This window comes from Pinus tabuliformis, chromosome 8 (assembly GCF_031772625.1).
Source record: "Pinus tabuliformis cultivar Carrire ecotype Pingquan chromosome 8, CPIR1, whole genome shotgun sequence".
NCBI classification, from domain to species: domain Eukaryota; kingdom Viridiplantae; phylum Streptophyta; class Pinopsida; order Pinales; family Pinaceae; genus Pinus; species Pinus tabuliformis.
Genome location: NC_142294.1, coordinates 1,887,454,739 through 1,887,598,917, shown reverse-complemented (window position 1 = coordinate 1,887,598,917; position 144,179 = coordinate 1,887,454,739). Strand labels below are relative to the sequence as shown.

The 144,179-nt window shown below is 40.7% G+C and overlaps 1 pseudogene; it reads right to left on the bottom strand.

The window, feature by feature from the left end:
- Window positions 1-39,535: 39,535 nt before the first annotated feature.
- Window positions 39,536-120,773, bottom strand: LOC149243932 (triacylglycerol lipase OBL1-like; annotated as a pseudogene).
- Between the last annotated feature and the right edge of the window lie 23,406 nt (window positions 120,774-144,179).

The following is a 144,179-nucleotide window of genomic DNA, read 5'->3' as shown; positions in this document are numbered from 1 at the left end:
GCAAGAGGCAAGCTAGGATGATCATGCAACTGGACATTGCCAAAGCTTATGATAAGGTGAACTGGACCTACATCAAGAAAGTTCTTATTTCTTTTGGATTTGATCATAACTGGGTCAGATGGGTTATGGCCCTAGTGACTTCCTCCAGCTTTTCAATATTGGTGAATGGCTCTCCCTCTCAGATTTTTATTCCTTCTAGAGGTCTCAGGCAGGGAGACCCGCTCTCTCCCTTTCTTTTCATCCTTATGATGGAAGGACTTGGTCGATCTATCAAGCATGCTAAAGTAACAGGTAAGATTAAGGGCCTACAATTAACTGAGAATGGTCAGGCTCTGACTCATCAACAATTTGTAGATGATACCATGCTTCAGGGAATCCCCACAGTCAAAGAAGCTACAACCTACAAACAAATCCTGAATGACTTTGCAATGGCTACAAGTATGGAAGTTAATCTCTCCAAATCAAAAATCTTTTTCTTTAATACCAATATTGCTATTCAAAGAAATATCTCTAGAATTCTAGGCTTTCAAAGGGATTCCCTCCCCTCAAAATATTTGGGAGTTCCTCTAACTGCTAAACCAATGCACAAGAGCATTTGGGAACCGTTGATCAATAAGATGCAGGATAAAGTCAGAAAGTGGACCATCAAATCTTTAAATCTAGCTGGTAGGTTGGTGCTTACAAAGGCTGTACTACAAGCAATCCTTGTTTTCATGTTATCAACTCTCCCAACTCCAAAAGGAGTCTTATAGCAATTCAAAAACATCCAAAGAGACTTTCTTTGGGATAAGGAGGAAACATGAAAGAAATGGGCCTTAGTTTCATGGGAAAAAATATGTAGACCCAAGAGCCATGGGGGCCTAGGCTTGGATGACCAGGAGATTCTTAGCAATGTTTTAGGGGCCAAACTATGGTGGCATTGGGTACAAGATCCAAAGGCTCAATGGGCAAGTATTTGGAAAGAAAAATATGCCAGCTCCTGGCAAACTAGTGATCTCATAAGAATGTCTGGAAATATAAAGGGCTCATTCATCTGGAATAAAGCTTGGGAAAATAGAAGCCTAGTACAAAAAAATAGTTTCTGGGAAATCAGAGAGGGAGATCTAGCACTATTCTGGGAGGATAAATGGCAACAAGAACCAACATTGTTAAAAGAGGACTTTTTGGGCCTTAAGCACGAGACAGATACCCAATGATTAAATAAGGTAAAGGATTTTTGGGACCACACTCATAATTCAAGAAAGTGGAGAATCTAGAAAAACAATGATTGCAGAGATGATAGCCCCTTGAAAACAAAAGCAGAGGCACTTGTGAGAATTTTGAAACAAAGGATGATCTTATTAATAGGGGGGCAAGACCAACTAAGATGGGGCAACAATAAAGAGGGCACCTTTAATCTTAAGGAAGCAAAAGGTATTCTCCTTGAGCTGGATTCCCTTGTTCCGGATAAGATCTGGCAGAACCTATGGAGGCACCAAGGGTGGATGAAGATTAAACTCTTCATGTGGTTGGTACATCACAAGAAAATCTTGACTTGGGACAATATCAGGAAGAGGGGTGTTCTGGGGCCTTCTAGATGCCAGCTCTGTGAAGCTCAAGAGGAGACAATGGAGCACATACTCAATAGCTACAGTTTCACCTCCTGGTTATGGGATACATTTTCTACCATTTTTCAACAGACCGATAGGGACAAAGAGAGTATCATTAATACCCTAAATAATTGGAGAAGAAACTTTTTGGATTATGAATTCCTTAGCTTGGCTTGGGTCCTAATGCCAAGCTTCATTATATGGAATGTTTGGAAAGAAAGGAATAAGAGAATATTCAAGGATGAAAAAAATCCCCCTCATCGCCTGTTCAAGTTGATCTTGAAACAACTTAAGGAGACGATTGGCACCACAGTATGTAATCACCCTAAGAATCCTCCCTCAGAGGCTGAATTGAGAATTCTCAGGCAGTTGGGTATGTAGGGGCTCATTCCTCAAGGCCTGAATAGGAAATTTATCACAAGGGAAATGGAGAAGGATTTCTGGCATCCTCCCCTGAAAGGTTATTTGAAATATAACATTGATGGGGCTTCAAAAGGCAACCCGGGAACTGCTGGTTTTGGAGGGGTGTTAAGGGATGAAGAAGGTCACATTATCTGCATCTTCCACTGCCATTTAGGTAGAGCCACCAACAACATGGCTGAATTAATGGCTTTGGAGCAATGCTTAGAGTTTCTGAAGTAGGACAACCACTCAAATGTAATTATAGAAGCAGACTCTGAGTTAATCATTAACTCAGTGAAAAGAATTAGTTGTGGAACAGGGCCGGAGAAAGTCTCAAAACACTGGAGGCTAATCCAGGTTTTCCAAAGAATTCAAGGTCACCTCCTAGGTCTTCGCACAGTAAGTTTCAACCATGTTCGTTGTAGGGCTAATAAACTGGCGGACATTCTGGCCAACCAAGGTGTGAGCTGTACAGAATGCAGGGTTTCGATGAAGTGGCAGGAGCTGCCTCAGAGCAGACTAAAAGCTCTTTGTTTCGAGCAAGCGGAAGAGGACAGAGAATTATTTCGAAACAGAGCCGAGGAGGCAGGTTTGAAATAACTTTTTCTCAGAATGTTTCACCAATGTCTATCAAACTATTTTTCGGTGGGGGGCAGGCCACTGTCGGCCTCAGAAAACCTCGGTGTATGTTGACCAGAGTCCTCAGGTTTTCGGGTGGTCGAATAGTGGGAAGGTTCACAACTTTGCATGGTTACAGGTTCAAGCATAGAAAAAAGAATGCGCGGTATGGGAACTCCATCTTTTCCAACGGACATAACAATCCCACATTCCATTTTCGGGAGGTAAAACCGCTTCCATGGAGGTTTTCGAGTGATCGCATGACTATAAAGCGGGAAATGGTTTTAGCAAAATGGAAGCAATTCCATTCAACTTCCTACACGTGGCGGGGGAGTGGAAAAGAATACCGCCCCCATCGCACACTAATGTTCGGAGACCTTGAACCATGTGATATTACTCTAAACCGTTGGATAACAAGGAGCAGATCAACAGACAGGAATGATCATGCAGTTTTGTGGATCTGGGCCGTTAAACAACGATTGTCTTCACTGGGCAATTTCTTCCTCTGTCGTTGGATTGCGCGAGGAGATTGGATGGCGTTGATTGAAGATACAAGTTTGGGGAGCTGGTGCATGGGAGTTTCCACTGTTTTCCACACGTTCTTCTGTCCACTTAGTAAAATCATTGTTTGGGGGTAAATTTTGTAAGGTTGGGAGGCATCTTTAGGTGGTCAGCTTTTTAATTTTCCTATGTCCACGGTGATGGGTGGATGTCTGTACATTATGTAAAATATTTTCTAGGTTAATGAAACAGTAGTAACGACTCTTGCTTTAGCAAAAAAAAAAACAATAATGGGCTTCTACGGGGCACAATAATAACAATATGGGTACTAGATGGGCAAAAAAATATAAGAAGGGGGTTGTAATAATAACAATAATGGGTTGCACTAGTAGTATAGGGACCTAGCACATATGGAAATGGATTCTAACCAAACTTATAGTTTTGAGATGAGATAATGATTTTGAATTTATCGATAGAAAGTAAAATGTTTAGTATGTTTTGTTTCTTTTTAAGAAGATATTTTTTTCTTTTTGTTGTTTAAACCATTGTCAATCATATCCAAACATGGTCAACCATGGTTGAATGTTGCGTTGTGACAAGAATTGTCTCACCATCAAAATAAACCGTGTTTATTTTAGTGTTTGTAGTATTTATATTTGGGTTTACCAATGTTGGGTTTATAATATTATTCCCATGGTTGAATATCAATCATGGTCAATCATTGTAAATCATAGCAAAGCATAGTCAACCATGTTTGAATATCGTATTGTGACAACAATTGTCTCACCATCAAAATAAACCATGCTTATTTTAGTGTTTGTAGTGTTTATATTTGGGTCTAACAATGTTGGGTTTATAATATTAGTCCTATGGATTTAATATTATTCCCTTGGGTTCATAATCCCTTGGGGTTTTAGTATTAATCCTTGCCCGGACTTGATGATTTTCCAGCTCATTCTCGAAAGCGGACCAATCATCCGTAGCATTTGAGAGCAATATTTCTACGTTGCCGACACTACAAGATACAACTCAATCCACACAAATGTGTGTTTTGTGTCACTTCTGGTGGTTTACTTGGCTTTGTATTCTCGAAGGACCGGATTCGTCTCGACCCATGTAAGGTTCAGGCAATCATCGATTTGCCTCCACCTTCAAATTTTCTTTAGATTCAGAAACTCCAAGGGAAAGCAAACTTTATAAGGAGGTTCATTCCAAATTACGCCGAACTTGCTAAAGGTTATACACGTCTGTTAAAAAAAGAAGTATTGTTCAACTGGGATCAGGTTGCGCAAGCTTCCTTTGATGCTCTAAAGGAATCCCTAATAAAATCATCATTAATGTATGCTCTCGATTATCAACAAGACTTTAACCTGTATCTGGCTACAATAGATACGACCATCACAATGGTTTTAGTTCAAGAAGACAATGGAATTGAACATCCTGTCTATTATTTAAGTTGAAACTTAAATGATACAGAAAGCAAGTACTCTTATGTTGAAAAGCTGGCTCTTGCAGATGTCCAAGTGGCACAGAGATTTCGACACTATGTCCTCTTCTGAAAAACTACCATTTTGTCAGATTGCAACCCCGTGACTTACATCTTGTCGCGACAGTTGCTTGGGGGCAAATATTCAAAATGGATGGAAATTTTGCAAGAGTTTGATCTGGAATTCGTAAAATTCAAATCAAAGAAATCCCTGGTTTTCACAGAGTTACTATGTGACTTCCCATCGTTGTCCAACGATTCAACATCAAAAGCAACAATCGTGGATGAATCTTTGTTTCTGATATCTTCAAGCGATCCGTGGTATGGAGATATAATCATCTATCTCCAGACCCAAACATATAGGTCTAATACCTCTCGCTTAGAACAACGACGTACTCGATACCAAGCAAAATACTACATGATCATCGGTGATACACTTTACGGTCGTGGTATTGATACAGTTCTGCGAAGGTGCCTCACCCATGAGGAGGCCGAAAATGTCCAAAATGATTGTCATTCAGGCGCATGTGGGAGGAATCAATCTAGTTATGCTATGGCACAAAATATTTTACGAGTAGGATACTACTGGCCAACAATGTTCAAAGATTTCATAACCGCAGTCAGAAGTTGCCATGCTTGTCAAATCTTCGAGCGCAAAACTAGAATACCACCCGCACCTCTACAACCAGTAGTTGTTGTTGGGCCATTCACCAAATGGGGCATAGATTTCATGACATGTAACCCCACCTCGACCGGGGGGCATGGGTATATCATAGTCGCAGTTGACTATTTTACGAAATGGGCCGAGGAGATGCCTACATTAAACAACAGTGGTGAAACGGCTGCTCTTTTCTTTTTCAACCATGTAGTCTCCAAGTTCGGTGTTCCACAAGCTATAGTCACAGATCATGGATCACGCTTCCGCAATCACATGATGGTCGAGTTGGCTGCCAAATTAGGACTGTCTCATGACAGCTCTTCTCCGTATTATCCGCAAGCTAACGGGCAAGTTGAGGCAATCAACAAAGTCCTGAAATGCATGCTACAAAGGATGATTGGAGTCCATAAACGGAGTTGGCACCTAATCCTGTACTCAGCCTTATGGGAATACCAGACATCGGTGAGGAATGCGACTGGGTTTACACCCTTTCAGCTGGTGTATGGCCTGGAAGTGATCTTACTAGTTCAGTGCGAAATCTCATCCCTCAAGCTCACAGTCGACCTTCTCCTTGGAACTTTAGAAGAGGAGGCTCGTTTCTTGGAATTAATCCAACTGGATGAAATCCATCGTGATGTCGCCTTGGCTAACAAAGCACATAAGAAACAAGTCAAGCGCAGTTTGACAAGAATGTCAAACCCCGTGTCTTCTTAGAAGGTGACCTGGTCTTACTTTACGACCAGGAGTCTGATAAATTAGGAGTAGGTAAGTTCCAATCTTTATGGATGGGCCCCTATATTTTTAAGTGTTTATTAGAAAAAGGAGCCTACGAGTTAGTGGATTATGATGGGATTCCATTGTCATGACCCCGAAACGGGTTGTACCTTAAGCGTTACTATGCTTGACTCAGTGTATTAACCTCTTCATATGCTTTTGTTACATTTTTGTTTTCGCTAAGAGTAGTCGTTTTGGTTAGGTAATCCACTTTTACATTTGTTGTAGATGTCGAATCTATTGGAGTCGTTTGTTGGATATGCCAATGGAGCAAGTCTTATTTCGTGGAACCTATTTTCTGCGGCCTGGGCCATCTTTGATCCAAGCGGCGAGTTAGTGAGTTTTAGAGGGGTATGTATTGGTCGATCAACGAACAACATCGCTGAATACAGCGCGTTGATAGAACTCCTCTCTGATGCTATCACACATGGCATACACCAACTTCTCGTTAGACTAGACTCACAACTTGTCATTCTACAGCTTACCGGCATCTATTCTGTATAGAATCTAGCTATCTATCGTATGTTCCTAAGGGTCAAGATTTTGGAAAGGAAGTTTGATTCTATTTAATATCAACACATTTCCAGAAACTTAAACACATTAACTGATTCATTAGCAAATTATATGTTAGATAGACATTTGCAACATTTATAAAAGGAAAGCATTTCATCAATGTTTGCATCAGGATCGTATAACTTAACCAAAATAAAGCTCCGAAAATCAAAAATATACATAATTGTTTATGGTTTGTACATAGTGTTCTGTGTCCAAGACAAAATCGGTCATATGACCCAAAAAACTCAAAATTATAGGGGGCACCCTAGTCTAATGGTGCTGGTGATAACAAGTCACCGCCTATGCAATCATACGTAATAGCCTAGTCCATCGGCTCGGCACACCAGTGGTATGTCGCTGTAATCTCAGAGGCAGCTCGTTGGTCCTCACATCTGGAATACTAAGGGTGAGACCCTTGATTTGATCCTGCAACACTGCAAGAGTCTCGGCCACATCCAGATCGTGAAGGATAGCCCTCCTTACAGCGTCTCCTGCTGGAACGGTAGCTACTGCTCTTAGGTGCACTGTTGGTCGCACCGGTCCGATATCTGCATGAGCACATGAGTTTTGATTAGTCTTGACAAACTTTTAAAAGAAAACACAAGAACATTATAAAATCAATAAACAAAGATATGGTCAGAGATTTTTACCTATGACACCCCACTGCTCACCAGTGGGCAGTGCCAAATCTGGGTCACCTTGGAAATCCATCCCAGCATACGGAGACTCAGCACAAACCATCTGCTGATGGTTGAACCACTCGAAAAAGGCATCAGAGAAAGAAACCTGCAACTGACCAGTATGTCGGGCCATAAGGTCAACCCATCTCTGCATCCGTGGCTCAGTCGGTGGTGGCAAACCAAGTGAAATATACTGTGGCTGCATTAGTGGGATCTTCTCCAAGGCAAAAGTGGTCAAAATAGATCCATAACCAAAGTTCTTGGATCTTCCATTTTTCACCTTGGTAAGTTGTTCTTTTATCACCAGAAGTACTGCATCACACCATTTGAATAACTTTGGTTCGAGGCATTCCAAGGCATACTGCATATAGGACTTGTTGGCCAAGTGAAGGGCCGTGCTACTAGCCAATCTAGTAAAGGTGAATAAAATAGTCCTCAAGGACTGGTCGATGACATCTCGGATATTGATCTTGCCGTCCCTGCTTAGTTGAGATCCTTCTCTATAGTATCGGCGAATATAATCCCTCACGGATTCGCCCCCACGGGTAGAACCTGATAGTGAGAGAGGGGCACCATGCCTCGATAAACCGGTCAAGAAGTAGATGTCCTAAACAGACAAGGGGATGTATTTTCCTCTGATTTGGAACACTTGGTTGGTAGGATCCCATGCATCGAGGAAATATTGCAACAAGTTGATTTGCTGCCTCATGCTAGATACGCAGAAGAACTTGAGCAAACCACAGTTCCGCAATGCAATTACCGTACCTGGATCATGTAAAGCAACCATGTCCTCTTCTTCATGCTCATGTTCACACCATGTAATAACCATTTTTCTCCAATGAGTCTTTGAGAAACAAACAAGAGAAGAATTAGGGTCTTGATTTGGCAAAAAACAAGCAAATTTTCCATGCAAAATCAGTGAAAAATTTTTCCTCCTTGTGCCCATCACACCCCAGCAGTGTACTGGGTGAGATGCATACTGACTGGCCAATGGCCAGCCCAGTATGCATCACACCTTTCGATGTACACTGGGTGCGATGGGGCCATAACGAATTGTTCAAACCCCAGAGGCTCAGAAAAGTAGGAAAACATGCTCAGAATTCAAAAAGGAAAGAATGCAATTGAAGAGCTCAGGTTTAGCTCCTACCTAGTCTAGACGGTGCCGAAAATCGTCCACAGAATCTCCCGGAATCAACTGATGAAAATCAAGGGGGAAAACACCTCCAGAGCTCCAACAAACCCAAGTTCAAATGAAATGGTAGTACGACCGTCAAAAGAACATAGTGTTAACGATGAATCTAATATCAATGACCATTATCACGAGCAGTTCTACACAAATTTCAAGCTCGTTAAAAATTAAACCTAAGCAATGAGCATATGTTCCATCAGAGTTTAAGCTCATTAAAAAATGAACCGACCTCTGGTAAATAACCATTGTGAATGCATTATCATCAGCTTTTGAGCCTTGGTCGTGTTCTTACCATGACCTCCACTGTGTTTTAGCCAATCATACGCCTCCATTTGATTGTTTACCCCTTTTTAGGAACAGCTGCGACGAGTGATTCTGTTAGCCATCTTCTTTACACTGCAATGATTGAAAAGTTCCAAACCCTACCTGGAGCCAGCTGCTACCCGAAAATATCACTCGTTCCTCAAAAAACGAGTCTCCTTTAAGCTCTTTTCATCTGACTCGTAAAATATGAAAAGATTCCCAAGCAATTGGCCTCTCCAGCTCATTAAAGTGATTGGAAGTGCTATCCCTTCTCTATATTTTAATCCTTTTGGACTTGAGGGATCATTACACAAAAGATCGAGTGCTTGTCTTGTTCGGCTCGTTAAAACTATCGAAAATTCATCCCTTTCATATTATTTAATACTTTTTGGGACTTAAGGGATCATATGACGAAAAAGGATTACTGGAGTTTCATTTCCGTCTCTTTTCAGACTCTCTAAAATTGAAAAGGAACGAGTTATCCTTGTCGTTAAACTCGTTAAAACAATAGCGACAAACTTGTCCATGCAGACAAGAGCGAGTTTCACTGTCGCTAGGCTCGTTAAAACATAGCGACGGGTTTGTCTGAAGGGAAAATTATAGAAAAATCATATGTTATCCTCCTCAAGCTTGAAAAAAATAAAGAGGTACTGGTCAGCAATGACTAGGGAAAATTTGGGAAGAAAACTTGAAGAAACTTTATTGGTAGCAAGTTGCTCTTGAACATGATGCTTTCACTCCATCACCATGATTGAATCGGGTTGGGTTATTCTGTTCACTGGTCATATTACCATTGGTCCATCGTACCATCCATTTTTGGGGTTAATTCTACCAATCCATTTCAGTTTCGCTGATATGTTCAAGAGAAGTCGCTCAGAGAATTCACCAACCGAGCTTGTGTCTCATCCGCTGCAATACCTTCACGCTTCATTCTTTCATTACCACCACCCTGAACCTTGTATCATCAGATCGTTTTCACCTCCACAAAATCATTTGCTATGTTTCGTGTCATAGATGTGGGATTCATTAATGCCCTCCTACGACGGGTCACTTCTTGTCGACATCAGCTCATTATCCAGGAAGTCGACCTAGGAACAACCCTTTCAATACTTTGAAGCTTGCATGCCTCAATGGAAAGTTTCTCACTTTCGGCGACAGGTTTACATCAATGGCCTTCGACCGAAAGATTTTGTGTGGTGTTCGATGACAAATCCCTTTTTCACACCACGTGAATTACTGTTGTACCTTGAGGGTCATCATCATTATCGGTGATTCCTCTCACACCTGTTAATAGCTTACATCATTCGCTGCTAATCAGGCGATGTCTTTCCATGTTCGACTCCAGAACATCTTTTCACATGGATCAACTTGTACTTCGGGCGAAGATTGAATGAGTTTGAAGACCCTAGATCTAGTTTCATCCATTCAGGCTGCGATATATTCAGGAAAATAAAGACATCAAATGTACATCATTGCTACATAGACAATCATCCAAGCCAAAGGATGATGGCTCTACCAGAATCATCAGTCTGCCACACAGATGGTTGTCTGTCCTATGTACATGAAAATGAATTTATAAAGCTAAGCATGGGAATGCCCGCCTCAGCTAGATCATGAAAATATTATGAAGATAATGTATTGTATTGTATCTTATTATAGGTCACCTTCCAGTTCGAAAAACCTTGGATCCTCATGATAAAGCATTTCACCCGACATCAAAACGATTTACGACCTCGTGCTTTAGGGGGAAACTGTTATAGACATATTTGGGCACTGCAACCCCAATCACATATGTCCATAAACCAAGGGCTTCTAAGTCCCTAAAAGTGTTGCTTCATACCCTAAAGGAGCAAGGTCAGCTGATTACATCATCTCCCAAAAGTTCTCCATGAAAAACTACTCAGAACTGGTCAAAACTAGACCATACAGACTGCTCAGTGGCAAGGGTGCAATGCATCTCACCTGCCACATGAAAAAAGTGTGATGCATACTAGAAATCCCTTTTGTAGGGTATGATGAGCAAGAGTAGACAAATGGCAGAGACAGTTTGCAAGGTGGATGATCATGGAATCTTCCAAAAACTTCTCCTGTGACACTTGCCTCTCTGAATTCGCCCAGGGATGAGTAAGAGATCATGAAATCTCCAAGTGGAATTGAAAACTATAAGAGAAATGACACTAATCACAATCCCAGAAGCTGATTCACCCACCTATAAATATCTATATATGGATCGCTCATCCCAAAGATCTAGAGGCTGGAATCTTGTATTTAGTAAGGAAGCGTTGTTGGTTTCTTTGTGGAACATCATAGTGTTGGGTGATCTAATCTTTTCATGAGGTGAAGAAGGGCTTTCATGTTGGGAGGATGATGCTGGGTCAGATCAATGGGTTGTAATCCTCTCTTCTACTCTTTCTATCAATAAAGCTATTTGAGTTTTCCTCCACATTCTTGTATGTTTGAGTTTATATATGCATTTGTGTGGTCAATATATATCTGGTCCTATATTGTTTATGATTGTAGATCTCGATACTTTGATGGTATTATGTTGCTTTGACTTTATAGGTGCTCTTTGAAGCGGGGTAAGCAAGTGAGAAGTGACAAAGATCTGTCAGAGGGGAGAGGAAACAAGCAAGGAGCCAAGCGAAAGACTGAGGTTGGTACTCTCTACTTCTCTCTTCTCTACTTCTCATAAAGGAAAACATAAGTAACTTTAGTTTGTTTGTTTCTAAGATAGCTACCCGTCTTAGTGGGACTAGCAGCTTTGAATGGACACTAGATTTCCCGATAACAACAATGTTGAAGGAAGTTTACCAAGAGGACAAAGAAGCAAGTCAATCACCAAAGCAGCTATGTTATGTAGCCCCAAGAGGACCATGGCAGCCTAGTCAACCTAGTATGATGCAAGAGCCTAATTCACAATTTCAAGGTTATGCATCTCCACCTCAAAGTAATTGGAACACACCCTTTCCTATGCAACATTGGCCATCTCAACCCCAAAAACAATCTCGGCAACAATGTTGGAAAGGAAATTATGGGAGCTATCCACAATATCCTCATTTTTTTCCTCAATATCCTCCATAACTAACTCCATGTTATCCTTACCATTAACCTCCACCACAACCACAACCCCAACAACATCCATCTCAAATATACACTCCCACTCAACTACCTATACCAACATTTCCAAACCCACACATTGAATTAGCTCAGCCCACTTACAATGCTGAGTTACAACACTTCCAAACATCTCCTCTTGAGATCAATGGTATTCATCATAGCTCAGAAAGAGTATTGCAAAAAAATAGATTATCTTGATATCATTGAAGGACCCCATCCAGAAGAAGAAGATTCAAATAATAATACCAAAGGATCATGGGGTGCATTTGATGAAGAGCAGACAACAAAACAGAGATCAAGAAAGCTCCCTCATGCTTACCACCAAATCCTCCATGTATTCAAGAGAAAAATTAGCAAAAAGAGGAAGATTTGAAGGTCATGGTAGAAGAAGACATGAAGAATGATCCAAACAAGCAAGAAAACCAAGGGCATCAAAGCTATATTGAGGTTTGGTTCTAGAAAATCAATAAGATGGAGCATCACTCTTTTCTTCAACTATGCTTGATCCTTTCAAAGTCAAATCATTTGATATTTCAAATTAAGGTACATGTCAAATCATATATTGCAAGCCTACACATCAGTTTTTTTTCATCTTGATGTGCACATGGCTCCATTGGAAGTATTCTTATACTTGAAAGTGATTTTGTTTTTCAAGTAGAGTAGGGTAGAAAACAAATTGAAAAATAAGAGAAAAAAGTAAAATTTCAGGTGAAAACCTCCTTTGAGGCACCTGATATTGGCTCATTGATTTAAAACCTCCATGAGGCAGTCAATGGGTTTAAAAAAAAAGAGAAAAAAAGAAAAGATCCTAGGTGAAAACCTCCTTTGAGGCACCTAGGCAGATCTACTAGTTGAAAACCTCCTTGAGGCAGTTAGTAGACCTAGAAGAAAAAAAATAAAAAAATAAAAAAATCTTTGCTCCATACATCTCTCTGATGAATGCATGTACTCTCCAGCATCTGCAAGCAACAAAGACAACTTGGTACCAAAAGAAAAAATTGGTCAAGCCTAGTCAAAAGAAGTCAATTTTTGACTTTCTCCTCATTTTCTCAAATGCTCCAACGGGAATAAGGCCATTCCAATCTATCACCCTCATATATTTCCACCATCCACTCATCATTCCCAAGCTTCTACCACTCATTTTCCTTGTTATCCCAAAATACTACAGGAAGGCTCTATTTTACTACAGGAAACATAAATACACAGAGCAGAAATTTATTTTTCACATAACTTGAAAACCATGCATCCATTTGCTAATCTGTTTCACGGGGAGATGCATATGGATGATGGTAACATGCTCAAGCAATTTCAACAAATTCCAGTGTAGAGGTTTTGAGAAATAGATCTCCATCACCTATAGCCATTTTATAATCTTCTCGATATCCATGCATCCATGTAAAAAGTCATTTCATGGGTAGATGCATATAGACTGTTGGGCAGTGGATCCCCCGCATAACGGTTTTGGGGCTTAAAGCCCACAACTTTGGGTATTGGTATTGTAAAGGCTCTGCAAAGTCCACGGAGCGTGAGTTGTAATGAGTTAAGTCAAAGGGTAGTCTGCCTAAAAATAATGTAAGATAATAGAAAGTGAGTCGGCATGCCCATGGTCCGCGGACCATGGGAAGGTATAAAGAGAGCAATGATCTAGGTGTAGAACGCAGTTTTTTAGTAGTTTTGGATCGGATCTGAAGTGCTATGGGTTGTTAACAGTGATATTCGCTCTGAGTCTATAAGTCCGAGTCAAGGGTTGCAGTAGGAGATAGAGGCTCTGCAGCTGAGTGCGCGGAGGTCTGGTAGAGTCCATAGCTATGTACACGAACCCCTGCAGCTATGTGTGCAAGGTAGGAAGTAGATTGTAACTGGAAAAGGCATTAATAAAGATAAGTTGGTTTTGGAATATTGCTTATCTGTTTCTATATTTAGGTTTATGCTTTTGTTTATGGTTTATGATTGTGCACATGGGTTATAAATATTGAATGTTTGATAAAGACCATTAAATCAAGTCAGATCTATAATAGTAATAAGGAATCTATAAAGTGCCCCTTCACAGAGCTATGTGAAGGTCAAACAACTGTGCAGAGTAGCGTGAGTACGCAGATCAGATTGTGACCCCTCCAAACCTCATCAAGACATTCGTAGGGTGTGGAAACCCGGTTCCAACACCCTCCCATACTACCTTCGGTGAGACATCAGTCCGCGCTCTGCGGACTGTTGCCGAAAGGGTCGGTAGTTTCAGGATTTGTTTAGCTAAAGATTTTTTAACCTAGGTCAAGCCCCAATAAGCCAAAAAATGGTTTCGTTGCTGGGATTGGGATCTGCCTAAGGGATGTCTAATGTCAGAACACTGGAATCCTATGAAGAAAGAAATTGAAGATTGGTTGGATCAGAAGCTTCACAAGTTCGTGATACAGGAAAATAGAACCCCACATATATCCGAGGAGAGTTGGATAGATCACTACGTATACACGAAAATCCACAAGATCTTCTTCACGAGCTCAATGGATAATGTGCACTCCAGAGCTGGTACACAGGCTAGAGGCATCTGAAGATAAGATCGTGCGAGCCATAGACCATTGGATGGATTAGATAAGAGGAGGGTTTATCATTGAATTTGTGATAGACACGACTGTCAGCTACAGCGAAGCGGAAAGACATTTTCTCAAGGGACCGTGAGGTAAGTATATCAAGTCTTTCAATACCTGGATTAAGATGTTGTTATGTGAAAAATGGGTGATGTGAATACATTAATGAGTGGGACGACGTGGAGCAGAAAGGTATACAAAGGTATCGAATGGTTAGGAAATAGTCCTTTAATTTCACCTCCTCGAGCGAGTGAGGAAGAGCGTGCTTGGGTTTCTCCGAGGAGTTCAGTTAGTTTGATAAGGCAATGCATTCCACAGTTATCATCCTCGCTAATGCCACCACTCACGTCACCTCCTTCCCCTCCATCTTCGCCCACACCACCTCCACTAAACCAGTAGTTTAGCATGGCAAGCGCAATTAAGCTGCCTGTATTTAGAGGAGTAGGGAACGAAGACCCAGATCAGTTTTGGTTCGTAGTAAGAGAAGTGTGGGAAGCACATGGGGTTACGGATGATTAAATTAAGAAGGCCACATTGGTAAGTGCACAGCAGGATTACGCACTGACATGGTATATCAAGCACTCAAATGATGACGCAAACGCTTGAATAGCGGAGATATAGATTGCATTGAACAAATAATTTAGACGGCCGAAATAAAAAACACAGCCGATCATCGGATTTAAGGAGATCACAATGCTTCGAGGTGAAACCCCATGGGACCTGGATCAGAGGCTGAAAAGTATGATCCACAAGGCTAATATGACATTGATAGATGTGCAACACCACGTGTGGTTTGTCGCCTCTTTGACACCACACTTGAGGACGACACTGTCGCAACAGAAGCTCTCAACCAAGGTAGAAGCATTGGAAATGGGAATGAGATTGCATGAAACGATGATACAAGATCTGGGGTTGGGAGTCCAACAAATCCACACGTAGCTACAGAACCTATGCTTGGAGATGCAGAGCTTGAAGCAAGATAGGGCGCCCCGACCAAAGGTGCACGAAGAAGTGTGGTGTAGAAAATGTAAAGGCCAGGGTCATGACAAAGATCACTGCCTTGTATTCACAAACTATTTGGCAGGAGGGGGACCGATGCCGTTGAGACCAGAGGCACAAGCCGGGCCAAGTGTGACACATGACGGATAACTTTCACCTGTTGCAGAAGTACACAAAGACTTTGCAACAACTATATTGTAATTTCTGTAGATCAGTAGGCTACGATGAGCGAACATGTCAGAGTTATGAGCTAATGATGGATAGGACTCCAGCTTAAAATGCAGACAGAAACGTGAGGCCTCGATCCAGCTGTAGTGATCACGCGGGCGGGGGGATTTCAAGGGTGAGGCCAAGGATGAGGAGGAATGGGACCCGAATGAAGGCGTAGACAATTAACCTACTATAATTGCAGAGGACCCAGGCACTACGCGCACGACTATACGAATCCGACCAAAATATGTTGTTCGTATTGCTATCAGTTTGATCATGAAGCAGTAGATTGTCTGACATTGATCGCATAGATGCATGAGAAAGGGATAATACCACCTACTCAAACTCAAAATATCCAAATGATGAGGTCTGAACCACACGAAGAAGACCCCAACGTGAATATGGTGCTTAGAAGTGGCATGACTACAAGGGAAGATAAGGTAAAGCAACCCGAGGACGATGCATGGGTTCATAAGGCTCCTACGAAGGAATCTAATCTTAACTTGGAATGAGCAAAGGAAATGGTTATGTAAGCTAAGAAGAGCTTCAAGGAGGCCTCTAATTCAGGTAGTAAGGATCAACCAGAACAGGGAATGGATCCATCTATGCTTACTACCTTTTTAGAGACATGAATGAAGCTGCTACAAGAAAATAAGGTAGTTAAAGGACTAGACAAGCTGATCATTGGGTGTGCAGGGTCAGGGAAACCACGCGTAGTTCGAAAAATGGGGAAGCATGCTTTGCGCACTGGGAGGGAAATGCAATTGACGACGTAAATTGGCGAATATGAGATGGATCAGGTAATCCTCGACCTGGGTTCGGATGCGAACGTGTTACCAAAACAGACATGGGAATGAATGGGTCAGCTTGCGTTACAGTGGTCTCCTATTCAATTATATATGGGGAACAAACAAAAGATTGTGCCCATGGGAAGATTGCAAGGGGTAACTTTTTCAGGAATAATTAGTGTTTCTAAGAAATGCTAAACCTCTAGGTTTCGTAGCAAACCTAGAAAAGACAATTAAAACAATTCACTACTTTTCCTATGAACGACAGATAAGAGAAATATTATAAGGAGCCAACCTGTAACTTCCGCTTGTTTCCTTAGTTGATCCCTCTCTCTTTTGATTGATCACATTGCACCTTTCCATACTTAACTCACTTGGAAAGTACCTGTGCAATTACTAAACAAAGACCCATCAAAGCATAATGATCTATAATTCATAAATAGCATAGAATCGAAAGTATGATAAACCTATGAATGCATGGATAGATTTCACAAACATAGGGGAAAAATCTTAAAAAGCTTTATTAATAGAAAGAAGGATGACAACTCATTAGTTCGATCTAGCATCATCCTTCCAGCTTCAAACCTTCTTCACCTCATGAACAACAAACACTCCAACATTCACAATACTTTGGCTCAATTCTCATAGCATCAACACTTCCTTGCAACTCAGTATATTTCAGCCCTTAGATCCCTTGGATGAGTGATCCATTTATAGATGAGTGAAGAAGGTTGCGTCATCAATGATGATGATGAATGCCTTTCTATTTTTAGGAACTGGTTCCATGAAAGAGGGAGATAGGAGGTTGATGTTTCCTAATTCCTTTTGTCATCCTTGGGCGAACTCAGAGGGGTAGGTGGTACTTGAGAAGCTTCTAGAGGTTTCCATGGATAGGGAATCTTAAAACTCTCCCGAAACTTTGCCCAAGTTCGCTCATCGCAGGCTAAAGAGGGACTAAGTGCGATGCATATCACTTAGTCAGTGTGGTACTTGCAATGCATCGTAGCCTGATGAAGGGCTTCCTACAATGATCTCTTTAGAAACACTTTTTGGATGCTTTCTGTATTGAAACTTTTTGGGAGTAAGGAATCTTGATGACTAAGTTTTTTAGGGTATGGAACAACTATATTAGGGGTTGATGAACCCTGATAACATAGACATGTAATTTGGGGTTGATGTGCCCAAATAAATCTGTAACAATTGCCCCCTAAAGCATGAGGTCGTAAATATCTATATCGGGTGAAATGCTTTATCATGAGGATCAGAAGTTTTGAAATGGAAGGCGACCTATAGCAATTACAATAAATACATCATGATAATTGGATTTTTTCATGAATTAGCTGAGGGAGGCATTCCCATGCTTAGCTTATAAACTTTCATTGCATGTACATAGATCAGATAGTCGTCTACAGATATAGACTTATGATTGTACAGATATATATTTGTGATCCATGATTAGGATGACCATCTATGTAAAGCCTTTGTACATTTGATTTGGTACTCCTCAATATATCGCAGCCTGGATGGATGAAACTAGATTCGGGGTCTTCAATCTCGTTCAATCTTCAGTCAATGTACAAGTCTAACCATGGGAATAGATGTTCTGAGGTCAAACATGGAGAGACATCACCTGATTACCAGCCAATGATGTAAGCTATTAACAGACGCGACAAAAATCACTGATAATAATGATGATCCTCAAGGTACTATAGTACATTTCACATGGTGTGAATAAATTATTTGATTTCAAACACCATGCAAAATCTTTCGATCGAAGGCCATTGATGTCAACTTGTCGCCAGAAGCGAGAAACTTGCCATTGATGTATACAAGCTTCAAAGAACTGAAAGGGTGCTTCTAAGTCAACTTCTTGGATGATGAGCTGATGTCAACGAGAAGCGACTTGTTGTAGGAGGGCCTAGATGTATCCCACACCTATGAAACGAAATGAAGTAAATGATTTTGGAGATGAGAATCGACTAACGACACAATGTTTCAGGAATGGTGGTCATGAAAATGAAGGTTTATGGTATTGCAGTGGATGAATTTTTAGCTGGATGACTTCTCTTGGCGACACTGAGATGAATTGGTAGCATTGACCCAAAACAAAAGTGACGGATGGTGTGATAGATCAATAGCTTGATACCCATCAAGCTAAATGACCCAACCCAACTTAGTCACAGAGATGAAGTTGTTGGGTGTGGAGCATGATTATTTAGAGGTCTTTGTTTCAGCCAGATGTATACCCAAGGAAGATTGTACACCCCTGCACGCGGGAGGGTGTGGGGGGCACTTGTCCCCCCCACGGGGGTCCGAGGGGGCTAATCACCCCCGACTGGGGGTCTGGAGGGGTTTCAGGGGTAGCACCCCCGAAGCTAAAAATAGAAGTAAAATTTCCTTGTAAAAGTATAGTAATTTGTAGTCAATTTGGGCTGTTCATTAGGCGGATGATCTGACCGTAGAATTTATGTTTAGTTTAGGGTTTTTTTTCCCTAGAAGGCAACCCCTCTCTTTGTATGATGGCATTGTATTGAGGCTATGTGATATATGTGTATTCTCAGAGTGAGAAAGAAGGAGGTGAGATTGTTAGAGAAAACAGAGGATATTATAGCGGATCTACTGTAGGTTATGTCTCTTCATTTTGCTGGATAATAGAAAGGAAGGACTAGCTGTTCGGGGTGGACGTAGCCCAAACTGGGTGAACCGCGTATATCTGTGCCTCTCTTGTTTTATGTGTTTTCTGTGTTTATATCTCTGCAATATTTTATGTGTTCCATTGCTCTGTAATATATAAATCTCTAACATAATTGAAAGTGTCATGTTCAAGAGTGACTTGCTACCATAAGTTTTCCAAGAGTTTTCCCATTTTCCCCACTCATTGCTAACCAGTACCTCTTTATTTTTCTCAAGCTTGAGGAGGATAACATATGCTTGTTCTATAATTCACCCTTCGGGCAAACCCATTTCTATTTGATGTTTTAACGAGTCTAGCAACGGTGAAACTCGGTCTTGTCTAGATGGACAAGTTTGTCACTATTATGATATTTTAACGAGGGTAATGACAAAGATAACTTGTTCCTTTTCATGTTTAAGGAGTTTGAAAAAGGGATGAAAAGAAAACTCTATAATTTCTTTTTCGTATAATAATCCCTCAAGTCCGAAAAAAGCATAAAATAATACAAGAGAGATGTCGTTTCCAATACTTTAACGAGTTAGAATGGATAAGCGCTCGACAATCTTTTATTATTTAGAGAGTCTGAAAAGAGTTTAAAGAAGGCTCTATGGTTTCTTTTCATCTTTTATCAAAGCTCGAAAAGGAAACAAAAAGTTTGCTTTATGGTCAAAGATGATCAATTCTCCATTTAGTATATCGGGTTCTGCTTTCAATCGTTCATCCTGCTCAAACTCCACCAAAGATGATTAAAAATACATGTTTTATGGATAAAAATGAATAAAAAACCAACATTTACTTGATTTACATGTAAAAGTAGATATAAAAAGAAAGTTTTGGCAATTCATTTTAACCATTTCATTTTTACCATTGGATTTGGAGCTCTGGAGTAGTTTTTTACCCCAAACTTCACCAGCTGATTGCGAAGGATTCTGTGGATCATTTCTCGCACCGTTAGGACCAGGTAGGAGCTATCCCAGTGCTCTTTCATTCTATTCCATTCTTTTTCAGTTTTGAGCAAAAATTCTTAGTTTTTCAGGCCCCTAGGGTTTCATCTTGCGTTTTCTAGATCATCGCACCCTTTCCCTATCGAAAAGTGTGATGCATTTCATGCACCTAAAGGGTAGCATGCAATGCATAGCACTATCTCTAAGGGACAAGTGCGATGGGTGCAAAAACTAAAATTAAATATATTTTTTTTCTCAAAATTTTCACTGATTTTTTCCCAAGTTGGATCCTAATTTATCTAATGATTGTGTTTCAGATATTCATCGGATCAAAATGGTCATTACATGGTGAGAACAAGAACACAAGGAACAAGACATGATTTCTTTAAATGATCAGGGCATAGTTGATGCCTTAAGGAACTGTGGGTTGCTGAAGTTCTTTCACTTATCTAGCATGCGGCAACAAATGGAATTGCTACAATATCTTTTTCATGCTTTGGACCCTACTAACTAGGTTTTTCACATAAGGGGTAATGCGATCCCCTTTACCATTGAGGATGTTTACTTTCTGATGGGTTTATTGAGGCGAGGTGCCCTTATTTTACTATCAGGATTCACTAGAGGAGGTGAATCAGTGAGAGATTATATTCGTCAGTTTTGTCAGGAAGGATATCAACCCAGCAGAGATGGAAAGATTCATATCCGAGATGTTAGTGATCGACCTTTGAGAAAAATCCTTTTTACCCTTGCTATATTGGCTGGCAGTGTGGCTTTACATTTAACAAACAGATCTTATATGCAGTGTGCCTTAGAATGCCTGGAACCAAAGGTATTCAACTAGTGTGAGGCAATTCTTCCATCTATGAGAGAATAGCTGACCAAGGTGAAGGCTGGAAAGAAAAAAAAAATTGGTTATGGGTCTATTTTGATTTCCTTCACCTTGGAAAGAATCCCACTTATGCAGCCACAACACATTTCTCTGGGAGTACCTAGACCTAGAGACCCACGGATGCAACGGTGGGTAGATCTTATAGCTAGGCATGCTAGCCAGTCACTGATCTCATTTTCCTCCGCTTTCTTTGAGTGGTTCGATCATCAGGAGATGGCCTTTGCTGAATATCCATATGCTCGGATGGACTTCCATGGTGATCTAGATTTGTTATTTCCAGTTGGGGCACAGTGGATCACTATTGGTAAATTGATTCGACCACACTTTTCCTTTTAAGTTTTCACTTTTTTTTTGTGTTTTTTATTGTTACCAAGACTAAATAAACTCGTATATGTATGCAGATGTTGGATCCATTTGATCGGTGGTATGCCCACGGGAGGCAGGTGCGCCAATGGAGAGAGATGTTGGGAGGGCAGTTCTCAGAGATTTGGACATAGCAGAGACTTTGGCTCAGTTGCAGGATCACGTAGAGGGTTTAACCCTCGGTATTCCAAATGTCTGAATTGAGGAGTTACCCATGAGATTGCAGTGCCATACCATTGGCGTGCCGAGTCGTTGGATGAGACTCCTGCATATGATAGCATAGGCTATGACCTGTTATCATCAGCAACACTAGTCTAGGATATTTTCTGCATTCATTTTTGAGTTTTTCGGTCAAATGACCGATTTTTTCTTGGACACACACTATTTTTTAAAATCTTATATACAACTATATGCTTGACTTTCAGAGTTTTATTGTGGTTAAGTGATGAAATCCTATTCAAATGATGATGTGATTTGAAAAATGCTTTCTTTACAAATGTTGCAAATGTCTATTTAACACATAGTTTGCTAGAGAGTCAGTTAATGTGTTTAAATTTCTGGAAATATGTTGATATTGAATAAATTCAAAATGTCTTTCCAAAATTCGAACTCTAAGGAACATGCGATGAATAGCTAGGTTTCAGATGGAATAGACGCCAATAAGTTGTAGTATGACAAGTTGTGAATCTAGCCTAACAATGATTCGGCGTATGCCATGTGAAATGGCATCAGAGAGGAGTTCAATCAATGCACTATACTCAGCGATATTTTTTGTCGATTGACCAATACATATCCCTCTGAAACTCACTAACTCGCCGCTTGGAGCAAAAATGGCCCATGCTGCAGAAGATAAGTTCTGCGTACTACGACTAGCTCCATCGGCATACCCAACAAATGGTTCTGAAAAGTTCGACATCTACAACAAATGTGAAGTGGATTACCTAACCAAATCAAAACTCTAAAAGAAAAACTAACACACAAAAATGCAATCAAAGCATATATACAGTGAGTTTTACTATACTTAATTAAGCATAGTAACGTTTAAGATACAACCCGTTTCGGGGCTATGACAATGGAATCCCATCATAATTGACTAACTCGTAGGCCCCTTTTGTCAACACATGTTTAACAATATAAGGGCCCATCCATAATGGTTCAAACTTCCCTTCTCCTAGTTTGTTGGAATCCTGATCGTAAAGCAAGACCAGGTCACCTTCTCAGAAGGCACAAGGCTTAACATTCTTGTCATATTGTGCCTTGATGCGTTTCTTATGTGCTTCATTAGCCAATGTGGCATCACGACGGGTTTTATCTAGATGGATTAATTCCAAGAAACGTGCTTCTTCTTCAGAAGTATCGTGTAGCAGGTCAATCGCGAGTTTGAGGGATGGGATTTCACATTGAATTGGTAAGACTTCTTTCAAACCATACACCAAATGAAAAGGCATAAATCTGGTCATATTTCTCACCAAGGTTCGATATTCCCACAAAGCTGAGTACATGATTAAATGCCAATTCCACTTATGGACTCCAATCATTCTTTGCAACATGCGCTTAAGGACTTTGTTGATAGCCTCAACTTGTCTGCTAGCTTGCAGGTAGTATGGAGTAAAACTATCATGTGACAATCCTAATTTGGTAGTTAATTCAACCATCATGTGACTGTGAAAATGTGACCCATGATCTGTAACTATAGCTTGTGGTACACCAAACCTGGAAACCACATGGTTAAAAAAAAAGAGAGTAGCTATTTCGCCACTATTGCTCAATGTAGGCATCGCCTCGGCCCATTTGGTAAAATAGTCAATAGCGACTATAATATACCCATGCCCCCCGACTGAGGTGGGGTTACATGTCATAAAATTAATGCCCCATTTTGCGAATGGGCCAACAGCAATGACTGGATGTAGTGGTGCAAGTGGTAATCTGGTTTTACAATAAAAAATCTGGCAAGCATGGAAACTTCTGATAGCCAGAATGAAATCTTTGAATATAGATGGCTAGAAGTAATCAACTTGTAGGATTTTTTGCACAGTTGCATAACCAGATAAATGCCCCCCATAAGCATGTGAATGACATTCATTCAAAGATTTCTTGGCTTCCTCATGAGTGAGGCACCTACGTAAGATCGTATCAACACCACGATGATAAAGTGTATTACCAATGATCAGATAATATTTGGCTTGATATTGAGTACGTCGTTGTTCAAAGTGAGAGGTATAAGGCCAAAAGGCTTCAATTTGGAGATATATCAGTATATCTCTATACCATGGATCACTTGACGAAATTAGAAACAGAGACTCATCCAAGATTGATGCTTCTGATGTTAAATCATTGGAGGATGAGGGAAGATCGCAAAGTAGCTCAGCAAAGACGAGAGATTTCTTGGATTTGGATTTGATGAATTCCAAATCAAACTCCTACAAGATGACTATCCATTTAGAATATTTCCCCCCCCAGTAATTGAGTGATAAGATGTATTTCATAGGATTGCAATCTGATACAATGGTAGTTTTGTGAATGAGGATGTAATGGCGAAATCTTTGTACAGCTTGAACGACTGCTAAGGATAACTTTTCAACACATGAATATTTTCTTTCTATATCATTGAGATTACGACTCAAATAATATATAGGATGTTCGATTCCACTTTCCTCTTGAACTAAAACCATACCAATGGTTGTATCTACAGCGGCGAGATACAGGTAAAAGTTGTTTTGATAGTTTGGGGCATACACTAATTGTGCTTTAAACAGGGAATCTTGAAGAGCATCAAAAGAATCTTGTGCAACTTGGTCCCAATGGAAGGGTACCCCTTTCTTCAATAGACATGTATAACCTTTAGCTAATTCAGCATAGGTTGGAATGAGCCTCCTCAGAAAGTTTGCCTTCCCTTGAAGTCTCTATATCTGTAATAAGTTTGAAGGTGGAGGCATGTTAAGGATTGTCTCAACCTTTATTGGATCGAGTCGAATTCCGTCTTTCAAGACTACGAAACCAAGCAATCAACTAGAGCCAACACAAAACACACACTTGTGTGGATTGAGTCTTATCTTGTAGTGTTGACATTGCAAAAATATTGCTCTCAAATGCTACGGATGATCAGTCCATTTTCGCGAATGAGCAAGCAAATCATCAAGATAGGGTTGAACAATGTGTTTGATGTCATGGAAGGCATAATTCATCGCCCTCTGAAATGTAGCCCCTACATTTTTCAAACCAAAGGGTAGCTTTCGATATGCGAATGTGCCCCACAGACATATAAAGGAAGTTTTTGATTGGTCCTGTGGGCAGATATTGATTTGATTGTAGCCAGAAAATCCATCCATGAATGAAAAGATTTCACATCCAGCACATTCGTCAATAATCTGGTCGATAAAAGGTGTAGGATAGTTGTCCTTTGGACATGCTTGGTTTACATCCCTATAATAGACGCACACTCGAATTGTCCCTTGCTTTTTCATCACTGGAACAATATTAGGTACCCAATCAGTAAGAGGTACAAGAAAAATGAAGCCAGAACGCAAAAGTTTTTCAACCTCTACTTTAATGGCAGCGGATTTCTTAGGATGAATAGGTCAAAGCCATTGTCATACTAGTTTAACATTAGGGTACATTTTAATCTCATGCTCAATAATGCTTGAGTCAATGCCTCACATCTTTTCATAAGACCATGCAAAGACATCTCGAAATTCATGGAAAAGAGCACAGTAATTATCTAGTTCCAATGGGGAACAAGATTTGCTGACATGAATATTTTCTACGATGTTAGCTTGGTCGAAATGTTTATAGAAATTTTTTCTTCTATGTTAAACAGATTACACTCAGAATCTACAGTATTTACAGAATTTGACAGGAAATCAACGATTGATGGGTGATTAAGTTCATTTGAATAATCTTCATTGTCATCTCGAAGGTGGGAACGATGATGATAATCTTCCCATGGCATCTCTCCTATCATCATTGATTGGATGATTCCTTCATCTGTAGAATGTATATGTGAAAAAGGATCCGAAGAGGTACCATATTCTAATGACCTATCTACCCATACAATTGTGAAGTGCGGATCAGGGTTTGCCACACAAGCCCAATAGATTCATTACTATAATGATTCAATGGGGCTTGGTGTCATCACCTCTCCATAATCATCACTTTCAAAGTAGTTGGAATTCTTCTTAAAATCAGATGATGTAGAAGAAATCATGTTGTAGGTCTCCACTCTTGCCACTTCCGCGAAACCAGATGGAGACAGGAGAGTAAAAGTGCCCATCAGGGAAGGATCTTTTAGGAGACCCACTCCAACATTTTGAAGCAATGGTGAATTCCCGAGTATCAAAGGAATTCTTCCCGTAGCCTGTGAACTATTGGCAAAGAAGGCTAGTTGATCAATTACCATGATTCAACCCTTGAAGGGAAATGCAATCGTTCGAAAGTATGTGGAAACAACAGCAGCCATAGCATATACCCAAGGCCTTCCAAGTAAGATGTTGTAATCAAGGAGTCCATCGACTACCTCGACCTCAACATTTACTGCTTTTCCCCTTGTATTAGGAAAGATAACTATGCTAGTAACTGTGGCGTATTTCCTACATGGTTAAAAACCACAAGATTTGAATCTATAGGATCTATTCCACCTATAATTGTTGACAATAAAGCTTGTTTCTGGGAGGGACAGTTCTGTAACACCTCTATTTTCGACATAGCGGAAGGTGATTGAGCCAGATCTTCCACTATATTATAATTTTGAGTTGCTTGAGTACGAGGACTAAATGTTGATTTGTGTACAAATCCCTTTGGTGGCTTTATTGTTAGTTCAGGTACAATTGGTGGAATAACTTCTGGTGAAGTCAAGGTCGAAGTACTAGGTTGATCAGTAGCCTGGTTATTCACGACGATGGATTTCCATAACATTTATTCCTTGTTGACACCAAAACATCTTTTTGCGAATTTATGATGGATAGCATAAGTACTTGGGATGTGGAAGCATTATCAGTAGCAACCAATTGTGTTTCCAAGGTTGGAAATGGATCTGTTGATACTGCTAAGGTATTCAAAGTCTTAAGAAGCTTAGATACCTTAGAGCAATGCAGACAATCTTGTGTATAATGCTTGTCATTACATATTGGACATGGATAATGAGGTTTCCTAGCCGCGGTAGGGGATTCTGAGAATTTGTCAGGAGTGGAATTCTCCTGTTTCTTTTTCTTATTCTTCCCCTTTTTCTTACCTCCTGGTTGCTTTGGAGTTTTTCCTTTGTCAGATGACACAACATTAATCTCCGAGGCAAGAGTGTTTTCTGATGGATTTGCATTTTGGTTGGAAATAGCAAGAGTTTGACCAGATGGTCCTCTTTCTGTCTGTGTTCTTGAGGAACCAATCACACCATCACCGGCATGAGAGTCCCTACTCGATTTTGGAGGTGGCGAAACAGTGAAGGCTGGTCTAGGTGCATCGGGAACTTTATGATAGAGCGTGCCTGATTGTATGTAAATCAAATACAAATATTGGGAACGAGCAATAACTTGCTCTTCTGTGAAGACTCCTCCTTTTGCCACATCCTCGGTGATTGATGGCAACAAGGACTTTATGAACCACTCAGCTAAAAGCTGATCAGGAACATACGTCTTAACCATTCAACGATGACATTGCCACTCATGAATATGATCTGATATATGGGTGGAGGTAGTCTGTTTAAAGTTGGTCAAGAGTTTTGTTCCAATTTCGTACTTGATAGGTAACTGGAAGTGGGTCAAAAAGTTAGTGGCTAAAATGGTGAAGTTATCTAAAGAAGTTCCTGGTAATTTGATATACCATTTAGTAGCTAGACTAGTAAGCGTTCTTTGGAAAAGACAAAGTCTGATTGAATCATCATTCAAAGTATTTGATGAACAACATAAGTGAAATGTCATAACAATGATTCAATGGGTCTTCTCTAGGATTTCCATTAAACTTTGGAATATCAGATGGTAACTTATGAGGAATTACCGACCACCAAGGCACATATGCAATTGGATCATTAGTGAGCCGGTTTAAATATGGTAATTCTAAAGTTGCTATGAATGGCAATTATCGATTCAAGTCAGGTGGAGCATACCCAGGATAAGATGGAATAGCCTGTGCAATAGGTCTTTGCATACCATCATAGGGCATCTGCATTTGGTAACCTTGGTAAGGTTGTTGGACAAAACTAGTATAAGGTGGTTGTTGATAACCAGATTGAAATTGTGGTTGACCATAACCTGCAAAGTCGTGTTGTATAGGTCCTTGGTAATCTTGATATTTACCAAAACCAGTTTGAGCTTGTGAACCAAGTCCAAACTGGGGTTGGGATTGTTGAAATTGGGGTTGTTGGAATTGTGGCAGCCATGGTTGTTAAACCAACTATTGCTGCCCAGTAATGAAAGATTGACCAAGTTGTGGATCAGCAATACCAGTGTAAGCCTGGGTCATTCCAGATAAAGGTATACTAATCTGAGGTTGCTGCTGGGTCCCAGAAACAAGCGTTTGTTGTATAACAGCCTGAGAAACTTGAACCTCTTGACTTGAAACTTGTGGTTGCAAGGAAGAAGGATCAATTTGTACTGGTTGAGATACAATGGTTTGAGCTTGTGACTATGGCACAGTAGTAAAAACGAGAGTAGTAGGGATATTTGACATGGTTTGCATTGGTTGTGTTGGATACACAAGTCTTGGTTGGTTTGGCATTATTGGTTGCCATTGACAAGCTCTAACTCTAGGTTGACTTGAATATTGTGGGAAATTTCCATATGGTTGTCCCCCCAAAAATGGAGGAAACGGTGAATAAGCATATTGATCACCATATGGTGGAAATCTAGTATTTAATGGACATACTGGTCTTTGATGAGTAGGCCCAAATTGATATTGATGTGTAGGATCAAATTGTTGATTTCCCATTTGAGAAAAACCAGGTAGAATTTTGGACGAGTTTAGGGTGTTGACCATGGTGTAGAAGCAACCCCTGAGTGGGTTCTAGACAAGGATTGGTAACCAACCAGGATGGATGATTCACCATATAGGTGCGACTCAGGTGTGGTATAAAAAATCAAGGGAGTGACAACAGAAGATTCTGCTGCAGCTACATCAAATGATACAGTCCAGGATATTGACGGTTGTTCAGCCATAGTTAACTGGCCCAAAATTTGTCCCAAATATTTGACGGGAATTTTCAAAGAAATAGGATCAGATAAAGCAAAGTAATCAGGAGTAGCAGGATAAATATTAATCCTAGGTCCAAAATGAAACGAGGTTTCAGGTGTGGAATCCTCTACTATCTCTTCTATGGCAATTAAATCTGGTGGAAGAGGTTGACTGTCAGGTCCGTAAAAGATTTCTGGTGTTGATGAAGGTGCAGTTTCAACAGTGACTGATATCAGAGGGATAACAACTTCTGAATGTTGAAATTCAAAGTCTAGATGTTCGGGTAAGTGAACAATAGTTTCAAAGGGAGGTTCCTGAACAACTTCTAGTTTAGATGTAAGTCTTATTGGAACTCGAATAGACCCTAGATCAACTCTTAATGGGGTTGTTTCAGGTTCAGAAGCACTACTTGGTTGAACAATTTCAAATTGAGAATTAACTTGTTGTTGGACAACCTCGGTTACTATTACACTAGGATCAACGCTGATGTCCTCAGGTAACTATGAAACTTCCTCATTTGGAACAGATGTACCAGAAATAATCAAAGTAACTGGAGTCTCTGTAGTTTTTGAAACAAATGTTTCAAACAACCCAGATGAAGAACTAGGAGTTCTTGAAGTACTAGACTCAGTTAAACGAGATCGCTTTGTCCAAATTGGTGTCACTTCGGGAGGCAAAGGCGGTTGACTCGCTGTTCTTCGCGAATGACGGGGTTTGGATTGACTTTCTTCCATGATTACGGATTACTTTATCAACTTAAAACTCAACTAAGGAATAAGGATGTTATTCATGGTCAACTAATTTTAACGACACTTGGACACAATGTCATTTTTTCAGTTTTAAGGAGTCGACAAAAAGCAAAGGATGACTCTAGTCGCCTTCAATTTTTAATGAGCCTAAAAGGACAAGTGCTTAGATGATCCTTTTACTTTTAAAGAGTCAAAAAGGAATTAAAGTGACTACTCTAGAGACTCTACACAAGAGGCTTTACTAGACAAATCGTAAAACTTCAATATACACCTTGGTGATAAATGATAGAGAAATTACTAAGGACTTTACATACAGTAGTCAATCTTCCTGAATGTTGTGTTTAGTGCATTGCGATTGGTAAGGTGGCAGACTCGGCTTCCTAGGGATAAATGATTTCAACCTATTGGGGTATCCCACTATATACGCGATGGTACAGGGAGGACAAGTCCGTACTAGCACTTATGGGATCAAAGAGGAGGAATCACCCAACCTTCAGTGAAAACAACAGTCACTAGGTTTAAAGATGTCGGAACACGTCTCTAGCCTAGACCTCTAGATGTTTTGCATTAGGTTCCAAAGTGTTGTTAGATTAATTGATGTTCATTTTAAGTTGATCTTTCTTAGAAATTTGCCTTTGAAGGTTCACCGTGAAATGTGTTCTGAAATTCCTAAGAATGCAGCTAGAATGATAAGCATGCTTTTTGTTTAATTTCAATAATGAAAATCCAAACTATAAGGGATAGAGCATAGAAGTACTTTTGAGCAAACAACAAAGAGCACAAACTAATGCAATTCCCTAAATCATTCCTTTTAGCACACAAACTGAAACTGTAAAATGCAAATGCATGTATTTGTTTTCAGATTCTCTTAATGTAAGTGATGCAATAAGAAGAACTAAATGCACAAACGATTTAGAACTTTTTCATAAAAAATGTCAATTTATGACAATTTCTTCTAATAGAGAAAGGAAGACTAAATGACACTTTCAATTTTGAAGAAATGAAGCTTTTCAACACTTTGAATGAAAAAAAAATCAAATGTATAAAAAGATCAATCAATTATCTATCAAGAAGGATTTTACGACACTTCACTTTTCGAAGAAAATGAGGACTTTACAACACTTTTCTATCGAAATGACAATCGATCTAAACTACTTTTCAAAAATGGATTGCAAAGTGACAATAAAAATACATAAAAATATTCACCAATCCTTGTCTAAACAGGGCCAAATGAAAGAGATGAAGGCTAATTTTAGAGATGAGACATCATTCATATTCAATAGGCAATTCAATCAAGGATGAAAATTGACAAAAACTTCAGTTTCTAGATGAAAAAAACTGATCTTCAATAAATCAGCATAGGCAGTGGTGATAGATAGTGCGATGCATAGCATTGTATCCATTCGGGAACTGCAATGCACAACAGATCTCAGTTAAGGACGGTGCGATGATCACAGTGAGTGACTTTGAAGGTGTTTTTGGCTCAAATTCGATTCAATTTTCAGTGGATTAAGCTTGACTTCAATAAACAACAATAAGTATAGTGTATTAGAAAGTTCTAAGAGGCTACTAAGCTACCAAAGAGGGAAAATTAGTCTCTCCAGTGGAGTTGCCAATTTGTTTTAGGAATAATTAGTGTTTCTAAGAAACGCTAACCATCTAGGTTTGGTAGCAAACCTAGAAACAACAGTTAAAACAATTCACTACTTTTCCTATGAACGATAGATAAGAGAAATATTATAAGGATTCAACCTGTAACTTCCACTTGTTTCCTTGGTTGATCCCTCTCTCTTTTGACTGATCTCGCTGCTCCTTTCCGTACTTAACTCACTTGGAAAGTACTTGTGCAATTACAGAAACAAATACCCGTCAAAGCATAATGATATATGATTCATAGATAGCATAGAATCGAAAGTATGATAAACATATGAATGCATGGATAGATTACAAAAACATAGGGGGAAAATCTTGAAAAGATTTATTAATAAAAAGAAGGATTACAACCCATTAGCTCGATCCAGCATCATCCTTCCAGCTTCAAGCCTTCTTCACCTCATGAATAGCGAACACTCCAACATTCACAATACTTAGGCTCAATTATCATAGCATCAGCACTTCCCTGCAACTCAGTGTATTTCAGCCCTTAGATCCCTTGGATGGGTGATCCATTAATAGATGAGTGAAGGAGGTTGGGTCATCAATGATGATGATGAATTCCTTTCTATTTCTAGGGATTGGTTCCATGAAAGAGGGATATAGGAGGTTGATGTTTCCTAATTCCTTTTGTCATCCTTGGGCAATCTCAGAGGGGCAGGTGGCACTTGAGAAGCTTCTATAAGTTTCCATGGATAGGGAATCTTCAAACTCTCCTAGAACTTTGCCCAAGTTCGCTCATTGCAGGCTAAAGAGGGACTAAGTGTGATGCATAACACTTAGTTAGTGTGGTACCTGCAATGCATCACAGCCTGATGAAGGGCCTCATGTAATGATCTCTTTAGAAACACTTTTTGGATGCTTTCTGTAATGGAACTTTTTGGGAGTAAGGCATCTTGATGACTAAGTTCTTTAGGGCAAGGAACAACTATATTACGGGTTGATGAACCCTAATAACATCGACATGTAAGTTGGGGTTGATGTGCCCAAATAAATCTGTAATAGTAACAGTGGATATCGAAGGCACAAGCACGTAGACGGACTTTGAGGTAATAGAAATTGTGGATGACAATAACCCTTACCCCGCATTGTTAGGGATAGACTCGGCCACAGATATGAATGGAGTCATCAACCTGAAGAAGCAAAAAATGATTTTCTAGAAAAAGTCCATATGCGTAGTAGTTCTGTTGGATCCAGCCGAAGGAGCACGTTACACTGAGCCTATGCACGATGATGATAGTGACGATGAGCTGGATTTCATTTACCAGATAACGACACAAGACCAGGATCAAGTGAACCTGATTGAAGATGGAAGAATCTCATGGGAGCGCGACAGTTCCTGTACTTTGGATTCATATGAAGAAATAGAACACTAGCAGAATTGGTTGCATGAAGTAACAACGCTAAATTGCAACATGATGATTAGATCACTGTGGTGCGTGACGACTGAAGCAAGGGAACTACCAACACATGATGGGGAGACAGGCATATGCTTAGATAAATTTGAAAGGTTAGTACCAAATCAGAAATCGTATGGTGCGATGGAATGGGCGTTGCGCGTGACACCTGCATATTGGTGGCAGACACACCAAAAGAATAAATGGAGCTGGCACGAATGTAGAAGAAGGATGCACTTACGAGTTGAAATTCCCCAGTATCAAATGCGAGTTGGGCGGCCATGGCAAAACAGTTTGCATGCCCACCTGTGTCGATGGGTGCAATCATGTGCTGGGAAGGCACATTCTAGGCTAAGAATCAGAAATCAGGTCTCGATGCAGCAGCAGCAAGAGCGACACACACCGCAAATACCCCATGACAGAGCATTCACAAGGCTACATAGGATCATGAATAGAGTTTACCAAGCAAGACGAATGGATTGGGACCTGTGCGTACTAGCGGTTCAATGGGCCTATAGGACTATGAGCAAAAACTGGAGCGTGGAAATAATCTCAATAGTGACAAGAAGAGAGGAAACTAGGAGGACAAAGAAGAATCCCCAGACCACAGCTCCCGTAGTAGGAACAGGACGTGAGGACCTAGGTAACGGAATTAGGCAGTTGCAAGAAGACCTTCGGTGAGGAAGCATGAAACTTCGTGAAATCAATGATGATTGGGCACGGCTGAGGAAGAGAAGTATGACCTTGGATAAAGAAATCGGCAAACTGGAAACCGAAGTCATGCAAGCAGGCCGCGAGAAACTGAGTATGATGAGATCGAGTCCAGCCAACCCCACTATTGCATTAGAAAGAATTGTGACCCTGCTATTATGGCTGCAATTGCACCTTATTAAACAAAGGGGAATACCATCCAAAGAGGAATGCGACGCACTACCGGACGTAAGGGCATGTGAAGGGTGCTCACAGCCTGGGCTAGCAGGAAAAACGAAGCCTCGCACTAGGGGTGCGACCACCTGACTATCTGTAGGAAGAACAGTCTCAGTGCTCCAAGCAGTTGAAAGAAGGCGTGGGACTATAAATAAGGCTGCAGGAAAGCTACGCAGAAAGGAGGTTCTGTGTAGGGCCCATTGGTCACAGGAATCGCGGTTGCGCATAAGGGGTTGTGTTGTTGCAGGGATAGGATGGTAGGTGACCGTTGCTATCACCATTCATGACAAGAGGGCTAATTTAAGGCAGAAAGGAGCAGGCAACAAGCCACTAAGACAAGAATTATGAGCTAGATTTGGGGTGATCTGCTGCCAAAAAGGTACGGATGACTCAGAAATGGAGGGAACGACCCAATTCAAACCTAAATGTTACTATAAAATTTCGTGGGGTAGTTTCGAAGCGACACTCGGTTGTTTAAGATTTAAGCTAGTACAGAGCAACGAGCCCCAAGCTACCTTACCACCCATGAGCACGCGACCAAGCAAATCCAATATAGACACAATGTTGAGAACCAGAGTGCAAATCACGGGAGTTACCCCAGAACCCCAGGTGACCCAGGAGGAGCCTCGAGAAGCAGCAGGCGCACCAGAGGTACCAAAGTCCATGTGCATACCGCGACCGTAGAAAACCAAACAGCTAATGGGGCCAGTTCGGGTGTCACCACGGAACCCAAGAGTTAGTAAATTATCCATGACAGAGAAGGGCAAAGCTGTCACCATTGAAACAGAGGAGGAGGAGGAAGATTTGCAAGCCCTGATAGCCCAATTGAGGCACGAGACAATGAAGTGAAAAATGTCTCCCAAGTACCTTCAATGATAAAGTTTCCCCCCTACATTCCCCCATGGAAAGGGACAGCCAAGATACCAAAGGACCTAGAGGCCACGAAGAGTGCGCTCCAAACCCCGCTTCTTCTGGATGACATAAGGTTCAACGGAACACTGCTGCGATGGGTATCGAATATAAAATTGGAAGACTAGGACCTCGTAGATAGTGAGAAGTTCCCACTATCCCTGAGGTTTGATTGGTCCCACAAAGTCGATTGCCCATTTTTCAAATGGCTGCAGCGTCATCTATGGATTGAGTGGCATCTCATCCCTTCATGATGGTTTCCCCGTCCTTTGACATATGTCACAGGCCCGACAGTGTGCTTTCGAGTCTCGATGTAGGGTTGGCCACCATAGCCCAACGCGAAGAATCTTTTGTGCTGTCATGCATCCTACATAGTGTCCTCCTACAGCCCCCCCATGTGCTTCTGTGAGGATCTGTCCTCATTCAAATTCAAGTACATATCTTCACAATATCTCATCGTTTCCCATTTTCTAGAGGTGCCCTGGGATGACAGAAAAGTCCACCGTTCGCACTACCAATTCCCTCTTCTGTTGGACTGAATATTCCTTTGACGCAGTCCCTATGGTTAAAAAATGGATTATATCTTCGAAGTGGCCGTCCGTGACGCGCACCATAAAGAGTTGCACATCAGGTAGTCCTTCTTCCAACGTTGTTGGCTGCTCGCCTGTCTCAATTTGTGATAAGTGATCTGGTCCTGCATTTAGGTGTCTCGGCTTTACGATGACCTCAAAGTCATATTCCTGAAACAGTAATAGCCATCTGCATATGTGCCCCCCAACACAGGCTTATTCACCAGGTATTTCAACGTGGAATGATCGGTATACATCTTGAAGTGACCGCCAAGTAAATAGTGTTGGTATTTCTAGAGCGCGTATACCATTGCCAATCCTTTGCGCCTAGTAGTAGAGTAGTTCTTTTCAGCTTTGGACAGTTGCCAACTCACGAATGCGATTGGGTGATCCACACCTTCCGCACCTTCCTGCGTAAGTACAACTCTCAACGTAATACACTTCCAAGGCTTGTTGTAGATTAGTATATCATAAAAAAATACTAACACAAATTTTCTAAGGAAGGGTTTGAAAATGGACTTCATCAAACCTTGAATTGTAGAAGGTGCATTGGTAAGACCAAAAGGCATGAACAAAAATTCATAATGACCCTCATGAGTTCTAAATGTTGTTTTCAGAATGTATTCAGTCTTCATTCTGATTTGATGATATCCTTAACGAAGATCCAACTTGCTGAAGTAAATTGATCCATGCAATTCATCCAATAATTCATCAATGATAGGAATGGGAAATTTATCTTTAATAGTGAGCTTATTGAGCTCCCTATAATCCGGAAACATGTGCCATGATCCATCCTTCTTGTGCACCAATACTATTGGAGCAGAGCAAGAACTTTGACTAGGTTGAATTATACCAGCCTCTAGCATTTCTGCAACCATATGTTCAATTTCACTCTTTTGGGCATAGGGATATCTGTAAGGCCTGATGTTTGGAGGAACACTTCCTGGAATCAAATGAATAGTATGATCATGATCACGAATAGGTGGGAGACCTTTGGGAGTGTCAAATACCTTGGAATGATTGTCCAATATTTTTTGGAGTTCTGGATAAATAGATGATTTTGATGTGGGAACCTCTAGTGAACATAATTGTGCAATTACACCTCGTTTTTCCTTCTTTAGAAGCTTTGTGATACCATTAGAGCTATTTATATTTCCCGTTTTAACTGCAATACCTATTAATTTAACTTCCTTTCCTTCGGCACAAAATTTCATGAAAATTTCTTCAAAATTAAAAGCTGTTGTACCCAAGGATTGTAGCCATTGGACTCCCAGTACAACATCAGCACCACCCATTGGAATGGAAAGCATTGGGCTATTCAATACATATTCTCCCATGGATAGCTTGATATTATGACACTTTCCAGAGCAGTTTACGGTTCCTCCACTTGCAACCATCACATGACACTCTAGTGCTAGATATAGGAAGTAATTCAATTCCTTTACTATCTTACAATGAATAAATTAATGGGTACTTCCTGAATCAATCAAAACTATTACCTTTTTCTTCTTGATATGTCCTTCTATCTTGATATTTTTAGGAGTGGTAATTCCAGCCAATGCATTACATGATATGGTCGGATTCATTTCTTCTTTATCTAGGGTTTGTTCCTGGAGTATATCGTCTTCTTTTGACATTTCTTGTTCCTTTTATTCATCCTCTTCACAATCTATGTAGAACAATTTCTTCTCAGCACACTTATGACCTTTAATGTATTTTCTATCACAACTGTAACAAAGCCCTTTTGCTCTTTTTTCTTCCAATTGTTGTGGTGTCACCATTGTGGGTTGTGGAAGGCTAGGGGAAGCAACACTTCCATCTTTATAGTTGTGAGTGGTAGGCTTCCTGTTTGCCATAATTTTTCTTTCCATTTTTCTTGCTAACCTAAATGCCTTCTCCAATGAATCAGGTTCCCAAAGGTGAACCTCATGTTGGATATTATCCTTTAAAGTCCCTATGAACACATCAATCCTATGATCCCCTGGAATATCTTTTACCCTTATGTTCAATTTTTGGAAGTCCTCAATGTGCTCCATCATTGAACCCTTATGTTTGAGATTTATTAATTGGCTAAAAAAGGTGTTGCTTTTTGTATCCTCATAATGTGCTATCATTTCTTCCGTAAAAATTTCCCAAGTAAAAATTTGTTTATGAGAGCAAAGCCATCGATACCATACAAATTGATTTGGTTCCAAATATAAAGTTGCAATACATACCTTTTGTGTGTTTTGCACATTATGGAGATTGAAAAATTTCTCCATCTGTAGTATCCATGTTCCGGGATCCTTGTAATAAAACTTCCTCATATTGATTTTTGGAACATGGTGGGTCTTCAATCCAACATTAGAGTCTATGAGATCATGATTAACATTTCTTTTGTTCTCATCATGCGTTTCCTTTACTACCCTTTCACCATTAGTGACCATTTCTTGTAGCAAATTATTCAAATTTATCTTCAATTCTTACATCTTATCGTCCATGCCATTCATCTTAGATTACGTGCCATCCATCTTAGCTTCCACGCCATCCATATTAGCTTCCATGCCATCCATCTTAACTTGCATACCATTCATATTAGCTTCCATGCCATCCATATTAACTTGCATGCCATTCATATTAGCTTCCACGCCATTCATCTTGGCTTCATTTACCTTTAGTGAGAGTGAAATTTGTTGTACTTGGTCTTGTAATTTTGATATATCATGTTGCATTTCTTCCTCTTATTCACAAGTCATGCTAGATCTTTCAGGTTTCTTACTAGGTGTTTTCATTTTCTTTCTTCAAGTCATTAATTAATGCTAATAATTCTTCACTATTCCCTTTGAATTGCTTCAAACTAATTTTTCAAACCAATCTTATGCAAACCTTTAAAAAAAATACACACCTTTTTTTTTCACTTTGTAAGAGCTTGATATTGAATCTGTTCTATCTCTATAAGTGCGGATCTCAAATATCTGAAGTATCGTCTTGCGGTAGCCCTTTGAGTCCTCTTTCTAACCCCATAAGTCTGATCAAGATTGGATTCTCCAAGGAAGCGTTATGCCAAATCTCCCACGGCGACCTGATTATAGACAAGTTCAGTAGAGAGAACTTGTACGATGTGCCATGTGTCACTGTTTTTACCTTAGTAATTGAAACTGATACAAAGAAAACTACAGCCTGTTCTCTTTCTGAAACTTCTTACGAAATTTCAATCTGATGCTCAAAACAAAATTTATGACAATTTTCTCCAAGTCACCTGTTTGGAATGTAATTTGGGAGTCTACAAAAACCCTAACTTCCTCATATCATATGTCCGCAAATCTAACGAGACAAGCTCTGAAATTTGGACACATAGCTTAGAATGATTTCGGCTCAAATGGGGTTTTTTTGTACCTTCGTAAATGTCGCAAAAAAAAAGGTATAGCAAAAATGTTGCGATGACCTGTTTGGAGCAGCGAAACCTTGGAATCCAAAGCTCTGATACCAAATGTTAGGAAACCAGCTCAAAAAAAGATAGAAACAGTAGATCAACGCCTTAGAATTCAGCCTCTTCGAGGGGGCAACAACCTTTACGTTACATAAATGAACAATTCTTGGATACTACAAATGACTAAACCTCCCTTGTATATGTAGGAGTGCTATGGGGTAAAATGCACGGGATGAAAACTAACCTCGAAAGTCTTCTCGAGACTTCCAACAAACCGTAAGGTTATCTGCAAAAGGTACTTGTTAACACATGTTCATCTATCTGACATATATATTGATAGGATATGGAGAAAGGATCACCTTTGGTTCTTTCTAGATTCACTTGGGGATCTTCGTGTGGTAAGAAGAACTCCTCTTGACCGGCTCCAAGATGACTCCTGCACGAAAGAACGAAGCAAACCAATCACAGCATATACTTCTGATAATTAATGAAAGAATCCATAACAAACATGTATAAATGTGTAACTTATCTATTCAACACAACAAGCATCATAATCAACAAATAAATTCACAATATCACCGACACTTCGAGTAGGGAACACAACTGTATTCCTATATTCAGAATAGAAGAGTGATTACAACAACCCTATTGTATCAGCCTTTCTTATCCCTTCTTCCTCTCTCTCTCTCTCTCTCCTTCTTTCAGCTAGCTCCTTCAAGAATATGACAATATCACAACAACACCATGTACTATCCTTCTAAATGCTCTGACCTCCTTTGTAATGGCCCTCTCGTTGCTTATATAGCAATCGATTTAGGGCTGCCCAACTTCACCTGTAGTTCATTTGGGTAAAAACCATGAACTTTCCTCGTTTACCAGCTTTTTCCCATTTGCCTCTGTTTCTGGAATAGAATTTCTCCAAATATCTTGATTATTGGAGATTCCTTGCTTTTCTTACACAAATGTAGGGAAATAATATCTAGATATTTTATGGCAAATTTGTTGGCATAACCACTTGAGCATCACTAAAGTTCACTAATGCTCCCCCTAGTTTGACAACAAGAGTTAGCAGGTTGACTAACGCTCCTTTATGCTTGTAAACAAGATTTATAAAGCAGGTCCTAAACCTACTAACCTAAAACCTAATCATACTACTCTAAAACCATAAAGCTAAACCTAGTTCCTTAAAACAATATTATTAAGATATAAATCTATTGTTGTAAAAACTTAACATCTAAAACCATTTTCAAAATAGTGACTTCTCAACTAAATATTGTTATTACTTTTATGAATGTCTGGTTTAAAAGACCTTGTATTCTCCTCTCCACAAAGAAATAAATAAAACCTAACATAATAATATGGATGAACATTAGATAGAACTCTTATTCTCATCTCCACAGAGAAAGAAACAAAACCTAACATAATAGTATGGATGAACATTTGCTAAATCCCCGGAATTATAATCCCTACTATCCTAAAGAGCGTTGACAATTTCGTTTCTTTGAAGTCCCTTCCTTTTGTGTATTACAAGAATAAACTCTGCACCAATTCCCACATAGCATTTATGCTTAGGGGGGATGAAATATAATAGCGAGAAATTTCTATTGGGCTCCTCCAAAAGATTCTGTCAAAAAAAAACCATTTAATATGAGTGTGAGGTTGAACAAAATATTGTATCAGAAATGAAATAGGATTTTCTGGTTGAAGAGAATGTGAAGAGCAGTAGTATAAGTACCTTCTCTTTGTAGCAGTTGTTGTAGTAAAGGCATACACCAAAGTTCTTGTACTCGAATATTAGATCGTCGAAGGGCAGTCTGGGAACTAGGTCACTGCAGTAGAAGGTTCTAAAATATGTGGGTACTGTTTCATTTATGTTCTTCTTCATAAACTCTATGAATGCTTCATATCCAACTCTTGGTTGTCTGAATGCATAAACACCAACCATTTTCTCCAATATCGCCTCTTCCATGTGTATAAATAGTATCACTGGAAACAACACAGCCAAGGCTCCACCAAGGCTGTGGCCTATCACAATGAATTTTGCATTTCTGTGAACTTGTAATAATTTTTTCAATTTCTTAAGAAGAACATAATAAGCCAACGGATTTTCAGGATCTTTTTTATCAATATCAATAGTAGGCACAAGACTGTCAGAATTACTATGATTATCGAAGAACTGGGGGTTTTGTTAATGGTTTGCAAGATCCAAAGCTTCCAGAAATCCAAGATGAACCTTTCCGATTTGGCTGAATTCCTACCATGAGAAATCGAGATCTGTTTCCCAGTCATCTGCATTAAATGGCTCCGTTCCTCTGAAGGCTATCACTATTAGTTGGGCTTCCACCTTCTTATCATAGAATATAAAGGCTTGCATTGATTTATTTTGCAAGTGATCTAATTATATACAAGTCAATCTTAACATCAATTAATGAATGAAAATTTATTCTCTCTCTCTCTCTCTCTCTCTCTCTCTCTCTATATATCTATATATATATATATATATATATATATATATATATATATATATATATATATATATATATATATATATATATATATATATATATATATATATATATATATATATATATATATATATATATATATAGATATATATATAATATGACTGAACCATAGATTATTGAAGCCAAATAGTTGCATATATACTGTTCCAGCAGTCTAAGAACTCCACGAAGTGCATCTGCAGGATCAGGTTGAAATGGTTTATTGAATCAAATAGAGTTTTGCATGAATAAACAAGTACTAAAATTCATGGAAACTAAACACTACCTCCCAATGTTCTATGACTCTATTTCTGATAACCAATTTGTTTTCATAAGCTATAGTTAAAGCCATGGCACAAAGGCCTGCATAGAACTTTTTCCTGGGTTCAATGGTTGAGTCAATAAGTCCCTTGGTTCCGCCATGATACAAGTTTACGAGATGCTCAAGAAGGCCGATGATACTGAGGAATGTGTCGGACCCTCTTCTCTTTATTACAGTTCTTTGGCCTGAACAAATCAAAACATTCAACCAAACCCTAATTAATGATGTTAGCTGAGGATAAAATCCTTAAATTTAATTCTTAATACTTTAAAATCGCATATAAAATAATGAAAAAGATGAACAAAATCACCAGTGAGTGGCCTGAAGAGTGTTTTTGGCAATCCACCATTTCTTGAAAGAAGATTTAAATAGAATTCTATCCAGGTCCCCAAGTTGGCTAATGGTACAGCAGCAATCTGAATAATTTTTATCAATATAAGTGAAAGCCTGATTTTCCAAGTTTGATTCACGTCCGATTTGATGGAGTTGGGGCATTATAAAACATCGGATCTCAATGCCCCCATCAAGAAAGGACTGAACAGAACCTAATCTCAATGCCCCTGAAGAAGAGATAGCAGGAAAAGGGAGAAAATGCAAATGCCCAAGAAACTTTATGAGATGCTCGACGAAGAAACTTTACGTTACTTATCCACATTGTGAGTTATTCCTCCATGTTCTAACAACCATACGTTTAAGAATTTAAATCGACATTAGTGGTGGGCTCCAGTATTGTAGCAATAATGCTACAACTCCTGGGGCTTCCTATCTCTAATTTTATCAACCCGGTAGTTCGTACAAACTTGGAAGCGACGGTGTTGTATGCACAAGTACTAGCTCTTGTCGCAGCTGTCACTTGGTCAGCTGGCACAAGTCCGCTAGGGCTCAAGCCAACTTCTATATGCTCTCAGAAGAAGCTTTCTAAATGATGGACGAAGGCTATCTCGAAGGAAATTAATCTACTTTGCAAAAATGAACTGAAAGCCAACCAAAACATGGAAACCCTAGTAAACCCTAATCTGACTAGCTTAATCTCTATGATGCAATGGTGGGAGTGCAAGTGTCTAAGAATGATGCCATTACTTCTAGTGACGTGAAATGCATGAACTCAAACTACCTCCATTAAAAAGAACATTGTTTTTGTATTTTTGCTTAAGTGGATGGAGTGATTATGATTTTGTTCTTATTAGGGTTTGGCTGTGCAGAGGTGGTGCGAAGGGAGAGAAAGCTTGGGAAAGGTCAGGAGGGCTAGGAGAGGTCCCAGAGGATCCAAAACATCATTCCATAGAAGTCCACAACGTTCAGGTGCTCGGCAACTGAGGTTACAGGTTTCTACAGGATGTCTGCAGGGGATCCTACAGGAAACTCAGGAATTCTACAGGAAGTCTGCTAACTTCTACAGGATGTCCTACCGTGGGAGTTTTGGGTGATGGTGAAGTGATGGAATGGTATGGGTGGATAGGTAAGATGGAGATGGGGCTTGTGATGGCTCAGGGGTAGAGAAATAAGATGGAGAAAGAGTGCACGGAGTTGGTTGGTGGATAGAAGGATGGAAGCAACGAAAGGTCAAGAAAATGGAGCTACGTGGGCAATGGAAGAGTTGGAAGGTAAACGAGCGGAACAGAGGTCGAGTAGGTGGTTTTAGGCGTGGCTAAGAAGAAGAAGAAGGAAATGGAATGATACTGAGCAGTGTAAATAAAACAAATTGCTTATGTCTTGCACCAAAAACGAGAATTCATCAACCTGTGCTACCTGTGCTATTAAACCAATGAACAGCAATGTAAATCGTGAAGAGAAGTCGTGCATGGAGTTGGAATGAAGAAGTATGGCTCAAGATCAAAGTGCATGGATGGATCTATAATTAAAATGACTATGTTGCAGCTTGCATGAAAGTAAAAGACTGCATTTTTGGTGGTTGGTACAGCCCACACCCCCAATCTCTAGACAGAGATGGCAGCGAGTGCACTATCAACCTTTTTTGAGCTCTAATGAATTACAATCCTCCTACTCTAATCTACGCAACTGAAAGCACTTGAACTGTAAATGAATCCTACTCAATCACATACAAGAAATCAAATCAGCAGACTGTAAATTCTAAATGCATATCAAAACAGAGGAAATAAAGTGCTGCAAGGAAACAAGTAACAATACAACGAAGAGGAGGTCTATTGCTCTCAGGTTGGGCCCTAACCTGAGAGCTATAGCTCCCTTAAAAGCTCAGAATTAGATCCAAATCTGCTTGCCTTTATTCATAATCAAAAGTCTAATGTCATGCCAAAACTGGCTTACAAAAACAAACACTGAGCTGTAACTCGTGCTCAGAAATTACAATAGTAATCCAAAAGTTCAAAAAAGCCCCCATCAAAGGCTACGGCCTTCATATTTATACACAATGAAGATCAAGCTGGCTTCCCCCATTCGTGGAGCTTGGTTGTCCAACTGAAAGTCAAACTGCTGTAAACTGTTGATCCTGTAGAACATGTTGGCTGCCTTTAAGCTCGGTGGGGAGAGCTGTTGGAGCTCGGAGTTAAGGTGAAAATTACGAGGAAGGTCATCAAGACTGTGGACAACCTCCCTATGAACCCGCAATGTCACCTTTGCTATCTCCTTGTCTCCATTTGCGTGGTCTTTTGCTCTCTTTAATGCCAAAACCTGAAATCACCATGTATTAGCCACATAGATATAATGCCTGCCCTTCTTCCTACAAACAACACGAATATACTAACAAATGAATGCATAAGTGATAAAAGATGAATGGTTGAGCAAAGTAAGTAGGCCAAATGAGCCCAAATTGTACCAAAAATTGGGGCTCATCATCACCCCCCAGCTAAAATATTTGCTCATCCTTGAGCAACTTTGCTCCAGCTCCTTGTCCTTGGCCGAGAATTAGGGCCCGGAGCATGCTCTTCCTTTTCTATTCTTGGTGGCCCTGCCTCTTCTGCCCCTGGCGGTGACGAGGGTGACGCTTCCTCCTTCTTTCCTGTTTCCTTGAGCTGGGTTTCGGAAGCCGATTGGCCTATCCTTCGTGTCTAGGAAGTTATTTTTGGGCTTCCCCTCTCGGGGGTGGCCGATGTTTTAGAGGGGGATCTCTCACTGGGTGAAGTAGGGACACCCCCTAAAATGGTTTGGCTGCTGGGTGGAGGCTGCGGCTTGCCCGTTTTTATTCTCTTACTTCTCCTAACTTCAAAAGGTAGAGGGATCTCCCTCTCTCTCTTCTCCTTTGGCTTTGGAGGTGTACTGAGGGCGGCCAGCGCAGCTGCTCCCTCCTTTTCGAGAATGCCAGCCTTCTCTTTCCTGCGTTTTGCTTTACCAGGGCTCCCTGTAGAGGGCCCCTTCCTTTCTGATTTCGGGCTTCCTGTAGAAGACCCTGCTTTACCCACTTTCGGGCCTTCTGTAGGAGACCCTTTCTCTGTTTTCGGGCTTCCTGTAGAAGCCCCTTTTTCAGTGATTTTCAGGCTTCCTGTAGAAGACCCTTTTGCTGTTTTCGGGCTTCCTGTAGAAGCCTGTTTCTGCTTTCCTGTAGACACAGGTGTCGCCACCTTGGCTTGCTTTGCTACATGGGATTTGCTTTTTAGTTGGGTTGCGGGTGCTGATGAGGTACTTGGGCTGATGTGGACCACCTCAGCTTTGTCCGTTCTGCTCTGCAACCTCTTTTCTCTTGCTGACAAGATGGGTGTGTCACCTTTTTCTTTGTCATCCTTTTTCTCATGCTTCTTCTTTTGTTCTTTCTTCTGCACTGTGGTCAGGGTCTTCTGGCCTGTTTCCTTCTTTCCCTCGGCCACTGATTCTTCTTCCTCACTGCTGGAGGAACCACTTTCTTCAGCCAGCATCCTTATGTATCCATCTCTTGTCAAATTTATGAATGATTCCCATGAGAGGGGAACCTTATATGAATGGAGCACATCCTCCACAAGAAGTTTGATCAACCCATGGTGGGCTACCTGATCTGGTATGCCTTCTTTTAACTTTGTGGCACACTCAATTAGAGACTGTAGCAGGAAATAAGGAATGCTCAGTTTCTGTTCTACAGGAAGATCAATCTGGTGCCTCAATTCAGTGAGCAACCGAAAGTGATACGCGTACATGATGCTAAAATAGCCTTCACAAGTTATATACTTCATGATTTGCAGGCTAACTTCATTCCATGGTGGCAGCAAACTGGTTCTACACACCCCATTTTTGTCCTCCGAGAATTCCTCCTCAGGTGGAAAGAATTCTTTCTTGGCCTGCTGGCTCAACTTCCTTTCTTCCTTATCCCATGGCAAACCCATTGGAAGTTCAGTAATTCGACTGATATATTGCGGGGTGAGCTTGAGGCTTAGGCCCCTGAAGTTCACTGTGGCCAGTGTCTTGGATTTCGGCCTCAGAGCCTGCAAAAATTCTTCTGCCACTTCATCGTCGTAACCCTGCAATTTGTCACAAAAAGATATCCATTGAACCCGTGTGAAGAGCTCCACCACCTCCTGGTTTTCCCTTAACTTGGTTGAATCAGTGGGTTCTCGTCTAATAAACCCACCCGGCATGATAAAACAGTTTCCTTAACCAGAGGTGGTGATTGTGGAAGAAATTTGGTCTACTGAGACAGAGCGTAGAATGTCATGCACATAATCCACAAAACTTATCCCTGAGGAACTTAACACAGTTTAATTACCCTGACATCCTGTAGAATGACAGTATAGGCACAGCAGACAACAATTTTACCAATTTTCTATGACCAGACTGTGGACGACGATTCTGCCACCTTTAAAAACCAGTTGCATGAAGAGTTCAGGGTTACCTTTTTAATCTGCCACCTTTTTACGTGAGGCACCCGCCTTCCTGTAGAAACTACTTTCCTATAGAATGACAGCGTTCCTGTAGAATTACAGCGTTCCTGTAGAATGACAGCGTTCCTGTAGAAGCAGCGCGCGATTTTCAGGAGAGACTACAGTTGGTCTGCGCCTTGGGTGTGCTTCACAATCGTTCTGATAGCCAAAGGCTCGGCGTATCGAACTGCAGAAAAATCAGGATAGCCACTCTAGTTCAAGCCGGTGGTTGATAAATGCTTGAGTGCAATCTAGCCGATTAGATTTTGAATCGGCGGAATCCATGGCGCGGGGGGGTGAGCTGTCCCCGCCGGACCGTTGGGCGACGTCATCCCATCATTCAACTGCGCGTTCACTTGCTGCCACATCAATTCCCGCAGATCTGCTGCCGCCTCTTCTGTTAAACTCGTTTTTTTTTCCGACGGGATTGCTCTCACGTGCGTGCTGCCCATTCTTTTTGTCATGGCCGCCACCCAAACATCCAACTAGACCATTAACTGGCCGACGTGGCCGGCCAAATGGCCATATGGCCGCTCAACCCATTCACCTTTACACTGTGCAATCAATTCAAAGTAAAATTCATGCAATCTGATGGAAGGAAGGGTCGAGACACTTACCTGCACGGCTGCACACGATGTTTCGGTCTTGTGGACGCTGATGAGTGGATTTACCTGCTGCTGGCGAACTTACACAGGCCCGGAGGTCCATGTTTATAGGCTGCCGACGATGGATTGGATGCTTTGGTTGCATGCGCTCGCGTTTCATTGCATATGGCCGGCGCTGTGAATGGTATCCACTCTAGCAGGCTTAACTGTTACAGGACTCCCGCGGGATGTCTTGTAACCGTTCTTCCTCCTTGGGTGCATGCTGCACGACGAAGGATCTGGCCTCACGATCACGCTCCCAGAGCTTCTAGATGATTGGGATGAATATGGTGTGAGATCTCCAGCGTTTTTCATTTAAAATTTGCTTTTTCTTTAGAACTCATCGATCTACTTTGCTGGTGCAGGTAACTTTGTTGCATGTCGACAAGGATGGTGGAACAAGATAACAGCAATGTGCAAGGGTGACAACAGTGGCTGCATGCGTCCAAACCGATCCTTAGCCATTAGATCTCCTCATGAAATGAATTCTGGGCCGTTCTGAGCTTCTACAGGAAGTTTCCTGTAGAAATACAGAGCTTCCTGTAGAAAGTTTGCGCTTCCTGTAGAAAGTCTGCACCTTCCTGTAGAACATCTGCATCTTCCTGTAGAAAATCTGCGTCTTCCTGTAGAAGACTCAAGCTGTAATAAAATTCAACATACCTTAGAAAAAGAATGAGTATTCTTGGAGGAGGTGCTGGTGAGGTCTCTTGACAGCATGATGAGGACCCTTGGCTTTGAGTTGAGAGGCTTCCTCTCCTCCATAGAACATCTGCAACCTGCATGCAATTTTACATAATGAATCTGCTGACCTTGTTTTTTTTTTTTTTTTTTTTAGTTTTTTTTTTCTTTTTTCTTTTTTTTTTTGAAAGATAACAGGGGCACCTCATTGAGGTTTTCACCCTTGCCATCTACCTTAAGCGCCTCAAAGAGGTTTTCACTCAAGGATCTTTTTCCAATCTCTTTTTTTTTTTTTTTTTTTGAAAGACAATAGGGGCGCCTCAATGAGGTTTTCACCCCTACCACCTGCCTTGGGCGCCTCAGAAAGGTTTTCACCCAAGGATCTTTATTAGTTATTTATTTATTTATTTATTTTTTTAATTCTTCAGGGTATGCCCAAAGCAGGGGCAGAACCCTTCTCTATGACCAACACTGCCTTCTCCATCGTTTTGATGAACTCTTGTCTTGAGAGAGGCTTCCTGTAGATCTTCAATCGATGCCCATTGACAAGCATGGGGATGGCTTCCTCATCAATGGTCCGAATAAGAACAGATCCATTGTCATGACATTTTTCCACTGAATATGGCCCTAGTCATCTGGTTCTCAGCTTCCCCTTGAAATCTATGTATCTGGAGTCATACAACAAAGCCCAATCTCCCGACTAAAATTGCTTGTCATGGAGATGTTGGTCATGCCACACATTTCTCTGAAGTCGAACCACTTCTGAGTGAAGGAGGGCCTGCATTCGGTGCTCATCCAGTCCATTCAGCTGCAATAGCCTTTCTTGTTGTGCATGGCTGAGATCTAGATCCAGCTGAGCTGCGATCCTCAAAGTGCTGTATTCAAACTCAATGGACAGCAAAGCTTTCTTCCCATAGACCAGCTCATAAGGTGTGAAGCCGGTGGTGGTCTTCCAAGTGGTATTGTAAGCCCATTTGGCTTCAACCAGGTGATCTGCCCAGTCCTTTCTGCTGCTACTCACCACCTTAGTCAAGATCCCTTCTAATGCTCTATTGGTGACTTCCACCTGTCCATTTGCTTGAGGGTGATAGGGGGTGGAAGTCCTATGCTTGATCTTGTGATGAGCTAGTAGATCTTCAACCAGGTTGGAGGTGAACTGGCTCCCTTGATCGGTGACCAGCTCTCTTGGATAGCCAAACTTGTAGAAGATGTTTTCTCTTAGGAACTCGGCCACCTTTTCTTCTGTTGCTGCTTTGATTGCTTTGGTTTCTGCCCACTTTGTCAGGTAGTCAGTGCACACAATGATGTAAGACCTTTGCCTCGAAGGAGGGTTGATTGGGACCACAAAGTCCATACCCCACTTCTCAAATGGCTCAAGAGTCACCTGAGGTTGGAGAGGCATCTCATCCCTTTGGGTCAGTTTCCCCATTCTTTGGCATTGGTCACACTGGCTGACATATCTTCTGACATCTTGATGAAGTGTAGGCCAATAGTAGCCTGCCTACAGGATTTTGAAGGCAGTTCTCTTTGCTGCAAAATGTCCTCCACAAGGCCCATCATGACAGGTGAGGAGGATATCAAAGACTTCCTCCTCCCTTACACAACGCCTTAAGATCTGATCGGGGCCAAGCTTGAACAGATTGCCCCCGATCCAAGTAAATGAGGCACTTTTTCTGATGATTCTGCTCTTCTCTCTTGAAGATAGGTGCGGAGGGAACTGTGCTGAAACAAGGTAGTTTGCTATATCAGAAAACCATGGAGAGAGTACTGAAATAGCAAACAGATGTTCATCGGGCATCTGGTCATCCACTGTTCCATCCTCATCTGCAGACAAATCCAATCTAGATAAAAAGTCAGCAACAACATTTTCTCTACCTGGTTTGTCAACAATGGTCAAATCAAACTGCTGCAATAAAGGTAACCATCTAATAATACGAGCATTCACATCTGGTTTATTCATTAGATATCTAATTGCAGCATGGTCTGTATGTATAAAGGTTGGATAGCCAGTAATATAATGTCGGAACTTGTTCAGTGCATGGACCACAACCAAGAATTCTTTCTCGGTTACAGTGTAATTCAGCTCAGCTTTGGACAAGTTTTTGCTAACAAAGTAAATGGCATATGGAAGTTTTTGCTCAACTTGTCCTAAAGCTGCACCTATGGCTTTGTTCGAGGCATCAGTGTGGATGTGGAAAGGTAGGGCCCAGTTTGGACCTCTTAGGATTGGGGCTGACACCAACTTGTCCTTCAATTCATTCAAAGCCCTCTGACAATCGTCAGTCCATTTAAACTCCACATTTTTTGCCAACAGGCCAAACAATGGCGAGGCTAGCTTGCTGAAGTCTTTAATGAATCTCTGGTAATATCCTGCTAATCCCAAGAAACTCCGAACATCCCTTACCTTTTGAGGAGGTGGAACCTTCTTGATGAGAGCAATTTTGTTAGGATCCACCTATAACCCTTGGCAAGAAATGGTATGGCCTAGCACGGTCCCTTCAGTCATTAGGAATTCACATTTTTCAGGACTAAGGGACAAGTTCATCTCAATGCATTTGGTTAGGACTTTTCCCAGATTGGACAATGCTTCCTGGAAGTTGGCCCCATAAGGAGTAAAGTCATCCATATAGATTTCCACCGCATCATGGACCAGCTCCGAGAAGATGCTCAAGACAGCTCTCTGGAAGGTAGCAGGAGCATTGCATAGCCCAAAGGGAAGAACTCGGTAGGCAAAGGTACCCCAAGGACAAGTGAAGGTGGTCTTATCTTGGTCTTCCGGGCTGATTTGGATTTGGTTGTACCCGCTAAACCCATCCAGGAAAGAGAAGAACTTCTTTCCTGCCAGTCCATCCAACACTTGATCTATGAAAGGTAGAGGGAAATGGTCTTTCTTGGTAGCTTTGTTCAGTTCTCGGTAGTCCACACAGATTCTCCATTTCCCATTTTTCTTGGGAACCAACACCAGAGGGGACACCCATTCACTATCTGAGATGGGGTAGATGAATCCGGCATCCAACAGTTTTTGCAATTCTTCCTTGACAATGTCCTTAAGGGCTGGATTCATTCTCCTCTGGGGTTGCCTAACCGGTTTACAATCCTCTTTGATGTATATGTGATGGGTACATACCGAAGGATGGACTCCTTTCATCTCCTTATAGCTCCAAGCAAAAGCATCTAGGTGACTGGCCAACAGGCTACACAGCTCCTTTTCCTGGGAAGGAGATAGGGAGGAGCTGATATTTAACGTTCTCTCAGGGCCAAACTCCACATTCTTGACTCTGGGAGTGACAGGGTTGGTTGTACAAAGATCCACTAAGGTGCTAGCTTGGGCATCCTCCACCAATTTTTCTAAGGATAGTGCACTGGAAGGTGGATTCTGGATCAAGGTCTCGATCAAGTCATCCTCGGTTGGGGGGTCTCTTCTAGTGGTATCTAGGGTGCACAGAGGTGCTGAGTACACCTCGTCTTCCTCTCCTTCCTCGAACCAGAGTGGTAAATCATGCTCTAAGGAGGGTTGGGCAGGAGGGTATAGGACTAGCTGCTTGGACATAGGACCATTTTTGATGGTCATATTTCCTGCATGGCAACTTATGTAAGCATCTGCAGTGGCTAACCAAGGCCTTCCCAAAATGAGAGGATATCCAGTAAGCTTTGCCTTTGGTTGCAGAACCAGGAAGTCTGCAGGGTATTCCCAAGAGTCAATAGAGACCAAGACATCCTCCACAATCCCTTCGGGAGTCACGGTGGAGCGATCTGCTAGTTGCAGTACTGTCGAGGTCTTCCTCAAGGAACCCTGAAGATTGAGTTTGAGCATGGTATCCCTGGTCATCACATTAATGGCAGCCCCCAGATCAATCAAGGTGTGAGGTATGATGGTGCCATTGATGTGGACATCTACTACAGGACTTCCAGGATCTAGGTACTTTGGGCAGATGACTTGTCCTAACATAAGGTCAGACAGTTGTCCTATGACATTGATGGTTGAGGCATCTTTCTTCCGCCTGTCTGGGTGTTTGAAACACTTTTCCTTAACCAGTTTGTTGTATATTGGCACATCCTTGATGGCTTGGAGAAGTGGTATTTTCACACACAACTGCTTGAGCTCACCCAGAAGCTCATCCTCCTCTGGGTTGGGTTGTGTGGTGGCTGTTAGTCTCTCAGGAAAGGGTGGAATAGCCTTTGGTTCACTTTCCTGTTTATCTTCCTCATCCTCTGGGGGAGGAGGTTGGCGATCTGGTAGAGTCTTTCCAGATCGAAGATTGATCTCCTGGATCTCCACAGCATAGGTAGGGCATGAGGTTTCCCCAGTATATACCTGCTGAGCCTGTCTATTGTTGGGGTTCGGGTTCGGTTGAGCAGGTATTTGAGGTTGCCTTGGAGGAGCAGGAGGTAAGGGTTGAGGTTGAACTGGTGGTGGAGGCAAAATGGCAGGAGGAGTATTGGACTGGGGCCTCCACCCCGACTGAGGTGCATTCCACTGAGGCTGTGGCTGGGCATGTGAATGATATGAATGAGAAGTAGGTTGAGTAGGGTATTGAGGTGGATAAGACCATGGAGGAGGCATGGACCAGGAAGGATGAGCAGGGGGACCCCAAGAAGGCATAGGAGTCGATTGGTTGGGGCTGTAATAAGATTGAGGTGCCCCTTGCATTCCCTGCTGATAAGGTCTAGATCCTTGTGGCCTCCTTTGGTTGATGAAATAGAGAGGTTCAGTGGGGGCTTCTGTCCCTTGGTACATGGCTTTAAACCCAGGTAAGGTTGGACACTGATTTGTGGGATGGTCCTCTTCACAAACGAAACATACTTCAACCGAATGCAATGGGCATTCGTTCTTAGGGTGTCTCCTTGTGCACCTAGGGCAGAAGACAGCCAAGGATCTCTCAGCTTCTTCTTTCTTCTGCTGGATCCTGAAGGTGTCCAACTGCATGGCAATGGTCTGTCTCACCTCACTCTTAAGATCTTCTAATTGATTTGCAAGCTCATGTTTGGAGAAAGGGACACTAGTTGAGAGGAGGTTTCCTCTACCTCGTTTCCGTGCTGCCCTGGAGTGGTTTCTAAACACAGTCTTGATGTCCTCATAAGGCAGTTGGTAAATGTCCCCCCCAGCTAACATGTGAAGGGTATCTAAGAGGTCTTCAGGGACTCCTCGGAGAAGGACCAACTTGAGGGATTCAGGGTCAAGTGTGCACCTGGCCCGCTTATAGCTAAGTTGGAACCTCTCCTCATAATCCTCTAAGGACTCATCATTTCCCATGGTCATCCGAAAGATTTCTCCCTTGGTTTCCTTGGACCTACAGTAATCCCTGTACTTAAGCTTGCTGCATCTGAGCCCAAGTAGTGATACTATTCCCAGGTAAGCCCATGAACCAGCGTAATGCTGCATCCTTGAGAGTTGAAGGGAAGAGTTTCAGCTTTTGCTCATCTTCAGTATAGTCATAGGTTCTACAAAGGGCAGCAAACTCAAACAGGAAGGTATCAGGATCTTTAGTAGTCAGTCCATGGAAGTGAGGTAAAGCAGAGGGGCTAATGTTCTTCATTTTCATCTCTCCATTGGTCTCTCGGATGGGGAAGGCACCTTCTATTCTCTCATCTTCTCTTCTATTGTCAGCCATAGCTTCAGATGGAGTGGTCTCTAACTCTTCTTCTTCTATAGGATCTTTGTATATCTCAGGATGTTCACCTATAGGTTCTTCTGGGTCACTGTCACCAAAGAAGAGAGAAGGGTGACTCAGTGATGTGGTGGGGGTATTGGGTAGGAATTTGCCTGATTTATCTCGGTTCCTACGAGGCATGAAATGGAAAAGACTTTATTTTTTTGATTGCTTTTGCTTTTCTGTGGTACCTGCAAAACTGAAACGGATTGATCTACAACTAACTATAAAGATGCAGAATTAAACTGAAAGCAGGAAAGAACTAATCTACTTTGCTCAAATGAAATTGCGGGAATGGAAATGCTAGTCTACGCTTGCAGAATTGAAACACTAATCTACGCTTGCAGAAATGAAATGCTAATCTATGAAAGCAGGAAATGCTAATCTATGAAAGCAGGAAATGCTAATCTATGAAAGCAGGAAATGTCTATGCTACTTTTGCAGAATGGAAATGAAATAAACTACTTAGCAGAAGGCAAGAGTAAGAAAGTAGAAGAAAAGCAACAATTACTAATACTCTGATGCTTCCCCGGCAACGGCGCCAAAAAGATGGTGGGCTCCAGTATTGTAGCAATAATGCTACAACTCCTGGGGCTTCCTATCTCTAATTTTATCAACCCGGTAGTTCGTACAAACTTGGAAGCGATGGTGCTGTATGCACAAGTACTAGCTCTTGTCGCAGTTGTCACTTGGTCAGCTGGCACAAGTCCGCTAGGGCTCAAGCCAACTTCTATATGCTCTTAGAAGAAGCTTTCTAAATGATGGACGAAGGCTATCTCGAAGGAAATTAATCTACTTTGCAAAAATGAACTGAAAGCCAACCAAAACATGGAAACCCTAGTAAACCCTAATCTTACTAGCTTAATCTCTATGATGCAATGGTGGGAGTGCAAGTGTCTAAGAATGATGCCATTACTTCTAGTGACGTGAAATGCATGAACTCAAACTACCTCCATTAAAAAGAACATTGTTTTTGTATTTTTGCTTAAGTGGATGGAGTGATTATGATTTTGTTCTTATTAGGGTTTGGCTGTGCAGAGGTGGTGCGAAGGGAGAGAAAGCTTGGGAAAGGTCAGGAGGGCTAGGAGAGGTCCCAGAGGATCCAAAACATCATTCCATAGAAGTCCACAACGTTCAGGTGCTCGGCAACCGAGGTTACAGGTTTCTACAGGATGTCTGCAAGGGATCCTACAGGAAACTCAGGAATTCTACAGGAAGTCTGCTAACTTCTACAGGATGTCCTACCGTGGGAGTTTGGGGTGATGGTGAAGTGATGGAATGGTATGGGTGGATAGGTAATATGGAGATGGGGCTTGTGATGGCTCAGGGGTAGAGAAATAAGATGGAGAAAGAGTGCACGGAGTTGGTTGGTGGATAGAAGGATGGAAGCAACGAAAGGTCAAGAAAATGGAGCTACGTGGGCAATGGAAGAGTTGGAAGGTAAACGAGCGGAACAGAGGTCGAGTAGGTGGTTTTAGGTGTGGTTAAGAAGAAGAAGAAGGAAACGGAATGATACTGAGCAGTGTAAATAAAACAAATTGCTTATGTCTTGCACCAAAAACGAGAATTCATCAACCTGTGCTACCTGTGCTATTAAACCAATGAACAGCAATGTAAATCGTGAAGAGAAGTCGTGCATGGAGTTGGAATGAAGAAGTATGGCTCAAGATCAAAGTGCATGGATGGATCTATAATTAAAATGACTATGTTGCAGCTTGCATGAAAGTAAAAGACTACATTTTTGGTGGTTGGTACAACCCACACCCCCAATCTCTAGACAGAGATGGCAGCGAGTGCACTATCAACCTTTTTTGAGCTCTAATGAATTACAATCCTCCTACTCTAATCTACGCAACTGAAAGCACTTGAACTGTAAATGAATCCTACTCAATCACATACAAGAAATCAAATCAGCAGACTGTAAATTCTAAATGCATATCAAAACAGAGGAAATAAAGTGCTGCAAGGAAACAAGTAACAATACAACAAAGAGGAGGTCTATTGCTCTCAGGTTGGGCCCTAACCTGAGAGCTATAGCTCCCTTAAAAGCTCAGAATTAGATCCAAATCAGCTTGCCTTTATTCATAATCAAAAGTCTAATGTCATGCCAAAACTGGCTTACAAAAACAAACACCGAGCTGTAACTCGTGCTCAGAAATTACAATAGTAATCCAAAAGTTCAAAAAAGCCCCCATCAAAGGCTACGACCTTCATATTTATACACAATGAAGATCAAGTTGGCTTCCCCCATTCGTGGAGCTTGGCTGTCCAACTAAAAGTCAAACTACTGTAAACTGCTGATCCTGTAGAACATGTTGGCTGCCTTTAAGCTCAGTGGGGAGAGCTGTTGGAGCTCGGAGTTAAGGTGAAAATTACGAGGAAGGTCATCAAGACTGTGGACAACCTCCCTATGAACCCGCAATGTCACCTTTGCTGTCTCCTTGTCTCCATTTGCGTGGTCTTTTGCTCTCTTTAATGCCAAAAACCTGAAATCACCATGTATTAGCCACATAGATATAATGCCTGCCCTTCTTCCTACAAACAACACGAATATACTAAGAAATGAATGCATAAGTGATAAAAGATGAATGGTTGAGCAAAGTAAGTAGGCCAAATGAGCCCAAATTGTACCAAAAATTGGGGCTCATCAATTAGGTCAGGTTTATGACATGCTGGGTGAAGAAAATTTATGTTATTTGTTGAGAGTTATTCCTCCATGTTCTAACAACCATATGTTTAAGAATTTAAATGGACATTCATTTCACATGCATAGAGAATTTTTAATTATTTTTAATTTAAGTTTTTTAATCTCTATACGTGGCCATAAACAAGACCCATCAGAAATACACCTTTCCACTACTATGCCAAGTGTATGTGTAAGGTGTGTGTTACATTTTGTAGTCTTCCCATTATGGTTAATCCTAATAGGTGTCAATTAACAAATGGCATGGTAAATTTTTAATGGAGCTTTGTAAAAAATTAATTTAAACAAGGTTTAATCATGTGATTTAGATATGCAGGGAAGTTAGTAGTGTGAATTCAATCCATTGATATTGTGGCAACTACAAGAATATGCTGGCATCTTTCAATTGAAACTATCCAATCAATTTTTTTGATTAGTAAAATCATTAAAGTTCCCAACTCCAATAGGAGGGACGCCTATCGGCATAAATATTCTTTTATAATATTGATTTTTTTTATTAACAATATTAAAAAGCATTTTAAATTGTGTAAATTTTTGGTTGATCCCTGATATTGGAAAGAAAAATAAATACTATAATGTTAATTCATTTAAAATTAAAATAAAATTTTTTATATATTTCTTTAATTTTGATAATAATATTTTGAAATATTAATTTATTTTGTTTTCAAAATACATGTAAATTATATAAAAATAATAATATAATAAATATAGTATTAAATGTAAGTTTAAGAAAAGATTAATACAAATACAAATAGATATGAAAAATTATATCTACTAAAATTACAATCATTAAATTATTTGTTTAAAAAGAGAATTGAATAATTGAGGAACAAAATAAAACATGGAATCATCAATAAGAACAGTTAATTAAAATGCTAACTAAAATCATAAAACAATATGAGTAGTGAATTGAGAAGCTAACTAAAATTGAGATTAGTGTCATCAATTAATTTAGGTATGTTACTTACTTTAATCTATTTATTATAAAAGTTAGTTACAAAATTAGAAATCTAACATTATTTAACACATTGGTTAGTAGTATGGTTTATGAGATTCCCATATCTTGGATATCACCCTTGCTTTTAGCAATGCACGTAGTTCCCATAACTATAGAGATCTAATAAGGGATTTGAATAATTTCCATATCCAATGCTAAAAATTTGGTAATTCATATTGATGTCAATCACCAATATAATCATCACTGTCACTAAAAAGTTTAGAGAAATAATGTCATGGAGCATTCACATTTTTTATAGTATACATGTTAGAGGAAAGACAAGTACAATGTCCTTGGAATAGTTCTATGTTTTTTATAATTGAAGGATCATCATGTATAAAAATTGAAGTGTTTCACTAAGTATCAACTATAAACATCAAATATCACAATGAACGAATCATCAAAGATGATTACATGTTGAGGTGACAATTATCATTAATTAGGTGACAACTAGTGTAAGTGTTCAAGCATTTTAGTTCATGTAATTCCAAAAAAATGTAGTTACAAAATAAAATATCCACAATTGAGTGGAATAATGATTGATAAAGGCAATATTAATCCTTCATCATTGATATTTTTTGGGTTTGATGTTCATATTCTACATATTTTGTTGGATGTGTGTATAGTTAAAAGTTTGCACCTTAATGGATTTGATATTTCTTAGCCTATAATAGATTTATATTTAAAATAAATGTACACTTGTAATAGTTATAACTAAAAGTAAACATAGTAAAGCTAAATGTGTTAATGTTGAAGGAATAACTCTCACATATGGAAATGGATTCTAACCAAACTTATAGTTTTGAGATGAGGTAATGATTTTGAATTTATCGAATAGAAAGTAAAATGTTTAATATGTTTTGTTTCTTTTTAATATGATATTTTTTCCTTTTTATTGTTTAATGTTTTATCTTGATGCCCATTTTAGTAAAAAAGACAAGTACAAAGTTGTTCATGAAAAGTTGTTGATGAGCCATTTGATTTCCCCTCTAGTGCCCCCCACATACACAACCATCGCTTCCTGGATCAAGTTGGCCATGAGCTTCCTGCCCCAATGTTTGCCTGCGGTGCTCGACTTATCCTCAGCCTTGCTTCCCCCGCGGTCTCTTCCCATGACCCTTGGTAGTCGCTGCTCAAACATAGCCTCAATACCTCCATGAAGACGAGGAGTACTTCTTTGATGTGGCGAGCTTCACAAAGCGACACATGAAAAAAGAGCATGATATCATCTACAAACTGCTGGTGAGTGATGGGGAGGTCATTGCCCCATAGCCTCAGGCCTCTAATATGGGAATTTCTAGCTTCATTTTTAATGTATCGAACTAGACCTTTAGCCGCAATAATGAAGAGAAATGGGGAGAGAGGGTCGCCTTGCCGCAGGCCACGTGATGGGTTAAAAGTTTGAGATGGGGAGCCATTGAGAAAAATGGAGAACACAGGGGAAGACACCAAGGCCCAAATCCAATTAATCCATCTTTGATCAAACCCAAAATCCCTGAGGACATTGCTGAGGTACTCCCAGCTTAGGCGATCATAAGCCTTGGAAAGGTCTAGCTTGATCATCATGCCTGGGAGTTTTTGGGATTTGAGAGAATGCACTATTTCTTGGGAAGTGACAAATCCATCAAGGATCTGTCTTCCTTCAACGAAACCCATCTTCTCAAGGGAGATGAGCTGAGGGAGCAGAGGCTTCAGGCATTTAACAATCACCATGGTTATGATTTTGTATATGACATTACAAAGGGAGATAGGTCTAAAGCCTTGGGGGTCCTCCGATTTAGCGGATTTCGGGATTAAAGCGATGAAAGTTGAATTCAAGCTAGGACATACCTTTTGGTTCCAGCACGATTCTTCTACCACATCTAGTATATTCAACTCTATAAAGTTCCAAGCCGCATGATAGAATTATGTTGTTAAGTCGTCTAGTACGGGTTCCTTATTCTTCACCATTCCCTTCACCACCTCCTCAACCTCTTCTAACATCACTGCATGCATGAGGCCTAGATTTTGTTCTCTTGAGATAAGTTGCGGGATGTTCCTCATGATTCATTGGGTGGCCTCTGAGAAATCTTGAGGCGGCTTCGTTAGGATGGATTTGAAGTGCTACACCAATAGATCCTCCATCTCCTCATGTTGGGTTACCCAGTTTCCATCCTCGTTCTTTAGGGAATAGATTCAATTCTGTTGTCGGTGTTGGATCATCGCTTTATGGAAGAAGTGGGTATTTCATTCTCCTTCCCTCAGCCAGTTGACTCTGGATTTCTGCTTCCATAGAATCTCCTCCTGCTTTCTCCTCTCCTCCAACTGATTGATTAACTTCCCTTCTTCCATTGCCAGGCTATCTGTTCTCCCATGTTGGATGATCTGTTGTTGTAAATTCTGAATTTTATTATTCAGTTGGTGTTGGTCTTTCATGATATGGCCAAACTCTTCCTGATTCCATCTTTCATGATATGGCCAAACTCTTCCTGATTCCATTTCTTGATCTTCTGTTTGATCTCCTTTAACTTCAGTTGGAAGGTATGCATGGCATTTCTTCCTTTCTCCTCACTGGTGCTCCACCATTCCTCTATTTTCTTCATTAGGTTGGGGTCTCATAACCAGAAGGCTTCAAATTTGAATGGGTGATTCTTTGGTCCAGTTTTCAAATCTATTTCTAATCGGATGGGCCAGTGGTCTGAGCCCATGCATGGGAGGATTGAGGCCTCGAAGAAAATGTCTCTGCTAATAACATGCTCCAAGTCCAGAAACCTGTCCAATCGTGAGGCAATCTGATGAGTTCCTCTTGGGTGATTGTTCCACATGTAAATTATATTGTTTGTTTGTAGGTCTACCAGATACAGATCTGCTATGAGATCCCCAAATGATTCCATATCTATCTCCATACGACAAATCCCTCCTCTCTTTTCTTCCAACGATGTTATCATATTAAAATCCCTGCCCACTATCCGGAGGCCTTCAAGGCATACCTCCCTCAGTTGGGAGAGGTTTTGTAGGAAGACCCCTTTTTCTCCTAGAATGCGAGGTTAATGAACCCCTATTAGGAGGACCCAATCTCTGGATCCCACATGTCGAAACTTTCCTGATAGTATCCTTAGTAAACTAACCCAGTCCTCAAATGTTACCTCCACTAGGTTCCAAAGGATAGTCAGGCCACCAACACTGCCTCTAGCATCTTGGGCCATTACCTCGTAGTAAGGGTTGTGACTCCTTAGGATTTCTTTGAGCTTCACTTATGCAATCTTTGTCTCTTGGAGTATCATAATACTCAGCTTGTCTTTTCTCAGTCTCTCCTTTAGGCACCACTGTTTGCCTCTATTGTTGAGGCCTCGGACATTCCAGGATGTAATTATCATTTCAAAGGTTTACTGAGTTGGTGGAAAAACACTGACATCGGAACCACCCTTCCCGAATTTACCTACATTTCCCTTACCATTTTAATGGACTCACTCAGGTTCTTTCTACCTCATTTCTTTCATCCTTTCCCTTGAGGTCCTAGCTCCATCACTTGGCTTGCTTTTGATCCCAAGTGCTCCGATTAATCTGCCCCTATAATGCCTTGTTTGGCTTGATATTTCTAGAAAGTATCCTTGTACAATTGTTTCTGGTCTTCTGGGATAAATCTCTCATCAAGGTACCGACATTCGCTCAGCAGGCATTTCATCACTTGTTCTTTCGTGCTAAGCTCTTCCTTTTGACTGTCGATTTCCATATTGACTTGGTCCACTATTTGTAGGGATACTTATTTTTCTTGTGGTTCCTCTTCCGCTTTTTGTTTGGTGTTGCTCCCTCCCCTTTGAGGGTTTGGTTGGGTTTTTGGGCCCATCTTCGTCGTAGGGGTATCAATAGTTTCCTCATCCTCCTGTAGGATCTCAAAGTGATTTTGATTACGGAGGTCCTTTCCACTTGTTCCCTGATTAGGGTTCTGTGAATTTTTCTGAGTCCTTTTTTTCCTCTAGACTTCCTAAAATCCCTCTACATCTTCTTTTTCTTTGTTCTCCCCATTGGAGTTAGGGCCTTCTGGTGGTTCTTTCTTGTTCAACGGGCATGCACGAAACAAATGTCCATACTCATGGCACCTGCAACATCTAAAAGGTATATGCTCGTAGTCTAGAGGTTGCTACCATACCTCATCATGGTATTCCAATTCTATGAATTCCAGCAGTGGCTCTGTTATGTTCATATAGACATAGATCTGGGCATAAGAAGTATATATTTCCTTTCTAGTTGAGTCGAAAATGTTGACGAAGTTCCCAATGGAGTTGCCAATGCCTTCCAGGATCTCAGGGTCCCAAAAGTTGACTGGCAGAGAAAATAATCAAACCCAAATAGGTGCCGCAAGGAGTTTTTCCTGATCTGGGTTATAGCATTCCTCCCAATGCCTCATAAAGAGTCCTGTGTTGTTGAAGAAGTAGGGGTCATCTTCAAAGACTCATCCTTTTCTTCCAGATTGGAGAAGATTACTATGAAGAAGGCTTTAGCTCCTAGATTCAGCTCAATATGGCCTTTTGGTTTCCATTTGTAGTGGATCCATTTGACCATATCCTTTTCTGTTGGCAAAACCCCAATAAAATTGCATATTAGGGAATTGTATTTAATGTATTTCTTGTATGCTTGTAGTTTGTTATTATGTATGATGAATCACAGTTTTTTTGTGGCCCTCGGCAGGCACTGACTCCTCATCCATGATTTCCATTAGGCACTCAGAACCGAAGGACCTTTTCTGTTGCCTCCTTGGTGGCCCAATGTTGTGGTTTTGTGGTTGCTTGTTTCTCCTGCCACTACATTCTTGTAGGAGGGGCTCTCTTCCCCCTATTTCTACACTCATTTCTCTAGCAGCCAACCTACGCTTCATAGGTACAGTTGATCTCTTTATCCTTTTTTGAGATTGCACTGTGAAGGCTTCAGGGTTTGCAAACTATAACCCTAGCCATAACAGTCATTCACACTCTCTGTCTCCTATCTAAAAAGATTCACTTTTATCGCCACTTTTAAAAATAGGTATAATGAGGTTTTAAGTCCAAGGTTTAAGGAATCTCTATTTGATTTCTAAATTTAGGAACTTGTATATGTGATGGATAAGGATATACCTTCATTATTTTAATATTTCAACTTGATAGCCTTCAATGTCCTTATATTTTCCTTTTGCCAGTCCTTAAACCCCAAAATTTATGTCTTCTATATAAAAACTTTCACTCTCCATAGAAATATTAATATATATATATATATATATAGATATATATATATATATATATATATATATATATATATATATATATATATATATATATATATATATATATATATATATATATATATATATATATATATATTAGATGTGGTTCACGAACACCCCAGTCATCGGCTGGCCACTACGTCCACAAAAAAATCTGGGCTGATCGACCTCGAAGGGAATCTAGCCCCGCGGCCAACAACATGACCTAACCCCAAGGGCTTCGGGGAGAATGGACCCTGTGACCTCCCTATCGGCGAGGCACTGATTTGACCAACTGAGCTAACTCTTGGGGCTCTCTCCATAGAAATATTTGGAATGTTATCCACATAATTAGGGGATTCGTCAATATCTTTATGAAATGAATTCTACCGTCCATTAGGGAAATCATATGAATTTATTTAGTTTTACAAGCCAATATTTACCTCCAAAGTTTATTAGGATCTAGTTTAGATAGGTACAAAAGCTTTTCTTCGTTCCTATTTTATGTAGTGCATCTTTTTCCTTTTAATTATGGATTTGGATCTATTTATTTGATTGAATTTTAAGGAATCATTAGAAGAATCCCTAATGGATTTTCTAGAAATTTTACACTCATTAGTGTACTAAGGGTTGGTTTTCTTTTTTTTATTTTCACATGAAACCTTGATATAATTTTTTTTTAATGGAAGTAGACAGGGTTGTCATAAAATTATGATATAGGTATTCATATTTTTTTTAATGGAAGTAGATAGGGTTTCATAAAATTATGAAACCTTGATATTTTTTTTTTTAATGGAAGTAGATAGGGAACTAGATTGAAAGCACATGTTCATAGGCCTATTATCGTTTTGGTTAAGCTACAATAGTGAGTTAAACCTACATGTCCTAGTTTTCTAATAAATAATTCCACTTATAGCCTAGATGCTTTGTTGACTTCATGAATGTATATAGCTTGTAGGATAGAAGGGACTATATAGTCTATTAATCTCCTCTCATTTTGTAACTTGGAGAAGTGTTGGTAGAAGACACCTAACACTGATAAAACAATTAAATAGTCAATTCTCCAACAATAACATTTTATATCCATTCAAACATCATTGATAACCCATGAGTAGATTTATCACTAACAAACATTTAATACCTCACAATAATAACCAAAATAACTATTGTAAGTTATTAATTAGTAAGTGCAATAGATATTAGTCTTAAAAGTGGCCATTCCCAAGGTATTCGACGAGAAAATGGTCATAAAAGATGAACCAAGTAGGCCAATTTTAGTAAAGAGTTATATATGGGATTCAATAATGAGGGCCACAAGCACATCCTCAAAGGTCTCTATGCCAATTCACTAGAAATTATCAAGTCTTAATATATGGATAATCTCTGAAAGAAATGTTACTTAGGCATTATTTCCCAATCTAAAGGCATCCAAGTTATGGATAGATCCCCACAAGAAATTCAACCTACTTTATATTTGATTTTGAATAAACATCAATAGGTCTGTGAAACACCCCATAACTTGTAAAAAAAATATTGAAAAGATAATTCAAAAATTGTTGATAATAGATGTAATATGTCCTAGTACTAGTCCTTACTCTTGCCTAGTCATCATGATATTGAAGAAACAAGGAAACTTGTAGAGCATGTGCCTAGAATCCCATGATATTAATAAGTTGATGGTAAAAAACAAATGTCATATCATAGCCATTAATGACCTCTTGGATGTGCTACATGGTACCCAATTCTTCACTAGACTACAACAATGCTCTAGGTATCATGAAATCTAGATGAAGTGGTGGGAAATTCCTAAGTATTCCTTTTGCACACATGAAGGCTATTATGGGGCTTTGGTTACACCTTTTGATCTTTTCAATGCCCTATCGATTTATTTGAATCTCATGAACAAGCTTTCTCAACCTTTTGTATGCAACTTTCTACTTGTCTTTTTTACTAAAATGGACATCAAGATAAAACATTAAACAACAAAAAGAAAAAAATATCATCTTAAAAAGAAACAAAACATATTAAACATTTTACTTTCTATTGATAAATTCAAAATCATTATCTCATCTCAAAACTACAAGTTTGGTTAGAATCCATTTCCATATGTGCTAGGTCCCTATACTACTAGTGTAACCCATTATTGTTATTATTACAACCCCCTTATTATATTTTTGTGCCCATCTAGTACCCATATTGTTATTATTGTGCCCCGTAGAAGCCCATTATTGTTTTTAATTTTTTTTTTAATTTTTTGCTAAAGTAAGAGTCATTCCTACTATTTCATTAAGCCAAAAAATATTTTACATAATGTACAGACATCCACCCATCACCGTGGACATAGGAAAATTAAAAATCTAACCACCTAAAACATGCCCCCCAACCTTACAAAATTTACCCCCAAACAATGATTTTACTAAGTGGACAGAAGAACGTGTGGAAAACAGCGGAAACTCCCATGCACCAGCTTCCCAAACTTGTATCTTCAATCAACGCCGTCCAATCTCCTCGCGCAATCCAACGACAGAGGAAGAAATTGCCCAGTGAAGAAAATCGTTGTTTAACGGCCCAGATCCACAAAACTTCACGATCATTCCTGTCCGTTGATCTGCTCCTTGTAACCCAATGGTTTAGAGTAATATCGCATGGTTCAAGGTCTCCGAACATTAGTGTGCGATGGGGGTGGTATTCTTTTCCACTCCCCCGCCACGTGTAGGAAGTTGAATGGAATTTCTTCCATTTTTCTAAAACTATTTCCCGCTTTATAGTCATGCAATCACCCGAAAACCTCCAAGGAAGCGGTTTTACCTCCTGAAAATGGAATGTGTGATTGTTATGTCTGTTGGAAAAGATGGAGTTCCCATACCGCGCATTCTTTTTCTATGCCTGAACCTGTAACCATGTAAAGTTGTGAACCTTCCCACTATTCGACCACCCGAAAACTTGAGGACTCCGGTCAACATACACCGAGGTTTTCTGAGGCCGACAGTGGCTTGCTCCCCTCTGAAAAATAGTTTGATAGACATGGGTGAAACAATCTAAGAAAAAGTTATTTCAAACCTGCCTCCTCGGCTCTGTTTCGAAATACTTCTCTATCCTCTTCCGTTTGCTCAAAACAAAGAGCTTTTAGTTTTCTCTGAGGCAGCTCCTGCCACTTCATCGAAACCCTGCATTCTGTACAGCTCACACCATGGTTGGCCAGAATGTCCGCCAGTTTATTAACCCTATGATGAACATGGTTGAAACTATTTGTGCAAATACCTAGGAGGTGACCTTGAATTCTTTGGAAAACCTGGATTAGCCTCCAGTGTTTTGAGACTTTCTCTGGCCCTGTTCCACAACTAATTCTTTTTATTGAGTTAATGATTGACTCAGAGTCCGCTTCTATAATTACATTTGAGTGGTTGTCTTGCTTCAGAAACTATAAGAATTTCTCCAAAGCCATTAATTCAGCCATGTTGTTGGTGGCTCTACCTAAATGGTAGTCGAAAATGTAGATAATGTGTCCTTCTTCATCCCTTAACACCCCTCCAAATCCAGCAGTTCCCGGGTTGCCTTTTGAAGCCCCATCAATGTTATATTTCAAATAACCTTCGGGGGAGGATGCTAGAGATCCTTCTCTGTTTCCCTTGTCATAACTTTCCTATTCAGGCCTTGAGGAATGAGCCCCTACATACCCATCTTCCTGAGAATTTTCAATTCAGCCTATGAGGGAGGATTCTTAGGGTGATTACATACTGTGGTGCTAATCGTCTCCTTAAGCTGTTTCAAGATCAGCTCGAACAGGCGATGAGGGGGATTTCTTTTATCCTTGAATATTCTCTTATTCCTTTCTTTCCAAACATTCCAAATAATGAAGCTTTGCTTTAGGCCCTGTTGAGGGCCCCAAAATCGGGTCAACAACAAGGGGGATACCCACCCGGTCTGGAACCTGGTTGGCGGCTCCTTGCCCGTTTGGTGTAGCGGGTCCGATTGGGGATGATGGGACCAGCTTCCCAATTTAAAGGTTGTGTGTGTGTGTGTGTAGATTTTGATGATGCTAATCTAGAGGTAATTTTAAGCTAATCTAATTCTAAACTCTAAACTGACTCTGTGCTACTGTAATCTAACAAAAACAACACATCTAATCTATACTAACCCAGGGTAGGATTCTTTCATCATGCGATCTAAAAAGATTTCATACAATAACTGGTAATAAAGATCATTCAGCTATCATAAGAATATAAATCAATTAAGATAAACCATTCTGCATAAGAAGTTAGGCAAAACGGTGGTGAACAGCATATCGCATGATAAGTTATTCATATGTTAAGCACAAACAAATTATTCCACCGTACAAAAGTGCCAAATGGTAACCCAGAAATTCATACATCAACATATAAACAACTCAGTTGTATATCACTCTGAGAATATGAGAAGAAATTAATCAAGAGATAAAAGTACCATTTATGACTGATTTTACTCACAAACTTCAAGCAATAACGATTTATATCTACTTACTTCTAACATCTACTAAGAGTACAGAAGTGCAACATCAGTAGCAGACATTAAAATGCAAACATAAATAAATCTCGATCCATCCATTCATCAAAAACCACCTCCGAGGGTGCAAAAGTGCATGTTCTGAGGACAAGTTTTTTGACAAATTTCCGGACCCTTCTCCAAATGCCATGAGAAGGGTTAAATACTACTAACTAACTAATCTTAATTACACAAATTTAGGGAATGGCTTCAAATGACCGCCCTTTTACTAAAACAAATTTATTTCTAAAAATTGAATCTAATTTCTAACCGTTTCTGTATCTGCTCCTTAGTGCTGTAAGCAATGCGAGGTTCGCCTGGAAAGAGTCGACTGGTTGTCTTTTCCTTTTGCTCGAGCGATAAAAGTAGAAATAACAAAATCTGGCACCTCTTTCTGACAAACTAGAAGATATTTTTGAAAATCTTCCTCTGGCTAGGTGTATTTGTTGTGTGTATACTTAGTATAACCCAGATTTCTTTCAGACTGATTGTGCTGTTGCTATTTCGGTTTCCGGCCGTGCGAATGACTCAATGAGTTAGGGATTTCGTTGCCTGAACAATCTTACGTATTGAAAATTGCTTCCGTTCTTTGTTCCAGGCTTTTCTGGAGCATCCTCCCTCTTTAGCGTTTTTCTTTTTGCTTTATCCAATCTGAGCTTCAGGATCTTTTGCAAACATGCTGCTTTTGTGCGCCTTTGACTCTGAGTCTTGGATAGTCTATTTTCATCAGTGTCTGTGGAGTGATACTCTAGAATCCGCGGCTCTGCTGCATGCGGCATCCATTTGCGAAGGCATCTCCTTTCTGTTCTTCAAGTATTGGCGCTTTCCCCTTTTCCTTAGATGTTTCCTGCATATAGATTTATATTAGTTGCTGCCTTACAGTTTACGCAAAGGAAAAGAGAAATGACGAAAAGATTGACATGAAAGCTTTAAGTTCTAATGAATGCATAATCATGACACTCATAATGACTTGACTCTTCGAAAAACACAACACGATCATCTTTGGATACTCAGGCGTGCAATCATTAATTTCCCTTAAGGTGCGCGCTCGATTTTGGGTTTACAGATCATGCCGAAGAAACTTTGCGATGAGTGGTTTCTGCGATTCGTATCGCAGTAATTAATAGTCTCATTCGTCGCAGATCGCAAATCGCAAAATCGCAGTTTGTAAGATCGCAGATCGCAAATCGCAAGATCGCATTTTTCATTTGCTCATTGTGCGCTGCTTATGCGACATTGCGATATGCGACATCGCATATCAGCCATCGGCGATTCCTTGGGTTTTCTTTTAAGGGCGCCTTCAAAATATGCGATGCGATGAATGTCGCATCGCTTCATTGCAGCTTATTTATGCGCATAGGAAAACGCATCACTCTCTCTTTGCGATGCGATATAGCTTTTAGGGAGTTAAATACAAAAATTTTGATAAAAATATTTTTGAGATTTTTTGTTAAGGGTCCCCCTTTGCTTGATGTTATTGCTAATACCAAACAAAGAGGGGGGTTGTTGGTGACCACAAAAATGGCGATTCACTGTGAAGAACGAGTTATCTCTGCTTTTCTATTGACATTTCCACTTCTGAAACAGAAAAATTTTCATATGTCTAAATTTTGTTATGGACAGATAGAGTAGATTACCCCTCATCCTGTCAATGATACTTTGTTTCACCCTTTCTTTTTTTCCAATTGTCTGCTTCCCTAGGCTTAGTTCTTGCATTCATACCAGACATTACTCGGTCCTTTTTAAAGATAAAATAAGGTCTTCTCTGCGTACTAGCTTTAAAATATGCTCATTTGTCGTAGGTAGAGCCTCTGCTGCCCGCAAGCGTCCATAGCCTCGACAGGGTTACCATGTTATCCAGCAATGATCCTTTTTCCTGCTTGAGGTTAATTACAACACTTCAGAGAAAAATCTTTTTTGGCACTTTTTCCTTTTTTATTCTCTAAAGAACAATGTCTTGGTTTGGTGGCCAAATTATGACACAGTCATTCACTTGATTTACACTTTTGCTGAACAAGCTGGCTCGTGATGAGACCCCTTGTCTTTTGATTGCAACAATCTTGAGTCGTTGCCCTGTTTTGATAGACAGTATTGGCAAAGTCAGCAAGTTATAATATCTGTGATCATGATAAGCCGGCTCGTGATGAGACCTCTTATTCTTTGAGATATAGTGTTTTCTCGGATTGTTTCTCTGAATGCTGCGGTTTCCTTTTGCAGGGAGGAAGTCATTGTTTTTCCTTAAGAAAGCTCTGGATGACAATAATAGAGTTTGAAAACAACAGCTTTACAGAGAATATTTATTTTATTATTGATGATACCTTTCATTGTGCTGACATAAAACTATTTTTTACCAAAGGTTGCTTTCATCAAAGTATTTTGAGAGGTTGAAACTAATATCATATTCAGGGTAAAGTTAACTCTATTTGTCAATAATAAAAATCAGATTTTTCGAAAAGTTTTGCTATTTGTACAAGTGAAATCAAAATCTGATAGAGAGTTAGTGTGCTCTTTCATGAATCCTTTTCAATGATCGCTTACAACCGGTTTTATTTATAAGAAAGAGAAAAACAAGATAAAACAAACAAACTAAAACTATCCTACAAAAATAGAAGAATGATCTTCTTATGGAAAATACATTTTAAGAATCTGTCCATTCACAGGCAAAGAATCTCTTCTACCTGCCAAATCCTGCAACACAAACGTCGATGGGCCTATGACTTCTACAATCTGAAAAGGACCAAGCCACAGCTTCTGAAATTTTGTATGCTTGCCCTTTTCTTCATGAGCCTTATCCCATTTCAAAACTAAATCTCCCATCTGAAAGTCCTTTCTAGTTATGATGTTTGAGTCAAAAGAGGATTTTATTAGCGCTTGGTGTTGAGCATGGGTTTTCTTAGCTTGTTCTTGTCGTTCTTCTAGTTTGATTATCTCCATTTGTCTCAATTGCAAAGAGGAAGTAGATACTTCATCGATGTGTTGTACTAAAGACAAAGAGGGAATGACTAAGTGAGTAGGAAGAACTACTTCTTTCCCATAAACTAAATTAAAGGGAGAAGTGCCGATCGAAGCTTTCTTCGTAATTCTGTCTGCCCATAAAGCATTAACCAGCGCTTTGTGCCAATTATTTTGGTTTTGGTCAACTGTTCTTTTAATAATCCTGATTAGGTTTTTGTTTGTTGATTCAGCCAACCCGTTACCTTGCAGATAGTAGTTGGCAGAATACTTCAGCTTGAACCCTCTTTTAAGTGCAAAATCAGTCATTGCATTTCCAGAAAAGTATGATGCATTATCAAACATTAAGGCCGTTGGCAATCCAAACCTAGTGATGATAAATTGATCTATGAATTCAATAATGTTTTTAGAATTAACTGTCTTGAGAGGAACTGCTTCTACCCATTTAGTAAAATAATCTGTTGCCGTGAGGATATACCTATGCTGCTTAGAAGAGTGAGGAATGATCTCACCTATTATGTCCAAGCCCCATTGGCTGAATGGTTGCTCGATGTTAACCGGCTGTAGTGGCATGGACGATTTCTTTTGTTTCCCTACAACAGTCTGGCAGATTTGGAATTTCCTTACGTAATTGTATGAGTCTTTGAACAGCGTGGGCCAATAATATCCTGCACGTAAGATCTTATGCGCAGTAGTTTCCCTAGCATAGTGTCCACCTGCTAGTCCATCGTGGAGTTCCTGCAAAACCTTTTCGGCTTCAGTTTTCTCAAGACACCTAAGAAGTACAGAATCGTAATTCCTTTTAAACAGAACATCATTTATGAGCTGGTATTGTTTAGCTTTCAATCTCAGAGCTCTTTTCTTGGTATGATCCAGGTGTGATGGAGCATACCCGTTATTAAGATAATAAATGGTGTCCACATATAATGATTCTGCGTCGTTTAGCCTTACCTCATATGTATGTACCTCTTCAGATGATTTCTCAGGAATTTGCGATGCTCCAGCTAACATCTTGCAGAAGCCTTGATCTCTTACGATGTTTGCTGGTTTGATCTCAAGATCGTATTCTTGTAAAGCGGTAATCCAATTCGCCCTCTTTTCGCCCACATCCTTCTGTACCAACAGGTTTCTTACCGCTGGAAACGGTACGACGACTTTGGTATGGGCTTTAAGTAAGAAAGGTCTGAAATATTTGATCGCTTTGAAAACAGCATATGCTTGTTTCTCCACGTCTGAATAATTGAGCTCAGCACCTTGTAAGTTCGAGCTAAAGAATGCGATTGGAGCTTCCGCCTTCTCTTGATTTGCTTGAGTTAAAATCGCGACATAAGATTTCTCTGAGGCAAAAGTGTATAAGATAAAGGATTCTGAAAAATTTGGGGTAGCTAAAGATGGAGCGTTGATGATAGCTTGTTTGATCAAGTTGAATGCTTCGTGCTCATCTAGGCCCCATTTAAAATTTGAATTCTTTTTTATCATATTTTGTAAAGGAGAAATAATATGTGAAAAATCCGGGACAAACCTTTTTACAAAATTGATTTGTCCAAGGAAAGATTGCATGGCCTTTTTGTTATGGGGAATGGATATTTCGGAAATTTCTTTGATTCTGTCAGGTTCAATGTGAATACCAGATTTCGACACTATGAATCCGAGCAATTTCCCTTCACTTAATGCGAAAAAAGATTTCTTTGGGTTAAGTGAAATCCCATACCTTAAACATCTTTGAAAGATTTGTTTCAAGTCTTTGAGATGGTCGCTTCGCTTCTTGGAGTACACTGTTATATCATCCAGGTAAATCACTACCGATTTATTGACTAAACCTTTAAACGCGATGTCCATGGCTCTCTGAAAGGTAGCGCCGGCATTGATCAGACCAAATGGCATCTTCCGATATGCGTATGTGCCCCATTTGGTTCGGAATGTGGTTTTTAACTGATCATCGGGATGTACCAGCACTTGATTGTATCCTGAAAATCCATCCAGGAAAGACATTAATTCTGAGCCCGCTACTGCCTGTAGTATTTGCTCCATAGGTGGGAGGGGAAAATTGTCTTTCTGACAGGATTTGTTGAGATTCCAGAAATCAATACAGATTCTAATATCTCCGTTTTTCTTTCTAACAGGCACCATATTGGATACCCATTTGGAATGTCTGGCGGGGAAAATTATTCTGGCTCTCAACAACTTATTTAGCTCAGTCTTTATCTGATTTTCTAAGTTGGGGTGGATTTTTCTGAGCTTCTGCTGGACATGTTTTTCATTGTCAATCATAGGGATAGTGTGTTGAATGATAGAAGTGTTGTATGTCTTCAGCTCATCGTAATTCCATGAAAAAACGTTTTTGTATTGTCTCAGAAGACGGATATATGCTGATTTTTCTTCAGGGGCTAGGTCGTGGCCCAGATTAACGTTTTGCGGCTTCTGATCGGTTCCCAGGTTCACTAATTCATAATTCAGAGTTGAACTGTAGAGTTTAGAATTGGCAGATCTTTTAAACCGACTTTTCAAATCATATAAATCTTCTAACTTAACCACCGATTTAGGTATAGCATTATCAGTGCTATTTTTTTGAATTTGGTGATCATGATGGTCTTCGTCAATTATTTGATTTGAGTAGGATCCTTCAGAAGTGAGAAAATTTACAATGTCAGGGTCGTCGTTGAATACTCTCCAGTTGGTGATGTTGTCAGGGATGGATGGTCTAAAGATTAATTCTATTGAGAACCTATCGGGACTAAAATCTTCGGAGGGAATAAGTCTAGAGGCTACGTTAGCTAACAGGCCTGCGTTCGCATTTTGGAGTCTTGGGATTGACGAAATATTGAATGCTATGAAATGTGAAGTCAGATCTTGTACTAAAGATTGATAGTGCTTTAAATGACTTGACAGGCAATGTATGGTGTTACGTACCTGTTTGACGACAATTTCAGAATCTCCAAAGACTTGAAGATACTTAACATTCAACCCGATTGCTTTGTATAGGCCTTGCACCAAGGCTTCGTATTCCGCTGTATTGTTTGTGCAATCGAACTCAAGTCTGCATGTAAGCATGGTCTTGTTTCCATCTGGGCTAATCAGAACGCATCCTGCTCCTGCTCCCTCGTTAGATTTAGAGCCATCAAAATATAATTTCCAAAAAAAAGATGTATTTATAGAGTTATCTAAAAATTTAAAACACTTTGAATCATCAGTTTGGGAAAAATTTTCAACTTGGGACAAAACTGAATTTTCTAAGTAAGGTGAGGTGTGAGCATTGAAATTTCCGAGGAAAGAATCTACTGAGTAATTTCCTATGATACTGCTGTTGTATGCTATTGCTTCATTCTCTCCTTCCAATTCAGTCACTATGTATTTTTGGTGCAACTCTCATTCAACCTTTATTTGATTGGGTTTACCATTGTAGGGTAACCACATGTGCGACCAGTCAGTTGAGAAATATCCGTGGAGTTTTTCGGACCAATCCCTACTAAGAATTAAACCATAGAATTCACGGATATCAGCTACTAGAATGTCGATAACCTGGCATACTTTCGGGTTAGACGACAGTCTTATGGTCACCTGGTTAAGTTCACCAATCACTTCGACTTGAGATCGATCAAGTTGAACTATGCGCACTGCGGATTTTTGTGGTTGAACATTCAATTTGGCACATATTGATCTGGGTAAAATATTCGTTGAAGCACCAGAATCAACCAAGCAATTGTGCACGTTTTTATTGAAAATTTCATAAGTGAGAAGAAAAGGAGGAGTATGAGATCTTGATCTTCCTCCAATCAAGGCAATGTCATTTGGATCAATCTTATTGATCATGTTGGTTGGAGGTCTTCCCATGTTATGGGAAGCTACAGCTGTAGGTAAAGATGTAGTAGGCACGGCATGTAATTCTTTCATCATTATTTTCTGTTGATGTTTCAATTTGCTCAATTCGTAAAGAGTGATATTAGCCCTAGTCTTTTTCATGTCATCGATAATGTTATACTCCATTTCATCCGACAATATCAGTGTTCTTGATGGAGGTGCTTGATCTGATTGGACTGGGCTAAATTGGGTCGCTCTAGCAGTTGTTTTCGTTGTTGCGACCTTATCTTTTGTTGCAGGGCTTGCGCCCTTCTGTTTAGGGGTAGTTTGGGGAGGATCAAGTTGATTTTTGCTTCGTGTGCTAACCGGAAATGCTTCTTGATCTTCTTCTTGTGGGAGGATGAAATCCCACATTCCTTGTAGTTCCACAACTTCTTCATCATCGGTCTGCCCTTCAGTGGTATTCTCTTCTTCTTCTTCTTCTTTAGATTCGACGTTTGAGACAGCATTGGGTGGTTTCATCTCCATGGGAAGATTTCTTTTAAAAGATCTGTAGGGCTTTTTTGAAGAAGTTTCTGCTACTTGCTTTCTTATGTCAATCATCTCATTGGACATGGCCTTTAACACTTTTTGTAATCCTTCCATATCGAAAGGATCTTCCGTTTGCTTCTTCTTGGTGTCTTCTTTGAAAGAGATTTTCTTAGATTTGCGTTCTTCTATTGCAGATCTCTTTTCTAGGGAAACTACGCGTTTTTCTACTGCTAACGCCTCAGTCAAGTTTTCAACTAAGGTCGTCTTGTTTGCCCTATCTACGAAGATAGCCAAGTTTGATGGTAAGGCCGTGATGTACCATTCACATCTTACTTCCTCGCTGGGTTGAGAAGCAGCGGGAATTTTGTTGAGGATCTTATTGAACCGTAAATTGAAATCTTTAATGGGTTCTCTAGTCTCAGCTTTAAGATTAGATAGGTCATTGATCAATGTCGCTGTTGATCTGTCATCGCCAAACTTGGTGAGGAATTGACTTTGAAAAATGTCCCAACTTGTGATGGACCCGGAAGGTAACGAAAAGTACCATGACCCGGTTGTTCCTTGCATTGTATAAGGAAAAAGCCGGATGACAGCATCCTCGTTGGTAACTCCGTTGAGATTAACAGAAAGCATGAAATTATTGATATGCTCTTCGGCTAGCATGCCTATTTCTGGATTGAATTTGGGTAGCCATTTCTCGGGATGGGCCGGTATTGGGCTCAGGGGTGGAGGCATCAAAACCGCCCCAGGATTGTTCCATGGAGACTGGGCCATCGTTGAGCCGCTAGTTAATGAAAGTGCAGAAGACGGTCCCTGATGCTGAGAAGATGAAGATATTATGATCTTTGATGATTGAAGAGGAAGGGTCGTGGAAGATGGATGAGTGATTTGGGATGAGGATGTGGGTGGTTGACTTTGTGGTGAGGGGGTTGAAATGGACGAAGTAGATGAAAGAGTCTCACGGTCAGACTCTGGTGGTGTTTTCCTTGCTCTTTTCCTAGTAGGGAGAGGGAGTTCACTTGGTTGAATACCAAATTTTTCACTCTTCAATCTGGTCAGGGGATGAGCAGGATTGTACTGCGAAGTCACGCTGCTGTGAGATTTATCAGACCTCTGAGAAAAAATAGAGAATCCCTGGAGTTTACGAATCAAAGTTTGAATTTCAGGGGGTTCAATGATCAGTTGGTCTGATATATTAGGGTAGGTAGCAGCGGTGGATACTCGAGCGACTTCTAACTCTGGGTTTAACCGTATTGGAGAAGTTGGGGGAGTTGATGAGGGTGATTTACTCTCAGAATGGTATTTGGATTTTGACTTAGTTGCCATTCATAGTTCGTGCCCTCCTTCTAGCGCCAAATATGTTGAGGGCCCCAAAATCGGGTCAACAACAAGGGGGATACCCACCCGGTCCGGAACCTGGTTGGCAGCTCCTTGCCCGTTTGGTGTAGCGGGTCTGACTGGGGATGATGGGACCAGCTTCCCAATTTAAAGGATGTGTGTGTGTGTGTAGATTTTGATGATGCTAATCTAGAGGTAATTTTAAGCTAATCTAATTCTAAACTCTAAACTGACTCTATGCTACTGTAATCTAACAAAAACAACACATCTAATCTATACTAACCCGGGGTAGGATTCTTTCATCATGCGATCTAAAAAGATTTCATACAATATCTGGTAATAAAGATCATTCAGCTATCATAAGAATACTAATCAATTAAGATAAACCATTCTGCATAAGAAGTTAGGCAAAACAGTTGTGAACATCATATCGCATGATAAGTTATTCATATGTTAAGCACAAACAAATGATTCCACCATACAAAAGTGCCAAATGGTAACCCAGACATTCATACATCAACATATAAACAACTCAGTTGTATATCACTCTGAGAATATGAGCAAAAATTAATCAAGAGATAAAAGTACCATTTATGACTGATTTTACTCACAAACTTCAAGCAATAACGATTTATCTCTACTTACTTCTAACATCTACTAAGAGTACAGAAGTGCAACATCAGTAGCAGACATTAAAATGCAAACATAAATAAATCTCGATCCATCCATTCATCAAAAGCCACCTCCGAGGGTGCAAAAGTGCATGTTCTGAGGACAAGTTTTTTGACAAATTTCCGGACCCTTCTCCAAATGCCATGAGAAGGGTTAAATACTACTAACTAACTAATCTTAATTACACAAATTTAGGGAACGGCTTCAAATGACCGCCCTTTTACTAAAACAAATTTATTTCTAAAAATTGAATCTAATTTCTAACCGTTTTTGTATCTGCTCCTTAGTGCTGTAAGCAATGCGAGGTTCGCCTGGAAAGAGTCAGCTGGTTGTCTTTTCCTTTTGCTCGAGTGATAAAAGTAGAAATAACAAAAGCTGGCACCTCTTTCTGACAAACTAGAAGATATTTTTGAAAATCTTCCTCTGGTTGGGTGTATTTGCTGTGTGTATACTTAGTATAACCCAGATTTCTTTCAGACTGATTGTGTTGTTGCTATTTTGGTTTCCGACCGTGTGAATGACTCAATGAGTTAGGGATTTCGTTGCCTGAACAATCTTACGTATTGAAAATTGCTTCCGTTCTTTGTTCCAGGCTTTTCTGGAGCGTCCTCCCTCTTTAGCATTTTTCTTTTTGCTTTATCCAATCTGAGCTTCAGGATCTTTTGCAAACATGCTGCTTTTGTGCGCCTTTGACTCTGAGTCTTGGATAGTCTATTTTCATCAGTGTCTGTGGAGTGATACTCTGGAATCCGTGGCTCTGCTGCATGCGGCATCCATTTGCGAAGGCATCTCCTCTCTGTTCTTCAAGTATTGGCGCTTTCCCCTTTTCCTTAGATGTTTCCTGCATATAGATTTATATTAGTTGCTGCCTTACAGTTTACGCAAAGGAAAAGAGAAATGACGAAAAGATTGACATGAAAGCTTTAAGTTCTAATGAATGCATAATCATGACACTCATAATGACTTGACTCTTCGAAAAACGCAACACGATCATCTTTGGATACTCAAGCGTGCAATCATTAATTTCCCTTAAGGTGCGCGCTCGATTTTGGGTTTACAGATCATACCGAAGAAACTTTGCGATGAGTGGTTTATGTGATTCGTATCACAGCGATTAATAGTCTCATTCGTCGCAGATCGCAAATCGCAAAATCGCAGTTTGTAAGATCGCAGATCACAAATCGCAAGATCGCATTTTTCATTTGCTCATTGTGCGCTGCTTATGCGACGTTGTGATATGCGACATCGCATATCGGCCATCGGCGATTCCTTGGGTTTTCTTTTAAGGGCACCTTCAAAATATGCGATGCGATGAATGTCGCATCGCTTCATTGCAGCTTATTTATGTGCATAGGAAAACGCTTCACTCTCTCTTTGCGATGCGATATAGCTTTTAGGGAGTTAAATACAAAAATTTTGATAAAAATATTTTTGAGATTTTTTGTTAAGGGTCCCCCTTTGCTTGATGTTATTGCTAATACCAAACAAAGAGGGGGGTTGTTGGTGACCACAACAGGCCCCAAGCCAAGCTAAGGAATTCATAATCCGAAAAGTTTCTTCTCCAATTATTTAGGGTATTAATGATACTTTCTTTGTCCCTATCGGTCTGTTGAAAAATGGTAGCAAATGTATCCCATAACCAGGAGGTGAAACTATAACTATTGAGTATGTGCTCCATTGTCTCCTCTTGAGCTTCATAGAGCTGGCATCTAGAAGGCCCCAGAACACCCATCTTTTTGATATTGTCCCAAGTCAAGATTTTCTTGTGATGTACCAACCACATGAAGAGTTTAATCTTCATCCACCCTTGGTGCCTCCATAGGTTCTGCCAGATCTTATCCGGAACAAGGGAATCCAGCTCAAGGAGAATACCTTTTGCTTCCTTAAGATTAAAGGTGCCCTCTTTATTGTTGCCCCATCTTAGTTGGTCTTGCCCCCCTGTTACTAAGATCATCCTTTGTTTCAACATTCTCATAAGTGCCTCTGCTTTTGTTTTCAAGGGGCTATCATCTCTGCAATCAATGTTTTTCCAGATTCTCCACTTTCCTGAATTATGAGTGTGGTCCCAAAAATCCTTTACCTTATTTAATCCTTGGGTATCTGTCTCATGCTTAAGGCCCAAAAAGTCCTCTTTTAACAATGTTGGTTCTTGTTGCCATTTATCCTCCCAAAATAGTGCTAGATCTCCCTCTCTGATTTCCCAGAAACTATTTTTTTGTACTAGGCTTCTATTTTCCCAAGCTTTATTCCAGATGAATGAGCCCTTTATATTTCCAGACATTCTTATGAGATCACTAGTTTGCCAGGAGCTGGCATATTTTTCTTTCCAAATACTTGCCCATTGAGCCTTTGGATCTTGTACCCAACGCCACCAAAGTTTGGCCCCTAAAACATTACTAAGAATCTCCTGGTCATCCAAGCCTAGGCCCCTATGGCTCTTGGGTCTACAGATTTTTTCCCATGAAACTAAGGCCCATTTCTTTCTTGTTTCCTCCTTACCCCAAAGAAAGTCTCTTTGGATGTTTCTGAATTGTTGTAAGACTCCTTTTGGAGCTGGGAGAGATGATAACATGAAAACAAGGATTGATTGTAGTACAACCTTTGTAAGTACCAACCTACCAGCTAGATTTAAAGATCTGATGGTCCACTTTCTGACTTTATCCTGCATCTTATTGATCAACGGTTCCCAAATGCTCTTGTGCATCGATTTAGTAGTTAGAGGAACTCCCAAATATTTTTAGGGGAGGGAATCCCTTTGAAAGCCTAGAATTCTGGAGATATTTCTTTGAATAGCAATATTGGTATTAAAGAAAGAGATTTTTGATTTGGAGAGATTAACTTCCATACCTGTAGCCATTGCAAAGTCATTCAGGATTCGTTTGTAGGTTGTATCTTCTTTGACTGTGGGGATTCCCTGAAGCATGGTATCATCTACAAATTGTTTAGGAGTCAGAACCTGACCATTCTCAGTTAATTGTAGGCCCTTAATCTTACCCGTTAATTTAGCATGCTTTATAGATCGACCAAGTCCTTCCATCATAAGGATGAAAAGAAAGGGAGAGAGTGGGTCTCCCTGCCTGAGACCTCTAGAAGGAATAAAAATCTGAGAGGGAGAGCCATTCACCAATATTGAAAAGCTGGAGGAAGTCACCAGGGCCATAACCCATCTGACCCAGTTATGATCAAATCCAAAAGCAATAAGAACTTTCTTGATGTAGGTCCAGTTCACCTTATCATAAGCTTTGGAAATGTCCAATTGCATGATCATCCTAGCTTGCCTCTTGCTAGTTAACGAGTGAACCACCTCGTGAGCTTGAATGATGTTATTTAGAATTTGTCTGCCTTCCACATAACCAGATTGTTCCCTTGAAATTAGAGTAGGAAGTAGAGGTTTGAGTCTGTTGGCCACAACCTTGGATATTATCTTGTATACCACATTGCATAAAGTTATGGGTCTATACTTATCAGGAGTTTGAGCGATGTCCTGTTTAGGGATCAGGGAGATGAAGGAGGTATTGAGCACTTTCAGAATGGTTTTGCAACCTGGAATATATCATGTTTAAAAATATTCCAGCCAGCTTTGAAAAAATCCACATTGAAACCATCCGGGCCTAGTGCTTTTCCATTCTGCATATCTTTGAGGACCTCCCAGACATCCTCTTCAGTTACTGGCCCGTTAAGGTTGAAATTGTCCTCTCTAGATACCAGCTTAGGTATGTGTCTAGTAATGTCTCTTGTGAACTGATATCTGTCTGAATTGTTTTCCTAAGTTATGCCTTGGAAGTGCTGAACAAACATAGCTTCTATGTCCTCATGGGAGGTATGAAGCTCTCCACCCTTGTCCTTGATTGAAGAGATTTTGTTGTGAGCTCTATTTCCCATGGTGGATCTATGAAAAAATCTAGTATTATGCTCTCCTTATTTGAGCCATTGAACTTTATACTTTTGTCTCCAAAATATTTCTTCTTGTTTACATAAATTCTCCCATTCTTGATGGTGTTTATCAACTTGATCACTTTTGACTTTATCAAAGCCTTCTGTGATCAGAGCTTGGTTGAGTTCGTGTATTTTGTTTTCAATAGATTTTTTATCCACAAAAATGTTGCCAAAATCATTCTTGTTCCAATATTTAAGTCTGAGCTTGATGTGCTTTAGTATTTTGTGAAGAAGGTACATTCTTGTTCCCTGAATCTGCAAATCTTCTGACCACCATTTTTCAATATTGTTGATGAATTCTGGGTGAGAAAGCTAGATATTCTCAAATCTGAAAGGTCTGTTCCTAGGAGAACCTATGCCCTTGATCTCCAGATGAACTGGCCAGTGATCTGAGCCTCAAAAGGGGAGAACTCTCGCTATTATTTCCTTGTCTATAAGCATGAGATCCTCTGAGATAATGAATCTGTCTAACTTGGAGGCTACCTGAGCCTCTCCTCCTCTTTTATTATTCCAAGTAAAGAGGCCATTGTTCATATCCGTGTCAACTAATTTCATTTTATCTGTAAAGGTTTGAAATGCTAAAGAGTCTTTACTTAGAGCTCTGGTTCCACCTTTTTTCTTCGAAAGAGATTTTATCATGTTGAAGTCCCCTCCCATGATCCAAGGTATTCCTGCATGTCCGTTCCTAGGATTCACAAGTAAATCTAGAAAGCTGAGTTTATCATCTATTCTTTGAGGGTCATAAACATTCGTGACCAAGTAGGTATCCCTATCTCCTACATGCTGAATAACTACTAATAAATGATTCCTAGATGCCTCAGCATCTATTATGTCAATTTTTTGGGGGTTCCATAGAGTGAGAATGCCCCCTACTGTATTCTCTGCTTTGACTTCTAGAAACTCAAATCTATTGAGCCATTTTCTATGAATTTGTCTTAATTTTTGAATGGAACATTTCGTTTCCTGGATGAAGATTATATCTGACATTGCTTGTTTCATTCTATTACTAAGCATTCTTTGTTTTCTTTTACTGCCTAGACCCCTTATATTCCAAGATGTGAACTTCATAATTAAAGATTTGTAAAGGAATAGCTGGATAGATCTTTCATCTTACCTGAATCTATCATTAGCTTTCCACACTCCATCAAGAGCTCATTCTGCTTTTTTCTACCTCTTTTCTTTCCTAGATTTCTAGTTGCTAATCCAGGAGTTGTTTTCATCATTTTCACACCTCTGTTATCCTGCTTGTCAATGATTTTTACTTTCTCCAACTCTTTAGCTTGAGTTTTCCATAAAAACAACTATTGTATTCTATTAAGCTCTTCTTGAGGTAACAAATCTACCCCTCCCGTGGTTCCCTGAATCAAGAACCCTTCCAGATCTAGGTGTTCCTTGTCAAGAATCTCCTGTAGCTCATGGTCCTCCAGTTCCATTTCACTCTGGGTCATTTCCTGATCCATCTCCAGTTTTGAATCACTCATCATAGTCTCTTTCTGATTATCAATATCCTATGTTTGTTCACGGTTTTCTTCTTTCTCCTTTTCCCAAGGACTCCCTTCCATTGCTTGGTCTTCTTTTGTAATCTCTTCATCCTCTTCAAGAACTTGGAATTTTTTCTAATTTACCTTTTTCCCTTCATTTTGATGTTGCTTTGGCCCTCCTTTGCCGCCTTTTCCTCTATTTACCACTTTGTGAAAGCTATCAGTGTCCTTCATTGTGTTCGTTTTGCTTTTGTTTTTTGCTTTACTGAGGGGGTAGTCTCTATAATATTCCTAACCCGGAATATTCCTCAAACCCCAGCAAAAACTCCAACCAAATATGTGCACATGATATAATAACCCAGAAGTGATAAAATAACAGTGGAACAACATATAATAATTTAAACCAGAAATATAAGCAGATACACAAGAAATGCAGCAAGAAATGCTAAGCCATTTTATTATACCGAGAAATAAATGAGTACAAGAGGTGATTAGATAGATGGCACCTAGATTTGCACAAGGCAAGTGAAGAAATACTCTCAGAATGACAAGAATGGCCTCTCTACGTGGATGCTGTTGTTGTGCTGCTGTTGCTGCTAGAAAACAAATGATGATTTGGGGTTTCTCCCCTCCTCAGAAAAAGCTGAAACTCTGGATTCGGGCTCTACTCAAGAAACCCAGAAAAACCCAGAAAGCTTTCCTGGAATGGCCTCACACTGATCTGCATCCCAGCTGCTGGGAAACTATCGTGCTATTGTTGCTGCTAGAAATCGAATGAGGATTTGGGGCTGCTCCCTTCCTCAAAAAAGGCTGAAACTCTAGAATCAAACTCTACTAAAAAAACCCAGAAAGCTTTTCTGAAATGACCAACCCCTAAAAATCACCCCCTTGGGGTTTTGCGCAGTTCCTCAAAGACGCTGATGAAACTGCTGCTGAAATGATGATGAATCTACTACTGGAGTACCAATGTAAATACCTTGCCTAAGCAGGCACTCGAAGTCCCCTGGGGCTAAGGGTGAGATCTCCAAATGGAGACACTCAATGCACTAAACAGTACTGCAAACTAGCTAAACAGCCAGCGTGATCTAAGTCGAAATGACTATCACAAATGCTCATAACCAGAATGATCCCAAATGAGGGGGTTCCTCTCTATTGTATAGCCTCTCCCTCTCACAATCCCTAGGTTCACTTTCTCCTGCGTGATCCCTTTCTTGACATGTGTTCCTTCCCTCCTGCGCAGTCCCTCCATGTGTCTGCGTGGGCCCCATTTCTGTGTCCTCCTTTGGCCCCCTTGGTTCCCCCTTAAGTCACAACGCTGCTACCTAGGAAGTGACCTTTTATTCTAAAGTGAGTTATGTTCCCCCTTCCTCACTTCTTATTTACAAATAACTATAGAAGGCAAAAATCGAACAAAATCGAATATTCCAATCAACCATAGCTAATTAGGAATATTACAGTCTCCCCCGGCAAAATGTGAATTTGCCGGATGAGGATGCCACTTGGGAGAGTGAGGAGATCTTACAGCATCCATCACTTCAGTTGCTTGTCCTCAAGCAACTAAAGTGATGGATGTTGTAAGATCTCCTCACTCTCCCAAGTGGCATCCTCATCTGGCAAATTCTTCCACCTCACCAAGAATACCCGGACCATCCTGCTCCGCAACCGTCTCTCCCTAGAGTCAATGATAGCCTCCAGCTGCAATACCAAATGCCCCTCATCATCCATGGGTGGTAGCTCATCTGTCATGGTCACTTGTTGCCCCAATGCCTTCTTCAGGCATGATACATGAAAAATGTTATGAATCTTGCTGCCTTGGGGCAGCTCCAACTCATATGCAACCTGTCCAATCTTGCGTATCACCCTGTATGGCCCATAAAAGCGGGGCTTGAGCTTCTCAGCCCCCTTCTACTTCAACGATGATTGTCAGTATGGCTGTAATCGTAGGTAGGCCATGTCCCCTACCTCGAACTTCCTCTCCACCCGACCCCTGTCGGCATACAGCTTCTGCGAGTTCTGCACTGTATGTTATCCTTGAGAGCTCGAAGGATATCCTGACTCTCTTGGATCCAAATCTTGGCTCTAGGAGCTCTACTATCACCAAACATCACGTTGACAAAAGATAAAGGATAATACCCATATAAGGCATAAAATGGTGACATACCAATGGACATGTGATGCGAAGTATTGTAGCAATACTCCCCCAGATGCAGCCACTTTAGCCATGCTCGCTGCTGCCCACTGACATAGTTACACAAGTAGCCCTCCAGCCACTTGTTAAATATCTTCATATGTCCGTCCATCCATGGGTGATAGCTAGTACTCGGTGTCAACTCCATCCCCACCAATTGGAAAAGCTCCTGCTAAAACCCTCCCATGAAATGGTTGTCCCTGTCACTGACGATGGTCTTAGGAAGACCATGTAGCCTGAAGATCTCCCTGAAGAACAGCTCGGCCACCTATGCTGTTGTATAGTGTGCGGATATGGAAAATAAATGTGTGTACTTCGTCAGTCGATCAACGACGACAAAGATACAATCCTTGCCCTGTACCATGGGTAACCTTGTGATGAAATCCATCGAAATACTCTCCCATTTCCCCTCCGGAATGGGAAGAGGCTGCAATAATCCTGCGAGATGGCTCATCTCTCCCTTGTTCCTCTGGCAAACATCGCACTCCCAGATGTGTTGGAGTACATCCTCCTTGAGGCCCTTCCATGAGAACCTCTCCGTAATGGCCCTGTAGGTTTTGGTAAAACCTTGATGTCTTGCCAATGGGGAATCATGTGATGCCTGGAGTATCTTCTTCTTGAGTTGAGACCCCTCAGTCAAGAAGATCCGGTCCCTGTAGTAGATGATCTCATCGACCACCCTGTACCTATCATCTGCCACCTGCCCATCCAGAACCTCACATGCAAATCTATCCTTGGAGTACTCTACTAAGAGTCGAGCCCTCCAATCTGTATCCAAGCTCATAAGAGACGACGTGGCTGGTATACGGGAAAGGGCATCTGCTACCACGTTGTTCTTACCTTTGAAATACTCAATATCAAAGTCATATGATTGGATCTTACTGATCCACTTCTGCTGCCTCTCTTGTAGCTGCTTCTGCTCCAAAAAGAACTTGAGGCTGTTGTGATCAGTCCTCACCCTGAACCTGTTGCCTACCAAATACTGCCAGTACTTAGCCAATGCATGCATGATGGCCAGCATCTCCTTGTCGTATATGGAATACAACCTCTCGTGCGGAAGGAGCTTCCAGCTCTCAAATGCTATAGGGTGACCTCCCTGCATGAATACTTCGCTGATCCCCTCTCACAACGCTTTACACTCCAAAACAAATGGCTGCGTGAAATCTGGCAATGCAAGCAAATCCTGGATGGCCTGTTCAATTTGATCCTGATACGCCTTGGGATGCCTATAGGGGGTGGTAATCACGGCCTGTATGCCCTGCTCAAGCTCGATGGTGTGCTCAAACACCCAATCTGGTGGCTGTACTAGTGGAATCTCTCCAAACACTATGGCATACCAATCAAGGATAGACTGTATCTCTGGGTGTACGTCTGCCCTGTAGTTCCTGCCTCTGATGCACGCAGTTCCATTGCCCACTCTATGTCTCCCTTTCAGAAGACTACCTCCATCCGATGAGCCGAGACAGTCTGAGGTGGATATGTGTGTTGTCCCCGTATCTTCTCATGCCTCCCTGTCTTCTCATCATCCCACTCCATCTCCAGGGTCTTCCAATCTGTCCTGGCCTTCCCTAGAGTGATAAGCGACTGAACACCCAGTATCATGTTGGTGTCTGGAATATCGACCACGAAAAAGTGGTCAGTCAATGTGTAGGTGCCCATTGTCACTGAAAGCTCTCGAACATAACGAGCACACGTCATGGTCTGATCTCCTGAGACCAAGACTGAAAACCCATCGAAGCTCTCTGTCTGTATACCTCTCCACTCAACCATATAGGCATCGATGAAGTTATGGGTTGCCCCACTATCAACCAAAACTGATACGTGCTGGCCACGTATTGTCCCTCGTACGCGTAGCGTCAGATACTTGGGAACTCCCCACAACGCTGCAAGGGCCCCTCCGGTGGGTGCAAAAGATGCACCACCTGCTGGTGGTGGTGGAGGTGGCAAAGGTCCCTGTATGGCATGGCTATCTCCTGCCTCCACATCCTCCTCGTCATCCTCTTCTCCACTACTCTCGGAGAAGACCTCAATAAAATGTGCTTTATCAACAACATATCTATGTCCTGGTGCCCATGGCTCCTGACAAGTGAAGCACAACCGCTTCTTCTTCAGCTCCCTCCTGGCATCATCATCAAGCTGTACTAGTCCTGGATTCCCCTTTAGAGGTGGAATCCTCACATCCTTCCCCTTAGACTGGAAAGTCTGTCTCTAGTGGTAAGGTGTCCGGGTCCTGGGTAAGACATCCTGTAAGTCCTGGGTCTTGCTGATAGCATCCTGGAGCGTAGCTGGTCTAGTGGATTGGAATAGACCCCGAAGTGGCTCTGCTAACCCCTCAACATACATATAGACCCTCCGTGTCGTGGAGAGGTCTGGCACCATCACAGAGACCCTCAAGAAATCTGCAATGTAGGTCTCTGGGCTCCCTGTCTGTTTGAGCCTCGTCAGCTCAATGAAATGTTGCTCTGGATCCCTCCGATCAAATCGCTCCATCAGTCTCCTAGTAAACTCGACATATGATGTCACTGTGGAGTGCCCCAATGTAACCATCCCATGAAACCACCAATCTTGGGCCTTGCCATCCAAATGCAACGTTGCCACCTTGATGGCCTCTGCCTCTGACATCTGGTTAAGCTGGAAATAAATGTCCAACTTCTCCACCCAAGACTTTTCCGAACTGTTTGATGAGCCATCAAACGTAGGCAAGTGGAATCTGCTCGCTGCACGGTGGGTGTCGCCATCATGGTAATGCCGGTACCCTCTGTGATGATCACGGGGTCTGCTATCCCGCTGGAGCTGAACAAAATCTCTGAATGAGAGGGCTTCCCTGAACTCCTGCCCATAGGCCTGGTACTCTGCAAAATAATCGCCCATATGCCCAGGCTCTGCCTCCTGCTGGGTTGCGGCCCCCGTGTCTGCTCCTAAGAAGGTGGGCATGGTAGAGCATGTAGGGGCATGTGAGGCCCCCTACTGTGCAGTATCACGCTGCTCTAGCAAGTGATGGGATGCACCTGATCCCTCACCGATCTGAAAAACTCGTGGGCTCTCTCACTGTCTGGCCTCTACTGCCGTGAATCTCTGCCCCATCACCTCAATTTTCCTCAACAGATCCTGCACCGATTTGAGGAGCATATCCACAAATCTCTTCCTGTCCTCGTCTGCCATCTGCTCTGCGTCCACTACTGGCTCTCTCTGTTCTGCGTCTACCACAGGTTCCTCTTGTTCTACATCTGCCACAGGAACACAATCTCCCTCTCCGTAGGTATTCTCCAACCTATGCCCAGTGTCTTTGTATCTCTGACCTTTGTAACAGATATAGGATTTTTCCCCCGGTGTCATAGATTGCTAGCTCCAGAGGCTGAGCCAGATCTATGCTCTGATACCACTGTAATATTCCTAACCCGGAATATTCCTCAAACCCCAGCAAAAACTCCAACCAAATATGTGCAAATGATATAATAAACCAGAAGTGATAAAATAACAGTGGAACAACATATAATAATGTAAACCAGAAATATAAGCAGATACACAAGAAATGTAGCGATAAATGCTAAGCCATTTTATTATACTGAGCAATAAATGAGTACAATAGGTGATTAGACAGATGGCACCTCAACTTGCACAAGGCAAGTGAAGAAATACTCTCATAATGACAAGAATGGCCTCTCTGCGTGGATGCTGCTATTGTGTTGATGTTGCTACTAGAAAACAAATGATGATTTGGGGCTGCTCCCCTCCTCAAAAAAAGCTAAAACTCTGGATTCGGGCTCTACTCAAGAAACCCAGAAAAACCCAGAAAGATTTCTTGGAATGGCCTCACACTGATCTGCGTCCCAGCTATTGGGAAACTGTCGTGCTACTGTTGCTGCTGGTAATCGAATGAGGATTTGGGGCTACTCCCTCCTCAGAAAAGGCTGAAACTTTAGAATCGGACTCTACTAAACAAACCCAGAAAAACCCAGAAAGATTTTCTGAAATGGCCAACCCCGAAAATCACCCCCTTGGGGTTCTGCGCAGTTCCTCAAAGACGCTGATGAAACTGCTGCTAAAATGCTGATGAAACTGCTGCTGAAATGCTGATGAATCTACTACTGGAATACCAATGGAAATACCTTGCCCGATCAGGCACTCGAAGTCCCCCAGGGCTAAGGGTGAGATCTCTGAACGGAGACACTCAATGCACTAAACAGTGCTGCAGACTAGCTAAACAGCCAACATGCTCTAAGTTGAAATGACTATCACAAATGCTCATAACTAGAATGATCCCAAATGAGGGGGTTCATCTCTATTTTATAGCCTCTACCTCTCACAATCCCTAGGCTCACTTTCTCCTGCGTGATCCCCTTCTTGCCATGTGTTCCTTCCCTCCTACGCAGTCCCTCCATGTGTCTGCGTGGGCCCCATTTCTGTGTCCCCCTTTGGCCCCCTTGGTTCCCCCTTAAGTCACAACGTTGTGCTACCTAGGAAGTGACTTTTTATTCCAAAGTGAGTTATGTTCCCCCTTCCTCACTTTTTATTTACAAATAACTATAGAAGGCAAAAATCAAACAAAATTGAATACTCCAATTAGCCATAGCTAATTAGGAATATTACAGTCTCTAAATAGGTGCCCATTTTCATGGCATCTACGGCATCTGAATGGAATATGCTCATAATCTACTGTTTGCACCCATTCTTCATTAAAAACTTCCAAGATTACCTCATCTGGAAGAGCTCCGGATAGATCCATTTCCACACATATTCTTGCAAAGGAAGTATATTTTCCCCTTCTAGTGGCTTCAGAAGCTTTGAAAAAATGACCTAATTTATTGCCTATGGCAGCTAACGATTTAGTTTTCCAGTAATCGAGAGGTAGAGAATAGAGCCTTACCCAGACCGGTACCGAAGTAAAAGTCTCACGCTCCGGGACAAAATTCATCATCCAAGGTCACATATAGAGGCCAGCTGCTGCGTAGAAGTAGGGCCCTCCTTCAAACACTCTGTCTTTGTCTTCAATGTTTGTAAACACCACAGTGAAGAATCCCTTTGACCCAAGATGTAGGTCAATGCTTCCTTTAGGTTTCCAGTGGTATTTGATCCACGTCTGTAAAGCTTTTTCAGTGGGCCATAATCCCATGAATTTACAGATGATAGCATAGGTCCGCATGTGATCCCTGTGCACCTGCAGAGCAGGATCATTTAATACTACTCTGGGTGTGATCTCAGCTTTGGGTTTACAAGGTCCCTTTTGTTTTTTGTCTTTAGTTCCCTGATTTCTGTCTTCTTCCTCCTTGTCTTTTGTGTTGTTATTTTCCTTCGTTTTGGTTCCTTCTGTCTCCTCTTCCGTGTTCCTTTTCCCTTCCTCAGTAGTACCTCTGACATTTTCTAGAGGTTTCTTGCCTCTGCTAGCTACGGCCTCCTTATAGGAGGGAGTGGAGCTCCCTCCTCTGCGACCCTCCATGTGGATCAACCTCTGAAGCTTTCTGAAACCCTCGTTGTTCGCCCTTTGTTATTATTGTGCCCTTACATTATTATTGTTATGTTGGCTCTGATTATATTATTACCCCTTAGACTCCTATATATAGAAAGGAGGTCTTGTCATTTGTATCATCCAAGAATTTGTTCATTTGTGTAATGTAAAAGAGGTTGTCCTCTTGAAGAGGATTATTTCTAAGGTGTTGATCTCTCTGTTCTATCTTTTTGTGAGATGGTTTCATAACATTTGGTATCAGAGCTTTAGATTCTAGGGTTTCGCTATTCCAAACAAGCCATCGTGGATTTTTACTATAACGTTTTTTCTACGAAGTTTCAGAAGCTAACAGAAAAACCCATTTGAGCCGAATTAAGTCTGAACCTTGGGTCCGAATTTCAGAGCTTTTATCGCTATATTTTCGGAGATATGATATGACAAAGTTAGGGTTTTTGCAAACTCCAAAATTCCATCTCAAATAGGTCATCATGAGAGTTTTGCTATAATTGGTTTTCTACAAAGTTTCAGACTTTGAAATTCAAACCCATTGGAGCCGCAAACTTAGTGAAGCTCGAGCCCGAATTTTAGATATTTTTTTCTATATTTTTGGAGATACAGTCCAACACATTTAGGGTTTCTACAGGCTCTCGAATTACATCCCAAATAGGTGACCTTGGGAAAATCATCATAAATTTCTCTTTGAGCATCAGATTGAAATTTCATCAGAAGTTACTTTAATAGGGCAGACTGTAGTTATCTGTGTATTGGTTTCAGGTCCCAAGATTGAAACAGTGACACGTGTCACTTCATACATGTTCGCTCTACGGAATTAGTCTATAATCAGGGCATTGTGGGAGATTTGACATAACGCTTCCTTGTAGAATCCAATCTTGATCAGAGTTACGGGGTTAGAAAGAGGACTCAGAGGGATATTGTAGGACATAATTACAAAACTTGGAGATATGAAATCACAGAGATATAGTCGTTTCAAGATCAAGCTCCTAAAATCAATAAAAGGCGATATGAGGAAGTTTGATGGCAAGGATCTGTTAAATTGGATACTACAGATGGAGCAATATTTCGATCTACATGAGATGCATATGTTACAAAAGGTACGTATTACATCTTTATATTTAGAACCAAATCAATTTTTATGGTATGAAGGGCTTTGTTCTCGTAAACAACTTGTCATGTGGTCAATTTTCATGGAGGAAATGATAGCACATTATGAGGATACAAAGAGAAACGCCTTCTTTAGCCAATTGATAAATCTCAAACAAAAGGGTTCAATGGCAGAGCACATTGAGGGCTTTCAAAAATTGAATATAAGGTTAAATGATATTCCAGAGAAGCAAAGGATTGATCTCTTCATAGGGACTTTAAAGGATAACATTCAACATGAGGTTCATCTTTGGGAACCTGATTCATTGGAGAAGGCATTCAGATTGGCAAGAAAAATTGAAAGCGAAATTAGGGAAACAAGGAATCCCACCACTCACAACTATAATTATGGAAGTGTTTTTTCTCCTAGCCTTCCACAACCTACAAGGTTTACACCACAACAATTGGAAGAAAAAAGAGAAAAAGGGCTTTGTTACAATTGTGATAGCAAATACACTAAAGGTCATAAGTGTGCCTAGAAGAAATTATTTTACATAGATTATGAAGAGGAGGAAGAAAAGGATCAAGAAACATCAAAGAAGAGGATATACACCAGGAACTAACCCCAGAGAAAGAAGAAATGAATCCGACCATATCTTGTAAAGCATTGCAAGAATTACCACTCCTCAAACTCTCAAGATAGAAGGACATATCAAGAAGAAAAAGGTTCAGGAAGTGACATATCACATCGAGAAAGAAGAAATGAATTCAACCATATCTTGTAATGAATTGGCCAGAATTTCCACTCCTCAAACTATCAATATAGAAGGACATATCAAGAAGAAAAATGTTCAAGAAGTAAAAGATCACATCGAGCATCAAGAAATGAATCCGACCATATATTGTAATGCATTGGAAGAAATTATTACTCCTCAAACTCTCAAGATAGAAGGACATATCAAGAATAAAAAGATTCAAGTAGTGAAATATCACATTGAGCATCAACAACAAGTTCTCCAACTTTTAAAGGATAACTCCACTTTGGTGTAGAATTGAATGAAACAACATGTAGATCAACATCGCAGTGAAAGAAGTTTTGATGTAGGCGATTGGGTATTTTTATGGCTACATCTCAAGCAAGCTATTTATGAGAAGGAAATGTTGGAAATACTACATGCCCTTAAGAAATGGCGACCTTACCTTATGGGAAGACACTTCAAGGTAAAAATGGATCATGATAGTCTTAAATTCGTTTTAGAACAAATATTATCTCTAGAAGAACAGAAAAAATGAGTCACAAATATGTTGGGTTATGACTTTCAAATCATCTACAAAAAAGGGAAGAAAAATGTTGTTGCAGATGCACTCTCAAGAAAGGATGAGTATGTGGAATCATTGTTTTATGCTATTTCTCTTATCCAACCAGATTGGATAAACAAAGCAAGGGATGAATGGAAGAAGGATGAAGAAGTTTGGCCACTCATTCAAAAGTTGCAGAAGATCCCAGTTCAAACAATATTGCCAGAATTTGACGAGGAAGGAAAAATCATATTGGAACCTAGAGCAGTCACAGAAACGAGAACCCGACAACTACAAAATCGATCAATTTCAGTGTATCATCAAGTGGAAGTACTTATCTGCTGAAGATTCCACATGGGAGGAGAAGAATTTTATATAGAAGCATTAAGAACTACTCAGGCATTGAGGACAACACTTTTTGAAGGAGAGGGGCATGTTAGGTCTCTATACTACTAGTGTAACACCTTATTGTTATTAGCACAACCCCCTTATTATATTGTTGTGTACATGTAGTCCCCATATTGTTATTATTGTGCCCCATAAAAGCCCACTATTATTATTATTGTTTCCTTAGATTATTATTGTTATGTCAGCTCTGATTATATTATGACCCCTTAGAACCCTATATATAGAAAGGAGGTCTTGTCATTTGTATCATCCAATAATTGTTCATTTGTGTAATGTAAAGGAGGTTTCCCCCTCGAAGAGGCTGAATTCTAAGGCGTTGATCTTTCTTTTCTATCTTTTTGTAAGCTGGTTTCATAACAATATGTGAGAGCTACGGATGATTGGTCCGCTTTTGAGAATGAGCTGGAAAATCATCAAGTCCAGGCAAGGATTAATACTAAAACCCCAAGGGATTATGAACCCAAGGGAATAATATTAAACCCATAGGACTAATATTATAAACCCAACGTTGTTAGACCCAAATATAAACACTACAAACACTAAAATAAGCATGGTTTATTTTGATGGTGAGACAATTGTTGTCACAATGCGATATTCAAACATGGTTGACCGTGCTTTGCTATGATTGACAATGGTTGAACATGATTGATTTTCAACCATGGGAATAATATTATAAACCCAACATTGGTAAACCCAAATATAAATACTACAAACACTAAAATAAACACGGTTTGTTTTGATGGTGAGACAATTCTTGTCACAACGCAACATTCAACCATGGTTGACGATGTTTGGCTATGATTGACAATGGTTTGCTCAAAACTGAAAAAGAATGGAATAAAATGAAAGAGCACTGGGATAGCTCCTACTTGGTCCTAACGGTGTGAGAAATGATCCACAGAATCCTTCGCAATCAGCTGGTGAAGTTTGGGGTAAAAAACTACTCCCGAGCTCCAAATCCAATGGTTAAAATGAATTGCCAAAACTTGCTTTTTATATCTACTTTTACATGTAAATCAAGTAAATGTTGGTTTTTTATTCATTTTTATCCATAAAACATGTATTTTTAATCATGTTTGGTGGAGTTTGAGCAGGATGAATGATTGAAAGTAGAATCCGATATACTAAATGGAGAATTGATCATCTTTGACCACAAAGCAAATTTTTTGTTTCCTTTTCGAGCTTTGATAAAATATGAAAAGAAACCATAGAGTCTTCTTTAAACTCTTTTCAGACTCTCTAAATAATAAAAGATTGTCGAGCGCTTGTCCATTCTAACTCGTTAAAGTATTGGAAACGACATCTCTCTTGTATTATTTTATGCTTTTTTCAGACTTGAGGGATTATTATACAAAAAAGAAATTATAGAGTTTTCTTTTCAACCCTTTTTCAAACTCCTTAAACATGAAAAGGACTGAGTTATCTTTGTCATTACACTCGTTAAAATATCATAATAGTGACAAACTTGTCCATCTAGACAAGACCGAGTTTCACCGTCGCTAGACTCATTAAAACATCAAATAGAAATGGGTTTGCCGAAGGGTGAATTATAGAACAAGCATATGTTATCCTCCTCAAGCTTGAGAAAAATAAAGAGGTACTGGTTAGCAATGAGTGGGGAAAATGGGAAAAGTCTTGGAAAACTTATGGTAGCAAGTCACTCTTGAACATGACACTTTCAATTATGTTAGAGATTTATATATTACAGAGCAATGGAACACATAAAATATTGCAGAGATATAAACACATAAAACAAGAGAGACACAGATATACGTGTTTCACCCAGTTTGGGCTACGTCCACCCCAAACAGCCAGTCCTTCCTTTCTATTATCCAGCAAAATGAAGAGACATAACCTACAGCAGATCCGCTATAATATCCTCTGTTTTCTCTCACAGTCTCACCTCCCTCTTTCTCACTCTGAGAATACACATATATCACATAGCCTCAATACAATGCCCTCATACAAAGAGAGGGGTTGCCTTCTAGGGAAAAAAAACCCTAAACTAAACATAAATTCTACCGTCAGATCATCCGCCTAATGAACAGCCCAGATTGACTACAAATTACTATACTTTTACAAGGAAATTTTACTTATGTTTTTAGCTTTGGGGGCGCTACCCCCTGAAACCCCCGCCAGGGGACCGTTGGCCTCTAGACCCCCCAGCCAGGGGGGATTAGCCCCCTCGGACCCCCGTGGGGGGGACAAGTGCCTCCCACACTCCCCCCACACCCTCCCGCGTGGAGGGGTGTAAAATATTCCTGCGGTATACATCTGGCAGAAACAAAGACCTCTAAATAATCATGCTCCACACCCAACAACTTCATCTCTGTGACTAAGTTGGGTTGGGTCATTCAGCTTGATTGGTATCAAGCCATTGGTCTATCACACCATCCATCACCTTTGTTTTGGGTCATTGCTACCAATTCATCTCAGTGTCGCCAAGAGAAGTCATCCAGCTACAACTTCATCCATTACAATACCATAAACCATCATTTTCATGACCACCATTCCTGAAACATTGTGTCGTTAGTCGATTCTCATCTCCAAAATCATTTACTTCATTTCGTTTCATAGATGTGGGATACATCTAGGCCCTCCTACAACAAGTCGCTTCTTGTCGACATCAGCTCATCATCCAAGAAGTTGACTTAGAAGCATCCTTTCAGTGCTTTGAAGCTTGTATACATCAATGGCAAGTTTCTCACTTCTGGCGACAGGTTGAAATCAATGGCTTTCGATCAAAAGATTTTGCATGGTGTTTGAAATCAAATCATTTATTCACACCATGTGAAATTTACTATAGTACCTTGAGGATCATCATTATTATCGGTGATTCCTCTCGCGTCTATTAATAGCTTACATCATTGGCTGGTAATTAGGTGATGTCTCTCCATGTTCGACCTCAGAACATCTATTCCCATGGTTAGACTTGTACATTGGGTGAAGATTGAACGAGATTGAAGACCCCGAATCTAGTTTCATCCATCCGGGCTGCGATATATTTAGGAGTACCAAATCAAATGTACAAAGGCTTTACATAGATGGTCATCCTAATCATGGATCACAAATATATATATGTAGAATCATAAGTCTATATCTGTAGACGACTATCTGATCTATGTACATGTAATGAAAGTTTATAAGCTAAGCATGGGAATGCCTCCCTCAGCTAATTCATGAAAAAAATCCAATTATCATGATGTATTGTATTGTAACTGCTATAGGTCACCTTCCGTTTCGAAACTTTTGATCCTCATGATAAAGCATTTCACCCGATATAGATATTTACGACCTCATGCTTTAGGGGGCAATTGTTATAGATTTATTTGGGCACATCAACCCCAAATTACATGTCTATTTTATTAGGGTTCATCAACCCCTAATATAGTTGTTCCATACCCTAAAAAACTTAGTCATCAAGATTCCTTACTCCCAAAAAGTTCCATTACAGAAAGCATCCAAAAAGTGTTTCTAAAGAGATCATTGTAGGAAGCCCTTCATCGGGCTACGATGCATTGCAAGTACCACACTGACTAAGTGATATGCATCACACTTAGTCCCTCTTTAGCCTGCGATGAGCAAACTTGGGCAAAGTTTCGGGAGAGTTTTAAGATTCCCTATCCATGGAAACCTCTAGAAGCTTCTCAAGTGCCACCTGCCCCTCTGAGTTCGCCCAAGGATGACAAAAGAAATTAGGAAACATCAACCTCCTATCTCCCTCTTTCATGGAACCAGTTCCTAAAAATAGAAAGGCATTCATCATCATCATTGATGACGCAACCTTCTTCACTCATCTATAAATGGATCACTCATCCAAGGGATCTAAGGGCTGAAATATACTGAGTTGCAAGGAAGTGCTGATGCTATGAGAATTGAGCCAAAGTATTGTGAATGTTGGAGTGTTTGTTGTTCATGAGGTGAAGAAGGTTTGAAGCTGGAAGGATGATGCTGGATCGAACTAATGGGTTGTCATCCTTCTTTCTATTAATAAAGCTTTTCAAGATTTTTTCCCTATGTTTATGAAATCTATCCATTCATTCATATGTTTATCATACTTTCGATTCTATGCTATTTATGAATTATAGATCATTATGCTTTGATGGGTCTTTGTTTAGTAATTGCACGGGTACTTTCCAAGTGAGTTAAGTATGGAAAGGTGCAATGAGATCAATCAAAAGAGAGAGGGATCAAGTAAGGAAACAAGCAGAAGTTACAGGTTGGCTCCTTATAATATTTCTCTTATCTGTCGTTCATAGGAAAAGTAGTGAATTGTTTTAATTGTCATTTCTAGGTTTGGTACCAAACCTAGAGGGTTAGCATTTCTTAGAAACACTAAATATTCCCGAAAAAGTTACCCCTTGCAATCTTCCCATGGGCACAATCTTTTGTTGGTTCCCCATCTATAATTGAATAGGAGACCACTATAACGCAAGCCGACCCATTCGTTCCCATGTCTGTTTTGGTAACACGTTCGCATCCGAACCCAGGTCGAGGATTACTTGATCCATCTCATATTCGCCAATTTGCGTTGTCAACTGCATTTCCCTCCCAGTGCGCAAAGCATGCTTCCCCATTTTTCGAACTACGCGTGGTTCCCCTGACCCTGCACACCCAATGATCAGCTCTTCTAGTCCTTTAACTGCCTTATTTTCTTGTAGTAGCTTCATTCATGTCTCTAAAAAGGTAGTAAGCATCGATGGATCCATTCCCTGTTCTGGTTGATCCTTACTACCTGAAGTAGAGGCCTCCTTGAAGCTCTTCTTAGCTTCCATAACCATTTCCTTTGCTCATTCCAAGTTAAGCTTAGATTCCTCCGTAGGAGCCTTATGAACCCATGCATCGTCCTTGGGTTGCTTTACCTTATCTTCCCCTGTAGTCATGCCACTTCTAAGCACCATATTCACGTTGGGGTCTTCTTCATGTGGTTCAGACCTCATCGTTTGGATATTTTGAGTTGGAGTAGGTGGTATTACCCCTTTCTCATGCATCTTTGCGGTCAATGTTGGACAATCTACTGCTTCATGATCAAACTTATAGCAATACGAACAACATATTCTGGTCGGATTCGTACAGTCGTGCGCGTAGTGCCTGGGTCCTCTGCAATTATAGTAGGTTAATTGTCTACGCCTTCATTCGGGTCCCATTCCTCCTCGTCCTTGACCTCACCCTTGAAATCCCCCCCCGTGCGATTGCTACAGCTGGATTGAGGCCTCACATTTCTGTCTGCATTTGATAAGCTGGAGTCCTATCCATCATTAGCTCGTAGCTCTGACATGTTCGCTCATCGTAGCCTACTGATCTACAGAAATTACAATATAGTTGTTGCAGATTCTTTGTGTACTTTTGCAATAGGTGAAAGTTATCCTTCATGTGCTTTCCTCCCACTATACAGATCGTGCACCAGAGCGCGGGTGTCACACTTGGCCCGGCTTGTGCCTCTGGTCTCAACAGCATCGGTCCCCCTCCTGCCAAATAGTTCGTGAATACAAGGCAGTGATCTTTGTCATGACCCTGGCCATCACATTTTCTACACCACACTTCTTCATTCACCTTTGGTCGTGGAGCCCTATCTTGCTTCAAGCTCTGCATCTCCAAGCATAGGTTATGTAGCTACGTGTGGATTTGTTGGACTCCCAACCCCAGATCTTGTATCATCGTTTCATGAAACCTCATTCCCATTTCCAATGCTTCTGCCTTGGTTGAGAGCTTCTGTTGCGACAGTGTCGTCCTCAGGTGTGGTGTCAAAGAGGCGAAAAACCACACGCGGTGTTGCACATCTGTCAATGTCATATTACCCTTGTGGATCATACTTTTCATCCTCTGATCCAGGTCCCATGGGGTTTCACCTTAAAGCATTGTGATCTCCTTAAATCCGATGATCGGCTGTGTTTTTGATTTCGGTCGTCTAAATTATTTGTTCAATGCAATCTATATCTCCGCTATTCTGGTGTTCGGGTGATCATTTGAGTGCTTGATATACCATGTCAGTGCGTAATCCTGCAGTGCACTTACCAATGTGGCCTTCTTAATTTAATCATCCGTAACCCCATGTGCTTCCCACACTTCTCTTACTACGAACCAAAACTGATCTGGGTCTTCGTTCCCTACTCCTCTAAATACAGGCAGCTTAATTGCGCTTGCCATGCTAAACTACTGGTTTAGTGGAGGTGGTGTGGGCGAAGATGGAGGGGAAGGAGGTGACGTGAGTGGTGGCATTAGCGGGGATGATAACTGTGGAATGCATTGCCTTATCAAACTAACTGCACTCCTCGGAGAAACCCAAGCACGCTCTTCCTCACTCGCTCGCGGAGGTGAAATTAAAGGACTATTTCCTAACCATTCGATACCTTTGTAGACCTTTCTGCTCCATGTCGTTCCGCTCATTAATGTATTTGAATCACCCATTTTTCACATAACAACATCTTAATCCAGGTATTGAAAGAATTGATATACTTACCTCACGGTCCCTTGAGAAAATGTCTTTCTGCTTCATTGTAGCTGACAGTCGTGTCTATAGCAAATTCAATGATAAACCCTCCTCTTATCTAATCCAGCCAATGGTCTACGGCTTGCACGATCTTATCTTCAGATGCCTCTAGCCTGTGCACCAGCTCTGGAGTGCACATTATCAGTTGATCAAGCTTGCACCTTCCCTGACTATCTGCTAGCCTCGCGATCCAATCATACAGCTCTGATGAGAAGGTCACGAAGAAGATCTCGTGGATTTTCGTGTATACATAGCGATCTAGCCAACTCTCCTCAGATATATGTGGGGTTCTGTTTTCCTGTATCACGAACTCGCGAAGCTTCTGATCCAACCAATCTTCAATTTCTTTCTTCGTAGGGTTCCAGTGTTCTGACATCAGACATCCCTTAGGCAGATCCCAATCCCGGCAACAGAACCATTTGTTGGCTTATTGGGGCTTGACCTAGGTTCAAAAATGTTTAGCCAAACAAATCCCGAAACTACCGACCCTTTCGGTAACAGTCCGCAGAGTGCGGACTGATGTCTCACCGAAGGTAGTATGGAAGGGTGTTGGAACCGGGTTTCCATACCCTACGGATGTCTTGATGAGGTCTGGAGGGGTCACAATCTGATCTGTGTACTCACGCTACTCTGCGCAGCTGTTTGACCTTCACATAGCTCCATGAAGGGGCACTTTCTAGATTCCTTATTACTATTATAGATCTGACTTGATTTAATGGTCTTTATCAAACATTAAATATTTATAACCCATGTGCACAACCATAAACCATAAACAAAAGCATAAACCTAAATATAGAAACAGATAAGCAATATTCCAAAACCAACTTGTCTTTATTAATGCCTTTTCCAGTTACAATCCACTTCCTACCCTACACACACAACTGCAGGGGTCTGCGCACATAGCTGCAGACTCTACCAGACCTCCGCGCACTCAGCTGCGAAGCCTCTATCTCCTACTACAACCCTTGACTCAGAATTATAGACTCAGAGCGAATATCACTGTTAACAACCCATAACACTTCAGATCCGATCCAAAACTACTAAAAAACTGCGTTCTACACCTAGATCATTGCTCTCTTTATACCTTCCCATGGTCCGCGGACCATGGGCAGGCCGACTCACTTTCTATTATCTTACATTATTTTTAGGTAGACTACCCTTTGACTTAACTCATTACAACTCACGCTCCGTGGACTTTGCAGAGCCTTTACAATACCAATACCCAAAGTTGTGGGCTTTAAGCCCCAAAACCGTTATGTGGGGGATCCACTGCCCAACAGTCTATATGCATCTACCCATGAAATGACTTTTTACATGGATGCATGGATATCGAGAAGATTAAAAAATGGCTATAGGTGATGGAGGTCGATTTCTCAAAACCTCTACACTGGAATTTGTTGAAATTGCTTGAGCATGTTACCATCATCCATATGCATCTCCCCATGAAACAGATTAGAAAATGGATGCATGGTTTTCAAGTTATGGCAAAAATAAATTGCTGATCTATTTATTTATGTTTCCTATAGTAAAACAGAGCCTTCCTGTAGTATTTTGGGACAACAATGAAAATGAGTGGTAGAATCTTGGGAATGATGAGTGGATGGTGGAAATATATGAGGGTGATAGATTGGAATGGCCTTATTCCTGTTGGAGCATTTGAGAAAATGAGGAGAAAGTCAAAAGTTGACTTCTTTTGACTAGGCTTGACCAATTTTTTCTTTTGGTACCAAGTTGGCTTTGTTGCTTGCAGATGCTGGAGAGTACATGCATTCATCAGAGAGATGTATGGAGAAAAGATTTTTTTATTTTTTTATTTTTTTTCTTCTAGGTCTACTAGCTGCCTCAAGGAGGTTTTCAACTAGTAGATCTGCCTAGGTGCCTCAAAGGAGGTTTTCAACTAGGATCTTTTCTTTTTTTTCTCTTTGTTTTTAACTCATTGACTGCCTCATGGAGGTTTTAAATCAATGAGCCAATATCAGGTGCCTCAAAGGAGGTTTTCACCTGAAATTTTACTTTTTTCTCTTATTTTTCAATTTTTTTTCTACCCTACTCTACTTGAAAAACAAAATCACTTTCAAGTATAAGAATACTTCCAATGGAGCCATGTGCACATCAAGATGAAAAAAAACTGATGTGTAGCCTTGCAATATATGATTTGACATGTACCTTAATTTGAAATATCAAATGATTTGACTTTGAAAGGATCAAGCATAGTTGAAGAAAAGAGTGATGCTCCATCTTATTGATTTTCTAGAACCAAACCTCAATATAACTTTGATGCCCTTGGTTTTCTTGCTTGTCTGGATCATTCTTCATGTCTTCTTCTACCATGACCTTCAAATCTTCCTCTTTTTGCTAATTTTTCTCTTGAATACATGGAGGATTTGGTGGTAACCATGAGGGAGCTTTCTTGATCTCTGTTTGTTGTCTGCTCTTCATCAAATGCACCCCATGGTCCTTTCGTATTATTATTTGAATCCTCTTCTTCTGGATGGGGTCCTTCAATGATATCAAGATAATCTATTTTTTTGCAATACTCTTTCTGAGCTATGGTGAATACCATTGATCTCAAGAGGAGATGTTTGGAAGTGTTGTAACTCAACATTGTAAGTGGGTTGAGCTAATTCAATGTGTGGGTTTGGAAATGTTGGTATAGGTAGTTGAGTGGGAGTGTATATTTGAGATGGATGTGGTTGGGGTTGTGGTTGTGGTGGAGGTTAATGGTAAGGATAACATGGATTTAGTTATGGAGGATATTGAGGAAAAAAATGAGGATATTGTGGATAGCTCCCATAATTTCCTTTCCAACATTGTTGCCAAGATTGGTTTTGGGGTTGAGATGGCCAATGTTGCAAAGGAAAGGGTGTGTTCCAATTACTTTGAGGTGGAGATGCATAACCTTGAAATTGTGAATTAGGCTCTTGCATCATACTAAGTTGACTAGGCTGCCATGGTCCTCTTGGGGCTACATAACATAGCTGCTTTGGTGATTGACTTGCTCCTTTGTCCTCTTGGTAAACTTCCTTCAACCTTGTTGTTATCGGGAAATCTAGTGTCCATTCAAAGCTGCTAGTCCCACTAAGACGGGTAGCTATCTTAGAAACAAACAAACTAAAGTTACTTATGTTTTCCTTTATGAGAAGTAGAGAAGAGAGGAGCAGAGAGTACCAACCTCAGTGATGGAGGGAAATGTTCCCCTAGGGATTTTTGGGTTAAAACCCTAGCAGACTGAAAGTCGTGTATTCAAAGAAACATGCATTCACACAGCCATTATACTATTGTAAGTAAATTCTATGATAAGGGTACGTACCTTTGGTCCTACGTTTGAGAAGGCCCTTAGGGTCCAAACCCTTCTTGAAGTTCCCTTCTTCTCTTTTGTCCTACAAAACAACCAATTCAAAGAACACAGTAGTATATGGACAAAAACTTATAAAGAAACCATCTTCATGTTATAAAGAAAGGTAGTTAGTTATGAAATCCAAACAACCATTTACATATGAATTCTAAACATGAATATTATTAACATAAAGAAGATTCATTTCGGGAACCAAGACATGTGTTTCTTTTATTATAGACAAATAAAGTACATAAAAAGGAATATTTTCACCTGAGTCACCTTTAGTAGGCTCCAAGCAAAGCTTCCTTCCGGATCCATTCCAGCCTCAAGCCTCTAACAAAATCCTTCCATGACTCTGTCCATGACGTCATAAATGGTGGATGAACATCAACACACAAGGAAACAAAGGTTTCCTATACAAAATGGGTGAAGTGCAGAAGGCACAAGGGACTTCAGACCTGGTCAAGGGAAAAATCTCAGCATAATAACCTTTCTCTCTCTTCTCTCCTCCCTTAGGCCTTCCCTTTGAGGTCTTTTTATACCATCTCCAAAGTATTTTTTTAGTTAGGAGTTGGTTGGGAACAGTTGGGCCACGGGCACTAACAGGTGATCAGCAGGTAAAACCCGCAATCTCCGCCTGAAAATAAGGAGTTTTATATTTTTTTAAGTGTTTTAATACATACACGTGGGTTGGATATACACAGACCCGTGTATGCACGCGTTTAACTCAGGGCAATGTCGCGTATAAGGGATAAAACACTGTTTTTTAAATTTTAGGACCAGGTCTGGAAGGAGGGGTTGCCCTAGGCCATGAATACAGCATCACAAACCATAAGAGTGAGATTTGGAGCTATAACACTCAGTCTTTCGCTTGGCTCCTTGCTTGTTTCCTCTCCCCTCTGACAGATCTTTGTCACTTCTCACTTGCTTACCCCGCTTCATAGAGCACCTGTAAAGTCAAAGCAGCATGATACCATCAAAGTACCGAGATCTACAATCATAAACAATATAGGACAAGATATATATTGACCACACAAAGGCATATATAAACTCAAACATACAAGAATGTGGAGGAAAACTCAAATAGCTTTATTGATAGAAAGAGTAGAAGAGAGGATTACAACCCATTGATCTGACCCAGCGTCATCCTCCCAGCATGAAAGCCCTTCTTCACCTCATGAAAAGATTAGATCACCCAACACTATGATGTTCCACAAAGAAACCAACAACACTTCCTTACTAAATACAAGATTCCAACCTCTAGATCTCTGGGATGAGGGATCCATACATAGATATTTGTAGGTGGGTGAATCAGCTTCTGGGATTGTGATTAGTGTCATTTCTCTGATAGTTTTCAATTCCACTTGGAGATTTCATGATCTCTTACTCATCCCTGAGCGAATTCAGAGAGGCAAGTGTCACAGGAGAAGTTTCTGGAAGATTCCATGATCATCCACCTTGCAAACTGTCTCTGCCATTTGTCTACTCTTGCTCATCGCACCCTATAAAATGGCTTTCTAGTATGCATCACACTTTTTTCATGTGCAGGTGAGATGCATCGCACCCTTAGCACTGAGCAGTCTGTATGGTCCGGTTTTGACCAGTTTTGAGCAGTTTTTCATGGAGAACTTTTGGGAGATGATGTAATCAGCTGACCTTGCTCCTTTAGGGTATGAAGCAACACTTTTAGGGACTTAGAAGCCCTTGATTTATGGACATACGTGATTGGGGTTGCAGTGCCCAAATATGTCTATAACAGTTGCCCCCTAAAGCATGAGGTCGTAAATCGTTTCGATGTCGGGTGAAATGCTTTATCATGAGGATCCGAGGTTTTTCGAACTGGAAGGTGACCTGTAATAAGATACAATACAATACACTATCTTCATAATATTTTCATGATCTAGCTGAGGCAGGCATTCCCATGCTCAGCTTTATAAATTCATTTTCATGTACATAGAACAGACAACCGTCTATGTGGCAGACTGATGATTCTGGTAGAGCCATCATCCTTTGGCTTGGATGATTGTCTATGTAGCAATGATGTACATTTGATGTCTTTATTTTCCTGAATATATTGCAGCCTGAATGGAAAAAACTAGATCCGGGGTCTTCAAACTCATTCAATCTTCGCCCGAAGTACAAGTTGATCCATGTGAAAAGATGTTCTGGAGTCGAACATGGAAAGACATCGCCTAATTAGCAACCAATGAGGTAAGCTATTAGCAAGCGCGAGAGGAATCACCGATAATGATGATGACCCTCAAGGTACAACAGTACAATTTACGTGGTGTGAAAAAGGGATTTGTCGTCGAAAACCACGCAAAATCTTTCAGTCGAAGGCCATTGATGTAAACCTATCGCCAAAAATGAGAAACTTGCCATTGAGGCATGCAAGCTTTAAAGTATTGAAAGGGTTGTTCCTAGGTCGAATTCCTTGATAATGAGCTGATGTCGACAAGAAGTGACCCGTCATAGGAGGGCATTAATGAATCCCACATCTATGACACGAAACAGAGCAAATGATTTTGTGGAGGTGAAAATGATCTGATGATACAAGGTTCAGGGTGGCGGTAATGAAAGAATGAAGCGTGAAGGTATTGCAGTGGATGAGACACAAGCTGCGTTGGTGAATTCTCTGAGCGACTTCGCTTGAACATATCAGCGAAACTAAAATGGATTGGTAGCGTTAACCCCAAAAATGGATGGTACGGTGGACCAATGGTAATATGACCGGTGAATGGAATAACCCAACCCGACTCAATCATGGTGATGGAGTGAAAGTGTCATGTTCAAGAGCGACTTGCTACCAATAAAGTTTCTTCAAGTTTTCTACCTAATTTTTCCCCAGTCATTATTGACCAGTACCTCTTTATTTTTGTCAAGCTTGAGGAGGATAACATATGCTTTTTCTATAATTTGCCCTTCCGACAACCCGTCGCTATGTTTTAATGAGCCTAGTGACAGTGAAACTCGCTCTTGTCTGCATGGAAAGTTTGTCGCTATTGTTTTAACGAGTTTAACGATAAGGATAACTCAGTCCTTTTCAATTTTAGAGAGTCTGAAAAGAGACGGAAATGAAACTCCAGTAATCCTTTTTCGTCATATGATCTCTTAAGTCCCAAAAAGTATAAAATAATATGAAAGGGATGAATTTTCGATAGTTTTAATGAGCCGAACAAGACAAGCGCTCGATCTTTTTGTGTAATGATCCCTCAACTCCAAAAGGATTAAAATCTAGAGAAGGGATAGCACTTCCAATCACTTTACTGAGCTGGAGAGGCCAATTTCTCGGCAATCTTTTCATATTTTACGAGTCAGCTAAAAAGAGCTTAAAGGAGACTCGTTTTTTGAGGAACGAGTGATATTTTCGAGTAGCAGCTGGCTCCAGGTAGGGTTTGGAACTTTCCAATCACGGTAGTGTAAAGAAGATGGCTAACAGAATCACTCATCGTAGCTGTTCCTAAAAAGGGGTAAACAATCAAATGGAGGCGTATGATCGGCTAAAACACAGTGGAGGTGATGGTAAGAACACGACCAAGGCTCAAAAGCTAATGATAATGCGTTCGTAATGGTTATTTACCAGAGGTCGGTTCATTTTTTAAAGAGCTTAAACTCTGATGGAACATATGCTCATTGCTTAGGTCTAATTTTTAACGAGCTTGAAATTTGCGTAGAACTGCTCGTGATAATGGTCATTGATATTAGATTCACCGTTAACACTATGTTCTTTTGACGGTCGTACTACCATTTCATTTGAACATGGTTTTGTTGGAGCTCTGGAGGTGTTTTCCCCCTTGATTTTCATCAGCTGATTCCGGGAGATTCTGTGGACAATTTTCGGCACCGTCTGGACCAAGTAGGAGCTAAACCTGAGCTCTTCAATTGCATTCTTTACTTTTTGAATTCTGAGCATGTTTTCCTGCTTTTCTGAGCCTCTGGGGTTTGAAAAATTTGTTATGGCCCCATCACACCCAGTGTACATCGAAAGGTGTGATGCATACTGGGCTAGCCATTGGCCAGTCAGTATGCATCTCACCCGGTACACTGCTGGGGTGTGATGGGCACAAGGAGGAAAACTTTTGCACTGATTTTGCATGGAAATTTTGCTTATTTTTTGCCAAATCAGGACCCTGATTCTTCTCTTGTTTGTTTCTCAGAGATTCATTGGAGCAAAATGGTTGTTACATGGTGTGAACGTGAGCATGAAGAAGAGGACATGGTTGCCTTACATGATCCAGGTATGGTAACTGCATTGTGGAACTATGGTTTGCTCAAGTTCTTTCGCGTATCTAGCATGAGGCAACAAATCAACTTGTTGCAATATTTCCTCGATGCATGGGATCCTACCAACCAAGTGTTCCAAATCAAAGGAAAATCCATCCCCTTGACTGTTTAGGACATCTACTTCTTGACCAGTTTATCGAGGCGTGGTGCCCCTCTCTCACTATCAGGTTCTACCCGTGGGGGCGAATCCGTGAGGGATTATATTCGTCGATACTGTAGAGAAGGATCTCAGCCAAGCAGGGACGGCAAGATCAATATCCGAGATGTCACTAACCAGTCCTTGAGGACTATTTTATTCACCTTTGCTAGATTGGCTGGTAGCGCGGCCCTTCACTTGGCCAACAGGTCCTATATGCAGTATGCCTTGGAATGCCTCGAACCAAAGGTATTCAACTGGTGTGATGCAGTACTTCCGGTGATAAAAGAATAGATTACCAAGGTGAAAAATGGAAGATCCAAGAACTTTGGTTATGGTTCTATTCTGACCACTTTCGCCTTGGAGAAGATCCCACTGATGCAGCCACAGTATATTTCACCTAGTTTGCCACCACCGACTGAGCCACGGATGCAGAGATGGGTTGACCTTATGGCCCGACATGCTGGTCAATTGCAGGTTTCTTTCTCTGATGCCTTTTTCGAGTGGTTCAACCATCAGCAGATGGTTTATGCTGAGTCTCCGTATGTTGGGATGGATTTCCAAGGTGACCTAGATTTGGCGCTGCCCGCTGGCGAGCAGCAAGGTGTCATAGGTAAAAATATCTGACCATATCTTTGTTTATTGCTTTTATAATGTTCTTGTGTTTTCTTTTAAAAGTTTGTCAAGACTAATCAAAACTCATGTGCTCATGTAGATATCGAACCAGTGCGACCAACAGTGCGCCTAAGAGCAGCAGCTACCGTTCCAGCAAGAGACGCTGTAAGGAGGGCTATCCTTCGCGATCTCGATGTGGCCGAGACTCTTGCAGTGTTGCAGGATCAGATCAAGGGTCTCACCCTTGGTATTCTAGATGTGAGGACCAACGAGCTGCCTCTGAGATTACAGCGAATACCATTGGCATGCCGAGCCGATGGACTAGGCTCTTACATATGATTGCACAGGCGGTGACTTGTTATCACCAGCACCATTAGACTAGGGTGCCCCCTAGCATTTTGAGTTTTTGGGTCATATGACCGATTTTGTCTTGGACACAAAACACTATGTACAAACCATAAATAGTTATATATATTTTTGATTTTCGGAGCTTTATTTTGGTTAAGTTATATGATCCTAATGCAAATATTGATGAAATGATTTCCTTTTGTAAATGTTGCAAATGTCTATCTAACACATAATTTGCTAATGAATCAGTTAATGTGTTTAAGTTTCTGGAAATGTGTTGATATTAAATAGAATCAAACTGCCTTTCCAAAATCTTGACCCTTAGGAACATAGGATAGATAGCTGGATTCTGTATGGAATAGATGCCGGTAAGCTGTAGAATGACGAGTTGTGAGTCTAGCCTAACGAGAAGTTGGCGTATGCCATGTGTGATAGCATCATAGAGGAGTTCTATCAATGCACTGTATTCAGCGATGTTGTTCATTGATCGACCAATACATACCCCTCTGAAACTCACTAACTCGCTGCTTGGATCACAGATGGCCCAGGCTGCAGAAGATAGGTTCCATGAAATAATACTCGCTCCGTCGGCATATCCAACGAACGACTCCAATAGGTTCGACATCTACAACAAATGTAAAAGTGGATTACCTAACCAAAACGACTACTCTTAGCGAAAACAAAAATTTAACAAAAGCATATGAAGAGGTTAATACACTGAGTCAAGCATAATAACGCTTAAGGTACAACCCGTTTCGAGGTCGCGACAGTGGAATCCCATCATAATCCACTAACTCGTAGGCTCCTTTTGCTAATACACGCTTAACAATATAGGGGCCCATCCATAAATACTGGAACTTACCTGCTCCTAATTTATCGGACTCCTGGTCGTAAAGTAAGACCAGGTCACCTTCTAAGAAGACACGGGGTTTGACATTCTTGTCAAATTGCGCTTGACTCATTTCTTATGTGCTTCATTAGCCAAGGCGACATCACGATGGATTTCATCCAGATGGATTAATTCCAAGAAACGAGCCTCCTCTTCTAAAGTTCTGAGGAGAAGGTCAACTGTGAGCTTGAGGGATGAGATTTCGCACTGAACTGGTAAGATCGCTTCCAAGCCATACACCAGCTGAAAGGGTGTAAACCCAGTCGCATTCCTCACCGATGTCTGGTATGCCCATAAGGCTGAGTACAAGATTAGGTGCCAACTCTGTTTATGGACTCCAATCATCCTTTGCAGCATGCATTTCAGGACTTTGTTGATTGCCTCAACTTGCCCTTTAGCTTGCGGATAATATGGAGAAGAGATGTCATGAGACAGTCCTAATTTGGCAGCCAACTCAACCATCATGTGATTGCGGAAGTGTGATCCATGATCTGTGACTATAGCTTGTGGAACACCAAACCTGGAGGCTACATGGTTGAAAAAGAAAAGAGCAGCCGTTTCGCCACTTTTGTTTAATGTAGGCATCTCCTCGGCCCATTTCATAAAATAGTCAACTGCGACTATGATATACCCATGCCCCCCGGCTGAGGTAGGGTTACATGTCATGAAATCTATGCCCCATTTGGCAAATGGCCCAACAGCAACTACTGGTTGTAAAGGTGCGGGTGGTATTCTAGTTTTGCGGTCGAAGATTTGACAAGCATGGCAACTTCTGACTGCGGTTATGAAATCTTTGAACATTGTTGGCCAGTAGTATCCTACTCCTAAAATCTTTTGTGCCGTAGCATAACTAGATTGATTCCCCCCACATGCACTTAAATGACAATCATTCTGGACTTTTTCGGCCTCCTCATGGCTAAGGCACCTGTGCAGAACTGTATCAATACCACGACGGTAAAGTGTATCACCGATGATCATGTAGTCTTTTGCTTGGTATCGAGTACGTCGTTGTTCTGAGCGAGAGGTATTAGACCTATATGTTTGGTTCTGGAGATAGATGATTATATCTCCATACCACGGATCGCTTGAAGATATCAGAAACAAAGATTCATCCACGATTGTTGCTTTTGATGTTGAATCATTGGACGATGATGGGAAGTCACATAGTAACTCCGCAAAAACCAGGGCTTTCTTTGATTTGGATTTTACGAATTCCAGATCAAACTCTTGCAAAATTTCCATCCATTTTTAATATTTTTCCCCAAGCAACTGTCGCGACAAGATTTAAGTCATGGGGTTGCAATCTGACAAAATGGTAGTTTTTCAGAAGAGGACATAGTGTTGAAATCTCTGTACCACTTGGACATCTGCGAGAGCCAGCTTTTCAACATCGGAGTACTTGCTTTCTGTATCATTTAAGTTTCAACTTAAATAATAGACAGGATGTTCGATTCCATTCTCTTCTTGAACTAAAACCATTACGATGGTCATATCTATTGTAGCCAGATACAGGTTAAAGTCTTTTTGATAATCGGGAGCATACATTAATGATGATTTTATTAGGGATTCCTTTAGAGCATCAAAGGAAGCTTGCGCAACCTAATCCCAGTTGAACAGTACTTCTTTTTTTAACAGACGCGTATAACCTTTAGCAAGTTTGGCGTAATTTGGAATGATCCTCCTTAGAAAGTTTGCTTTCCATTGGAGTTTCTGAATCTGAAGCAAATTTGAAGGTGGAGGCAAATCGATGATTGCCTAAACCTTACATGGGTCGAGATGAATCCCGTCCTTCGAGACTACAAAGCCAAGTAAACAACTAGAACCGACACAAAACACACATTTGTGTGGATTGAGTCGTATCTTGTAGTGTCGGCAACGTAGAAATATTGCTCTCAAATGCTACGGATGATTGGTCCACTTTCGAGAATGAGGTGGAAAATCATCAAGGTACGGTTGAATGATTTTTTTGATGTCATGGAAGGCATAATTCATTGCCCTCTGAAAGGTTCCCCTGCATTCTTTAAACCAAAAGGTAGCTTGCGGTATGCAAATGTGCCCCACGGACAAATAAATGCAGTCTTTGATTGGTCTTGTGGGCGGATATTTATTTGATTATACCCGGAAAATCCATCCATAAATGAAAAGATTTCACATCTGGCGCATTCATCAATTATCTGGTCAATGAAGGGTGTAGGGTAGTTGTCTTTTGGACAAGCTTGATTTACATCCCTATAATCGACGCACACTCTAATCGTTCCTTGCTTTTTCATCACACGAACAATGTTCTGTACCCAATCGGTTAGAGGAACCGGGTAAATGAAACCAGCATGGAGAAGTTTTTCAACTTCTGCCTTGATGGCTTCGGCTTTCTTCGGGTGCACCTGTCGAAGCCGTTGTCTTACTGGTTTGACATCTGGATACATCTTAATTTCGTGTTCAACTATGCTCGAGTCAATGCTTGGCATTTCTTCATATGACCATGCAAAGACATCTCTGAACTTGCGAAAGAGAGCGTAATATACTTCCAGTTCTGAAGAAGAACAAGATTTGCCGACATGAATATTCTCTACAACATCTGGTTTGGTCGAGATATTTATGGCGATAGTTTCTTCAATATTGGATAGGTTTTGCTCGGAATCCACCGTATTTACAGTATTTGATAGGAAATCAAAAACTGAAGGATGATTAAGGTCGCTGGAACAATCTTCTTTGTAATCTGGAAGATGGGAACGATGGTGGTAATCTTCCCATGGTGCCCCCTCTATCATCATTGATTGAACAATTCCTTCGTCTGTAGAATGTACATGCGACCAAGGATCTGAAGAGGTACCATATTCCTTAGACCTATCTATCCAAACGCTCAGTGAGCGTTGATTTGGGTTTTCCACCCATGCCGAAAACATTGATTGCTACAATATTTCTATTGGGATTGGAGGAAATACCTTGTGATGATCCATGCTAACATCGTGTTCAGAAATCTTCTTAATAGAAGATACCATATTGTAGGTTCCCACTGTGGCCACTTCCACCTAATTGTTTGGAGGCGGTAGGGAAAAAGTACCCATCAATGTAGGGTCTTTTAGTAGGCCTACTCTGATATTTTGAAGCAACTGAGAGCTTCCGTGGATCATCGGAATGCTTCCCGTAACTTGTGAACTGTTGGGGAGAAATGTTTGCTGGTCGGCGATTGTAATTCCTCCTTGGAAAGGAAATGTAATATTTCTGAAGTATGTCGACACAACAGCAGCCATAACATAAATCCGGGGCCTTCCCTGTAGGATGTTGTAATCGAGGTTTCCATTGATAACGTCAACATCAATTTCTATTGTTTTTCCCCCCAGTTCAACTTGCAAGTTACTGAAAATCCCATATGGAGTGCATGTTTGTCCATCAAATTCTTTTAACGTCGTTGACGATCGCGACAAGGGTGGTGAGCCTAAAGTTTTCCAGCAACTCATTGACATAATACATGTAGATGCCCCCTCATCAATAATTGTTCGATGAACAGTTTTGTTGAGGGATTTCACTTGAATGAGGAAAGCGAGATGAGCTGGTAACTAAGGGTCATATCCTTTATGATTAAAGGCCACAAGATTGGAATCCGCTGGGTCAATCCCACCTATTGCTGATAATATATCTTGCTTTTGGGAGGGGAAATTTTGCAGTACCTCAAGTGTCAACATAGCGGACGTCGATTGCGCCAGGTCCTCTACTATATTATAATTCTATGCTGCTCTAGCACGAGGATTAAATGTCGATTTGTTTACTACTCCCTTTGGTGGCTTTATCATTAGCTCAGGAATGATGGGTGGCACAACTTCAGTTGAAGTTGTTGTTGAACTACTAGGTTGATCAGTAGCCTTGTTGTTCGACAGCTGTGGATTCCCGTAATCTTTATTCCTTGTCGATATCTGTTTGGTCAATTTAGTGTGTTCTAAATTGCTATTTAAAATGTCAATCCGGGATTCGTAAACTGATGAAGTGAAGTGTACTGTATGTACAAGATAACCATTTTCTTAGTCTTTTGTCGTTTTTGAGTTTTTTAGTTTGTTTTTGGATTTATCTTTTATGGATTCCCTAGTGTGTGATGGCGAAAATGAAAGTTAAGTATGGATGGTAATGGTGAGTTCTACAGTGATTTTCCAAACTTAAAAGTGTTCAAAAAGAAAGCTTTAAAATAACTGTAATGAAATCAATTCTTAAGAGGAAGTAAATGTATCAAACAATGAACTAATGACAATGGCCCAGTATCCTTACTGCTGTATGAAAAAGAAAGTAAAAACTGAACTTAAAGCAACTCAAAGACTGAAAGCAAAGCAACTAATTCACACTACTTCAACTCTTCTGATCCTTTACCCTTCAGCTCAATCTACCTTATGGGAAGCAATCATGAACAAGTTAAGCAATATGATATCTAAATTGCAAGAAATTAAATTGCATAAAGGAAACTAATCACACTACTTCAACTCTTCTGATCCTTTACCCTTCAGCTCAATCTACCTTATGGGAAGCAATCATGAACAAGTTAAGCAATATGATATCTAAATTGCAAGAAAGAAAACTAAATCACACTACAATAAGTAATATTCTGATTCCTTACTAATAGAGTCACTTGACTATAGAAAGAAACCATAAACAAATGAGTAGTATGATGTCTAAGTAGCAGAAAAATAAATAAGAAAAACACAATTTGAAAAATGACAGTGCTGGAATTAAACTTCAGAAAATGAAAATTAGCAGGAAGGACAAGATGATCTCATATGTCAATAGTTATCAAAAAGATGAAAATTTTCCTGGGCTGCCTAAGAAAACCTGTAGAAAATCACTGATCAGCTGACAGCTATAAGAAAACACAAATGAAAATGTAAACAGCAGTGAATTAAAAACATCAAAACATCATGTTATATACAAGCTAATAATTATGAAAGCAGAAACATAATAAAATCAAATGAGAACTATACAGGGCTTTAGTGCGTAGGGGCCCTCTGCCACCTTAGCCAGTCAACGAACAGTCACAAAAACGAGCTAAGGAAAGTAGTCTTCTCATGTATTAAAGCAACAGCAAAATACGTAAAACAGAGTACAATGGGGTGATAACAGTAGTTCAAAAATTACATCTCCAAAATCTTCTACTCAGCGTTTATCAACGTGTTATTTATAATGAAAAAGTGTTGTAACTAACTCCTAAATCCTATGCTGTTAACTGCGTTGCTAGAGACATGTAGATCTCCTCAGCCCGAGATCTAGCGTAATGGTCATCATGTCCATTAAATCCTCGGAGTGGTAGCTGTTGGATTCAGGTTACGGGGTTGATCTCCAGGTGTGCCGATATCTCCGTGAGCTGAGGACTGTGCCACGTAAACCTTCATGTGCTCAAAACAGAGACGTGCCACAGCTAAATTCCTTGGTTGGCTTTGCCTTTGACCCTTGTTGACCGTGACCTTTTATGGATGATTTCGCTGATCTGAAGGGACACGTTCCATGTACACGTCACCTGTAGCTTGCCCATGTGGCTCCTTTCTTCATAGGACACCTGTAGCATAGCCTTTAACAAAATGGCTGCGGAAACCTGTGCTGGCTGCAGAAACTGACAAGTTTCTGCAGCTGCCTGAACAAAAATCTAAACCAAACAACAGTCATAAGCATAGTTAGAAAACCATGTTAGAAGCTCTTTTTAGACTATAATGCAATGATTTAACAGCTTGGTGGATGAAGTAAGTGGAAAAAGAAGGCTGAGAGGGTGTATAGGAAGGTGCAGGTTTGAGGCTCAACAATATCAAAGCATCATTTCGCTGTTATGAAATGGACAACATAAGCACTTGGGATGGGGAAGCAGTGCCACTAGCAAAGAAATTGGTTCCTGGGTTTGGAAATGGATCAGTCAATACTGCCGAGGTTTTTGAATTCTTAGGGAACTTCCTAAGCTCAGCTTTATGTGGACAATCTTTCGTCCAATGATCTTCATCGCATATAAAGCATGGATGACTGGGTTTCCTTTCTCCAGAAGGGTTTGCAGAAGATTTTTTAGGAGACGAATCATCCTTTTTCTTCTTTTTTCTTTACCCTTTCTTCTTGCCCCATGGTTGCTTCAGTTCTTTGCCCTTGTTTGTCAACACGACATTAACCTCTGAGGCAAGAAGTTCTTCATTTGCATTTTGACCAGAAACCGTGTAGGCTTTCTTAGATGTAGCCTTTGCGGTTTTCGTGCTCATCATACCTATCATTACATCTCCGGCATGAGAGTCTTTGTTTGATTTAGGAGGAGGAGGAATGGAAAATTCTGGTGTAGGAGCATCAGGGATTTTGTCGGAGAGTGTGCCAAACTGAGTATAGATCAAGTCTAGATATTGCGCAGGAACAATGACGTGCTCTTCAGTGACGACCCCTCCCTTTACCACATCTTTTGTAATAGAAGGTAACAATGACTTAATAAACCATTCAGCTAGTAGTTGATCAGGAACATATGTTTTTACCATTCTATGATGACGTCACCGCTCATGAATATGATCAGATATGTGAGTGGCTGTCGTTTGCTTGAAATTGGTAAGAAGCTCCGTTCCTGTTTCGTACCTTATGGGTAATTGAAAATGGGTTAAAAAGGTGGTGGCAAGGGTGTTGAAGTTATCGAATGAAGCTCTAGGCAATTCAATGTACCATTTTGTTGCCGGACCAGTTAACGTTCGCTAAAAAAGGCGAAGCCTAATCGAATCATCATTGAGAGTGTTGGACGAACACCATAGATGAAAGGTCATCACATGATTCGACGGGTCTTCACCCAGATTTCCATTAAATTTAGGAATATCTGACAAAAGTTTATGAGGAATCGCCGGCCACCAAGGGGCATAAGCAATTGGATCGTTTGTTAGCCGATTTAGATCTGGTAACTCTAAGGTCACCACGAAGGGCAACTGTTGATTCAGGTTCGGCGAAGCATACCCAGGATAAGATGGGATCACCTGAGAAGTGGGTTTTTTCATACCAGCATAATGTATTTGATGTTGGTAACTTTGGTAAGGTTGATGGGCATAACCATTATGATATGATTGATGTTGAATCTTTTGAATATACGGCTGCCCATTACCCGCAAAGCTTTTTTTCTCAGGTCCTCGGTAAGCTTGTTGGAATTGCGGTTGTTGATATTGTACCAGCCATGGTTGTGAAGCCATTTGTTGTTGTCCAATACTGGCTGTTTGATGAAGATGAGGGGTAATAGTACCCGTTTGAGCTTGGGTCTATCCAGGTAAGGTGCCACTAATCGGTGATTGTGGTTGTGTCGTGGAGACAAGAGGCTATTGTATTACAACCTGAGAAACTTGAGGTTGGCATACAATAGGCAACAATTGTACTTGTGACACCGTCACAATAGCCAGTGTAGTGGGGATATTTGACACAGGTAGACTTGGTTGCATTGAGTATACAAATCTTGGTTGTTGAGGCAGTATTGGCACCTAACCACTGGATGTAATTCCAACATGACTTGAATTCTGTTGTGAACTCTCATATGGCTATTCTCTCGGAGGGAACAATGAAAGGGCATACTACCCCCCATACGGCGGCAATCTAGTGCTCAAAGGAAAGATTGGCCTTTGGGGACCGAATTGCCCAAATTGATACTGTTGCGAAGGATCAATTTGCTGAGACTCAACATAAGAGATTCCAGATATTATTACGGACGAACAAACGGGAACAAACCATACTGTCGAAACAGTCCCTGGATGGACTCCATCTAGCGGTTGAGAGCTAGTCAAGACAGTTGGTACACCAGCGAACATCGTTGGAGTAGTAGCAGGAGGTTCTGTTGTTGCTGTGTCATATGACACAGTCTTGGATGTCGATGATTGTTCAGATATATCGAGTCTATCCAAAAGATTTCCTAGCGATTCTACAGGAACTTGCAATGAAGGGAAACTAACTTCTAATGAAGAAGGATATAGGGTGATCCCAGCTCCAAAATGCGATGGAGTACTGGATGGAAGATCCTCCACCAATCTCTTCTATAGCAATCAATCCAAGTGGAAGACGTAGACTGTCAGGTCCGTAAAATATTTTTGGTGCCAAAGAAGGTATAGACTCTGCAGCGACAAAACCTTCCGAATCAACTGTAGATGGAGCTAGTTCAGGAATAGAAGTGTTAAACGTTACACTAGGACCAGTTCTAATGTCCTCTTGTGATTGTGGAACTTCTTCTGTAGAGGCAGGGATACCAAAAATGGTTGGAGTAACTGGAGTCTCTAAAGATGTTGGAACACAAGTTCCAAGCAAACCAGGGGACTTTGATCCAGTTAAATGAGTTCGCTTGGTCCGGAATAGTTTCCTTTCCAGAGTCAAAGACGTTGACTCGTTAGTCTCCGTGAACGACGGGGTTTCGATTGAATTTCTTCCACGATTATGGATTACTTGATCAACTCAAAATAAATGGGAAAATGTGATTCCGAATTAAATGAATTTTAGACGCTTTGACACAACTTTCTTTTTCAATTTTTAAGAGTTGAGAAAAATCTAAAGATGACTCTAGTCGCCTTCGATTTTTAATGAGCCTGAAGTGACAAGTGCTCAGATGGACCTTTTCCTTTAAGGAGTCTGAAAAGGAACGAAAGAGACTACTCTAGAAATCTAGACAGAGGGATTACCAAACCAATCACAAAACTGCAGAATACTTTTTACAGTATGGCAGTCAATCTTTCTGAATGCTGTGTTTAGTGCATTGCGATCGATAGGGCAGTAGACACGGCTTCCTAAGGATAAAGGATATAGCCTATTGTGGTCTCCCAATATATACTCGACGGTACATGGGAGCACAAGTCCGTACTGGCACTTGTCGTCTCAAAGAGGAGGAATCACCCAACCTACGATGAAAGTGATAGTTACCAGGCTTTACGACGCCGAAATACGTCTCTAGCCTAGACTTCTAAATGTTGTGTGTTAGGTTCCAAAGTGTTTTTACGTTCATTGAATTTATTTTATAGTTGATCTTTCTTAAGAAGTTTTCCTTTAAGGTTCACCACGTGATGTAGATATACAATTCCTAAAAATGCAATCTAAGATGATAAACAGTCATTTACTCTTCTTTTTGCAATGAAAATCCTAGCTACTAAGGAAATAGAAGTGAGAATCTTTCAACATAGAGTAGAGAGCACACACAAGATGCACTATCCTAAATCAAAATCAACAAGCAGTCTAAATGAAAATGCACATGCATGTATTTGTTTTCCGCTTTCTTAATGTGTGAATGACAAAAAGAATGCTAAGTATAAATCTGAACTATCTTTTCTTCCAAAGCGACAATACTAACAATTTTCTCTTCAAAATACGAAAGGAAGACAAGGACGACACTTTGCGATTCTGAATTGAAAACTGCTTTCGACACTTGAAATACTATTAATTCAAATCAGGTATAAGAGTAACAGTGTAATCGACCATCAAGAAGAGTAGGATTCTTTTATTTGACTGAAAATGACACTTGCGACACTTCCAAATCAAAAGATGACAATTCAATTAAGCTACTTCTTTGTAAAGGAGAACTGTAAATGGCGAAAAATACATAAAACAATTCACAATTCTTTGTACAATGGAGGCTAAATGATGCAAAGGAAGGGAGTTTCAACAGTGGTATACTAATCACAGACAACAAAACTCCTAAATAAAGCTGAAGTGTCACAGGAGAAGTTTCTGGAAGATTCCATGATCATCCACCTTGCAAACTATCTCTGCCATTTGTCTACTCTCGCTCATCGTACCCTACAGAAGTGCTTTCTAGTATGTATCGCACTTTTTTCATGTGGTAGGTGAGATGCATCACACCCTTAACACTGAGCAGTCTGTATAGTCCAGTTTTGACTAGTTCTGAGAAGTTTTTCATGGAAAACTTCTGGGAGATGATGTAATCAGCTGACCTTGCTCCTTTAGGGTATGAAGCAACAATTTTAGGGACATAGAAGCCCTTGGTTTATGGACATATGTTATTGGGGTTGCAGTGCCCAAATATGTCTATAACACTTGTTAATGATGGACAATATTTAACATTATGTGATTATGCATGGACAACAAAAACATCAACATCTTCTTTTTCTTTATCTTTCATTCTTAACATTTCTAGTTGTTTACTTAGATTGCTAATAATTTTCATTTTAAAGTTATCAAGAAAATTTCCATGTTTAGCTTGACTTACTGATCTTGATGTTGATTGACTTACTCTTGCCCTTCCTCTTGATATGTGTTTTCATGTTTCACAAATTTCTTCAAATGATAGTTGGTATACATCACCTCTACTCATGAGATTAAGGAGATTAATGCATTCATCCCTAATCGTTCTAAGTAAGAGGGTTTTTAGTGTGTCAGATCCTAAATGATGTAGTTTTTCCCTCTTAACATTATGCATGAACCTCTCTATTAGATCCTCAAGGATCTCATCTTCCTTTTGATTCATTCTAAAGCTTTCTTCTTTAAGATCATGATCTTTATATTTTTCTAGCAATATCTTTTGCATATCATTCCATGATCTTATTGAATTAGTCCCTAAACTCATGAACCATTTAAGAGCTCTATCCTTCAATGTTGCCGGAAAAAATCTCAATTTTTGAGTTTTTAATACATAACCATAATATCTACAAACAATTTCAAATTCAAAGTGAAAGGTTTCTAGATCTTCTGACCTTAGACCATGAAATTTTGGAAGAAAATATTGAGGAATGTTCTTCATGTGCACACTACCACCAATATCTTGAATGGGAAATCCGAGAGGATCTTCCTCATTATCATCATCTCCATCCATTTCTTATACATTCTTTTCCATCTTCTTCTACCTACAAAATTGAATGGTGATCTGGCTCTTATTGCCCCATGTGATCAAATGGGAGGGTAGGTTGGTGTAGGGGATTTTTGTTTTTGTTTTTATGATTAAATGAAAACACTAATGCAATGCACTTTTCTATTTTTGAAATGAAATATGCCTAATGAAAATATTTTTTGTTTTTCCAAAAAGTAAAAAGAAATGAATCAACTAGGGAAGAAAACAATGCATACTTTGACACCTACCCAACAACGGCGCCAAAAAGTGATGAGCCTCGGTATTGAAACAAGAATGCTGCAACTCCCAATGCCACTTACTTTTAATTATCAACCTTGGGTTTGTACTAAGTTAAGAGGTATCGAAACTATATGTGTAGCATACAATGTGTCCTTTCTTTGCTATCATTGTGTAATGGATGCATGTATTGAAATCAAATCCTAAAGTAATTGCACAAAATGAAATGAAATGGAAACCCCAACCTATTGCAATAAATAAAGTACAAGGAAAGAAACCTATTCTAATTTCATAAAGATCATGAACTAAATGTAAAAGAAACCTAACTTAACCCTATTTATCACATGTGATGATTTAAACTAACTGAGCATGGAATCTAATCTAGAGAGTGCTAACTGCTGTGTGCATGAATAAATATAAAATAACTTTTTTCTTTTTATCATTTTTCTTGAAAAATGTAAATGCTAATCTTGCTTGGTTCTTTGGCAGGGGAGACAGGTGTGGAGGAAAAGGAGTACAATGGTTCAGATGGCTTGGAGGGCAAGTAGGGGCCTAATCCTGGCTTCTAGTGATTATTTTTCTCAATTTAGGCTAAGAACAGGCCACCACAGGTGTTGGGATGGGATCCTCTAGGTCAGTTTTGGGGTAGAAGACCAAGATTTCATGTAAAGTTGATAAAAATATGTAAAGTCTCCACAAATTGTGGATGTGGAGTGTGTAGGTAGATAGGAGTTAAAAAGGGTTTTTACCCTCATTTATGTAAAGATTGAGTCAGTTTTGAGATTTACCCTTGGTCCACTGACCATGGGATTGTATAAATAGGTGTGTTTGAGAGAGTCTAAGACATATCTATGTCTTTGTCTATGGGTATGACAGATGGAGTCTTAGAGAGTTAGTGCAGAGAAGAAAGTCTTAGGAGAGGGAAAGGCTCTGCAGCTGAGTGCACAGAGGCCTAGAGTAGAGTCCCTAGCTAAGTGCATGGACCCCTACGCTATGTGCACAACGAAGTTTTGAGTCTATAACCCAATACTAAATATCAATAAAGAAGATTGTTGGAGAAATTCATATGTTTTATCTGTTTCTTTCTGTTGTTTATGTTTACAATATATCTTATGATGAAGGAATGTTTTTATGAATTAAACGTGTATTGATACGCAAATCTATTATATGAATCTCATTAATTGAATGCAATGAATGTTAATTGTTTATGCGAAGGTTATAATACTTTCTCTTAAGTTTATTAAGCAATTAAACAAGTCTCTATAGATTTTGATCTAAGATTAGTCTATGATGCACGTAAGTAGATAACCTATCTGTCAAAGGTCGCAAAAGTCGATCATAGACCTTTGCGAAGGTCTGGGGGGAAATTGAAGGAAATTACAACGTTGAAACCTTAGGGCTTAAAGATCTATGCGAAGGCAGATCTATGACACAATAGGACATCACACTAATCTCTAGGTGCATAAACGTGGTTCCAACATCCCTCCATACTACTTCAGTTGAGACTTCAGTCTGCGCTATGCAGTTTGATGCCGAAAGGGCTAGTAGTGTAGGGTTTTGTTTGGCACAACTAACTCTGAACTTGGTTCAGGACCCACTAAGCCAACAAATGGTTTGATTGTCGGGACCGGGATTTGCATAAAGAGATGTGTGATGTCGCATCATTGGAATCCAACCAAAAAGGAAATTGAGAAGTGGTTGGATAGGAAGATCCATGAATTCGCACCGCAGGAGAATAGAAATCCACGCCTGAAAAAAAAATAGTGGCTGGACAGATATTTGTACACAAAAATACACAAAATTTTCTTCTGCACCTTCTTGATCGAACTATACAAGTGGATAGCTAAGTTGGCTGATGACCAAGGAAGGTGGAGGCTTGATGCTCCAATAGTGTGGACTCTAGAGCTAGTGCGGAGGTTGGAAGCATCTGAAGGTAAGATATTTTCATGTTGTTTATCACTAGCTTGATTGAGTTATACGAGGATTTGTAATAGAATTCACGATTGATACCTCAGTCAGTTATAGTGAAGCAGAGTGATGCTTCTTCAAGGGACCGCGAGGTAAGTATTTGAGATATTTGAATACTTGGATTAAGATGCTCTTGTGTGAAAAGTGGGTTATGCCATTTCCTTGATGTTTATATCTATGCGAAGTGGACGAAGCTTTAGAAATCAAGAAAAAGCAGGTCCTAAATATAGCCTATTGATTGGACCTCCTTCAAGTGATGATGATGGAGCGGTACAGGCCTCACAGCAGAGCGTTGTCTAATTCATAAGGCATGGTTTTCCGTAAACACATCATCCATCCACTCCACCTCCACCTTCACCTCCACAGCACACACCTTCGCCAACACTGCCACCACCACCACCATCGTTCAACATGTCGAATACGATGAAGTTTCCAGTTTTCAACGGCCTAGGAAGTGAGGATGCAGATCAATTTTGGTTTGTTGCAAAGGCTATGTGGACAACACAACAAATTATGGATGATAATATAAAGAAGGTGCAGTTGGTTACCGTTCTGCATGATCGCACGCTGACATGGTACATTAAGTACTGCATCGATAACCCGTTGGCATCATTAGCACACACTCAGGTTGCTTTGAACAAAGAATTTGGCAAGCCTAAGTCTGACTCACAATCAGTAATTGGATTCAAGGAAATCCAGATGAGGGCCGGTGAAACGCCGTGGGAGTTAGATCAAATATTGAAGTATGTGATCCGTGAAGCTAATATGCACCTCATAGATAGTTAGCACCGCGAATGGTTTATAGCCTTGCTCCTACCCCACCTAAGGATTTCTTTATTGTAGAAGAAGATAGGGATTGAGGCAGAAGCTCTGCAAATCACGATGATATTGCATGAAACACCTATTCAGGACGTGTCTTTGGGAGTCCAATAGATTCACTCATAGTTGTAGAACCTCTGCCTAGAATTGCAGAGCTTGAAAACAGAAAAAGAGGCTAGGCCAAAGGTGCACGAAGAAGTTTGGTGCCTCAAGTGTAAGAGCCTGGGGCATGATAAAGATCACTTCCCTATCTTTGCAAATTATAACACGGGGGGGACCCATGCCCCTGAGGTAGGAAGCTCTAGAAGGACCAAGTACGGGACTCAGGCTATGGTGCACTATTTGTTAGGTGGCCGGAAAACAAGTAACATATATTGTCATTTTCTACGAAAGTTTGTGAAGACACCACAATAATTGTTTTGCGATTTCTACAAATCATTGGGCCATGATGAGCACCACTTCCGTAGCTACAAACTAATGATGGAAAGGATGCCTATGTACCAAATGCAAGTAGAAACGTGGCCTCTGAATCATGGCGCTGGGGGAGCACACGGAGGATATCAGGGGTTTGGATGAGGCGGACAAGGAGGAGGACCTGGTAGAGTTTGTGGATAGGTCATTTGCTATAATTGTGGGACACCAGGGCACTATGCGTGGGAGTTTCTGAATCAGACATGCCCATCATGTCAATATTGCACTCAGTTTGACCACACAATAGAATAATGCCCTGTGTTGATAACTAAAATGCAGGAGAAGAAGGTGTAGCCTTAGTAGCCTACCCAGAAGTTATAGATGATGAGGGTTGAGAACCGTGAGGAAGACCTGAATGTGAATATCGTGCTAAGAAGCAGAATAACGACTGGTGATGATAAAGGAAAACAACTTGAAGAAAGTGGGTGGGTCTGCAAGGCCCCAGAAAAGGAAGTTGGCTTCAATATGAAACAAGGGAAGGAGACGTTTATGGAGGCAAACAAAAACTTCACTAAGGCATATACCTCAAGCAGTCATGGAAAACTACCAAGAACGAGTGCACCCACAGAGATTGATCCCTCTGTACTCACCACGTTCTTGGAGACCTGTATGAAACTGTTGCGCGATAGCAAGGTTGTAAAGGGGCTATAGGAATTGATAAATGAGTGTGCTAGTAAGGAAATTACTCTAGATGGACACCGCATTGTCATGAGTATTGACAGGCATAAGGCAAGAATAAGGCGCGAGATGAGGCTCACCGCGCAAATAGGAGACTATCATATGGACCAGGTTATTTTAGGTCTGTGGTCTGATGCAAACATTTTGCCTAAACACACATGGGAGAGAATGGGGAGACCTATGCTACAGTGGTCTCCGATTCAATTGAGGATCGAGAACCAGCAGAAAATTATCCCTATGGGATGATTGCATGGAGTCCCTATAGATATAGAAGGTGCGAGCACGCAGGTTGATTTTAAAGTGATAGAAATTGTTGATGACAACAATCCATACCCTGCGCTCCTTAGAATTGATTAGGCTATTGATATGAATGGGGTCATTAACTTGAAGAAGCAGACAATGTCATTTGAAAGGAAATCACTTCGTGTTGTAGTACTGTTGGACCCTGTAGAAGGACCGCGCTATACCAAAAATGGTCCGCGACTATGAAGAAACTGATGATGGTTTGGCTCAGATCTACAAAATTACCATGTGAGACCAGGAAAGCTCATGTACAACAGATTCTGATGAAGAATTGGAGCATTGATAGAATTAGTTACACGAAGTATCTACGTTGCACTGTAACATGATGACTAAATTGTTGTGCTGTGTGTTATCGAAGGTAAGAAATTTACCCTATTATGATGGTTTAACTGAGGTATATAAGTTTTTGGATACCTTTGAAAGAGAAATACCTGATGATCATCACATTCAAGTGCTAGATTTAGCGTTGCATGGTATGCCCACACGGTGGTGGGGTACACACAAAAGCAACTTTGATGAATGGCAAGATTACAAAAGGATGATGAGGTTACGATTTGGTCACCCAAAAGTTTGGCTGACTGAGAAATATGATGGGAAAAATGATCTGTGTGATTATTTAGGATATGGACTAAATTTTATGGAATAGAGCCACAGCCAAAATGGGTGCATTTATTCTGGCATACTTTGGATATAATCCCTATGAATTGGTACCTGGAAACCAATATTCGCCATGGAACCACAGAGTGGGATATATTAAGGGAAGGATTCATAATGACCTTCAATTTTTAAGATGGCTTCGAAAGAATTGATGAAGCTCTCAAGAAGATTAAGGCTATGATCTTCATAATACTGCAAGACCCTTTGGAGCTGGTTCAGCCAGACTGGAGTACTTAGCTATGCCATGCGTTGGAATGCTATAATGTGACTACTGAAGGGGAGGATGAGGACCCAAGAAATATCAATATTCCAGAGGCAGAATGCCATCGTGTAGTTGAAGGTCCGCAAATAGAGAATCCAGACATCACCGCGCCATTAAGGACTAGACAAGTGAACATTGGTACTGAAGTAGAGCCAAAATTTGTGAACATTGGGGATTACTGGGATGATGCCACAGTGGACAAAGTTGTTGAGTTGCTCTGTGAATATTAGGATTTGTTTCCTACAAAATTTTTGGACCTTAAAGGCATCATAAATGATTTGGGCATGATGAAGATTACCTTAAATTCAGATGTGAAGCTCATTAAGAAGAGGCCATATTTCCTTAATCCTAAATACAAGAAAAAGGTTTGCTTAGAGTTGAATAAGATGCTAGAAGCAAGCTTCATCGAACCAGTTGAAGAATTTGATTAGGTGAGCTCGATGGTGGTTCAGGAAAAGAAGCAGAAGAGAGAAATAAAGATTTGTGTAGATCTAAGAAAGCTTAATGATGCCTACGTCCATGATCCTTTCCCAACACCGTTTACGGATGAGGTGTTGGATAATGTGGGAGGGCAGGAGGCCTACTTATTCATTGATGAGTTCTCTAGATACCATCATATTAAGATCGTGCCAGAAGATAGGAGTAAAACAACCTCCACGATGGAATGGGGTTGTTTCTAGTACACTGTGATGCCATTTGGACTCAAGAATGCACTGGGGATATTCTCTCGCGTAGTCATCATGACATTCAAGGAGTTTATTCACAAATTATTGGAGATATATTTTCATGACTAGACAGTGTTTAGGTTAGTAAAGTGCCATGTAGCAAGTCTACAGGTAATGTTGGATACGTGATGAAGGTATTAGATCGCGCTGAACCTGAAGAAGTGCTTATTCTGTGTCCCCTTTAGGATTTTGCTGGGTCATGTGGTGTGCAAGCAAGGATTAATGGTGTACCCTGCCAAGATCACGATAATAGTCAATTTTAAGGCTCTGAGGAGTGTCAAACAGCTACGTGCAATGTTGGGCCATACTGGGTATTATCAAAAGTTCATTAAGGTTTATGCTCAGATCACCGCACTTATGGAAAAGTCGTTGAAGAAGGATGCTACATTCTGTTGGGATGAATAATAACAACACAGTCTGGATGTATTAAAAGAAAAGATGGCAACCATGCTGATATTGGTCTTCCAGATTCGAAGAAGGAATTCCATGTGCACGTTGATGCCTCGTGTATTGCATTGGGAGCAGTGCTGACATAGGCTGCTGAAGGAGAGATGGATCACCCTATAGCCTTTGTGAGCAAGAAATTATCAAAGGCAGAGAAGAATTATTCAACAAAACAGCATGAAGGGTTTACTATGGTGTACATGCTTCAAAAGTTTAGACACTATTTGTTGGGCGGTGATCCAAGTGGCTCCAGACATAGGCAGAAGTCTCAAATGACTCAGAAAGGGTCAAAATTCAAAGTGGTCAGATTTCTCCCAAACCAGCACCAGATGGAAGTTCTCATCAGCTTGATTCCAATGGTGCAAATGAAACTCGAATATGAGCTTGTATGACGGAGAATGAACTAGTCAAATTTTTGGTCAAAGTTGGGTTGTGGGCTAGGTTTAAGTGTCCTACAATTTGACCGACCTCAGGGCATGAAACCTAGCTCCCAAAAGTAGGAAAATTTGTTGGATACTTAATTTGTCTAATATCCCTTATATTAGACATATTAAGAAATAAATATTATTGTTATAAAAATAAAAAAAAATTATATAAACCCATCATTTGCTTAGTTCATTGAGCATGGAGGAGCATGCATGCGGACCGAGACAATTTTTTTATTAATTTTGCAGGTGGAACCATGAACCTAGGAAAAGAGCAGGTTTGGAATGCAAAATCACCTCTAATAAATGTGCCAAACTTAGCCACTAGGCCAATTGCCTTGTCATTGGTAAGTCCAACCGGGAAAATTTATATAAACCCATCATTTTCTTAGTGCGCCAAGCATGGAGGAGCGAAGGAGTGTGCACGTAGAATGAGACATAATTTTTTATTAATTTTGCAGGTGGAACCATGAACCTAAGAAAAGAGCAGGCGGAACCATGATTGAGCCAAATTTTCAGGAGGGAAAAATTTTGCCAGTGTCCAAATTGGACAAATTTTATGTTGATCTTACACCATCTTGAAACCGAGCCTGGAGACATAGTCCCTCCTGGATGAACTCTATTATCAACGTCTTGTGTTTTATGTTGCTGATTCTTGTCATGTTCCTTTCTCGTTACAACATGCATATATGTTCACTTATGCTATTTTAAATGCAATTCTAACAACATCACAAAAGTAAAAGATCTTGGTTAAATCCGGGAGTTGAGTCAACTTGGATCAAGTTTGGTATCAGAGCAGTCCTTGTGTGGATGTGAATTGCAAGCGAGAACAATGGAACGTGCAGTGACAAAGGATGAAAAGGCGATGTACGAGACCATGCTAAAAACTTCCTAAAGGTTGGAAATAATGTATGAAGCTCTACAAAAGGAGACAGAGGAAAAGGAGTGATTTTTGCTTCAGTTGCGAGCCATGGAAGAGGTTGTGGAAGAACTGAAGCACAACAAATAGAATCTTCAAATAGAGAATGCTGAATTCAAGATGCTTCTACATGAAGAGAAAGAGGAAAAACAGAGTTTGCTACAATAGCTGCAAACTAAGGACGAGGCCTTCGAAAATCTGCAGTGTGACCCATGTGAGATAAAAAGTAATTCTCTAAATTCATGTATGTGTCTTGATGATGATTTCACTATTTTTGAAAATCATACCACAGGAATTGGCTCCAAACTATTGAAGAAAATGGGTTATGAAGGAAAAGGCTTGGGCATTAATGACCAAGCATTGGCAATCCCATCATATTAGAGGAATTGCCTCGTTAGGCAGGACTTGGGTATGTTAGAAAGGAAGTTGGGGAATGCGTGAAGACAAATAATGAACCACCAACAATAGATGATGAGCAGCCCTCATCAGTTATTTCCAACTCGACAGTGGAGGTAAAAGATGTTGATTTCCTTTCAGTTTCATCTTCACATAGTATGATTTATGTTGGAGATGTGGAGATACCAATTACAAGGACAAACATGAGGCTCCTCACCAGGATGAGGTACAACAAGGAAAAAGAACTTGGTGTTAATAACCAAAGCATAACTTAACCATTGAAGGTTGTGCAGAGACCTCAATTTGCAGGCTTGGGATACACCGAAGGAGAATGCTTGAAGGTGTTAGATTCTTTCGAGATATCATCGAAATCATTAAGGAAGGAGAACAATGGGAACACACCCCCATCATCCCATGGTAGTGCCCATTGCAGGGAAAGAGCTGAGGCAAGCTCTCATCGCCATACTTACACCAGAGATGGCAAGGAGAGGTATAACCAGTCTCGATATTCGAATGTTCATTTCGATTGTAATCATGTTGTTAAAGATGAGCATAAATCATGGAATTGAAAAACATGTACCTTTTGTGGATTACATAACAATACATTTTCTATGTGTTGGAAAAGAATAGTAGCACACAAAAGGAGGAGGCATGAAGGACCCTCTTAGTAGCAGGTAAAGAAACATGTTAAGAATATCTAGAGGAAGAAGACCTATTGCAGTCATTGTGACAGAAATGGTCACCAGAGGGCCACATGTTGGAGGTTCCATCTAGAGCTATTGGCTTATTGGGGCCTAACCCGGGTTTAGAGTTGATTTAGCCAAACAAATCCCAGTACTACTGGCCCTTTCGGCAATCGTCCATAGAGCGCAGAATGAGGTCTCACCTGAAGTAGTATGGGAGGGTGCTAGAACTAGGTTTCTGCACCGTGGAGATGTCTGATGAGTTGGATTGGTCCGCGGCTCAACCTTGCTACGCGCACTTTCCTGTACCTCGTGCATCTCTAATTTGGGGGCACACATTGTTATTACCCAAGTCCTTACTATTATTCCAATGTTAGTTGATTATTTTAGCCTACTTGTGTGCTTTAAGTTATACTTAACAACATAAATCATTCATACAAGTGCGCACAGTAAATAAATAGTATATTCGCAAAGTATATCAACCATCCATTAACCCAAGAATAAATACACAGAATTGTAACAAAACTTCTCTTTATTAATTCCTTCCTCGGTTATAGACTCAACTTCGCCCTTGTTACACAAAAATATCGTCACCATGATTATTTGCAGTCAGTATGGGTCTATCATCACTTGTACTGTCCTCCTAAGAAAGTCTCAGACCTCAGCTCTTCAAGTCAAGCTTTGGAAATGAGAGAAAAACATTAAAAATCAATGTAACTCTAGTTCCACACTTTCTCTCACTGTTACCTGCGGTCCCGCACCTTCTGTTTACAAAAACTACGGACCTGCCCACTCTGTCCCTAACGGTGTAGGTGCGGACCCCTGTGAAAGTCAAAAGGCGCAAGTTTTATCTTAAAAAACTCACTTTGGGTTAATTCTAGAGGTTTCTAGAAGGAATTTTGACGTGGATTGTTCGCTCTGAGGTGGTTCATGCATCCCAAAAGAGAAGGAGCTAATCCCTTGATGAGAGGAGCTATCCCTTTGAAGGAGGGCTTTATCCCTTTGAAGGAAGACCTAGTAACCTCCCTCCATTGCACTATAAATACAGGCATTGGGCTGGTTGCTAAGGGGGTTAGAAGCTGAAAATTTTTTAGGGTAAATGCTGGTGAAATCAAGACTTCCTAGTTGAGCTTAAGAGGAGAGATCACATACCTTTTTGGCTTCATTGGGGAGTGAGTGAAACTTGTCAAAGTAGAGGAGACTTCTTGCTGGACCCTGGGAGGAGCTTGCACAGCGTCAAGGCAAAGGTTGTAAAGTTCTTCTTCTTTCGAATTAATACAATAAAACTCATTTTTCTCAACAAGTATCTTATGTTATTTGTTTCATGGACTCCTTGACTTTCATGTTAAATATGTTTTATGATTTTGGCTTTTCAGGTGCTATTTAATTTGTTTACCTTGTTTGTGTTTGCAGATTCGCGACAAAAGAGCTCATTTGGATCAAAGGAGCAAGGGCATCCACAAACTTGCGTTGGACCTAAGGTAGGCCCTAAAAACACTTGTTTGCCATTGTTTATTAAAGCATATTTAGAGAAAGATAGTGTCTGGTTAGTTGGCTTGTCATTAGGTCTTCTTTAGATTCTAGGAAGGTCTATCTTGTCCGCAAGATCGACTTATTCTGTGTGACAACCCTGCACACTCAGCTACAGGGGTCCGCGCATTCAGCCACAGACTACTAGGCCTCTGCGCACTCTGCTACAGATCCTTCTCCTACTCTACGACCCAAAGACACACTTTACGCTTGAGACTCAATCACTTAGACTTCTCATTCTCTTCTTTTATTAGTTTTCTTTATCTTATACCCTTAAAGCCTTGCTCTATTTATACGATCCCATGGTCCGCAGACCATGGGTAGGTCTTTTTAGCTGACATAACACTACAAAACTAGGGTGGACAACCGTGTGACTCTATCATACTTTTGCGCCCCACACCTGTAATTCATGGAGCTTTACAAAAAAAATCGGTCAAAGCTTGGGCTTTGAGCCCCAAAACATGCCTTGGGGGATTCCATGCCCAACAGGCCCCCAACACAAACATCGTGAATCGCCCTCAAGTCACTCTGTCAATGCAGTGATCTTTGCATGGATTCCGTCCAACTGTTCTCGAACCGTGTTGAGGTCAGCAGCGCAGTGAGCTACTTCTTGTTGGATCTGTTGCATTTGTTGTTCTGGGACCTCTGTATCTCGGGTGCTTCTCTGCATTTGTGTCGGTATCCCTTGCATTTTCTTATAGTCCCATGCCTTTGTCTAGATCCTTCGAGTGCGAAGACTGTGCTTCCGCCGGTTAGTCAGATAGTCGAGCCACCCATGTAGGGCTTCAAGCGGCTGCCAATCACTTTTGTTACAGGGAAAAGTGTCTACACAGAACTGCTTATCCCACTAAGGTGTGATAGCTGCCTTAGAAACAAACAAAGTAAAGCTACTTTCATTTTTCCTTTATGAAATATAGATGAGAGAAGAACAAAGAAGACCAACCTCTGTCTTGCGCTAATCTCCTAGTTCGATTCCTCTCTCTCTTGATAGTCTTTCGCTACTTGTTCCCTTGCATGCCCAGCTTCACAGAGTACCTGTAAGATCACAGTATCATAGCACTATACAAGAACATGGATCTATAATCATAAACAATCTAGGATCAGATGTAAAATAACCATACAAATGCATAAAACATAAATGACGCAAGAGTATGGAAGAAAACTTGAATAGCTTTTATTGATAAACAAGAAAGAGCCAAGGGAGTTACAGCCAGTTGTTCTGACCCAGCATCATCCTCTCAGCAAGGAAGCCCCTCTTCACCTCATACAAAGCTTAGATCACCCAACAATCTGATGTTGTCTTAAGAAACCAATAGCAATTCCTTACAGTATGCAAAATTCCAGCCTCTAGATCTCTGGGATGAGGGATCCATATATAGATATCTGTAAGGGAGATGAGTCAGCTTGTGATTTGATTAGTGTCTTCCCTCTGATAGTTCTTGCTTCCACTTGGAGATTGATGATCTATTACTCATCCTTGGTCGAATTCAAAGAGGCAAGTGTCACAAGAGAAGTTTCTGGAAGTTTCCATGCCTCTCCACCTCGTGGAATGACACTTCCATTTGTCACTTCTCGCCCATCGCACCCCATAGAAGGGATTTTTGAAATGCAACGCACCCACATAGTGTATTTAGGTGACATGCAATGCACTTTGCCTATGGAGCAGCTGAAATGCTCCTGTTTTGACCAGTTCTGAGCAGTTTTTCATGGAGAACTTCTGGGAGAAGCTGTAATCAATTGACCTTGTTCCTTTAGGGGTTAGAACAACACTTTTAGGGACTTAGGAGCCCTTGGTTTATGGACATTTCATGCTTGGGGTTGTAGTACCCAAAAATGTCTATAACAATTGCCCCCTAAAGCATGAGGTCGTTAATCTTTTGATGTCAGGTGAAATGCTTTATTATGAGGATCCAAAGTTCTTTCAAGCTGGGAGGAGACCTGTAATAAGATACAATACAATACATTATCTTCATAATATTTTCATGATCTAGCTGAGGCGGGCATTCCCATGCTTAGCTTTATAAATTCATTTCCATGTACATAGGACAGACAATCGTCTGAGTGTAGACTGATGATTCTGGTATAGTCATCACCCCTTTGATTGGATGATTATCTGTGCAGCAATGATGTACATTTGATGTCTTTATTTCTCTGAATATATATCGCAGCCCAGATGGATGAAACTAGATCCAGGGTCTTCAATCTCATTCGATCTTCACTCGAAGTACAAGTCTATCCATGTGAGAGATGTTCTGGAGTCGAACATGGAAAGACATTACCTGATTACCAGCCAATGATGTAAGCTGTTAACAGGCGCGAGAGGAATCACTGATAATGAGAATGACCCTCAAGGTACTGCAGTACAATTCACATGGTGTGAATAAAGGACTTGGCGTCGAACACCACGCAAAATCTTTCGGTCGAAGGCCATTGATGTAAACCTGTCGCCGGAAGTGAGAAACTTGCCATTGAGGCATTAGAGCTTCAAAGTACTGAACAGGGTGTTCCTAGATCGACTTCTTGGATAATGAGCTGATGTCGACAAGAAGCGATCCGTCATAGGAGGGCCTTAATGAATCCCACATCAATGACACGGAACGGAGAAAATGATTTTAATGGAGGTGAAAACGATCTGATGACATACGGTTCAGGGTGGCGGTCATGAAAGAATGGAGTGTAAATGTATTGTAGCGGGTGAGACACAGGTGAATTCTCTGAATGACTTCTCTTGAACATATCGGCGACACTGACATGATGGATTGGTAGCATTACCCCAAATGTGGATGGTGTGATGGGACCATGGTGATGTGACTGGTGAATGAAACAACCCAACCCGACTTGGATGCGGAGTGAAAGTGTCATGTTCAAGAGCAACTTGCTACCAACAAAGTTTCTTCATGTTTTCTTCCCAATTTTCCCCAGTCATTGCTGACCAGTACCTCTTTATTTTTGTCAAGCTTGAGGAGGATAACATATGCTTGTTCTATAATGTTCCCTTCGGGCAAACCCATCGCTATGTTTTAACGAGCCTAGCGATAGTGAAACTCGTTCTTGTCTGCTATGGAGAAGTTTGTCGCTATTAAGTTTTAACGAGTTTAACGACAAAGATAACTCGGTCCTTTTCAATTTTAGAGAGTCTGAAAAGGAACGTAAAGGAAACTCCAAAATTCCTTTTTTGTCATCTAATCCCTTAAGTCCGAAAAAGTATAAAACAATACAGAAGGGATGAATTTTTGATACTTTTAATGAGCCGAACAAAACAAGCGCTTGATCTTTTTGTGTAATTATCCCTCAGGTCCAAAAAGATTAAAATTTAGAGGAGGGATAGCACTTCCGGTCCCTTTAACAAGCTGGAGAGGCCAATGGCTCAGCAATCTTTTCATATTTTACGAGTCAGTTGAAAAGAGCTTAAAGGAAACTCGTCTTTTGAGGAACGAGTGATAAAATTGGGTAGCAGCTGATTCCAGGTAAGGTTTGGAATGTTCCAATCATGGCAGTGTTACAAGGATGGCTAGTGAGATCACTCTTCGCAGCTGTTCCTCAAAAGGGGTAAACAATCAAATGGAGGTGAATGATCGGCCAATACAGATTGGAGGTGATGATGAGAACACGACCAAGTCTTTTAAAGGCTGAAGTACTACATTCACGATGGTTATTTACCGGGAAATAGTTCATTTTTTAATGAGCTTAAACGCGGGGGGAAACATTTGCTCATTGCTTATGTTTATTTTTTAACAATCTTGAACTATGCGCTAAAACTGCTCGATTAATCCAGTCGTATAATAAGAATGTCCCATTTAAAAATGGCAATTTTTAGAGTTTTGCCCCACATCCTTTCTTTATGCAAGTTAGGAAACGACCAATCCTACGAGTTTAAAGGGTTAGAGGACCTACAAATTTAAAAAAATAAATAGTCGCTCTTCGCTTGCATGCCAAAAGGTTTGCATGCCCCCAGGTATAAAACAGAGTTTCAAGGTCACCTTTCAAATCTCCAACAAAACATTTGTTTTATCAGGAAAGGTCTACCTCTTTCAAGTTACCAAAGATTGTTCTATTCACAACGCAAACAAAACACTTCTTCGGCGATGTCTACCAAAATAGACAAAGGTGAGACAATCCACTCACATAACTTTGACAAGAGAATCTTATTCTAGAATAATTCCCTCTTCCAATCACGGACGGGAGTACAGACCAGTCATATATCTCTCGCGGAAACCTACCCTATACCCGAAGTTTTCCTGCCGAAGCAGACCAGGGTGCATGCCCCCTGGGTTTCAGCCATGTTCCCCGAATCACTCGCGCTCATCGGGTGGATGGACTGGAGATTGATGAGACATTCCTTGTGTGAAAAGACCATTCAGGGATGGCATATGACTATTTGCTTTGTGTGATCCGGGAAATGAAAGCTGGTCTATGAGCTTGACCACTCTTCCTTCGTGCGGAAAACACATTACTCTAAAGAGTGAGGAGACAATCGCTCCCATGCAATAAATATAGTCTCGTCCAAGGAGTAGATTATAATCCAGGGGTCCTTGAACTACCATTACGTTCATGTGAACGGTTTTCCCTCTCAATGTTATGGGCACATTGGGAAGGATCCCTAACAGTCAACTGGTTCCTTTGTCAAAGCCTGTTAGATTTCTCATCTTAGGCAAAATCGATGGCGAACCAAGCGCTTTCCAAGCAGTCGAGGAAAGGATACTCACAGACGCCCCTTCATCTATGATGGTACTAGCCATAACCATTCTATATACTTGAGCAATAATTTGGAATGGTACACTAGCTGGTAAACGGGGTCTGCCTAGTTGATTCCAGTCGAAGGAGACAACTAGGTTGCTTGGAGGTGGGACCGAATAGACGGCCGGGTAGGACTTTGACAAAATTCCTTCCTGCGGTAAAGAAATGGGTAAATTGCTCCCATGTTCATCGGAGTCTGTGCTTACGAAAAGAATTTGGACGGTGTCATACTTATTCTCTTCTGTGACTGTATCATCTGAAGATGGAACCTCTGAAGGCAAGACCGGATCAACTGCCGCCTCGACCTTTTGACTTTCATCTCGCATGGGTTCAAATGGTTTGTCTTTAATGATAGATGCTTTGGCCGACCACCTGAGCGGGTCAGCTGGATTTTCAACTAGTGACGGACTTGGCAAGAGTTTTTTATATCCAGGAGGAAGTCGTAATGGTGAGACCGGACGATCGTCCAAAACTCTTTTAGCCTCGTCTAAGAAGGGACAACGGTGGACGGCATGGTCGCCTTCACACAGTTTACAAGGAAATCTATATTTTCCTTTTTTGTCCTGGGGCTTCACTTTCACTAGTCGACGGTGTGCTTTCAACATGATCATCAGAGGTTGATGACACCGGGTTGTGCAAATGAGGAGACCAGTCCCTTAAGATCCAAGGGATGCAAGTACAATCTCTATGATAGTGGTCTCCTTTGCAAATGACACATGGCGATTTAGGCCTGGTCAGTGTAGTGTGTGGATTTTCGATAGACGACGCTTGGTTGCCCCCTTTCGCTTTTGGCTCCTTCTTCTTCTTCTCTTTCTTCTTCTTTTCCTTCTTCTTCTCAGGTACTTTATTTTTGGCTTTACCAACCCCATCAAGCGAAGAGGAAGGAGGAGAGGAAGAATTGGAGGAAGTAGAAGGTTGGTGGGTAACTCTGGATTCGTCCAGTTGCTGACTCGATTGTTCAGGAATTGCGGTGTTCTGAACGACAGAGTTTGAGAAGAGCCATACGAGCAAGCCTATTGTCAATCCTGGAAGCGACAATGTGGCCATATGGGGTTCACCAACATCTCCCCAAGAGGAGAAGGGACTAGGATTTCCTCCAAGGGGAATTCCTTGGTTGGTGGGTTGCATTTTCTCAACCTAAGATCAACGTAGGGAAAGGTGATGATTATTCCGTTTGAAATAAATTTTAGACGCTTTGACACAACTCGTTTTTTCAATTTTTAAGAGTCGAGAAAAAACAAAAGATGACTCTAGTCGCCTTTGATTTTTAATGAGCCTGAAGCTACAAGTGCTCAGATGGACCTTTTCCGTTAAGGAATCTGAAAAGGAACGAAAGGGATTGCTCTGGAAATCTAGGTAGAGGGATTACCAAACCAATCGCAAAACTGCAGAATACTTTTTACGGTACGGCAGTCAATCTTCCCGAATGCTGTGTTCAGTGCATTGCAATCGATAGGGCAGCAGACACGGCTTCCTATGGATAAAGGATTAAGCCTATTGTGGTCTTCCAAAATATACTCGACAGTACGTGGGAGCACAAGTCCGTACTGGCACTTATCATCTCAAAGTGGAGGAATCACCCAACCATCAGTGAGAACAACAGTTACCAGGCTTTACGATGCCGGAATACGTCTCTAGCCTAGACTTCTAAATGTTGTGCGTTAGGTTCCAAAGCGTTGTTAGATTCATTGAATTTATTTTATAGTTGGTCTTGTTTATGAAATTTGCCTTTCAGGTTCACCGCGAGATGTAGATGTATAATTCCTAAAATGAAATCTAAGATGATAAACAGTCTTTTATCTTCTTTGTGAAATGAAAATCCTAGCTACTAAGGAAAGAGAGACAGTATCCTTTCACAAAGAGCAAAGAGCACACTCTAAATGCACTGTCCTAAATCAAACCAATCAAACAGTCTAAATGCAAATGCACATGCATGTATTTGTTTTCGGCTTTCTTAGTATGTGAATGGAAAAAGAAAGCTAATGCACAAATTTGAATTACTTTTCAAGCAATAATTACCAACAAGTTTCTTTTCGAAATAAAAAATGGAGACAATCACAACACTTTACGATTTGGAAATGAATACTTGCTTTCGACACTAGAAAAATTACAAATTCAGACCAAATACAATAGTAACAGGATAATCGACTATCTACAGCAACCAAACTCTTTCCTATGACTGAAAACGACACTTGCGACACTTTCAAATCAAAGGACGACAGTACGATTACGTTACTTTTTGCAAAGGAGAACTGAAAATGACTCAACAAATACACAAAAACATTTACAGTTCTTTTGTACAAAGGAGGTGGAATAACAGCAAGGAAAAGGGATTTCAAATAGAGATATACTGATCACAGGCAGCAAAATTCATGAATAGAACTAGAAAGAATGAATCACAGAAACCAAAACTGAACAATGCCTAGTCTGATCAGCGCACTTGTAACACAGGGAATTTGAAATGCAGCGCACCTACTACACTCGAGAAGTGCGCTGAATTTTAGATTCACAGAACAGTACCTGCGCTGGGCCAGAGACGAGACTTTTCTTGGGTTCCGGGTCACAGTTTGCAGTTCAGTTCATGGGCTTTAGCCGAGCAAATTGTAATCAGTAATGCAACAATTAGGGGTAGATCTAAGGAGGATCTAAGAGCTACCACAAGGGGCAATCAGAGAGTTTGTAAATCAGTTGTTTAATTTATAAACAAATCCTGGAGATTGACTGAAGTGACATTTATCTACTTTGCATTTGCATAGAAAATGCAGTTCGAAATCTACCTGGCTCGACTTCAGGCTCCGTCTTTAAGTTTATAAAATAGACAACAAGGAAGATAAACAAACAAACTAATTCGTCCCCAGCGGAGTCACCATTTTGTTACAGGGAAAAGTGTCTACACAGAACTGCTTATCCCACTAAGGTGTGGTAGCTGCCTTAGAAACAAACAAAGTAAAGCTACTTTCGTTTTTCCTTTATGAAATATAGATGAGAGAAGAACAAAGAAGACCAACCTCTATCTTGCGCTAATCTCCTAGTTCGATTCCTCTCTCTCTTGAGAGTCTTTCGCTACTTGTTCCCTTGCATGCCCAGCTTCATAGAGTACCTGTAAGATCATAGTAGCATAGTACTATACAAGAGCATGGATCTATAATCATAAACAATCTAGGATCAGATGTAAAATGACCATACAAATGCATAAAACATAAATGACACAAGAGTATGGAGGAAAACTTGAATAGCTTTTATTGATAAACAAGAAAGAGCCAAGGGAGTTACAACCAGTTGTTCTAACCCAGCATCATCCTCTCAGCAAGGAAGCCCCTCTTCACCTCATACAAAGCTTAGATCACCCAACAATCTGATGTTGTCTCAAGAAACCAACAACAATTCCTTACAATATGCAAAATTCCATCCTCTGGATCTCTAGGATGAGGGATCCATATATAGATATCTGTAAGGGAGATGAGTCGGCTTGTGATTTGATTAGTGTCTTCCCTCTGATAGTTCTTGCTTCCACTTGGATATTGATGATCTCTTACTCATCCTTGGTCGAATTCAGAGAGGCAAGTGTCACAGGAGAAGTTTCTGGAAGTTTCCATGCCTCTCCACCTCGCGGAATGACACTGCCATTTGTCACTTCTCGCCCATTGCACCCCATAGAAGGGATTTTTGAAATGCAACGCACCCACACGGTGTATTTAGGTGAGATGCAACGCACTTTGCCTATGGAGCAGCTGAAATGATCCTGTTTTGACCAGTTCTGAGCAGTTTTTCATGGAGAACTTCTGGGAGGAGATGTAATCAGTTGACCTTGTTCCTTTAGGGGTTAGAACAACACTTTTAGGGACTTAGGAGCCCTTGTTTTATGGAAATTTCATGCTTGGGGTTGTAGTACCCAAAAATATCTATAACAACTTTGCCTGGGAAAGGTTCTCCATTTAGTTTGATTAGCTGGACTGCGCCTTCGTCTATGACCTCCTTAACCACATGTGGTCCCAACCAATGCATTTTAAACTTTCCCAGAAAATTTTCAAACTTACTGTCACACAACAGTACTAAGTCATTTACCTTGAAAGTGCACAACTTAATATGGCAATCGTGCCAGGCCTTTTCACGCTACTTTTGTACCTACTGATGAAAACCCACCAGGAACTGTTCCTCCTCGGGTTCTTCCAATTGCGCGAGCCTTTCTTCCAGAGCTTTGTGGTCCATCATACATGTGGGCACTACTATGCACATACTAGGTACAATATACTCTATTGGCGTGGTGATCTGGGCATAGCTTTTGATTAAATTTATGTAGTACCCTGTGTGTCCCAGGGTAGCATGCAACTATTTAACACTTCGCGGTCCTTCCAAATTCAGAATTACTACAATCTTCACGGGGTCTACCATTAGTCCCTATTTGCAGACCACATGTCCCAGTAGGTTCCCAAAGGGAACAAGGAACGTACACTTCTTAAGGTTTAGTGGAATCTCGTGTCATCGGCAAGTATCGAGCATCAAGCATAAGCTTGCTACATGGTGCTTAACCAATCTAAAGATAGTCCAATCATCTAGATATACCTCCAAGAATTTGTGGATATATTCTTTGAAGGTGGCAACAACTATGTGCGAGAAGATGGCTGGCAAGTTTTTTAACCAAAACGGCATGACGGTGTATTGAAAGCAGCCCCACTCAGTGGCGAATGTGGTCTTTTTTTTTTGGTAGGTAAGCACCCACGGGGGATTTGAACCAGTGACCTATCGCAAGGAGTGCCTTAAAAGTGCACCCATTCAACGTCAATCCAAAGCCCTGTGAGCTTGGTGAAGGTGGTAATTCTCCTGTATTTTGGCACGATTTTGATCTGGTGGTACCCTGAGAACCCATCGGTGAAAGAATATGCTTCCTGTCTACCAACATTTTCTAATACTTCATCTGTGAACAGGGTCGGGAATGGGTCGTGTACACAGGCATCATTCAACTTCTTGAGGTCCATGCATATTCTTATTTCGACCTTCTATTTTTTCTCTTGCACTATCATAGGGCTCATCTAGTCGGATTCTTCCACTGGCTCAATAATTCCGGCTGCGAGCATTTTTTCTAGTTCTACGCGGAGCTTTTCCTCATACTTTGGATTCAAGCAGTAAGGTCTCTGCTTAACCAGCTTCACATCGAGTTTCAAGGTTATCTTCATCATCCCTAAATCAACAACAATCCCCTTTAAGTCCGTAATCTTGGTTGGGAATAAGTCCTGGTACTCGTGGAGTAGCTCAGTGACCTTATCCACCGTGGCATCATCCCAATAGTCACTAAGCGTTGCATACTTCGGTTCAGCCTTCGTCCCAATGCTTACTTGCCTCGTTTTTAGTGGCGTGGTGATGTCAGGATCTTTAATCAATGGTCCTTGAATGTCACAATAGCCTTCAGTTTCTGGAATGTTAATTTTTCATGGATCCTCATCATCCTCCTCAATATTTACATTGTAACATTCCAGTGCACAGCTCATCTGCGTCGCCCATCCCAGTTGAAGCACATCCATTTGCTCTTGGGATATTCTGAATATAGCTACTTTTACTGCTTGTAGCGCATCATCAACAGTATCCCACCAACGATCCTCAATCGTGAATGTTAACAGGAATCCTTCGCGCAAGATATCCCATTCACTCGTGCCATGGTGGAGCTCCATCTTAGTATACCAATTCATGGGTATGATATCCAGGGTATGATAGAATAGGTGCACCCACTCAGGTTGTGGCTCTTCCTCGTAGACCTTGGTCCATTTCATGAGGTGTACACATGGATCATCCCGTCCATCATACTTGTCTATTAGCCACATCTGAGTCATCCCAAACCATATATGCATCATCCTTTGGCATTCGCGCCAGTTCTCAAAATTCTATTGGTGTGTACCCCACCACCTTGTAGGCGTAGCATGCAGTACTCATTTCAGAGCGTCAAAACACTATTGTTACAGTACTTCCCTTTCAAATTGGTTTAGGAAATCATCCACCTCTGTCAATCAATCATACATAGGCAGATCTCTTACCTTTGTTGTCATGCAGCATAGTGACCTTGTCATCATTTTTCAGTTGAGCGTGGTTACCTTATGTAACCGATTCTGCCATCGTTCTATCTCCTCATCCGAATCTGAGGTGCAGGAGCTTTTGCTCTCCCATGAAATCTTGCCATCTATTTTTGGATTCACCCAGTCCTACTCCCGAGCAGTTATCTTGTAAATACAATCTAGATCATCATCGTTGTCATAGTCGTGCATTGGCTCTGTGTAGCGCGATCCTTCCACAGGCTCTAAAGGTACCACTACGTGTAGTGACCTCTTCTAAAAAATCATCTTGTGCCTCTTTAGATTTATTACTCCATTCATGTCAGTGGCCCAATCTATTCCCAGTAGTGTGGGATAGGGATTGTTGTCATCAACAATCTCTATCACTTTGAAATCTACAAGTGCGCTTGCACATTCGATGTCTACCATTATTCCCTGCAATCTTCCCATGGGTAGGATCTTTTGTTGGTTTGCCATTCGTAATTAAATAGGGGACCATTGTAATGCGGGCCTACTCATGCGTTCCCATGTCTGCTTTGGTAGGATGTTCGCGTCCAATCCTGGATCCAGAATCACTTGATCCATTTCATATTCCCCGATCTGCACAATCAATCTCATCTCCCTTCATGTTCGTGTTGTGTGCTTTCCGAGTTTCTGGACTACACGCGGCTCTCCTAGTCTAGCACATCTAGTGATGAGTTCTTGCAGTCCCTTGACCACTTTACTATTGTGCAACAGCTTCATGCATGTCTCCAGAAAGGTAGTTAGCATTGATGGGTCCATCTTCAGTTCCAGTTTGTCTTTAGTACCTGAAGTGGAGGCCTCCATGAAGCTCTTCTTAGCTTCCATGAACATCTCCTTAGCGCACTCCAAATCAAATTTTGGTTCCCTTGTTGGAGCCTTGCCAACCCAGGTGCTCTCTTCGGGCTACTTTCCCTTACCATCTCCTATTATGATACCACTTCAGAGAACAATGTTTACATTCGGGGTCCTCCTCGCATGGCTCAGACCTCATCATTTGCAGGTTTTGAGTTGGGGGACGTTGGAGTGTTCCTTTATCGTGCAACCTTGCTATCAGTGTGCGCCAGTCGTCCATCTCATGATCAAACTAGGTACAATATAAACATGATTGCCTTGATGGATTTGTACAATTGTGGGCATAATTCCCTGGCCCTCCGCAATTGTAATAAATCAGTTGCCTGCGACCCCTTCTTGGTCCCATTCCACCTTGACCTTGTCTGTGCCCCTGAAATCCAGTGCGCGCCATCCCTGTATTTTGATCGAGGGCTCACATTTTAGTCTGAACTCTATAGGTAGGAGTCTGATCCATCATCAGTTCATAACTTCTACAGGTACGCTCATCATGGCCTACTGATCTGCAGAAATTACAGAACAACTACTGGGACATCTGCATATACTTCTATAATAGATGGAAGTTATCTGTAGCATGCTTCCCTCCTATCTGACAAATCGTGCACCATAATGTAGGTGCCATGCTCGGTCCTGCTTGTGCCTCTGGTCTCAATGGCATCAGCCCTCCTCCCACCAGGTAGTTCGCGAAGGCTGGACAATGGTCCTTATCATGTCCCTAGCCTTTGCACTTTATGCACCATACCTCCTCACGCGCTTTTGGGCAAGTTGTCTTGTCTTGTTTCAAACTCTGCATCTCAAGACCAAGTTTTTCAATTGCACGTCGATCTGTTGGACTCCCAAGATAGGATCTTGTATCAGAGTCGTGTGCAGTCTCATTTCGATCTCCAAGGCTTCAGCCTGAGTGGATAGCTTCTGCTGTGACAGTGCAGGTCCTTAAATGCAGCATTAGCAACGCTAGAAACCGTGCGCGATGTTTCTCATCTGTCAAGGTCATATTGGCTTCATGAATCATACACTTCAGTATTTGATCTTGCTCCCAAGGGGTCTCACCTGGAAGCATCTCGATTTCCTCAAATCTAATGATCGACAGTGTCTCTAATTTTGACCTGCTAAATTCTTTGTTTAGTGCAGCTTGGATATCCACGATCCCTGTGTTTGGATTTTCATTGGAATGTTTAATGTACCACGTAAGTGCACGATCCTGCAATGCGCTGACCAGTGTTGCTTTCTTTATGTTGTCATTTGTGACTCCCTGCGCTTCCCATACAACCCTTACCATGAACCAAAATTGGTCCAAATTTTCGTTCCCTACTCCTTTGAACACCGGCAACTTTATTGCGCTCACCATACTGAACTGTGGTGATGGGGGGGGTGGTGTGGGCAAAGTTGGGGGTGAAGATGGTGAAACTGGTGGTGGTGTAGGTGGGGGTGGTATGCGCAGAATTTGCTTTCTTATCAGACTGATAGCACTTCTTGGTGAAACTTTCGTGAGCTCTTCCTTGCTCTCTCACAGAGGTGAAATCAAGGGGCTAGACTCTAGTTCTGTGCTACCTTCATTTCTGTAGATCCTCCCATTTCTCGTAGCCCTAAACATCAATTTATTCACATAACCCGCTTTTCACACAGTAGCACTTTAATCCAAGTGTTCAAAGATTTAACGTACTTACCTCGCGGTCCTTTGAGGAAGCATCGTTCCGCTTTTCTATAATTAACTAAAGTATCTACCATGAAATCAGTGTTAAACCCTCCTATAATTCGATCAAGCCAATGGTCCACAGCACGCGCGATCTTATCTTCTGATGCTTCTAGTCTGCGCACCAACATTGGAGTCCACACAATAGGTTTGTTGAGCCTACACCTTCCCTGACTGTCTGCTAGCCTCATGATCCACTCGTACAACTCAGAGGAGAAGGATGCAAAGAAAATTTCTTGGATTTTTATATATAAGTAGCATTCTAACCACTCCTTCTTTGATACTTGAGGTTTCCTATTTTCTTGCGCTGCGAACTTGTGAATCTTTTTGTTCAACCACTCTTCAAATTCTTTCTTTGTCAGATTCCAACAACATGACATCAGACATCTCTTATGCAGATCCTGGTCCTGGCAACAGAACCATTTGTTGGCTTATTGGGGCCTGACCCAAGTTCATATTTGATTTAGCTAAAAAAATCCCGGTAAAACTGGCCCTTTCGGCAACAGTTCACGGAGCACGGACTGAGGTCTCACCCGAAGTAGTGTGGGAGGGTGCTAGAACCATGTTTCCACAACCTGGAGATGTCTGATGAGTTGGACTGGTCCACAACTCGACCTTGCTACGCACACTTTCCCGTACCTCGTAGCCTGAGCTGCTGCCTTCGCACAGCTCTACTAGGGGGCCAAACACTATTATTACCCAAGTCCTTACTAGTATTCCAATGTTAGTTGATTATTTTAGCCTACTTGTGTGCTTTAAGTTATACTTAACAACATAAATCATTCATACAAGTGCACGCAGTAAATAAATAGTATATTTGCAAATTATATCAACCATCCATTAACCTAAGAACAAATACATAGAATTGTAACAAAACTTCTCTTTATTAATTCCTTCCTCAGTTACAGATGTGTAAACTCAGGTTGTTCCCTTTGACTCCCAAGGGAATACGGCCGAGGTAACCACTAACCAATCTTTTAGCTACAGGTCCTAGCCTACCTGCAACCAGAGAGGGCTCTCTCTTTATGATTTAACTTTGTTTTGGTGTAATTTTAGGCTAGTTATAATGTGTAGGATTTTGTTTTGAGTTTGGTTGGATGATGGTTTCAAATAGATCTGATATGCAGCTCTCAGAAAAGCTTAAACCATTGGGCAATGGAGTCAATGACTGTGTACTGCTGAAAGTGCTTGTTGGGAAAGAAGTAGTACTACAGAGCCAGATAGGTATCCATGAAACAAATCTTCAAATTTAGGAATCGATGGCATGGAATCAGGGAATGAAAGGCAATCAAGGATCTTTCACTATGCTGATAGAGGGAAAGGTGAGAATATTATCTAGGAGCAGTTAAGAATTCCTAAACAGCATTCATAATGAAAGAATCAGTGCAAATATGAGCAATTAAGAATTCATATTCATGACCAATTCTACAGAAAACATAATTAGAAATAGAGATTGAGCAAAGGGTGTATTTAAACAAGTCCTGAGCTATTCTTTTTCTCTGTCGCTGAGATCATGAATCATACATGTGAATTTAGCAAACATAGAAAAGACAAAACATGGTTTAGAAAAACTTATTGTTTCATTAAACAACACAGGAATCCTGTAGTAGAACGCAGCTCATCACATTCACATCCAGACAGTGCAGAAATCATAAACTCCATCAGCTCTTTGTATTAGAAAATCTGTAAGTTACAGTACAGCTCTTAGAGCGAAAATCATCAACCAACCCCAAATACGTTCTATGGGGAGGTATATATACAAAAATATGATACAAAATATCTAGATGATGAGTCTTCATGTAATAAATTACATCACCAACTCTTCCAAGGAAGTAAATGAAGAATTAAATACTGTAGTTAATATTGGCTTGCTAGCTGTCTATTATGTCAGAGAATTTTTGACTTTCTGGGCTGAATGAGTCGGCTGCCTGCCGCGCATTTATTCTGCGTGTGCTTTTCTAGTGCTGTTATGCTGCCTGTTGTTGTCTTGGTCTTCATGGTCTTCATCTTTGGTGCTGGGCTACTTTACTTTTGATGAGTTGTAATTGACATTCCAATTCTGCTTTATGCTGCTTTGCTGGACCGTGCCATCTGTATATGCTGAACTGTAGTTTACAAAAAAGAATTAATACCCAAAATCACCTGAGCAACGT